This window comes from Lactuca saligna, chromosome 2 (assembly GCF_052625555.1).
Source record: "Lactuca saligna cultivar CGN05327 chromosome 2, ASM5262555v1, whole genome shotgun sequence".
In the NCBI taxonomy this organism is placed as follows: domain Eukaryota; kingdom Viridiplantae; phylum Streptophyta; class Magnoliopsida; order Asterales; family Asteraceae; genus Lactuca; species Lactuca saligna.
This window is the reverse complement of record NC_136418.1, coordinates 44,779,605-44,923,783: the sequence shown is the minus strand read 5'-3', so window position 1 is coordinate 44,923,783 and position 144,179 is coordinate 44,779,605. Positions and strand designations below refer to the sequence as shown.

The 144,179-nt window shown below is 38.7% G+C and overlaps 1 protein-coding gene across 1 annotated transcript; it reads left to right on the top strand.

Moving 5' to 3' along the window:
* The first annotated feature begins 12,754 nt into the window (after positions 1 to 12,754).
* Positions 12,755 to 15,172, top strand: LOC145030916 (interactor of constitutive active ROPs 3-like). The gene is made up of 4 exons (XM_078979365.1): positions 12,755 to 12,989; positions 13,214 to 13,427; positions 13,525 to 13,740; positions 13,905 to 15,172. Exons 1-4 carry the CDS (start codon positions 12,970 to 12,972, stop codon positions 15,060 to 15,062), a joined length of 1,608 nt encoding a protein of 535 aa, XP_078835491.1. The 5' UTR covers positions 12,755 to 12,969; the 3' UTR covers positions 15,063 to 15,172.
* Positions 15,173 to 144,179: the final 129,007 nt, after the last annotated feature.

The window sequence follows — 144,179 nt, the reverse complement described above, 5'->3', positions numbered from 1 at the left end:
AGTGGATTATGATGAGACCTTCTCTCCAGTAGCCAAGATTAAGTCCATTAGGGTATTGTTAGCCATAGCTTCATTTCATGACTATGAAATATGGCAAATGGATGTCAAAACCACTTTCCTTAATGAAAAGTTGGCTGAGGATGCTTACATGAATCAGCCAGAGGGTTTTGTCAGCATAAAGTACCCTAATAGAGTGTGTAAGCTTGAGAAATCTATCTATGGATTAAAGCAAGCACCTCGCAGATGGAATCTTTGCTTTGATGAGAAGGTCAAAGAGTTTGGCTTCTCTAGGAGTGAAGATGAATCTTGTGTATATGTCAAGGCTAGTGGGAGTATAGTTAGCTTTTTGGTACTGTATGTGGATGACATACTACTCATAGGAAATGACATCCCAAATCTGCAGGAAGTTAAGTCCTGGCTAGGGAAGTGTTTTGCTATGAAGGACCTAGGAGAAGCTGACTATATTATAGGGATAAGGATTTTGAGAAACCGGAGTAAAAGACTAATTGGACTTAGTCAAAGTACCTACTTGGACAAGGTGTTGAAGAGATTCAGCATGCAAGATTCCAAGAAAGGAGAGTTACCCATCCAGAGTAACACTAGACTGAGTAAGACTCAGAGCCCGAGTACTGAGGATGAGATAGCATAAATGAGTCGGATACCCTATGCTTTGGCAGTAGGCTCGATCATGTATGCTATGACCTGTACTCGTCCTGATGTAGCCTTTGCTTTAAGCATGGTTAGCAGGTATCAGGGGAATCCTGGTAAGGCTCACTGGACAGCGGTAAAGAACATTCTCAAGTACCTGCGGAGGACTAAGGATTGGGTCCTTACCCTTGGTGGGAGTGATGACTTGAGAGTTGTAGGGTATAGTGATGCTAGCTTCTAGAATGATAGGGATAATTTCCGCTCTCAGTTGGGCTGGGTCTTTACCTTAAATGGAGGAGCAATCTCTTGGAAAAGTTCCAAGCAGGAGACAGTGGCTGATTCAACTTGCGAATCAGAGTATATATCAGCAAGCGAGGCGGAAAAAGAGGCTATGTGGCTAAAGAACTTCATTGGAGACTTTGGAGTTGTACCAGCTATATCAAAGCCTATAGAGATTTTCTGTGATAGTGAAAGTGTAGTTGCCTTAGCAAAGGAACCAAGGGATCATGGGAGATCCAGACACATCGACAGAAAATATCATTTTATCAGACATCGCATAGAAGAAGGACTTCTCGTGGCAAAGAGAGTATCATCGGATGAGAACCCGGCAGATCCCCTCACGAAGGGACTGGGTATGGTTAAGCATCTTCAGCATGCTAGGAGCATAGGGCTGAAGGATGATATTAGTTTTTAGTAGTTAGATAATTTTGAAATTTGTAAAATGTAATTGACATTTGATGATGAATAAAATTTGTGTTTATTTATGAGTAGAGTGTTGCTATCGCTTGTCAATCATTTACTATTATTTCTTTTGCATGTTTTGACTTCCAGAATATTTATGTTGCTTTACATATTATTCAAATTATCCACAGTCAGTCATATGTTGGAAGTAGATATGAAGTAAGACTGTCATGAGTTGGTTGTAGAGGTCTAAGATGTTGGACATGGCCTCAACACTCATGAGTGCTCATAAGTTCTGAGTATTGGATTCAACCCACGCTCGCTGGTATCACTTCATGGAATTTATCTCGAGTGATCGCGAGACGGTAATATCATATAAGTCTTCAAACCTAGAGATATGACTTGTTAACTATGAGTTACTTATGTATTGAATGTGCGCAACCGCATTGGTAACTCGATGTTATAAAACGTTTGTTTGTGTGTAATTTAACAAGTAGTAGAACAAGCATATGAGTCTAAGTTTATCTGTTTCTTCTTGGATTAGAAGATAATATCTGGGCCCCTCGATGATTTTGTTTTGACCTATGTACCGGGCCCGGTCAGAACTAAGTTGATGTGTTCAATTAAGTTCTATGTCAAACAAATCGGAAATCGGGAAACAAACTGTTGGACAATAAGCAAGACTATGTTCCATGTGTTTGTCCGACTGATATCTAGAATAGAGGATTATATGATCCCTTATTTGAAATGGCGTACCATCATCTTCTTAGTTTCAAGAAACCTTGAAAAGAGCTACGATTGCCGATCGGTTCCTGAATTCATACTTGCAGTTATAGTTATTAGACTTATCCAAGTGGGAGACTTTTGGATAAGGTGTCTAAGTCCATAACTATTTATGGTATGTACTTGACCCGACCCGGCATGGTCCATTTGGGTTGCATGGCACCATGCAATTGGATAGACTAAAAGAGAGAAATAACACTTGTGGTTTATTAATATGTTATAAGTTCTAATATATTAATAATATTATTTAATTAGTTTGATCAAGAATTAATTTAGAAACAATTAAGTGATCAAAAGATAACTAATTAAATATATGGGTTGATTATGTAAATCATCCATATCTTGTATAGTGGGCTAAGAGGCTCCATGGATAATCAAGTTGGGTTAAACCCATTGGATGGTCCATGGAGGCTCCACGGGAGTTACAAACCCATGGGTCATGGAAATGAAGAGTCATGACACATTAAGGTTTACATGGTGTAACCCTAGATGTGTCAACACTATATAAGAGTCTCATACTCTCCCAAAATCGGTTAGACAAGAAACAAGAGGGCTAGAGCCGATTTTAGTGTGTTACACTTTCTCTCCAAGTTTACTCCATAGCATTTGGTGTTGTGTGAAGCATTTGAGGCATCACACTTGGGGTGCTGGGCTCACAAGGTTTCAAGGAACACTTACAACAACAAGGTATGTAGTTCTATCTATTATTCAAGTTAAAATTGTTCCCCGTGTATGCTAGATAGGATCATAGCCTTGGAAAGCAACTTTGCATGATAATTAGACAAACATAGATCCAAGGTTATTAGGGTTGCATGTACACTTAGGAAGTGTTAGAATGCTCAAAACCCATCACTTGTTTAGTTGGAAATATATATGTTCAATACATGTTTGTTACAAGGAGCATAATTCCAAAACTTTATAAACTAAACAGCTCTTATAAAACATCATATAATAGACTGCAAGTTCTATGTTTTATCCTCTTCAAAAACTTATACTATCAACATTCAACTAGTGGCTAGGTGACCCAATCCCAGCAGAGATAACAAAGGATACCTCAAACATCATAAGACAGATCCAAGTGACTAGTTGATCCCATGCCACAAGAACTTGTACTAATGATGAGTGAATGTTTTTGACGGAATGAGTTGTGAATCGATTCCACAAACCTTTAAGATGGTCCAAGAATACTTGGTTTACAAAACTCTTTTTCTTTATCATAACGAAAGGTTAATGATGGTCTCATTAAGTGGTATTTCAATCTGCCCTATGAAACAATTTGAGCGAATCAAAAGTTAGCAATAATGAATCAAAGTTGTTAGTGAAGTTGACTAAGTATCTATCACCAAATCTATTCATGGATTGAAAAGATTACATACATCACTTATGTATAATTCTTTGTCAAGCCTTGAGTTCGTTAGCTACCAATAGATAAATACACTTGCGAGTCATCTTCCCATATAAATAGGATTCACATATATATAAAATGAATCAAGCTCATTTTCCTTCAAGAATTCTTTTGAAGTTGGTATATGTGTTTCACATTTATATAGTCATGATGATCATGACATATATAAGTTTCAATCAAATATCATTTGATTATTTAGGTGTTATGATCGGAACTATCAATTTAATGAAAGACTATAGATTTACTTCATAAATAACATTATGAGAAAATATTCTTAACACAAAATACATCGGTTTGGATTATGAATGCGAACATCCATTATACGATAAGTAAATCTAGATTTATTCATAAATTTAGGTCTGTTACATGTCCTTATAAAATAGGTACAAATCATCTATTGTTAAAATAATATAATAGCACTTGTTATATCTTCAACACAAAATAACATTTGTTTGTAATCAGTTGATTATTTTTTCCGATCGTCACCACAAAATATCAATTATTAGTGTCACATGGAGTATTAAGTAATCAAATGAATTATGGAAAAATAAATAGTTCTATCATATAGATATCTGAAATTTTGGTTACGTCAAACTTCCTCAACTCGATGAGATTAGAGGAGCAGTTCCTCTTTCAATGTTCAGTTTCTTCCATAATAGAAAAAAACACTAATCATTATGGTCATTTCTTGATTTCTAGGTTTATGCTATATTTTCCGTAACTAAACTATTGGTCTATTATTGTTCACAAATTTTTAAATCTTTTTATTCAATGATTGAACAGTTTTGAAACATGTTCTACTATTTTAAATGAATATCTACTTTAGTTGGTGAGACATCTGATATGTTTCATAATCATCTAATACTTTCTGCAAGTCAAGGTTAATTACTCCAGTATGATGTGAGATACATCAATATCATCACAATAATGCTTGAGACATGTCAAGGTTAATTACTCCAAGTCAAGGTTAATTACTCCAAATCATTCTTGTATTCTTGAGTGTCTTAAACCTTTAAGCACTTAATTCAAATAAACACTAAAGGAAACAACTCAATGGAGCTTCAAATCAATAAACTAGCTTCACGAGAGAGAGAGAGAGAGAGAGAGAGATAGAGAGAGAGAGAGACAAAGAAAGAGATAAAGAGAGGAAATATGGTTTCAACCACCATGTAGAAGAGAGACAAACTGTCACATCCCAAAACCGGAACGACGTAAATGTTCTGGGGTGGATGACGTCATGTCAAGTATCACAACATATGAAGTATAGTAATCAAAGTACAACAACCACTGCATTAATAGTGATAATTTTTACATAGGTTACATTACATAGCAATATCAAAGTAAATACAGAACATAACATATATGCAGCTTGGTTCTAGGCTGACTTCGCAAACGCTCCCGGGAATGTACCTGTCTATCGATGACCTGAGAATACAAGTTATTTTGAAAGCGAGTATCAGCATTTTTATAATGCTGGTGAGTCCATAAGTATTTAGTGTCATTTGTATAAATATACATTTTTATTCAAAATAACTTTATGAAAGATAGTTGTCTAGAATATACGGTGTATTAGTGTTGTTTCCGAAAAATCCTATATTTTCTAAATAAAAGCAGTCTTCTACCAAGACCCGACAGATTTATGTTTTAAGGAGTAATTTTCCCCAAAATACTATCATTACCAAAATACAGTTTTGACTTTAAAGGAATTATGAGAAAATAACAAGTAAAAATACTAGGGAAACAAACATATACCTCAGTAGTAATACTGCTGACTAAAGTAAATGAAAACATAGACTCCAGGAGAGTATCGAATGAATGATACGCCTGGCTCAGTCTAACACAAGGAAGCACAGACTCCAGACAGTATCGAATGAACGACACAGCTAGCAAAGTCTAAAACAAGGAAATACAGACTCCAGACAGTATCGAACGAACGATACAACTAGCAAAGTCTAAAACAAGGAAATACAGATTACAGACAGTATCGAATGAATGATACAGCTAGCAAAGTCTAAAACAAGGGGTGAATGTGAACTCGTATGTAACCATGCTGATCGACGATAGAGTATCCGATGACCCTCCAGGTCACGCGTAGAGTTAGTGGTATTATGTCATCCATGGGCCTTACCGGTGCGGACTGTAGCTAGCAGTTAGGATGCGGGAGTGTCAGTCACGTACAGATCTATACACATGAAGTTCGCTCTCCCTCCAGGAGACTCTGGTTACACGGCGTTGGCACGATGAAGCGTCGTAGAGAGAAATAGGGTGTCACATTCTAAAGTATTATAGTAATAGTATAGACTCGCAATAAACTGACTCCTGAGTAAATCTTCATACTAGAGAGAGAGAGATAGAATCTCCTAACTATTCCTATAATAGTTACTAATGTTTCAGGTAAATGATTGATGAATGGAAGGATGCCCTTTCTACCCAAGGGAATTGAACTGGTCGATGGAAACCTTTATGTCTATACATGTATACATGATATATAACTAATATTTAAACGACCTTCGGACGGATAATCGATACCCACCAGACCACATCCCAACGAGGAAAAGGAAATAGGGCAAACTAGCCATTCTAAGTCCTTTAAACATTATTTATATAACTATACAATATAGGCATGCATTTAACGAAATAAAAGCATAGAAGAAAACTTTGGTAAAATCTTCAGAAAATATTTACAAATAAGAATTTACGACTTGATGTCATTTTATAAACAAGCTTTGAAAATCTTTGGAAAACCTTTGAAAAACCTTTAAAAAAACTTTGGAAAACCTTTGAAAAACTTTCAGAAAACCTTTCGAATTCTTTTGATAATCTGAAAGAGAAGTTCATACTTTAACAAGATTTGAAAATGAGATTGGAAGACCTTTAGTTAGATGAAGCAGTTTAACTTGTAAAAATCCATTTGCTACACAGTTATTAATCACATGTGATTTATCTAATAATTGTGACAGCCCGTAATTTATTCCGTCACTATAAACCGTTTCCGTTAATAAAATCGTTCGTATTCCAATTATTCCGTTAACTTTTGGTTTAAATTAATTAAAGTGGGACTTTTTATTATGACCTCATGAGTGTCCAAACCCATTAGAAACGCGTAAAAATACTCCAATATTTATTTGGGAAAATTTTTAATTACGACTAAGTCGGATTACGACAATTTAATCGGGTAAAATTTTAAACCCCGTTTAACGTCGGTATTGGGTAGATTCCCACTTGACCACAAACCCAACCCCTATATAAAGGTTGAGTGGTCATCTTTTTTAGAATTTTACCCACCCTCATAACTTTCTCTCTCTACTCTCTCTCTAAAACTCGAGTTTGATCCAAAAACACCTCGTCAAGCTTCCAAACTCATAAGTAATCTACCCTACTTTGTTGTTTAACTTGTTTAGCTTCCAAATCTATGTTTAAATCACCCAAAACACTCAAGAAAAAGTGTTTACAGTTTGGGAACACCTCCCAAAACCGTAAACTCCCTTAAAGGGGTTTTGAAGCCCCCAAACCCTTCCAAGTCCTTTCTAGTGCTTAGATATGACTTAAGGACTTGCATGTACGAGATTTGAACACCAAAATCACATCATTTGGGTTTTTAACATGAGTTTACAACCCAAGAACATTCTTGGACCGTAAACACACCTTCAAGGACCATAAACACCTTTTAAGGTGTTAAATTGCCCCTTAAACACCTCCAAAAGCTTCCATGAGTGTCTAGAACCTTATATTCCTTCATGAGATGCACCAAAACATATAAAAATGTGTCAGACTTGAGTTTATGGTTTGGGAAGGTCTCCCAAAACTGTAAACACCTTCAATGGGGTGTTTAAGTGCCCTTAACACCTTGTATGGCTTAGATTTGGGTCTAGAACCTTGTATGCTTAACCAACAACCACCAAAACACATGATTCATGGAAAAATATGAGTTTACGGCCGTAAACTCATGTTTTTACGGTATTAATCTCCCCAAGTGCCATTCAAGAACCGTAAACTCCTTTTTCAAGGTTAATTCATGTCCCGATCACTTCCTAAGCCATGGAATCAACCCTAGAACCTTCCTTTGTGCATTGTATGACCTTTAAACATCCAAAAGCACACCACCCATGAGTTTACGGCCGTAAACTCATGGGGATATGGTATTTGGACCGTAAACACCTCTAAGGGCTTACTGTTGAAGAGTAAACTCCTTATCTAGGCCCTACACATCCTTACGTGCTACCTCAATCACTCCTAACACTTGAAATAAAGTGTTTTCGCGTCTTGGAGTGTATTGTCTTACTTATTTGGTAGTTCAAAGTCTAATTAGATACAATTATGTATCTCTTCATATTACATAGGAACCTCACGTGTATTCAAGCCCCAAACTGACACTTAGCATCCTAACCGACACATTTCTCGACTGGTGAGTTCATACCCCTACACCTTTTTCCGTGTTTTCAACGTTTTCAGGGGGAAATACAAGCAAAAGTACAAGGAAATCTTGTACTCAAACGTATGATTTCATTGGAAATGTTTCACATTCCGTATGCTTTTAACATTGGAAATCGTATTAACCTACTGTTTAACTTGTAGAGTTAGTTTTCAAACTGTTTGTGAAACTCGTTATAAAATGTTATATTTTGTCTTCACAAATGATTTTTCCACGTCATTACCGTTAAAAGCATTAGCTTAGTACTTTTGAAATGTCCTTGGTAACACTCCCCTTAGATACGAGAGTGAAGGATTTCAAAACCTTAGACATGTCCTTGGTAACACTCCTCATAGATTCGAGAGTGAAGGACTACTTTTAAAATTCATTAATCTTAAGATTGGAGACACGTCCTTGGTAACACTCCCCTCGATATGAGAGTGTAGGACTACCCCTGTAACCAAAATCTCCTGGAGTGAGAGCGTGACTTAAGTGTATAGATCTATACGGGATTGACTACCCCGCACCTGGTTGCTAGATACAGTCGTACCGAAAGGTCAAAGGGTGACAAAAGTCATAAAACGATACTGGCCCCGTTCCGAGCCTTATCTAGTCTATTGTATGGTTATAGAACTCGCAACTTCGATTATGAAAACTTTTCTACTTACTTATTAGTTTTATATACGTGTTAAAACTAATGTACTTCACAAGGATAACCAGGCTTTCAGAATACTTTCCTTAACGCTACAAGTATGGTAGATACTTGTATACTTCATTCCTGATCGATAATCAATTTTTAAGGAAAATAAGGGTTTTACCTGGGATAACATGACTTTTCTTAAACATGCTGTGTGATCAACGGATAACTAAACTTTTTCTTATAAGAAAATATGGGATTTTCTTGGATATCAACTTTTTTAGAAAACCAAAGGAAACTTGTTCTTATACATAAACAAACCGCTTGTGAACTCAACAGCTTTATGCTGATATTTCTAAAACTGCTTGTATTCTCAGGTCAACGTTAGACAGGTACCCAACGATCTTTTGGAGAAGATGGAATGTATAGAAGTCTCGTCTTTACTTTTGTTCATTTTGGATGAATATATATATATATATATATATGTATATATATATAATCATGTAAAACTTTACCCTCAAACAAATGTAAATACTTCTACGTAATGTAATGGTTGTGTTTACTATGCTTACTATGTACATTGGTTGTGATACTTTACATGACATCCTCTGCCCCGGAACGTTTCCGCCATCGGTTTCGGGGTTTGACAATAATTGTATAGTTCAACTTGTATCCCCCCCATAAAGCAGTTAAAATCATTTAAAAGGTTGATTTAGGGGTATGAACTCACCTGATGTGGGTGACTCGGATGGACGGACGATATAGGATGCTAAGTGTCAAGCGAGAACTTGACCACACATGCGAATCCTATTTAACATGTAATGATACATTTAGGTATCTAATTACTCATTTAATAACTCACTAAGAAAGTAAGGATGTCCTACAACCTGAAAACACTTTGCTACAAGTGCTAGGAGTAACAAGGGTTACATGTAAAGAGGGTATGGACTCACATTCGAGTTTACTCCTCAAATGGTGGCCCTTAGGGGTGTTTACGGTTTTCATACCACTTCCCCCATGAGTTTACGACAGTAAACTCATGAAAGTGGTGTCATTGGATGTTCAAAGGTCCTAACTTACTCAAGGAATTATGCTAGACTCGAATCAAGGGCTATGGAAGTGATTAGGGCTTGAAATGGACACTTTATGGAGTTTACGGTCCTTGGACCACTCCCTTGGGAGTTTATGGCCGTAAACACATGAGTTTACGGTCATAAACTCATGTTAGTCCAATTCTCTTGTGCTTTGGTGGTTCTAACTCATGCATCCAAGGTTCTAGTCATTTATACAAGCATAGGAAGGTGTTAAGGGCACTTAAACACCTTTAGAAGGTGTTTATGATTTTGGGAGACCTAACCAAACCGTAAACTCATGTTTGTCCCTTCAATTAATGTTCTTGGGGTTCCTAGTTCATGCAAGTAAGGTTCTACTCCATCACACAACCATTAGGAGGCATTAGGGGCATCTAAACACCCTTTGGAGGTGTTTAAGTTTTTGGGATGAACTCCTGAAACCGTAAACTCATATGAACAAGGGGATAAGGTGATTTTCGAGTGCTAAACTCATCTAGGAAGGGATATATATGCTAGTTGTCAAGGCTTAGAATGAACCAAGGCACACTTTGACACCCATTTAAGGGTTTACGGTCCAAGAACACCTTGGACCGTAAACACCCTGTTCTTGGTGTTCTTGGATGATTTCAATTGTACTTACGTTCTAGGAGCTTGGATGATCGTTTTTGGCGGATTTGACGGGATGAATTTATGATAGTTGAGAGAATCCTTTGGTGTTCTTGAGGTTGGAAGTTGGAAAATGAGAGAAAATGACTAAGTGTCATATTTATACTCTCGGGGGTTTGCGGTCAAAAACTCCGAGTTTTCGTCCGTAAATTCCAAATTTAGGAGTTTCGTGACTTACGCTAAACACAACAACTCTAAATTTATACTTCCTTATTTTTGGTTCGCTTGACGAATATCATATAAAATATTCCAACGGGGTTAAATCCGGGCAAAAATATTTTGAGATAAATTTGGCTAATTTTTGAAGTGCTTAATCACGGAGATAAAACAAATGGAAATTTCGGGTTGTCACACAAACAAGCCCAAAACTCATACAAGACCCTTTCTTATATACTCACATGCAAGACATACCTTTAGATGATAATAACATAAAGTATTAATAGCCTTTTAGAAACATGTGAGACAAAGGATGGAGGTTGACAAGAAAATTCGCATGCGTTTAAATTTCCAGCCATGCTTAACAATGAGACAAAAATTGTCTATTTAGTTTATTAACAATGATATACGAACTCAGTAATTTGATCATGGTTAACCAAAGTGCCCAAAATTTTATACATGAGTTATTAAATCATACAATATTATATAATAACCAGTGATACTCTCTTTTAATTATTATTTTCACAAAATAATAATTATTTCCTAATTAAATACAAGAATTTATATTATTTATTAATAATCATATTCATAATTAATATACAAAATGTGTCGACTTGATAAATGTGTGACCCTGTAGAATTATATATTATTAGCAACATCACTCAATAATGGTTGTTGAACATATAGATCCAACAGTTATGTGTGACTCGCTACGATCCCCTTATTGTCAAACTCTCCAACGACTCGACCACATAGCAATGACTAAACTAACAACACCCTTGGTTTAGGCGACCCCCTTTTGAACCTAATGACAAACTAATCCAATGACATGATTTTCGTTTTCTCAATTAACACAGTCATAAGATATGCGGCCTGTGACACTAGATTGTAAATATATTTTACATTTTAGACCTAAACATAACATATGAAGTGTATGTTATTTATTAACATTTTAATTTGAATTATTTTGTTTTTTATTGTTTTTAAGTAATCCCTCAAAACCGAGTATTAGAATGAATGGAGTCGAGCAGGGGAGGAACACACGTTGACCGAAGTATCTTCGATGTGGCACACTGACACCGGCAGGCAGAGACACCCTCCTCACTAGCAAGGTACACAAATGGGGTTTGATGCGGGTTCTTGACCCCGATTTGGGCCGGAATCACAGAAGGAAAGGTGGGATGCGGTTCTATCACGAACAACACCTTGGGTCCAAGAGCTTGAATGGGTTTGGAGTGTTTGGCGGCTTGAGGGTTCCCTCCAAGAATATATATTGTCTTAATGTCTTTAATAAATGTGATCATTAGAAGTTCCCCACCACTGTCCTTTGTATTTCCTCATCACATATCTAACATGTTCACATTTAAATTTTTGTTATGAGAATTCACATCAATTTCACCAAAAGAATTTTATTTACGTACCCACCAAAAACTCTTCTTTCCGATGCGACATAAGAGGGGGACCATTTGTAGATGATGCACAATGTCACATGTTTCGTTTTATTTATTTGTTTTATTAGAAAAAATATATCTTATGATAAATTAGTGTTTGGTTGTCTGAAAATATCAAACAGTTTTAAACGAATTCATAATCTTCTACTTAAAATGATTATATATCTCGAGTTTTAGTATTTCTCATCTTTAAAGCTAGGGGTGTCAAAACTGACGGTTTTTTCATACTTTTAGCTCACATGATACAAAAAGGTAATTTTTAAATAATACGAACATGACTCCGTGTTTTGAATTACTAACATGAAAATGATCTAATTAAAACACGATAAAAAAGCCAAACACGACAAACCTGAAAAAAGATAAAATAAAATAAACCTTCAGTTTATTTAACTCATAATTAATCATTCAAAATATTACAAAGTACAAACACGATAAGCACGACAAACACATGGTAATATCATGTTAATTAATTAACAAATTTCAAATACAAACACAACACGAGAAGATAGCATTTGTTTTTTTAACAGTTAACACGAACACAAATTTAAAATTCTATTCCGTCCCAATTTAATTTGTGTCATTGTCATAAACTACAACAATATTGAAAGCTCATTGCAAACAAGTTACCTCTTGATTCTAACAATAAAAATTACAATTTAGAGACTTATACCGAAGTCAGTATTTTAAAGTTTTACATACAGTATACTAGAAAATAAAATTTATGGTAATATATAAATAGAAAATAAAACTTTTGATAATATAATTTTATATTATCCTTTTAAATTTTAATGTATCAAGTCCTTTATCATTTATAATCACACATACCCTGCTGCAGATTGCAGAGTATTACAGTAATCCTTCCCCATCCATTTTACATCTTCACCATTGGATTCTCTCTCTCACACATACACACACTACTTGTGATTTTTCTGAATTTATAAGTTTTGTGGGTCACAGAGCTTTTAAGTTAGAAACAAGTTTCTGCATAAAATCCCAATTTCATCTCACTATTCGATAGAAAGGGTGGTAGCACTAGCAGTTTACTCGTGGATGTCCAGATGCAGACTCCAAAATCAAGGTAACTCAACTCGCTTTCAATGTCGTTCATGGATTTTATCAATGTATCACGATTCCAGTGTTTCATCATCTTCTAATCGTCTACAATGTAGTAAACTTCTTTGTTGTTTTTTGAATTTCAAACTTTTACTGTATGAATCCCATTTTGTATCACGATTTCGTGTTGTTTTCCTCTTTGATTACCGAATAATTTCATCTGATGCTGTTCTTGGGTGATAATTTCAGTACGAAAACGTCATCCGAAGGTTCTCGGAAGAACTCTCCTCGATCGATTTCTTCAGACACGAGTCAAAGGAACTCGAGTCGAATCGCACGCCAACTGAAGACCACTGGATTGGAATCCAACTCGTCTTCTGTGAACCAATCAGCCATTAGAACTCCAAAAAGTACAAGTCCTGTAATCGTTACTCGTAAATCGCCTATAAGCCCAATTTCTGAGGTAAATTGAGCTACGAATCGTGTAAAACTGTAATGATGTATTCGGGAATTGATAAATTCATGGAGGTGAGTTCAATATTGTTCGTTTTAATCTGCAGAAGAAACGTCCAGTGAGAGTTGCGGAGCTTGAAACGCAAATTTCTCAGCTTCAAGATGATTTGAAGACTGTTAAGGATCAATTAGTTTCATCGGAATCATTGAAAGATCAAGCGAAACAAGATGCAGAAGAATCACGAAAGCAACTTTTAGCCATGTCTTCAAGGTTAGAGGAGTCTCAAAAGCTATTGGCTCGGTGTTCTTCAGAGGAATCACATGTAAGGCGCTTTGCTAATTAATTAAATGATTAAACATAAAACAATGTACTTTAATTTATATTCTATTAAAGCATTCTACTTTCATCTTATTTTAATTACAACATTGTATTCTTTTTTTATTTTTTTATTTTTTAATTCAAACATTGAATCTTACAAAAACACAGGAGCTCCAAAACCTTGATGAAACATGGATAACAAAACTTGAAGCAGCTAAGAAACTACACTCGGCTGATTTAGATTCACTTGCAACTGCATTGAACGAAATCAATCAGCTACAAATCAAAATCGATGGAAAAGCGAATTCCGAAGCTACACAAACCAAGGAAACGGAATCAGCGATTGAGGAGTTGCATAGCTTAAAATCAACCATGGCTGAAACTCTTTCCATTGTTGAAACCATGAAAACCGAACTTAAAAATTGCAAAATCTCAGAGTCTCAGGCTCAAGAGCTAGCTAGAGAGACTTTACTTCAACTCGAATCAGCCAAAATGACGATAAAGTCCCTCAAGTTTGACCAATCAAAGGAACATGAATCGGAGAAATTTGAGGAGACGAGATTCAGTGTAGAAGAATCGCGAAAGAGAATGGAGATCACAAGGGTGAAATTGTCCGAATTGGAGGATGAGTTGAAGAAGTCGAAAGACGATATTGAAGATTTAAAGGCGAATCTAATGGATAAAGAAACTGAATTGCAGGGTATTTGTGAGGAAAACGAGGAGCTAAATTCGAAATTGAAGCATTCTCAATCGGGTAAGAGAGAATACGAATTGGAAAATGAAATCGCGAATTTGAAACACGATTTTGACTTTCTGAAGTCAAAATTGAATGTTATGGAGACGGAATTGAAAAATAAGTCGGAAGAAAACGAGATGATGAAACTTGAAATCAAGAAATTCAAGAAAATCGATTGTAAAGACTCATCAGAATTATCCCAATTATCTGAAAGTGAATCGGTTATGAAGGTTGATCAGCTCGTGGAGGAGATTGAAAAAAGTAACCGGAAAGTTGCGAGAGTGGTGGAGGAGTTAGCGGCGGCACAGGCGGTGAACGGTGAAATGGAGGCGGATTTGAGGAAGATGAAGGTGCAGTCGGATCAGTGGCGGAAGGCGGCAGAGGCGGCTGCCGCCATGCTATCGGCCGGAAATAATGAGAATAGGAAGTTGGTGGTGAGAACAGGGTCAATGGACAGTTATACCCCTGGGGGGAACATTGGTTCTCCTTGTGATGTTGATGATGATGATGAGTTATTGAAGAAGAAAAATGGTAATGTGCTTAAGAGGATTGGGGTGTTGTGGAAGAAACCTCAAAACAAACGACAATGAGTTTATTTAATTATATTTTTGAAATTTATGTATTTTTAATGTTTTGTTTGATATGTTTATGTAGAGAAAAACTTATATCTATATAGATTAATACTTGTTATTGTAGGATCTATTTGAATATGGAATTATATTTGTCAAAATTGTGTAGTGGATCAAAACTTGTTATCAAAATAAGTAAATTTGAATAGAAAAAGATGTATGAACTTTAAGTCCGGCCCAATTTAAAAAATGCTTGGTGGATAGGTTTTAGGGCAATGTAGTCTATTGCTTAATCCCTCATGTCAAATTCAAAGAAGGTAAAAAATGATAAATGTATTTGACCCTTTTGCTTCTCAATGTTTTAGTTGTTTCCAATGTAGTCCTAGATTTGCTTGGCGAACTACATAGGAGGATAGAGATCATATACCCGATTCATAAGAGAAGTGTAATAATGTGTGAATATTTTTCTATAATTGGGCTTTGCACTGACTGAATAGTATAAGTACTTATTACAATACAATTGGAGTAATGGGCTAACTAACTATAAATTAAATACAATATAAACATATATAATAATACGCTCCAATACAATTGGAGTAATGGGCTAACTAACTATAAATTAAATACAATATAAACATATATAATAATACGCTCCCTCGGTTTGAACGGGAGATCTAGAACGACCTCTTAAACTGGTCTTGAATTTCATGAAAAGTAAGATTGGAAGTCCCTTCGCAAAGATGTCTGCATACTGAAGGCTCAAACGAACATACAAAACGCAGACAATGACGACTTTATCCCACAAGATATATATATATATATATATATATATATATATATATATATATATATATATATATATATATATATATATATATATATATATATATATATATATATGTTAAAATGTGGATGAACAACTATTGTGTAGAAGTGTGAATAATGCTATTTTATGAAAATTACTAAGAGAATATATTATTTAGTAATGTGAATATGTTCAATCTCACAGAACTATTGTTATTTTAATGGATTCTTACAAATTCTAATTCATTTTTGTTCTCATTTGATCGTTTTTTTAATTATTTTAATTCTTACAGAATACAACTCAATAAACATCTGAAGTACATTAATATGAGGCTTGCGGGGGTCATGAATGTAGAGGTAGATCTATTAAACATCATAGCCAATGTATAGGAGTGTAAATGTCAGGTATTGGAGACTAACTGTAAGGTTATGGTAGAGAGTCAGGTCCTAAATTGGTTAACCCGAACAATCCAGTTTCGTCTGAGTATCTACAGGGGTACGACATGGGTTACACAAGGACATTTGTAGCATCCCAAAAATCAAGGTAAAATTTTCATTTTTCAAAAACAACCAAAAAACCATAAATGTTCACAAACATAGTTTCCAAAGTATCAAAATCACAAATCTGAGCATCTCAAAATCAAATATCATAAAAACTAAAGGATGTGTATACTCAAGCCTTCGCCTTGCCTCAATTATCTGAAGTACCCAAAACATAAAACTTAAACTATAAGCCAAAGCTTAATGAATTCCCCCAAGGTACCACACACATCCAAACAAATATACATATTGCTTAATGGGTTCACAACCTCACGGTTGGATTACCGTGGCCCATAATGTCTCGGTTGGATCACCACACATATTGCATATTGGGTCCACAACCTCCCGGTTGGATTACCCTGGCCCACAACCATTCGGTTGGATTGCTACTCTAGCCCACAATCTCCCGATTGGATTGCCTTGGGTTTGTTGTCTTACAACACAAAGTAGTACAACCTCAACCCAACTACACTATGTTGACATATGTAATAGATAATCATATAACTAGAAAGTACATGTAATCATATAAATCTACAAATCTAACATATAATCAGCATATCATCATCCTATATTCCAGCATACATAACCTAGTGGGCCGGTATTGGTGCCTTCGACCTACAAGTATAGTAAGGACAAACTCATCTCACAGTTTGACAAGATAACATAAAAGAACGTTGCTCTAAATGTCAACTTTACATGTTAACTATACAGAAAACAGTGACCTAGACTCAATTCACAACTCAAAATGCCCAAAATGCCCCTAAGTCAAACTTGGTCAAAATTCTGGTCAAAGGTTAAAAGTAAAAAAGTTAATGATTCCTTTTGGGTTGTGTAAGCCTTGTATACTCACCAATACGCCCAACATAGAGAGTGCCTTCACAAATCATGGGCTCGAATCCTGGTATGCGCAACGTAGCTCCAGGTATGCCCAAGGTACCAGAATTGAACCTCAACTTTTGCATTAATCTCTTATTTCGTTATGAGAAGGCACCAAACTTCAAGTCCAAATATCAAGGGATGTATTAATGGATAAAGTTTATGACTTTATCCATTTGCATGCCTTCAGGAGAGTAAAAACTCAAACCTTTGTTGCAAAAGTTATCCAAAACCCCAAAACTCTTGCATGGCTCAAAGAGAATGCCAAAGCTCTTATTTTTATGAATTTGTGAGCTCAAAACTACAGAAAACCACATGACAAGGACCTGGAGTAGCTCATATTCCACCAAATCAAATTATGGGACCAAAAATATACACAAACTCTAAACTAGAAAGATCTAAGAAACTAGCTCATTAAGATTCAAACTTTATACCTCTAAATGATGCTTGAGGGTGAGATGTTTCTGGATCCAAGTGGTGTTGAGCTTCCAATGTGGTTCTTCAATCTTCTCCTTACCTCAATGACACTAAAAAACACACATTCAAGCTCAAAAAGGCTCACATAAGGATTAAGGTTTTCTAGGGACGAAATCAAAGGTGGAGGATGATGAGGGAAGAGGTATCGAGGAGTTAATAATGCTTAAATATGGTCCACCCTAAAAATTAGGGTTTTGGAGTCATCCACATACACCCAATGTACATAAGTGTATGCCCATCGTACTTAACAAAAGGCGCGTTTACCTCTAAGGAGCTAAGGGGACAATTGTTGGGTTTTAGTTTCATAAACTAGAAAAATATGGCAATGGAAGACTTAAAATTTTGAGAATAACATAACATTTTATATCCACCAATGATCTCCTTGCAAGTTATAGAAAGATAAAATACCAACCATAGAAAAGATGGAGAAATTTAACAACTTTTGTTGTTCTTTGGATCCTCTTGGGAGGCTTGGAAGTTGATCAAGAAGATGGAACCTTTGAGACACCAACAATGACTCAACTTAATGTAGATGCTAGTCCATAACTCTTAGCTCTTAAGCTTGAAGATAAAATAACCAAGTATTTTATCCAAGAGATCAAAAGACATGCAAGTAATCTTAAATAACGCAAAGCAAAGAAGAGATGGAGAGCCTCCTAGAGAGCTCTTGGAAATTGAAAGTAATGAATCCCCAAGAGTGCAAGACTTTAGCCATTTAAAGCATACACATGATCTAAAGGTCTTTAACCATTAAAACCTTTAGACAACCTTGTCACCATGCATGCATCATGCTTCATTACTTTTGATTAAACAATTTGGAAAGCCATACCTCTTTTCTTTCTCTTCAAAATCGGCCATGCCTTTTAAAAAGAGGAAAGTTGAGTTTATATTTTATAAACTCAAAGTTTATAAGATATAAACTTTGTATTTTGCTAAAAGACAAAAGGCTTACCTAGTCCAAAATGTTGTACATGACTTATTAATTCATACCATATTAATTATGTAACGTTACTTGCTAGTGAAAATTACTATTTCCATGAAATAAATAATTTCCAATTTAATTATAAGAGTTTTATTGGATATTTATTAAAATCAATTTCTAATAAAGAATCAGTTATATCAAGTTGTTGTTAGTGTGACCCATTAGTATCATATGTTAATTAGCAATATCACGTTAATATGAATCTTGAGCATACTAGAACTTTCACTAATTTGCAAACAAATTTCATACAAAGGGGGTAAAAATGGAAATTAGATGGATAAAGGGTGTTACAATTCTCCCCCAGTTGAATCAGACTTCTTCCTCGAAGTTTAGTGCTGCGAGTAACTCAGGGTAGTGCTCTCGTATCTGTAACTCGGGTTCCCAAATCCATTCGAAACCCTTACGATGCTACCATTGAACTTTAACTAATTGAACCACCTTGTTGTGTAAGGAATTCATTATCCTATACAGAATTGCCACTAGCCTCTCAACATAGTTTAGGAGATCATTGAACTGAATATCATATAAAGGAACCACTGTTGATTCATCAACTACACACTTCCGTAGCTGAGAAATATGAAAGGTGTTTTGAATCTGACTAAGCTCCTCAGGTAGATGTCACACCCCAAAACCAAGAACGGCGGAAACGTTCCGGGGTGGAGGATGTCATGTGCAGTATCACAACAGTGTAAAGTAGTTAACAAGCAACAACATCATCCATTGCATTAAAAGTAAAATTTTAATACATATGTGTTCTTTCATTGTAATAAGACACCAAAATATATAATCAAAATAAAAGACGAGTCTTGTCTGTGCTGCGTCTTGAAAAAACCTGACCTGAGTATACAAGTTATTTTGAAAGCGAGTATCAGCCTAAAGCTGGTGAATTCATAAGTATTTAAATGTCATTGTATTGTTTTGGAAAGCTGTTATGTATGCTATGTAAATCTTTGAATGAAACAGTTGATATAAGTATGGAAACCCTAGAAAATCCCTTATTTCCTACTAGTATGAAATGTAGTCTTCTACCAAGGCCCGAATGTTTTGTAAGTGAAAATGATAGTTTTTCCTTTTATGACTATTATTAACAAAATATAGTCTAACTCATTGTTTATAAGAATGTATCACAAAATAAAGTAATAGGAAAATGTACTAATGTAATTGTTATCCTTTTGTATTAGGATTAACACGACATCGCGAAAAGCGAAATGTATAACCTTTGAGCATCCGTAGATTATTCAATTTTCCTCTGTAGCTGCAGCAGGGGGAGGAAGGGTTAGTCCCGTAAAGGTACTCCTAATATAAGTATTAACCGTAGGCATCCGTAGATGTTCATCAACCTCTGTAGCGAACAGTAGGCCCAATGAATGGTTAGTCCCGTAAAGGTACTCCTAGTATAAGTAATAACCGTAGGCATCCGTAGATGTTCATCAACCACTGGTGCTAACAGCTGGGATTCAGAATGGTTAGTCCCGTCTAGATATCCCGTTGAACTGGGATAGGCAGGACAATTTACACAAAAGGTACTAATAAATCATCCTAGTAAATCGAGGTACAAGTATCCATGTAAATGTATATAGGAAGATGTATCTACGTAAAGGTACTCATGTAATGTACTCATGTAAGGTACTCAAATAATGTATTCATGTAAGGTACTCATGTAATGTGTTCATGTAAGGTACTCATGTAAGGTATTCATGTAATGTTTTGTGTAGACTCATGAATGAACTGACTCTGATGTAATTCCTTGTAATAGTAATAATGTTATGTATCTCCTAACTATCCCTATAATAGTTAACTGGAAGGTAACTGATTGTCCAAACAGGCTTATACACCCTTGGTACACAAGTTTGTGGGAAACTGAATGAAGGATGAAAACTATAACATCAATACATATAAAAGAACATAAGTGTATAGATATAGTTTTGTTCAAGAAGGTAAAAATGGTTTTGTAAGACATCTAGGAGTTTTGAACAATAATTAACAATGACTTGATGTCATGTTAATAAACATTTGAAACGTAATACTTTTGCTATCAAGATATTTTTAAGATATAGAACCGTTTCATGCATCATATTTTGTAGTATGAGAAATCTGCTGAATGAAAACACAGTTATAAATACATATGATTGATTTAATAACATGTTGTTTTCTACCTGTATCCTCCCCCATTAAAGCATTTAAAACAGTTATTTAGGGGCATGAACTCACCTGTAAATGGTGGTTTGGATGTACCGAACGGTGTCGGATTGTTAGGTGTCAAGTGAGGACTTGTACACAAACTATGATCCTAATGAACATATAATCACACATATATGCACCCAATTAGTCTTAAACTACTAATTGTAAATGTTAAGACATCCTAGAACATAATAAACACTTTATATAAGTGTTATGAGCCCTAAGGATTGTATCTAAGTTGTTGTGGGACAAGGCTAAAGGGTTTTAGGGTTCCAAAAGACCCTATACATGAGTTTACTCTTCATTAAACCCCCCACAAGGAGTTTACGGTCATAAACCCTTGAGTTTACGGCCATAAACTCCTAGGCTTAATGTCCTTTGGTGTTTTGAGGTCCTAAATGATCCCTAGAAGCATTCCAACTTGGTAGATTAATTCTTGGAAGGGTTTAGGGCACTAATACACTCCTTTGAGGAGTATACGGCCCCAAGGCCAATTCCTTTTGAGTTTACTGCCGTAAACTCACATGGAAGGGGTGTTTTTATGCTTTCAAGTCCCAAGATCATGTAGGATATGTTCTAGACAATTATATAAGGCTAATGAAGGCCTTAGGCACACATTGGTACCTTTCCTAGATGTTCATGGCCCAAGAACTATATTAGGGCCGTAATCTCTCTTTGGGAGGGGTTTTTGATGTTTTAAAGTGCTTAAATTAACTAGGAGTAAATCTAGGTAATTTTCCAAGGCTTTACGAGTGGTTAAATGCACTCTTTGGCCTTGAGTTTGGAGTTCACGGTCCAAGAACTTCTTGGGCCGTGAACACCTTAATCTTGGTGTTTCATGGATGATTTCTTATCTTATATACACTCATATACAAGTCTAAGGTAGTTACTCATCACGGGAAAGGACTAGGCATCAATTTAAGAGTTTACTCCCCAAGGTCTTCTTGGGCGGTAAACTCTCGAATCTAGTTGTTTTGTTATGAAATTGATGCTATTAAGCACATTATAAGCCATATAATACAACTAGAGAAAGGTACTCATGATTTGGGATGAAAAATCGAAGATTTGTGAGAGAGAAATGGATTTTCTCTAGTTGGAAATGTAACAAATGAATGAATATGGCTCAAAATTCTATATATAGTCCTGAGATTTTTGGCAGAAAATATTTTATTCCCGTAATGAACTCTAATATAATAGAGTTTTAAAATAATAGAGTTTCACAAAAACCTAGTGCATCCACTCTCCTGATATCTCCTTAAGTGTAAACCATGAAATACCCAAACTTATATGGAAAAGTCTGAAAATTTACTGTGACTGTTCTAACTTCTATTGACTTGATAATGTTCGTACAGGATGGAAATTCCGGGTTTTCACATCACCCCCCACCCATTAGAAGGAATTTCGTCACGAAATTAGAATTTAAGAAAATAAGAAGTTACAAAATAATTAAGCAAAAAGATGAGGATATTTTAGTTTCATCTGATCCTCTCGTTCCCAAGTGAATTCAGGTCCTCGCTTGGCGTTCCAGCGAACCTTCACTATCGGGATACGACTATGCTTTGTCTTCTTGACCTCTCGATCCATGATCTCTACTGGTTCTTCCACGAAGTTGAGGCTCTTGTTGATCTCGATCTCGTCGAGTGGAATAACAAGAGTCTTGTCAGACAGACACTTTTTCAAGTTCGAGACATGGAATGTAGGATGTACGTTACTGAGTTCGCGCGGTAGACTGAGTTTGTAAGCTACAGGGCCCATTCTCGCGAGAATCTCAAAAGGCCCTATGTATCTTGGATTGAGCTTCCTACGCTTTCTGAATCGTATCAATCCCTTCCAGGGTGAGACCTTCAGTAGAAATCGATCGCTTACCTAGAATTCCAACGGTTTCCTTTTCTTGTCAGCGTAGCTTTTCTGTCGGTCTCTAGAGGCTTTCAATCGTTCACGAATTTGAACGATCTTCTCCGTCATTTCCCGAATGATCTCTGGACCCGTGAGAGTGCCTTTGGGAATTCGTCCCTTAGCTAACTGGGTATCACCCACCTTAGCCCCGCACAGAGGCGATCTGCACTTTCGGCCATAGAGGGCCTCGAATGGAGCTGCCTTTATGCTTGTGTGATAGTTGTTGTTATAGGAAAATTCGACAAGGGGTAAATGGGTATCCCAAGCTTTCCTAAAGTCAATCACACAGACTTGTAACATATCTTCTAATGTTTGGATAGTTCTCTCACTTTGTCTGTCGGTCTGTGGATGGTAGGTTGTACTCATGTCCAGCCTAGTTCCTAGGGAACTTTGTAACGACTGCCAGAACCTCGAAGTGAATCTACTATCTCTATTTGAGATAATAGATAAGGGAACACCATGTAGTATTATGATCTCCCTAATGTATGTTCTTGTAAGTTTCTCTATCTTGTCTGTTTCTTTGATTGGCAAGAAGTGTGCAGACTTGGTCAGTCTATCGATGATGACCCATATGGAATCAAGTCCACCCGTTGTCTTGGGCAACTTGGTTATGAAGTCCATAGTAATCCGCTCCCACTTCCATTCTGGTATCTCCGGATGTTGTAAAAGACCGGAGGGTTTCTGGTATTCGACCTTGACCTTTGCGCAAGTAAGGCATTTACTCACAAAGGTAGCAATCTCTGCTTTCATGTTAGGCTACCAGTATAAGTTTTTAAGATCCAGATACATCTTATCTGAACCTGGGTGGACGGAATAATGAGTGTTGTGAGCTTCGGTCATGACTAAGTCTCTGAAGCCATCGTGTTTTGGTGTCCAGATCCGATCCATGAGATATAAGGCTCCGCCACCCTTGACTTCCAAGTTCTTATCCATCCCTCTAAGGGATTCACCTACCACGTTTTCAGGTTTCAAAGCGTCGAGCTGAGCCTCCTTAATTTGCATGGAAAAGTGTGAATGGATAGTTAGAGTCAAAGATTTGACTCTACGACTGGCATATTCTTTCCGACTTAGGGCGTCGGCTACTACATTGGCTTCACCCGGATGATAACAAATTTCGCACTCGTAGTCACTGAGTAGCTCGACCCACCGTCGTTGTCTCATGTTGAGTTCTTTCTGGTCGAAAATGTGTTGTAGACTCCTGTGGTCTATAAAGATCATGCTTTTTGTACCATACAGGTAGTGTCTCCAGATCTTTAGAGCAAACACAACTGCTCCTAGCTCAAGATCATGGGTGGTGTAGTTAACCTCATGTGTCTTTAGCTGTCTCGAGGCATAGGCTATGACTTTACCTCGTTGCATCAGAAGACATTCGAGTCCTTGATTTGATGCATCGTAATAGACTATGAAGTCTTCTATTGCTTCAGGAAGGGATAGTATTGGTGCGGTGCACAAGGCTCTCTTGAGCATTTAGAACGCTCTTTCTTGTTTCTCTTCCCAGTCAAAGGACACGCCTTTCTGGGTCAGGGTTGTAAGAGGTTTCGCTATGCTGGAGAAGTTCTGAATGAACCTGCGGTAGTAGCCAGCGAGACCTAGAAATTGAGGAATTTCTGTAGGTGTCTTCGGTGCTGAAAAGTTATCAATGGCCTTGATTTTGGAAGGGTCCACGTGTATTCCTTCTTCGCTAACAACATGGCCCAGAAATTCGACTCGTCGGATCCAAAATTCGTACTTGGAGAACTTTGCATAGAGTTTCTCCGCTTGCAATGTTTCTAAGACTCTACAGAGATGTTGACTATGTTTCTCCTTACTTCGAGAGTAGATAAGTATGTCATCAATGAAAACAATGACAAACTGATCCAAGTAAGGACGACACACCCTATTCATCAGATCTATGAATACTGTGGGCACGTTAGTTAATCCGAATGGAATCACTACAAACTCGTAGTGTCCATAACGAGTTCGAAAGGCTGTCTTGGGAACATCCTCCTCTAACACTCATAGTTAGTGATATCCGGATCGTAGATCTATCTTCGAGAAGTAGTTGGCTCCTTCAAGTTGATCAAATAAATCGTCAATGCGGGGCAAAGGATAATGATTTTTAATGGTAAGCTTTTTGAGTTCTATATAGTCGATGCACATACGAAACGATCCATATTTATTCTTGAAGAACAAGACCGGTGCTCCCCATGGTGAGAAGCTTGGCCTAATGAATCCATTCTTGAGAAGTTCGTTAAGTTGACTGGAAAGTTCTTGCATCTCATCCGGTGCTAGACGATATGGAGATTTGGCTACGGGAGTAGCTTCTGGCACTAAGTCGATTCTGAACTCGACTTGGTGTTGTGGTGGTAATCCGGGAAGTTCTTCTAGGAAAATGTCAAGAAAGTCGCATACTTCGGGGATTTTCTGAATGTCTTTCACCTCTTGACTCGTATCGACAATGTGTGCGAGGAATGCATGATATTCCTTTCGCAAGCACTTCTAGGCTTGAATGCACGAAATGATACGAAGGCTCGTTCTAGGTTTGTCGCCATAGATAACTAAGGTTTTGTTGTTAGGAAGGTTAAGATGAACTGCTTTTTCAAAGAACATGATGTCGGCACGAAGAAGACTCAACCAATCCATGCCGATGATGACGTCGAAACATTAAATTGGAACCGGCATGAGGTCTATCTTGAAAGTATGGCCATCTAAAGTTAAAGTATAACCTGCGTATATGCAGTTAGTACTCTCCATTTTCCCGTTAGCCATTTTCACCGTGAATGTTTTATCTAATGTGCATTGTTTTTGTTTAAGCAGGTGTGCAAATTTGTGACTTACGAAACTTTTCTCTGCTCCACTGTCGAAAAGTATGCAAGCATATGAGTTATCGAGGAGAAACTTACCAGTAACTATCGTAGGATCAGCTACCGCTTCCTCATCACCCAGGGCCATAAATCTTCCTACTCCTCCAGCCATCCTCGCTTTAGGGCAGGTCCTCTTGTAGTGGCCCACTACGCCACAACCATAACATGCTTGGCCCATACCGGCGTTAGGAACCTGGGCGGCCTGAGCTGTTGGAGTTTTGCAGAAATGGACTGTATGCCCCTTCCTGTTGCAGTTAGAGCACTGCATCTCCTTGCAAGGTCCGTGGTGGTGGAAGTTGCATTTGTTTCACTTCAACAGAGTTCCAGCATAAGTTTTTGCTGGTAAGGGGTTCGCAGGGACAACGGGAGTTACCGTTATGGCATTGATTGCCACAAGTTGTTGTCTCTTGGAGGATTCTTGTGAAGCCCCTCTTTTCCTTTTGTTCCACCCCTTGTTGTTGTTTTCAGGGTTGGACTTTTGTGGTACGGGTGTAGGGATTGTTGGGTTCTAAGGTTTCCTGTGATCTATGAGAGATTGTGCCAGCTCCTTGGCACTATCGAAAGTGACAGGCTTGGAAGCTAACACACTTGACTGGATCTAGGGAGATAGTCCCCAGATATATCTCTCCATCTTCTTGCTTTCGAGAGCAACCATATCAGGGCATAGGATTGCCAGATCACAGAACCTATTCGTGTAGGTTCCTATGTCAGATCCAACCATTTGCAAGCTCCAGAGTTCCTGCTCGAGTTTTTGTATTTCTCCCCGACGACAGTACTCTCTCATCAGCATGTCCTTCAAGTGTTCCCAGCTGATGGAATATGTCACCACTAGGGTCAGATACTTAACATTGCCATTCCACCATGTTAGTGCTCTGTCAGAGAAGGTACAAGTTGCAAGCTTGACCTTTTTGCCCTCCTGGCAAGCGCAAATTTCAAAGACGGATTCCATCTTTTCAATCCATTGTCTCAACACCATAACACCGCCAATGCCATTGAAGCTGCGGGGTTTGGCGTTCGTGAAGTCCTTGTAGGTGCATTCCGGAGGGTGTCCATGGATTTCTCCGTGGTTTGAGGGAAGTGCACCTGTTCCCGATCCACTAGGGACATGAGTATTGATGGCTAACACAACAGCGGCTACTGCTGCTGTGAAGGCTGCCTGGAACATAGTGGCATCGAAAGGAAAAGGTGGTTGAGGAGCTTGAGGTGGTGGTATCAGTGTTTCGTTGTTTGGGTTATGCCTGGGATTCCTGCGTGGTGACATCTTTAACTATACGTTTAAAAGATGACGACATGGATAAGAATAAATGATTAATGAGTGTGTCTCTTGGACTAATTCCCCATAGTCCAACAAAATAATGAACAGTATAACTAAATGAAGATGATAGCATTTGGATAATAATTTCCATATGATTCGATATCTGTCAATAATACTAGGATTACAAATGTAACAAGTTCAGGAAAATGGCCTATAAGTAGGCCTTACATCAACCAAGATAGGAAAATTTTGACAGAACTATGACTAGATCAAGACCTAACAGGTCTAAGATTTACAAATATAGGAAATTAGACCAAAGTTTTTAGATAAACTAGGTTATATTCAAAAGATGAGTCGACGAGATTCTATCGGTGACGAGAACTGCTAGCATGAGTCCTTGATCCTGATAGTAGATGTTCCATGTCCCTCATACGCCTGTCAGCTCTTGCTTGCTGAGCTTGAAGTTCCCTAACTTCAGCTTGAGTTTGAGCAATTTCCCTCTGTAGAGCTACATTGCGGACCAGAGTCCTTTCGTGAGCAGACTCTAGTTGGCGAATGCGGACTGTGTTAACGCTAGAGTTGGCATCAATCTCTAGGACTCAATTGATAGTTGATTGACCCAATATTGTGTTCCTAGAAATTCTACGAACCATGATGGGTAGGACACTGTCAGCAGAACCTCCCTCAGTGAGGTTATAGCATCTTCTGACTCCATGTATTCAAGTTTGTGGCCCACAGAGGTGTGGGTCCTTGAAATTCGGGATGAGGGTTCAGGTTTGGGTTTTGAGCAGCTAGGGGTAGGTTGTTGACTTCAGGCTCCGAGTCAGAACTATCGGAAAAACCCTCAGCATGGTGATCATCCAAAGGGATTGGGTGATCATCAACTAGTTCTTCCTCTATCCATCCAGCGTTTTGGGAAGTACGGGTTGCCATGGTGAAATCCAGCCATTTTAATCTACATGAGAAAAGGGATATAAGAAATAGCTAAATAGACAAACTAACTAAGATAATTACAGTAAGACCAAATACCCATATTGTATTTCTTTATGGTTGTGTTGGTAAGTTTTTAGACTTGTTGCCACATCACTACCATTCTTCGGCATATGCTAATCACTCCTTGGACCAGCATAGTTGATCAGGCTATGCCATTCCCAAGACTAACCATATATCCCCAGGCTTACTTGTGATATTTAACAAGCGTAATCCTTTTGTTCTTGTCGTTGTGACACTGATTTTAGTATGAATGTAGGCACGTATACTTAGTTAAATATTTTATTATTTAGAAGTATGACTCTTAGACAAAGTGTTTTAATCCCAATGTATTTATAGTTAGTATATCTTTTATGGGTTGATATACTATATTCACTATAAACAATGCTCTAATACCAATCTGTCACACCCCAAAACCAAGAACGGCGGAAATGTTCCGGGGTGGAGGACGTCATGTGCAATATCACAACAGTGTAAAGTAGTAAACAAGCAACAACATCATCCATTGCATTAAAAGTAAAACCTGATATACAATCAAAATAAAATACGAGTCTTGTCTGTGCTCCGTCTTCTCAAAACCTGACCATCGTACCTGTCTACTGGTGACTTGAGAATGCAAGTTATTTTGAAAGTGAGTATCAGCCTAAAGCAGGTGAATTCATAAGTATTTAAATGTCATTGTCTTGTTTTGGAAAGCTGTTATGTATGCTATCTAAATCTTTGAATGAAACAGTTGATATAAGTATGAAAACCCTAGAAAGTCCTTATTTCCTACTAGTATGAAATGTAGTCTTCTACCAAGACCCGAATGTTTTGTAAGTGAAAATGATAGTTTTTCCTTTTATGACTATTATTAACAATATATAGTCTAACTCATTGTTTATGCGAATGTATCAAACAATAAAGTAATAGGAAAATGTACTAATGTAATTGTTATCCTTTTGTATTAGGATTAACACGGCATCGCAAAAAGCGAAATGTATAACCTTTGAACATCCGTAGATTATTCAATTTTCCTCTGTAGCTGCAACAGGGGGGAGGAAGGGTTAGTCCCGTAAAGGTACTCCTAATATAAGTATTAACCGTAGGCATCCGTAGATGTTCATCAACCTCTGTAGCGAACAGTAGGCCCAATGAATGGTTAGTCCCATAAAGATACTCCTAGTATAAGTAATAACCGTAGGCATCCGTAGATGTTCATCAACCATTGGTGCTAACAGCTGGGATTCAGAATGGTTAGTCCCGTCTGGATATCCCGTTGAACTGGGATAGGCAGGACAATTTACACAAAAGGTACTAATAAATCATCCTAGTTAATCGAGGTACAAGTATCCATGTAAATGTATATAGGAAGATGTATCTACGTAAAGGTACTCATGTAATGTACTCATGTAACATACTCAAATAATGTATTCATGTAAGGTACTCATGTAATGTGTTCATGTAAGGTACTCATGTAAGGTATTCATGTAAGGTACTCATGTAATGTTTTGTGTAGACTCATGAATGAACTAACTCTGATGTAATTCCTTGTAATAGGAATAATGTTATGTATCTCCTAACTATCCCTATAATAGTTAACTGGAAGGTAATTGATTGTCGAAACAGGCTTATACACCCTTGGTACACAAGTTTGTGGGAAACTGAATGAAGGATGAAAACTATAACTTCAATACATATAAATTAACATAAGTGTATAGATATAGTTTTGTTCAAGAAGGTAAAAATAGTTTTGTAAGACATCTAGGAGTTTTGAACAATAATTAACAATGACTTGATGTCATTTTAATAAACATTTCAAACGTAATACTTTTGCTATCAAGATATTTTTAAGATATAAAACCATTTCATGCATCACATTTTGTAGTATGTGAAATCTGCTGAATGAAAACACAGTTATATATACATACGATTGATTTAATAACATGTTTTTTTCTACTTGTACCCCCCCCCCCCCCGATCAAAGCATTTAAAAAATTGATTTAGGGGTATGAACTCACCTGTAGATGGTGGTTTGGATGTACTGAACGGTTTCGGATTGTTAGGTGTCAAGTGAGGACTTGTACACAAACAATGATCCTAATGAACATATAATCACACATATATGCACCCCAGTAGTCTTAAACTACTAATTGTAAATGTTAAGACATCCTAGAACATAATAAACACTTTATATAAGTGTTATGAGCCCTAAGCATTGTATCTAAGTTGTTGTGGGACAAGGCTAAAGGGGTTTAGGGTTCCAAAAGACCCTATACATGTGTTTACTCTTCATTAAACCCCACACAAGGAGTTTACGGTCGTATACCCTTTAGTTTACGGCCATGAACTCCTAGCCTTAATGTCCTTTGGTGTTTTGAGGTCCTAAGTGATCCCTAGAAGCATTCCAACTTGGTGGATTAATTCTTGGAAGGGTTTAGGGCACTAATACACTCCTTTGAGGAGTATACGGCCCCAAGGACAATTCCTTTTGAGTTTACTGCCGTAAACTCACATGGAAGGGGTGTTTTTATGCTTTCAAGTCCCAAGCTCATGTAGGATAGGTTCTAGACAATTATATAAGGCTAATGAAGGCCTTAGGCACACATTGGTACCTTTCCTTGATGTTTACGGCCCAAGAACTATATTAGGGCCGTAATCTCTCTTTGGGAGGGGTTTTTGATGTTTTAAAGTGCTTAAATTAACTAGGAGTAAATCTAGGTAATTTTCGAAGGCTTTACGAGTGGTTAAATGCACTCTTTGGCCTTGAGTTTGGAGTTCACGGTCCAAGAACTTCTTGGGCCGTGAACACCTTAATCTTGGTGTTTCATGGATGATTTCTTATCTTATATACACTCATATACAAGTCTAAGGTAGTTACTCATCACGGGAAAGGACTAGGCATCAATTTAAGAGTTTACTCCCCAAGGTCTTCTTGGGCGGTAAACTCTCGAATCTAGTTGTTTTGTTATGAAATTTATGCTATTAAGCACATTATAAGCCATATAATACAACTAGAGAAAGGTACTCACGATTTGGGATGAAAAATCGAAGATTTGTGAGAGAGAAATGGATTTTCTCTAGTTGGAAATGTAACAAATGAATGAATATGGCTCAAAATTCTATATATAGTCCTGAGATTTTTGGCAGAAAATATTTTATTCCCGTAATGAACTCTAATATAATAGAGTTTTAAAATAATAGAGTTTCACAAAAACCTAGTGCATCCACTCTCCTGATATCTCCTTAAGTGTAAACCATGAAATACCCAAACTTATACGGAAAAGTCTGAAAATTTACTGTGACTGTTCTAACTTCTATTGACTTGATAATGTTCGTACAGGATGGAAATTCCGGGTTGTCACAGTAGATCCAATCGATAGGCTACCCTGACAACCCTGGAAATTACTTAAAATGGCCCAAATTATTGGGTCCCCAACTTTCCCCTCTTCTTGGAGCGTATTACACCGTTACAGGGTGATATCTTTATTAATACCATATTGCCGACCTAGAGCTACAACTTGGATCGATGTTTGTCAACATAGCTCTTCTGCCGACTGTAAGCTATCTACAACCTCTGCCTATTCACTACTGTTGTACCCTCCACTTGATAACAAGGTGACTCCCAACACGATTCTCAGCTAAATAGCCGTTGTAGTGGAACATGAGCAACACTAACATATTCCACAACTGCCTTACACCAATTCAAAACCTAGGCATCTTATAAAGAAAACTCAAGAGACCACTCAGAACCCTACATCTGCCAACAAACAAGCTAATAATTTGAGAATACTCATTCGCTAAGACTATCTTTATCTCCATAACCATAATCCCCAACTTCCAATGAGAACAACACACCGGGAAATTTCAAAACTACAACCACAAACCAACTCCATCGATATACTTCCCAGAGTCGGGAACCCATCAGTTCTGAACTTTAGAAACCATGATCTAAGACTAATGATCATCCATTTGTTGTACCTTCCACTAGTCCCTGACTAGGAACACCACCCAAACATGCAGAAAGAATACTCAAAACATAACTATCACAAATTTCACCCAATCCCAAATCTGTAAACTGTGCCCAAAAGCCTTAAATAAACACTTGACTTCCTGACAATCATCACCAACCCACTGCTCCCACGAGCATAATGATGGTCTGCCCCAAGAATTTCACATTGCATCCAAATTCCTTATCAACTAAGGTGTACCTCCATCTGAAAAATTACTCGAGGCATTCACAACCAAGTTTATTATTAAAGATCCCATAACCGATGCCCAACATTAGTAACCAAACTCCTAATAAATAACCCGCAAGCAAACGAGATTCATAATGCAAACACTTCGCAATAGACTTTTGATGAAAAACTATTACTTCCAACAACCCTTAACTGCCCACATGATCTAAACCACAATTGATTGTTGAGACTTTCGACTCCCATAATGCACTAACACATAAGGTTGTAGAACTAGTTACTCGGTACCTGTTCGGACGACTACCGAGTAGCGAGTACTCAGGAGTACTCGGGGAGTACTCAGATTTGGTAATTCATGTAGAAATATTTTTAGGGAAATTATATATGTCAAAATCATAAGTTAAAACCATAAGTTGATTGAAATATATAACAAAATTAGATACACGTGAATACACAAAAGCTGAAAAACACATAATGGTCTCACTTCGTGAGTAATTATTGAAAATTTAAGATACATATGTAGTAATAATCACATGTGTGTGTGTGGTAAATAATAAACCGTTAAGTATATTATCCATATTAATCATCGAGTTGACCGAGTTTTACAACATTGATCAGTTTAGTAAGGGGCCGATATGGGAGTACTCGAGATTTTGTAACTCGCCTCGGTAAGGGCCGAGTAGCGAGTACTCGGAGGAGTAATCGGCCAACTCGGCGAGTTTTACAACACTGCTAACACCAAAACATTCCAAGAGAACTAACGATCTATGACTTAATAGCCTCAATCAATTGACTACCGTGTCTCTCCCATATGGATCATTCCACCACTAGTTCACAATACATCATGACACCATCCAACCATCGAGATGATAAGCTCACGGTTTCTCATTGTCTCACAGCACTTCCGCAACGGCCATGGGCCCTAACCATGGTTTTTCCAACCATCTTCAAGAATACGTAATCAAAGATCAATATGAGTCGGATCCCTAACTGAGATAACCCAAATCCTAAATCTCTAATTCCTCGATTATGATAAAAAAACCAACTATTCTCTTGCCCTTAGATACGAATTCCAAGTTAATATGCATTTGAAATTATTACTGATATTTCCAAACAGTTCTCCCCCACTTGGAACCAGCCCCTCCCTGACGACTTCAAGACTTTTACTGTACATTCACAATCCATAGCGTTTAGACCCTACACTTTCCAACTTGATCACCATCCATATCAATAAAGATCCCAATCATAAAACATTCTCAAATAAATTTTCTAGTTTAAACAATTTGACTGATCCTACAATTTCTCAATTGATTGAACCAAACTTTTTGAATACCATTAGAACCGAGGCCAGATTGACTCTTTCCCAACCATACCAGTGTGACCCCGCTGTAAAGGGATTTCATGCAGATCTGAAGTCCTTCCAGAAAATTGGTCAACGTTACTCCGACACCCTATTAATGGGTCCAAAAATACCCTTTGCTCTACACTTGTAGAAAGATTGATCCATAAATATCATCGTCAATGTTACTCTGACACCCTATTCATGGCTGATGTCTTCCACGTAGAAGCCTAAAACCGATTGATCCAGATACTCTCTAAACACAGATCTCGATAAGCAAAGGACATGTGAAAAATGATGAATAATAACCAATAATCGCAAGGAAATCCCGAACCCTAGATGGAGATGTCAGAAGCTTTCCTAACGTTACAACTTCCAACCCTTCACGAACGATCCTCTTACTTTATGATTTACGAAGCACCCCGAAGGCCATAACCCCGACCCATTAAAACCTACAGATGATAAAATAATAGTTCTAGAAATCTAACTATTCGACAAAATATCCATTCAAGATTAAACCAAGGATCAAAATTTCATACATGTGATTTCTTACATTTCAACCATGACTTCTAGTCGGACGGTGGGTATCTGGGCTTGCACTCCCTCCGCTACCCATGCAGGCCAGTCATGTTTGAGATAACCTGGTTGGTGACCGTGGAATCACATTCAATCCTTCTTGCAGTTGAAAATGACATGTCCTTTCTCTCCAAACTTGTAGCATTTAAACTTGTGACAAGCAAACTCGTGGGTTCCACTACACGTGCCACATATATCAAAGCCCCATTGAATTCCAGTACTTAGGTTATCATCCTTGAACTATTCATGCATTGCTGAATGAGCCATCTTTCTCTTTCCGAGTTACATGCCCACATCAAGATCTCTCCGAATTGTCACCTCAACGGCCCCTTTCATAGTCTGCAAGAATGAAGTTCACTCCTTGGACTTGGTAATTAGTGTACCAATGATCCAATCCATGATTCCGTACTACTCTTCCTACAATATCTGTGAAACCTCATTGGTAATCATCTCCCATTACTGATCATTAGTCAACCCCGACCTATCCTGGCCACCAGCTCCAGATCTTGAACCAGATTCTATCATGAACACCATGCTAAAAATGAACCAAACTATATCATAAAGGCCACAATTCATACCATTTCAACCATCACAGAGATACTAAACCCTTGGGGTTTGTGAATTCCTTGCTACGTGTAGGGGTCCTGTGCTGTCATTAGTACGGTCCAATACTACCTTACACACCTACCCGTATTTGTCTCAATGGATCATCAAAAATTACTTGAAAACAATCCCAACAACTACGACACACATACATCCTATCCTTACGCTCTCAATATTGGCTAAACATTCCATAGTTGGCCTGCTACACACACTCAACCATAATGATATTCCCAACAGCGGTTAAATAGCGCACCATGAGTTCTACACACTCCCTAGGATATCTTATGATCCTCACCTTACCCTGCCATCAGCTACTGAAAGACCCCCATTGGTGTTAGTTAACTACTTCATGAATATAATCACATACAACATAACTTAAATAATCTTAGATTAAAAGATTCAACCCCACAACGGTTAGAATCAGACAAGAGTTGTGCAATAGGATTAAATCCTTTAATCTAAGATTATTTAACCCATGCAACATGTGACGTAAGGTATTCAACTAGTAGTTAATGCACATCCAAACGAGTCCCACAAGCAACAAGCAAACAACATTCGAGTAGATCCCTACCATACAACTAGCATGTAGTTCTATCATAATCAAATAACAGTGTGGGTATCTTGGGGTATACTTTCTTGCTTTGGCTGATCGTAAACATCTCATCCTTCTTTGGTTACCCTTGAAAACCATATTTGAAAATAAATTTTAAAATAATTTTGGAAGCTTTTATAGATCCTTAGTTTGAGTCTTGATTCACACGAATGCTCATCCAATTCGCTCAGTCTAGGGCTCTGATACGAACTTGTAACATCCCAAAAATCAAGGTAAAATTTTCATTTTTCAAAAACAACCAAACAAACACAAATTTTTATAAACATAGTTTCCAAAGTGTTAGAGTTACAAATTAGAGTATCCCATAATTTAACCTCATAAAAACTGAAGGATGTGTACGATCTAGCCTTCGCCTTGATCTGATCCTCGGAAGTACCTGAAACATAAAACTTAAACTATAAGCCAAATCATAGTGAGTTCTTCCAAGGTAATTATAAAAATCTTCAACTTAGGGTCAAAATAAGCCAACGAGTCATCTCATTCAACTCAACTAGTACTAGTACGATTAGGGTTTACTTTATGTTTTCTAATGAACAACCTACTATTAAAATACAAAGTATCACTCACAAGTTTCATTGTTTCAGAAAATATAAACCCTAAGTAGGGTGAGTGATCTAACAACTCAATAAATTCAACTATGGATCCTTTGGGGATTGAAAACACTTATGTCACGACATAGTGGGGTCCATAACCTTAACACTTCGGGGTAAAATTATAACACATGCTACAAACATAATCTCTTTCTCTCTCTCTCTCTCTCTCTCTCTGTATATATATATATATATATCAAATCTCTCTTGGTAGTAAACAACACATTTTCCAACTTTCCCATGAACATCCATACCATCCTAAATCTCCCCTCGGTCAAAAACAGCTCAAAACTGAAGAAGCAATTCAAAAACGGTCAAGAAGGTTTGTAGGTTACTATTTGCCTGCGAACCCTCGTAGGTAGTCGGACCCAAAAACAGCAAGCAAACCTCACTTTCAGACCGAACCATGTAACCTTCGCATCCTTGGCCACCTTTGCATTCAAAACCGTGGACTCTCGCAGGCGAACCTACACCTTCGCACAACAACACCTTTGCAACAGACTTTCTTCTCGCAGTGAACCTTCGCATCTGAAGCCAACAACCTTGCACCCTCGCATCATACTTTGGATTTTGGGGCATTTTCACACTTTTCATCATTTTTATGAGTTTTTGATGTGGGATTTTCACTAAACTCATATTTTTCACATCTTCGACTCCCTAAAGTCATATTATAACTACATTTTGAGGATTTATTAATTGTAAATAATTCTTTTTCATTAAGAAATATCTAAAGTTAAATAGATATTATATTACACAAGTTTGTCAAGTGGATCCCCACTTGCCATTGGTCAAATGATTATCCATTACACACTCTAACACCAATCAACTTGCCTTATTATATTCTATTCAAATTACATATAAAACCCACCTCTAGGAGATTTATTTCTTCATTTCCACACTTCCTTCCAAAAACCCACTTTTTCACCACAAAAGAGCTCTCACCTTTTCTCTCCTTCCAGCCACGTTTTGAAGTGTTATTGGGCTATTGATTCTCATTTTTTATATGTATTTTCTCCATATTTCCAATTTTTCCACATAACTCCATAACAATCATGAATCATTTACACACATTTTCACACATTGATGTTCTTAGGATCATCAAAATCTCCAAGCATCTTCAAGTATTCTTGACTTGAAACTCTTCATCCTCAATCTTCCACTCTACAAGAAATCACATAAGGTGAGTTCATAGCCCTACATTTTCAAGTTTTTCCAAGTTTTTATGGGGGGGGGGGGGGGGGGGAGGAATACATGCCATATCATTAAAACATAATCTAAACTTAAAAATCAGCTTTTCCCAGAAAAATTGAAGTCTGTTCACGGACTGTTTTGACTATCTTAAACTTAATATTTTTCAAAACTATAAAATATGAAAATATTTCAGTTTCATACCTTTCTAAGCACTACTTTCACTCATTCATACGATTTTTCCACAATTTATGGCGATTTTTACAAAGCTGCCTATCATTTCAGAATATATTTCGGACCAGTCAGTGAAAATGAACATTTTCACACCGGTTAGAGACCACTAAAGGCCATAAAAAAATTATGGACAAAGTACACTCATTTTCTAAACTCTTAGAGTTTACGAATTCAGATTCCGACTTACAATGATTTTTCTAAATACGTGAACAGAAAAGTTTAACCTCAAAAATGGTCTATGGTTCATTAACACTTTCTAACATGTTTAGAAAAGTGTGTAATATTATAGAAATACTTATTGATTATATTTCATACTATTTTACTTCCATGAAAAGGTAATAATCATACACATAAAGGTTTTTGTCACTACAAAACATTTATGATAAACTATAATAGGTATAGTTTATGGTTCATTTCTACTACGAACTTACTAAGGAGGATTTTATTTCCAATACAAAAGGAATTTTCAATCACACTACACATAAAATTGTTGAATCAAATTTGTGAGCTAACGTCTTCACGTACAAATCAATGTACCTACCAAGTCATGTATTATAACTAGATTCTCTTGTAGGGAGAGCATGATACTTGTGTATAGATCTATATTAGGACCGCCAATCCCACACCTAAGCTGCCTGCAACTACTAGACCAGCAGGTCTGGCGTGACAAATGTCATTACATTCCGATGCCTGAAGAACATCATAACAGGTCATCTATGTTGTTAGCGAGGTTATTATAAGTCACATGGGGAAACAACGATACATATAGTTTATGGGGGATTCAGTCACTCAAACGGTTTTATATAATTTAAAACTACATAAACTATTATAAGTATGGAAAATACTTGAACATTTCGTTCTTTGGGTCTTAAGACTGCATCTCATTTTTCAAGGAGAATATTGGATTTTTCTAGAACATATACTACTTTTGTAAAGAAAGGATTTCAACTCTACATACAAAAGCTTATGAACTCACCAACTTAATTATTGACACTTTTCAAAGCTACTTGTATTCTCAGGTAATCATTAAAACATTTAACTACAAGCTTTTGAGGATGGGACGCTAAGGCGTCAGAGAAATCATTTTTGTCATCATATTGTAATTGATTTTGAAACATGTAACTTGTGAAACAATGTAACCTTTTCAATTATATATATGATGGATGTGTTTGTTTTCTTTACTATTACTCAACTGTTATGATACTGTACATGAAAGTCATCCATCCCGAACGTTTCCGCCATCCTGGTTTGGGGGTGTAACAGATTGGTATCAGAGCATTGTTTATAGTGATCTAAGTATTTTAAACCACATAAGATATGCAAACTATAAATACAATGAGACTAAAACTCTATGACGTAACACTTTTTCGTACATGTATACTTTAAAATATTACGATATTTTTATAAAAGTATAAGTACAAACACATTCACTAGTTCAATGTCATAATAATAACAACACAAAAAGTATTAAGATAAGTTGAACACTACGAGTGGGCCTCGGGGTATGTAATCGGATCATGGATAAATATAGTCTGATCAACTATATTTATCTAGGATATGACTAACGTATGCCGAGGAATGGTCGTAGTGAGCGACGAGTTTAAAACTTACAAACTCCTCATACCAAAGAAACTCTACTAAAATACTATAGGAGTATTTTATGGGAACCGTAACAAAAAGGTTTAGGACTCGACATTTATTAAATTCAATATGTCATAAGGAACATATACACCAGAATAAATCTAACCCTTCATATAAAAACTAAAAACCTTTACTGGCAGATCTATAATTGCAAAGTGTATACGTTAAGTTGTATATAATAAAAATTTTATAGAATTCGGATTTTGTTATTCTACTTTAAATCATTTTCCTTGTTCAGTTGTTTGGTTATGGGTTTAGAGTAGAGCTACTTATCTGGCGATCTATTTGATTTTGATTATATACAACGTGTATACATTAAGTAATAATAGGAGGACCCGGTATGGGTCACGTCACAAAAATTTTACTAAACATATTTCTAAATTAACTTTTTGTTTTTCCTTCAAAAATATTACAAAAATTATGCACTTAAGTTTTTCATATAATTCTCATGTCCCTATTCTCTCAAAGACACAATGGTTGGATTCCATATACCCAGAGACCCTTATTTACCTAACTAGGGAAATGGTGGTTGGATAGAAGGAGATCCCGAGGATGTAATGGAAGAAGACCACGAAGACGATTCAGAGGAAGAAGATGAGGAAGAGGATCAGGACGATACTGAATCAGAACCAGAGGTCTACAATCCACCATAGGCTGTCCAAAACCGCGCTCCCAGACGAAACTTTTAAGGCCCGACACCTCGATGGGTAGTAGATTTGAAGAGATAGAGCCAAGAGCAGGGCCAGCGCCCATCCTACAGTATGGAATGAGGTTTCTACAACCTCGACAGAGGGGGCTCAGCAGACACGACTCTCCCTGTCATAATTAGTCACATTAATCTCTAGGGTGAAAAAGCAAGGGCATCCGTCAACCACGTCATGGAAATTGGCGTCACCACCGAAGTCAACGCAATTTGCCTTCATTGCGTGGATGAAGACCATGATCAGATCAGGAACCACACCGAGGCTCTTCAAGAAGAAGTTATAGCAACTCGAGCCGAGGTATGAAGGTTTCAAGAACGTCAAGCTGCATCTGAAGAATGCGTGATAGAGGCAGAAAGCCAAGTGGCAGAATTCAGAGCAGATACCAGGGCAATGCAAAATTTGATAACTTCATTTCATGGCCCTCATAGAAACGCCCGCCACGAGTAGCGTATACACTAGTCACATTTTGATAGAGACTGGATATGCGAATAGGCATTGGTGCGACTGTAACGTCATAAAATTTCCAACCAAAAGTTTTCATTTTTACAACCATCAAAACATGAGTAAATAGTTTAGATTCCCAAAATAACAATGTAGTCACAAACGATTACATAACAAAAGATAAAATAGTTTCCCCGAGTGTGTGTACGGTCACGCTGGCACCTTCCCACGGTCCTCACTCGTACCTGAAACACATAATGCAACAACTGTAAGCATAAAGCTTAGTGAGTTCCCAAAATACAACATACGCACATACGCCTTTCCAGGCCTTGACCTTCCGGTCCATGTGTCTCAGGGGACTTCCGTCCCAACTGGGTAAACCTTCCGGTCCTACCCACGTCAACCTTTACAGTCCATATGACCACGCCTTCCGGCCCATATCAAACATATCATACATGACACATATAGCAAATAACTTAACACACATAAGGCATATATTCCATATCATATTCGACCTTCCGGTCACATAGTCAAAACCCTTCCGGGTACAGTATAGTGAGAAGACTCACCTCGTTCGCCTCGCTAAGTTGCTAATCGTGAATCCTGAAATCACTTGGGCTCAAACCCTCGAGCTGCAATCCTCCTACGATATTATAAATCTTTAATTATTACTTGTACCACTAAGGTGGACCATCCATATCAAGTCAACACAGGTTGACTTGGTCAGCAACCTTAGACAAATTGGAACAGACTCGGCGAGTGCACACTAGTGACTCGGCGAGTCAACGCATTTTTGCCAACTCTCAAGAATTTTCCCTTTGACTCGTCGAGTACTCCCCCGACTCGACGAGTTCCACCTGGGCCTGAATCACAGGGCCACCGCGACTCAACTCGCCGAGTCGAAGGTCACTCGGCGAGTCCCAACCTGACTCGGTCCACCTGTCAAAACCTTTCCAACTCTTTGCGACTCACTGAGTCGCCCACAACTCGGTCCGGACTACACACAGGATGGTCTCAAGGACAATCTTCAAGCGACTCGTCGAGTCTGTTCTTCAGACTCGGCGAGTCCATGCCATGCACCAGCTAAAACTGGCTTTTGCGGTCAGATCCGTTCCATAGATACATAGATCTGGCCTTCCCAAGCTTATTTGTCACGTAAAGTCTCAGTCTTGGTTGCCATGCAATGCATACAAGGCTTCCTTTGAAGAAACAACCACTTATTTGGCAAGTTTAGCTTCTAACTCAAAAGAATGGACATAAAGCTTGTCATCATGGGTCTCCTGGACCTGCTTATGTCCAGATCTAGGTTCCATGTCTCCATGGGACCTCTCATACTTCTTATTCAAGCCAAGAAATGCAAGAAGGAACCCTAGATTTGGCCCATCAACACAAAACATGAAGATTGGATCAGAAAATTACCTCAAGAAGACCCCCTTGATGAAATAGCAACAGATCTAAGCTCCCCAACACTCCAAGCTTGCTCCTCTCCCTCCTTTCCTTGCACTATCACACAAAATGATGAACAAAAGGCCTTCAAACACACACACAAGGGCTTACAGACGTATGGAGGCTCTTAGGGTTCAAGGTGGCCGCATATGAGGGCCATAAGGTCCTTTAAATAGGGCTTAGGACCGGGAAATTAGGGTTTCATCAAACAGTGCGGACTCGCCGAGTCCATCCCTTGGACTCGCCGAGTCCGGACGCGAACCCCCGCTCAAAACGCGACCCGACTCGGCGAGTTCGACCACCAACTCGCCGAGTCCCCCCACAGAATGACAAAAACATATGAAATGAAGATACTTGGGGATTCGGGCTGTTACAGCTACTCTTTTCTCTCTTTCTCTCTCTCTCTCTCTCTATATATATATATATATATATATATATATATATATATATATATATATATGGATTCGACCTTGTGATTAAGTGACTACACTATTCGAGGGTTCGTGATGTTGTCAAAATTTTCCCTTACATTGATGTAATGTAGACCTTTATTGAGGTCAGATTTTCCAAAACACTATGTACTAGAGTTATATCAATGAAATTGGCATTCATTTTATTTCATTGGGGGTGTTACCACATGTTTCATCACACTGGTTGTACAAATTATTTACTCATGGTAAATCTATGGTTGCTTACTCTATACGTTAAAGTTATATGTAATTAAGACACTATCGACTTAGAATTGATGGGCCCACCTTAGGTCATGTTCCTTGTTTGGTTGTGGGCTTAGGGCAGACCCATTAAATTCAAAGGTCTATTAAGTCTTAATTACATACAACTTGTATACATCAAGTGATTTTAGAAGGACCTGGTATGGATCAAGTCATAAAATTTTGTTAAGGCATTACAATTAGAATTCATGAGTTTATTTGTACATAAACTTCTATTATGAATCGGTTACAAAATACTGTTAAGTCACAACATGATGCATGAAGAAACTAATAAAGTTAGTTTAATAACATCCAACTTATAACCACTACTAAAGACTTACAATCATTTCGTCTTTAAACTCTATGGTAGAAAGATGCCACCACAAAAGTCAAACAAGCACAAGAAAAACACCACAACACCACCACCCCCTTCCCAATTCGATCCTATCATTTTCCAGGCTGTGGTAACAGCCGCAGTGGCGGCTACCATATCACAAATCAACACCAATGCTACCAGTGGAGCAGGAAATGGTGCTACAAATTCTAACTAGGGTGACAGCTAGGGACGCACAACAGAATTTTCCTACAAAGACTTCACAAATGGAAAACCCAAATCCTTCAATGGAAGTGGGGGTGTCATCACTCTAATGTACTGGTTCGAGAAAACTGAATCTATCTTTGAAATGTGTGCGTGCCCGGAAGCAAGCAAAGTGAAATTTGCAGTTTGCACTTTCTCTGACAAGGCCCTTACTGGTGGAACGGCCTTGTCAAGTCATTATCCCTCCCGGTGGCTAATTTGATGAGCTAGGAAGACTTGAAGACTTTAATGCTGGAGGAGTATTGCCCAAGGGGAAAAGTGCAAAAGCTGGAACAAGAGCTGTGGAACCTCAAAATGATGGGCTCTGATATTGCTGCCTATACTACCAGATTCAATGATCTAGCCGTATTATGTCCCGGGATGGTTTTACCAGAGAGTAAGAAGGTGGAAAGATACATCTGGGGACTATCCCCCCCAGATTCAAGGGAATGTGATAGCTTCAAATCCAATTACTTTCGATAGTGCCAAACGCTTAGCCTAGAAACTGATTGATCACGGAGTCCGCTAAGGCATAATGACCCCAGTCCCCGAGCAATCGAAAGGAAGAACAAAGAAGAGAGTACTGGAACAAAAAGAAGAACTAGACAACACAATACCCTGCCAAGAAACAACAAATTGTTGTTTTTCATGCTGCCACTACCCCTGCCGCTTCAACACCATTGCAGCAATATGCCGGAAACCTACCCAAGTGCAACAAGTGAAACTTTCACCACACGGGCGCTTGTCGGTAAGTACACTGCAACAACTGCAACCGAAAGGGCATACATCCCATTTATGTAAAGCGCCAACCTAACAAATCACCCAAGCTGCCAATACCAGGGTAAACCGAACCTGCTACGGCTGTGGTGAGACCGGGAATTTCAAAAGGGAGTGTCTAAAGGCAAGAAACACCAATACTGGTGGTGTGGGACGAGTCCTGGCCATAGGACACGGAGAAGTAGTTGAAGATTCCACGGTGGTTACTGGTACGTTTCTCATGAATGACTCATATGCATGCTTTTCGATAGTGGAGCGGAGAGGAGTTTCGTACGCCACAAATTTAAACACATACTCAATCAAATACCATAATCACTCAATGAAATGTTCATAATGGAAATGGTGAATGGCAAAGCTAAGAGCACTAAGGATGTGTATGTATGATGCACACTAAATCTAAACGAACACTCTTTCCAAATCAATCTAATACCGATCACTATAAGATGTTTTGATGTCATCATTGGAATGGATTAGTTAAGCCTTCACCATGACGATATCTTGTGTTACTAAAGGGAAATTCACCTTAATCCTCCAAGTGGCGTAACTCTTGTCATTTATGGCAACAAACCAGATACAAATTTACAAATCATCTCTTGCGTCAAAGCTCAAAAGTATCTACGCAAGGAATACCATGCCTTCTTAGCCCACATGGTGGATAATAAACAGGAAGTGAAATGCATCAAAGACATTCTAGAGGTCTGTAAATTCCCCGACGTATTCCTAGAAGACCTTCCAAGTGTTCCACCCGCGCAGTAAGTCAAATTCCACATCGACCTAATTCCTGGAGCCACCTGGGTAGCCAAATCCCCATACCGTCTAGCACCGACATGAATGTAGGAGTTGTCCAGCCAGTTGAACAAACTACTAACCAAAGGATTCATTAGACTAAACTTCTCACCTTGGGGAGCACTGGTCTTGTTTATAACGAAGAAGGATGGATCATTCCGAATGTGCATTGACTACCAAGAGCTGAATAAACTAACCATCAAAAACCGATATCCCTACCCCGAATTGATGATATATTCGACCAACTTCAAGGAGCAAGCTATTTCTAAAAAATCAATATGAGGCCGGGGTACCACCATCTATGAGTCTAGGAGGCAGATATTCCAAAAACTGCATTCAAAACTCGCTAAGGACACTATGAATTCATAGTTATGCCTTTTGGATTAACAAACGCACCCTTGGTGTTCATGGATCTAATGAACTGTGTATGTCAACCTTACTTTGACAAATTCATGATAGTATTCATCGGTGACATATTAGTTTATTCACGAAGTATGGCTGAACACAGTAAACACCTACGACATGTCTTGGAAACATTAAGGGCGGAGAAGTTGTACGCAAAGTTCTCAAAATGCAAATTCTAGATTCGAAAAGTGGACTTCTTGGGCCACGTGGTCATTAAGGAAGGGATACATGTAGACCCCTCCAAAATCAAGGCAATCGAGAACTGGTCAGCACCCAGAACACCAACAGAAATATGAAATTCTTAGGCCTTGTTGGCTACTACTGAAGATTCATACAAAACTTCTGCAAGATCGTTAAACCACTCACCACCCTTGGTTTTCATGGATCTAATGAACCGTTTATGTCAACCTTACTTAGACAAATTCATGATAGTATTCATCGATGACATATTAGTTTATTCACAAAATAAGGTTGAACATAGTCAACACCTACGACATGTCTTGGAAACATTAAGGGCGGAGAAGTTGTATGCAAAGTTCTCAAAATGAAAATTCTAGATTCGAAAAGTGGACTTCTTAGGCTACGTGGTCATCAAGGAAGGGATACACGTAGACCCCTCCAAAATCAAGGCAATTGAAAACTGGGCAGCACCCAGAACATCAACAGAAATACGACAATTCTTAGGCCTTGTTGGCTACTACTGAAGATTCATACAAAACTTCTCCAAGATCGCTAAACCACTAACCACCTTGACTCTGAAAGGTGTAACCTTTAACTAGTAAGAGAAACAAGAAGCTGCTTTCCAAACACTAAAGCAAGCCCTTTGCAGCGCTCCTATCATGTCTCTTCCAGAAGGTACGGAAGATTTTGTGGTCTACTGTGATTCGTCAAACCAGGGTATTGGATGTGTGCTAATGCAACGAGGAAAGGTCATTGCCTATGCCTCGAGAAATCTTAAGACTCACAAGGTCAACTACACCATGCCTGAACTCGAACTGGGACAGTGATATTTGCCCTGAAGATCTAGAGATATTACCTTTACGGCACAAAATGCACTATCTTCACCAATCATAAAAGCCTTCCACACATCCTTAACCAAAAATAGCTCAACATGAGGCAAAGACGATGGGTAGAGCTACTAAATGATTATGAATGTGAAATTTGTTATCATCCCGAAAAGCCAATGTAGCAACAGACACGCTTATACGAAAGGAATACTCTAGCCACTGAGTAAAGTCACTAACCATGATAATCCATTCACACCTATCCACACAAATTAAAGAGGCTCAGCTGGAAGACTTGAAACTAGAGAATGTGACAGGTGAAGCCTAAAGGGGGATGGATAAGAACCTAGAAGTTAAGGGTGATGGAGTTCGCTATCTCATGAATCGAATAGGGACACTGAAATTTGGTGGACTCAGAGACATTGTCATGAACGAGGCCCACAAGACTCGATACTCTGTGCATCATGGTTCAGAGAAGTTATATTTAGACCTTAAGAAACTTTATTGGTGGCCGAACATGAAAGCCAAAATTGCTACCTATGTGGTAAAGTGTATGAATTGTGCCAAGGTTAAGGTAGAATACCAGAAGACCTCGGGTTTGCTGCAGCAACCAGAGATACCCGAGTGGAAGTGGGAGCTGATAACCATGGATTTCATAACCAAGTTACCCAAGACGATGGGTGGACTTGACACCATCTGGGTATTCGTTGACCGATTGACCAAATCCGCGCACTTCCTTCCAATAAAGGAAACCAACAAGATGGAGAAACTGACCAGGACATACATTAAAGAGATCGCACGATTGCATGGTGTGCTGATATTCATTATCTCCGACAGAGATAGTAGATTCACCTCACGGTTATGGAAGTCAATACAAAAATACCTAAAGACTAGACTCGACATGAGTTCAACCTACCACCCACAGACCGACGGGCAGAGTGAAAGGACTATTCAAGTGCAGATCACCTTGTGCTGTGCTGAGGTGGGTGACATGCAACTAGCAAAGGGGCAAGTTCCTGACAACACTCTCACCAGCCCTGAAATCATAAGGGAGACAACAAAGAAGATCGTCCAAATTTGGGAATGACTGAAAGCTTCTAGAGACTAACATAAGAGTTATGTGGATAAATGACAGAAGCCTTTGGAAATATAGGTTGGGTACCGTGTGCTATTGAAAGTCTCACCGTGGAAAGGAATGATACGTTTCGGAAAACATGGTAAGCTAAATCCACGATATATTGGGCCGTTCAAGATCCTTGCCAGGATTAGACCGGTGACATACAAGCTTCGATTACTGCAGGAACTCAATAACATACATCCTACCTTTCATGTATCCAAGTTCTTGTCCGATGATACTCTCTTCATCCCACTTGATGAAATCGAAATCAATGACAGTCTCCACTTCTTAGAGGAACCAGTATAAATCATGGATAAGTAGATCAAGAGAATGAAACAAAGTCACATACCCATTGTAAAGGTCCGTTGGAACGCTACACAAGGACCTAAATACACCTAGGAATGAGAAGATCAAATGAAACAAAAGTGCCCACATCTTTTCCCCAACCCTTGAAGTCCCACTCAAAATGCTAATTTTGGGATGAAATTTGTTCTAACGGGGGGATGATGTGACAACCGTCTACTTACGGTCAAACAAAGTCAACGAGCCAACTCAGTCAACTCAACTAGTACTAGTATGAGTAGGGTTTACTTTATGTTTTCTAATGAACAACTTACTATTGTAATACAAAGTATCACTCGAAAGTTTCATATGTTCAGAAAATCTAAATCCTAAGTAAGGTGATTAATGTAACAACTCGATAAATTCAACTATGGATCCTTTGGGGATTGATAACACTCATAACATGACGTAGTGGGGTCCATAACCTTAACACTTTGGGGCAAAATCATAACACATGCTACAAACACAATCTCTCTCTCTCTCTCTCCCAAATCTCTCTTGGTAATAATAATCACATTTTCAACTTTCCCATGAACATCTATACCATCCCAAACCTTCTCTCGGTCGAAAACAAATCAAAATTGAAGAAGGAAATCAAAAAGGGTCAAGAAGGTTTGGAGGTTACTATTCACTTGCGAACCCTCGCAGGTCCTCGGACCCAAAAATAGCAAGCAAACCTCACTTTTGGACCAAACATGGTATTTTCGCATCTACTCCTCTCACTGCGAACCGAGGACTCTCGCATTAGGTAACCTTCGCATCCTCGGCCACCTTTGTATACAAAACTGAGAACTCTCGCAGGCGAACCTACACCTTCGCACAATAGCACCTTTGCAACAGACTTTCTTCTCGCAGCGAATCTTCGCATTTGAAGCCAACAACTTCACACCCTCGTATCACACTTCGGATTTTGGGGCATTTTCGCACTTTTCGTCATTTTTATGAGTTTTTACGTGGGATTTCCACCGAACTCATATTTTTCACATCTTAGACTCCCTAAACTCATATTTTATCTACCTTTGAGGATTTATTAATTATAAATCATTCTTTTTCGTTAAGAAATATCTAAAGTTAAATCGATATTATATTACACAACTGGGTCAAGTGGATCCCCATTTGCCACCTTTATGTCACTTTCCCACGTTTTGAAGTGTTATTGGGCTATTGATTCTCATTTTTTATATGTATTTTCTCCATATTTCCAATTTTTCCACATAACTCCATAAAAATCATGAATCATTTACACACATTTTCACACATTAATGTTCTCAGGATCATCAAAATCTCCATGCATATTCAAGTATTCTTGACTTGAAACTCTTCATCCTCAACCTTCCACACTACAAGAAATCACATAAGGTGAGTTCATACCGTTACATTTTCAAGTTTTTCCAAGTTTTCAGGGGGGAAATACAAGCCATATCACTAAAACATAATCTAAAGTTAAAAATCAGCTTTTCCCAGAGAAGTTGAAGTCTATTTACGGACTGGTTTGACTATCTTAAACTTAATATTTTTCAAAACTGTATACTATGCAAATATTTTAGGTTTATAAATTACTAATGACTAATCGCACACATTTATACAATTTTTCTACAATTTATGGCGATTTTACAATACGGCCTATCATTGCAGAATATATTTTAGACCAGTCAGTGAAAATGAACATTTTCACACTGGTTAGAGACCATTAAAGGCTAAAATAAAAATTATGGACAAGGTAGACTCATTTTCTAAACTCTTAAAGTTTACAGATTCAAAATTTTGACTTACAATGATTTTTCTATAATTTTTCTAAAAATGTGAACAAAAAAGTTTAACCTCAAAAATGGTTTATGGTTCATTGACACTATGTAACATGTTGAGAAAAGTGTGTAATATTATAAAATACATATTGATTATATTTCATGCTATTTTACTTTCATGAAAAGGTAATAATCATACACATAAGGGTTTTCATTACCACAAAACATTTATGATAAACTATAATATGTATAGTTTATGGTTCATTTCTACTACGAACTTAATAAGGAAGATTTTATTTCCAATACAAAAGGGTTTTTCATTCACAATACATGTAAAATCGTTAAATCAAATTTGTGAGATAAAGTCTTCACGTACAAATCAATGTACCTACCAAGTCCTGTATTATAACCATATTCTCTAGTAGGGAGAGCGTGATACATGTGTATAGATCAATATTGGGACTGACAATCCCGTACGTAAACTGCTTACAACAGCTAGACTGATAGGTCTGGAATGACAAATGTCATAACATTCTGACGCCTGAAGAACATCGTATTAGGTCATCTATGTCATTAGTACGATTCTAATAACTAACATGGTGTAGCGGGTGCCTTTTGGGTTGCATAAGCCCTGCATACTCCACTCTACACTAGTGTAGAGGGTTCCTTCACAAACCATGGGCTCAAACCTTGGTAAATACAACGTACTTCTAGGTACGCTCAGCGTACCAGAGCTGAACTTCAACTTTTCCATTAATCTATTATTTCGTTGAGACAAGACATCAATCTTCAGATCCAGATATCTAGGGACATCTTAATGGATAAAATCTCTGACTTTGTCCATTTGCATGCCTTCAAGAGGGTAAAAACTCAAACCCTTACTCCAAAATTTATCCAAAACCAATGCCAAAGCCCATATTTTTATGAATCTATGAGCTCAAAACTACAAAAAACTACATGACAAGGATGTAACACCCATAAAAATCATGCCAAATTTAAACTTTTTCAAAACATTTCAAACCATTAAACATTAAAAAGTTTGTTTTCAATATGGTAGAATATCAAAGTATCCCTGAAACATATACACAAATATGAGGAGCTGTACAATCATGCATTTAGCTTCCCGCAATCATCTGATGTACCTGAAAAAAAAAAACTGAAACTGTAAGCCCAAAGCTTAGTGAGTTCCCCCAAAATACCAATACAATGCACATAACACATATACAAATAACATCATTAACTGGGTCCACTGCTTTATAGACTGGATTACCGTTGGGCCCACATTGTGAGTCTGGATTGGCTTCCGGGCCCACGAATCACCTCTGGATTGCCACCGAGCCCACATTACGAGTCTGGTATGCCCCACTTGGCCCTCAACTCGTATGTGGAATGCTCCCGAGCCCACAATATGAGTCTGGCATGCCCTATCAGTCCCTCAACTTGTATCTAGAATGCTCCCGAGTCCTCAGTATGAGTCTCGCATGCCCCACCCGACCCTCAGCTCATATCTGGAATACTCTAGGGTTTGTTGGCTACCATACAGAGCAATATAACCTCAACCCAACCCACATAATGTGTCAACATATAACACAACTAATGTGCATACATATAATCACATAAGAATACAGGTAGTCCTACAGATCTACCAAACTGTCATAACAACTAGCATGCAACACTAACTCATACTTAACATACTACAAACTTTTTGGATAACATATCCAATGTGATGACATTGGTGCCTTCCACCCTTTAGTACTGTGAGGATAACTCACCTCTCAACTATCAAATCGAAGTGATAACTTAAACTTTTGAACCCCAGCCACGAACTCCACTACCTATAGTTACCAAAAGACCAGTTCCATAAATTTCCAATTGGCCATAATACCCCAAAAGTAACCTAGTCAACCCTTGGTCAATGTCCAAGTCAATGGTCAAGGTTTACAATTGTCACACCCCAAAACCGAGAATGGCGGAATACGTTATGGGGTGGAGGACGTCATGTACAGTATCATAACAATTGCAAAATAGTAAAAAAAACAAGCGACAACAACCATTTCATTAATATAGTGATTATAATTATAAACATGTTCTGCACAGTTAATAGACACTAAAAGTATAAACAAAAATAAAAGATGAGTCTTGTATACGCTCCATCTTATCAAAAGCTGCACCAGTACCTGTCTATCTTTGACTTGAGGATACAAGTTATTTTGAAAACGAGTATCAACATAAAGTTGGTGAGTTCATAAGAATTTAGTGTCGTTGTTTATATAAAAGTGTTTGCAATCATGTAATGTAAAAGCTGTAATTACTATTTAAGAATAGAAAAAATCCCGAGAAAATCCTATTTTTCCAAAGTTGAGTATTTGTAAGTTAAATCCTTTGCGTGTGTAAAAGTATTTCCATTTAAACTTCCAGTATAAAAATAAGGCAATAAATTTCATTCAAGTAACGTAAGTAAACAATAGTATTGTCGGTTAAGTCTTAGTGTTGTTAATTTGAATATGGATTTGATCCCTCATGTAACCAAACTGAATGATAATAGAGGGTCCCATGACCTTCCCGGTCATACATAGTGTAGCGATGTAGTGCCACCCCTGGGCCTAGTCGGGTCGGACTGTAGTTAACAGTCGAGATGCAATAGCGTCCGTCCTGTATAGATATATACATGTAGTGTTGCTTTCCTTCCGGGAAGCTCTGGTTACATGGTATTTGTGCAGTGGAGTGCCGTATAGAGGGATAATGTGTTATATTCTGGATTAGTGTATTCTCTGGTATTATAGTATAGTAACTTTTAGTATAGTATATAGAGTGTTCTCCTTAACGCGCATTAACTCGTAGTAGTAGTATTTATGGTGGGTATCATAGTAATAGGGGTAACGAGCAGTAGTCTTAACTATACCTATTATAGTTAAATAGTGTGCGGGATAGCAAGCCTTTGATCTGCAAAGGTATTGAATAAGATGAAAACTTTCAGATCTAACACAAATATATAGGATATATAACTAAGAATTCAACGACAGTCGGACGGATAATAGTATACCCTAAGACCACAATCAAACAAGAACAGGAAATAAGGCAAGTTATCGATCCTAAGTCCTTCAAGTCTTACTTATATAAATATATTGGTGTAGATATAGTTTAAATGAAAAAAGATTTAAAAGCAGTTTGAGAATAATTTGATGAAAATTTAACATTGAAATTGCGTTTGATGATTAACTAAAATAATTTTATTGACAAGTAGCTAAAAGTATAGAAAATCCTTTTTGGTTGCATGTTATGAATCACATATGATTTGATACTAAAACTTGTTGCACTTAACCTGTACCCCCCCCCCCCTAAAACATGTAAAAACATTTGAAAAGGTTAATTAAGGGGTATGAACTCACCTGCAGTGAGTTTAGTGGGTGAAGTTGTTGGGTAGAGTGCTAGACGTCAAATGAGAATATGAACACTCTGTTGGATAAGGTGTCTAAGTCCATAACTATTTCTGGTATGTACTTGACCCGACCCGGCATGGTCCATTTGGGTTGCATGGCATCATGCAATTGGATAGACTAAATGAGAGAAATAACACTTGGAGATTATTAATATATTATAAGTTCTAATATATTAATAATATTATTTGATTAGTTTGATCAAGAATTAATTTAGAATTAATTATGTGATCAAAAGATAACTAATTAAATATATGGGTTGATTATGTAAATCATCCATATCTTGTATAGTGGGTTAAAAGGCTCCATGGACTATCAAGTTGGGTTCCACCCATAGGATGCTCCATGGATGCTCCATGGGAGTTACAAACCCATGGGTCATGGAAATGAAGAGTCATGACACATTAGGGTTTAACCCTAGATGTGTCAACACTATATAAGTAACATGTTCTCCACCTAAAATCGGCTACACTAAGAAATAAGAGGGCTTGGCCGATTTTGAGAAGTGTGTGTTCTCTCATAAGTTCTTCCAAGAGCATTTGGTGTTGTGTGAAGCATTTGAGGCATCACACTTGGGGTGCTAGGCTCACAAGGTTTCAAGGAACACAAACAACAACAAGGTAAGTTATTCTATCTATACTTTATGTTAAAATTGTTCCCCATGTATGCTAGATAGGAATATAACCTTGGAATTCAACTTTGCATGATAATTAGACAAACATAGATCCAAGGTTATTAGGGTTGGATGTACACTTAGGAAGTGTTAGAATGCTCAAAACCCATAAGTGGTATCAGAGCCTAGGCTTGTTTGCTCTTATTTGTGCTTAAAAGTTGAAAAAAGAATCGGAAATCTTGTTGTCTGCCAATGGACTCGTCGAGTCTATAGGGGGGACTCATCGAGTTCATGAGTATCTTCAATCAACTCGGCGAGTGAGTTCATGCACTCGGCGAGTAGGGTCGACTGAGTGCAGAATTCCGATTTAGTTGCTGGAAATGAATTAGAAACATTACCCTAAACTGTTTTGGTAATTGAAAACTTGTTTTTGGTGGTGTAATGTCTTTGCTAATTCATTTACAACAACTAGTTATCAAAATTACAAAGTTTTAAATGTAATTTTTGATTGTGTTCATATTCATGTTCTTGTTCTTATGATGTTTTAGATGATCATAGGAATTATTTGTAACCTATGTGGTAGATTAATTCTTGATCATAATGTGTTTTAATGGAGTCCATAACTTATCCTTAAGTTATGGAAAACCAAGAGTCACACTTGAATTAAAACCATTAAAAAACACAAGAGTTAGAAAAATGAAGAGTCTTCATTTTATTACTCTATTAAACTCATAAGTTACAAGAAATGAAAAGTTTTGAAAGTTACAAAACTTGCCCTCAAGTTTTGGAACAAGTAAAGTTAAGTTAAAACTTTAAGTTCCAACCCCTAGAATTTTAAAAGTTAAAATTCAATCCTTATACTTATATTATGATGATTTAATAATTATATATATATATGTATAAGAATAAAGTCGTCTTACCGCTAGTACGCCTCATTCACAAAGCCGGTCTATAAGGTGGGTATAAGGTTGTTGCCTATAAAATGGTGACTTAATGGGTGTCTATTCTCACCCACCGCTTGCTTGACTGGTGGAGGGTCGTTAGCCGAACGGGTAAGACAAGGACTTATAAATTGTCATTCAAAGTATGATGAATATAATAAAGTAACTAAATGTTTTATTAAATTCCCAATCTTAGTTACTTTAGGAAAATGTGAATAAGGTGCTAATCCATGAAATTACACTTTACACTTTGTCTAAGTCGTTGGTGGAGCGTGTGTGGTTAACCGGCACACTAACTTGGACATAACAAGGTAGGTAAAGGGTGACTAAAGGTTTATTATAGTATCGGTGGAGCGTGTGTGGTTTACCGGCACATCGATTGAGTGATAAACTTTAAGGGTACCAAGTGATTTGCATGGTTACTTCACACCTCGTTTTGTGATCCTCGGTATCCCAGTCACAAAACTTGGAGGGCACTCTCGAGATTGAAACATGCCTTTGAAAAGTTCATTGGATCTCAAAGAATCTAGGAATTTCTAAAACCAATAAAACTAAATATCTAATATTTCGGTTTTCGTGGTGGAAATTGGTGAATCGTCATTCACCTACCTTTCAAATATGGTATAGCTTAGATTACGGCATACCTCTTCTAAGTTATATTATATTGTGATTGGATCCTAGCCTTAATATTATATTTGGGTGTTTTATTAAGGACTCTCTTAAATCTATACTAAACTTGTTCTTCTCTTTCAGATGTCTTCAAATAATGCTTCTGGATCGAATCCTAATGGCTCCTTTACTCTTATGAGTCTGTGTGGGAAAGTCACCTTTGATGGATCCAACTTCAATAAATGGGTCAGAAACATCAGGATGATTACCCGCTACGAGGACAAAGAATATGTCCTTAACAAGGAGCTTAAGGAAATTGATGAGTCCACTGCAACTCCCTAGGAGATCGCTGACTTTCATACTCATGAAAGAGATGCAACCAAGGTGGCTTGCATCATGTTGGCCACAATGACAGCTGAACTCCAAAAGTCTTATGAGGATATCTACCCTTATGAAATGCACCAAGATTTGATGGAAAGATACCATCAAAGTGCACGACAAGAGAGGTACGAAGTCATCTGCTCCATGATAACAACCATGATGAAGGACGGAGATTCCGTCACGAGCCACATGCAGAAAATGCAAAGGTATGTGGATCGTTTGCTGAAGCTTAATGTGAACTTCCCTGAGGAGCTTGCAATAGATATCATTTTGCACTCCTTACCATCGTGCTATGATCAATTCTGCATGACATATCACATGAACAAGGAAGAGGTCACCCTCAGCAAACTTCAGGGACTTCTCAAGACCGCAGAAACAGGTCTTAAGGGGAAGTCGGTTGCTATCACTCCTACGCCAGACTCAACTCCGGTCTTGGCAATCGGGCAAAGTCGAGGGAGGAAGAGAAAGAGATCTTCAAAGGGTACCAAGGCTCGGACCCTTGATGGCTCTTCTTCAAGTGGAACCAAGAAAGGTTTCATTACTCCTTCTTCTGACCCAAAAGAGGCTGAATGCTTCTATTGCCATGAAAAAGCTCATTGGAAGCGGAACTGCCCAAAGTACCAGCAAGATGTGAAGGATGGGAAAGTCAAACCCAACCATGCAGGTATTTACACTATCATTTCTAATAACTCACCCCATTCGAAATCTTGGGTCCTTGATACCGGTTGCGGTATTCATATTTGTTGTGACTTGCAGGGACTAGGAAGAAGTGAGAATGTGAAGCAAGGAAGAATAAACTTAATCATGGGGAATAGGAAAGTTACACCTGTCACCAAGATTGGAGTTTATACTTTATCGCTAAGTAGTGGGTTAAATTTAGATTTGAATAAATGTTGTTATTCGCCAGAAATGGAAAGAAATATTATTTCCTTTCATGCATTGTACAAACAAGGTTTCACCTTTTCGTTTGATAATGAAGTTGGTTCGATTAATGCTTTCTTTAATAATGTTCTTTATTTTAAAGCATTACCTTGTTATGGTGTGTATGAAGCTGTATCTGTTGTAGATAACTTAGGAAATAATGTTCTATGTATTGATTCTACTAATAATAATAACTTGGATAAAGCATCATTATGGCATTGTCGTCTTGGACATATAAGCAAGAAACGCATAGGCCAACTCCAAAAGGATGGAGTCTTGGAGTCGTTTGACCTAAAGTCAAATGATAGTTGCGAATCATGCTTACTTGGAAAAATGACAAAGTCACCCTTCACAGGCTCGTGTGAAAGGGGTGAAGGTTTGCTGGACCTTATACACACGGATGTGTGTGGACCATTCAAACATGCCACAAGGGATGCTAATCGTTATTATTTGACTTTTACTGATGATTACAGTAGATATGGATATGTCTACTTAATCAAGCATAAGTCAGAGACTTTTGAGAAGTTTAAGGAATTTAAACAGGAAGTCGAGAATCAATTGGGCAGGAACATTAAGATGCTTCGATCCGATCGGGGTGGTGAGTATCTTAGTTCAGAGTTCCTGGACTATCTAAGGGAATGTGGGATTGTCTCACAATTGACACCTCCCAGGACACCGCAGTTGAATGGTGTGGCTGAGAGGCGTAATCGAACCTTGTTGGACATGGTTCGTTCCATGATGAGTCGAGATTTGCTACCAATATCATTCTGGGGGTATGCCTTAGAGACTGCCGCCCATATCCTTAATCTAGTCCCTACAAAGAAAGTTGCCAAAACTCCTCACGAGATGTGGACTGGTAAAGTACCTAAACTAGACCACATCAAGATTTGGGGTTGCGAGGCTTTCGTGAGACGCGAGACTCATGATAAGCTCGAACCCCGAAGCGAGAGGTGTATTTTCATCGGCTACCCACAGCAATCCTTTGGTTACCTCTTCTACAGACCTAGTGACAATGTGGTCTTTATAGCAAGAAGACGAGTCTTTCGAGAAAGAGAGTTTATAAGCCAAGGAGACAGTGGGAGGCAAATTGATCTTGAAGAAATTCAAGAGTCAAGTGGTGAAGGGACTTCAAACTCTAGCCCTCAACCCGAGGAGGAAACTCCTGTTGAGCCAATTGACGAATCTGTACCTCTGAGGCGTTCCACGAGAGTTAGGAATGCACCTGAGCATTACTATGGATTCCATATTACTGCAGAAGGTGAGACACTTATTAGTGATGGGACACTAGTAAGTCAAGATGACCCTAACAGCTACGAGGAAGCCTTGGCAGGCCCCGAGTCTGCTAAATGGAAAGAGGCTATGGATAGCGAGATACAATCCATGTATGACAATCAAGTTTGGAACTTGGTTGAGAATGTACCAGGTCGAAAGACTGTAGGGTGCAAATGGGTCTTCAAGAAGAAGACCGAAATGGATGGTAAAGTACACACTTATAAGGCTAGACTGGTTGCAAAGGGCTTCTCTCAAATTCCTGGAGTGGATTATGATGAGACCTTTTCTCCGGTAGCCAAGATTAAGTCTATTCGGGTTCTGTTAGCCATAGCCGCATTTCATGACTATGAAATTTGGCAAATGGATGTCAAAACCGCTTTCCTTAATGGAAAGTTGGCTGAAGATGTTTACATGAGTCAGCCAGAGGGTTTTGTCAGCAACGAGTACCCTAATAGAGTGTGTAAGCTTGAGAAGTCCATTTATGGATTAAAGCAAGCACCTCGCAGATGGAATCTTTGCTTTGATGAAAAGGTCAAGGAATTTGGCTTTTCTAGGAGTGAAGATGAATCTTGTGTGTATGTCAAGGCTAGTGGGAGTATAGTTAGATTTTTGGTATTGTATGTGGATGACATACTACTCATAGGAAACGACATTCCAACCCTGCAGGAAGTAAAGTCCTGGCTTGGAAAGTGTTTCGCTATGAAGGACCTTGGTGAAGCTGCCTATATTTTAGGGATAAGGATATTGAGAGATCGGAGTAAAAGACTAATTGGACTTAGTCAAAGTACCTACTTGGATAAGGTGCTGAAGAGATTCAGCATGCAAGACTCCAAGAAAGGAGAGTTGCCCATCCAGAGTAACGCCAAACTGAGTAAGACACAAAGCCCTAGCACTGAGGCTGAGATAGCACAAATGAGTCGAGTACCTTATGCTTCGGCTATAGGATCGATCATGTATGCTATGACGTGTACTCGACCTGATGTAGCTTTTGCCCTGAGCATGGTTAGCAGGTTTCAGGGGAACCCTGGCAAGGCACACTGGACTGCGGTAAAGAATATTCTCAAGTACCTACGAAGGACTAAGGACTGGGTCCTTACCCTCGGTGGGAGTGATGACTTGAGAGTTGTAGGGTATAGTGATGCTAGCTTCCAGACTGATAGGGATAACTTCTGCTCTCAGTCGGGCTGGGTCTTTACCCTAAATGGAGGAGCAATTTCTTGGAAGAGTTCCAAGCAAGAGACAGTGGCAGATTCTACTTGTGAATCAGAGTATATTGCAGCTAGCGAGGCGGCAAAGGAGGCGTTATGGCTGAGGAACTTCATTGGAGACCTTGGAGTTGTACCAGCTATTAAAGAGCCAACGGAAATTTTCTGTGATAGTGAAAGTGCTGTTGCCTTAGCCAAGGAACCAAGGGATTACGGGAGATCCAGACACATCGACAGAAAATACCATTTCATCAGACATCGGATCGAAGAAGGACTCCTCGTGGCAAAGAGGGTATCATCAGATGAGAATCCGGCAGATCCCCTCACGAAGGGACTGACTCGGGTTAAGCATCTCCAGCATGCTCGGAGCATAGGGCTGAAGGATGATATTAGATTTAGTAGTTAGATAACCTCGAAATTTGTAAAGTGTAATTGACATTTGATGATGAATAAAAGTGTTTTATTTATGAGTAAACTGTTGCTATCTCTTGTCGATCGTTTACTATATTTCTTTTGCATGTTTTGACTTCCAGAATAATTTTGTTTGGTATAACATATTATTCAAACCTCCACAGTCGGTCATATGTCAGAAGTAGGTATGAATCAAGACTGTCATGTTTGGTTGTAGAGGTCTTGGACAAGGCTACAACAATCATGAGTGCTCATAAGTTCTGAGCATTGGACTCAACCCACGCTCACTGGAATCACTTCATGGAATTCTATCTCGAGTGATCGTGAGACGGTAATATCATATAAGTCTTTAAACCTAGAGATATGATTTGTTACTTACAAGTTGGTTATGCATTGATTGTACGAAAAACGCATTGGTAACTCGATGTTATAAATCGCGCTCTTGTGTGTAATTCAATGAGTAGTAGAACAAACATATGAGCCGAAGTTTATCTGTTCCTTCTTGGATTAGAAGCTGATATCTGGGCCCCTCGATGATTTTGTTTTGACCTATGTACCGGGCCCGGTCAGAACTAAAATTGATGTGTTCAATGAAGTTCTTTGTCAAACAAATCGGAAATCGGGAAACAAATTGTTGGACAATAAGTAAGACATTGTTCCATGTATTTGTCCGATTGATATCTAGAACAGAGGATTATATGATCACTTATCTTAAATGGCGTACCATCATCTTCTCAGTTTCGAGAAATCTTGTAAAGAGCTACGATTGTCGATCGGTTCCTGAAGTCATACTTGCAGTAATAGTTATTAGACTTATCCAAGTGGGAGACTGTTGGATAAGGTGTCTAAGTCCATACCTATTTCTGGTATGTACTTGACCCGACCCGGCATGGTCCATTTGGGTTGCATGGCATCATGCAATTGGATAGACTAAATGAGAGAAATAACACTTGGAGATTATTAATATATTATAAGTTCTAATATATTAATAATATTATTTGATTAGTTTGATCAAGAATTAATTTAGAATTAATTATGTGATCAAAAGATAACTAATTAAATATATGGGTTGATTATGTAAATCATCCATATCTTGTATAGTGGGCTAAAAGGCTCCATGGACTATCAAGTTGGGTTCCACCCATAGGATGCTCCATGGATGCTCCATGGGAGTTACAAACCCATGGGTCATGGAAATGAAGAGTCATGACACATTAGGGTTTAACCCTAGATGTGTCAACACTATATAAGTAACATGTTCTCCACCTAAAATCGGCTACACTAAGAAATAAGAGGGCTTGGCCGATTTTGAGAAGTGTGTGTTCTCTCATAAGTTCTTCCAAGAGCATTTGGTGTTGTGTGAAGCATTTGAGGCATCACACTTGGGGTGCTAGGCTCACAAGGTTTCAAGGAACACAAACAATAACAAGGTAAGTTATTCTATCTATACTTTATGTTAAAATTGTTCCCCATGTATGCTAGATAGGAATATAACCTTGGAATTCAACTTTGCATGATAATTAGACAAACATAGATCCAAGGTTATTAGGGTTGCATGTACACTTAGGAAGTGTTAGAATGCTCAAATCCCATCACACTCACACGGATCTTATGAAACACGTAGTGACACATAATGGTGTCTAATTAGTTATCTTATCACTAAATAATTAAGTAATTACACCTTATTGCATGAAAACACTTTGTTTTAAATTCTAGAAGGCTATTGGGTTGCAAGGAATTAGTGTAAAGCCTAACTATGGAGTTTACTCCTCAAATACTCACCTTAGGTGAGTTTACGGTTGAGGGACCAATTCCCCCATGAGTTTATAGCCGTAAACTCATGGGAGGACTATATTTGTGTGCCTTAAGGATTCTTGTATCACTAGGAAGGGTTCTAGGGTCAAATCCAAGGCTTGAGGGGTGTTTAGCGTTCAAATGGGGCACTCCCTTGGAGTTTGCAGTCCTTGGACCACTCGTTGGGAGTTTACGGTCGTAAACACTAGGGTTTATGGTCGTAAACACTAGGGTTTACGGCCGTAAACCCTTTAGCACATCATTCACTTCGTGTTTTGTGGTCCTAAGCTCAAACATACAAGTATCTAGCCCAAAAATCATGTTAAAGAAGGAGTTAGGGGCACGAAACCACCATTTAAGGTGTTTACGGTTTTGGTGTATACAGTTCATGAATATTCATGGACCGTAAACCCATGTTTACCCTCCTAAAGGCCCGATTTTGGTTTCTAGCTTCATGCATGTATGTTTCTAAGTCAAGGATGAGTATTAGAAGAGTTTTGGATGGATTTTGGGCTACAAAACCCCTTTAAGGGTGTTTACGGTTTTGGGAGGTATTCCTAAACCATAAACTCAAGTTTTTAAGGTTTTTGAGTGATTAAATCTCGAGTTTGTATGAATGCAAAGCTAGACAACAAGTTAGGGAGTATTACTTACGATTTCGAGCTTTAATAAGGTGATTCTTGAACAAACCCACTTGTAGAGAGAGAAAGTAGAGATAGAGTGACTAGAGTGGTAAAAAGCTCCATCTAGTGCCCACTCGCCCTTTATATAAGGGTTGGGTTTGTGGCTAGGTGGGAATTTACACGATACTGACGCTAAACGAGGTTTAAAATTTTACCCGATTAAATGGTCGTAATTAAAAACTTTTTCCAACTAAACGGGAGGGCAATTCACGTGTTTTTATTTATTTCATTACGACATTAACAAACTAAAATAAATAAAAAATTTATTGATTTTTCCACTCCAAATGTTAACGGAATCTTAATAAAAATAGAATATTCTATTAACGGAAACGGGTTATAGCAATGGAATAAATTTTGGGTTGTCGCATCATCCCCCCGTTAGAGGAAATTTCTTCCCGAAATTTAGAATTCACGTAGCTAAGTTATTACAACGCAACTAAGCAAAGAGATGAGGATATTTAAGTTTCATTTGATCCTCGCGCTCCCAAGTTAACTCCGGTCCTCGCTTAGCGTTCCAGTGAACCTTCACAATTGGGATGCAGCTCAGTTTCATTCTTTTGACCTCTCGGTCCATGATCTCCGCAGGTTCTTCCATGAAGTTGAGGCCCTCGTTGACCTCGATCTCATCGAGTGGGATTACGAGAGTCTCGTCGGATAGGCATTTCTTCAAGTTTGAGACATGGAAGGTAGGATGTATGTTATTGAGCTCGCGGGGTAGGTTGAGTTTGTAAGCTACGGGGCCGATTCTGGCGAGAATGTCGAAAGGCCCTATGTACCTTGGGTTCAGCTTTCCATGCTTTCCAAAGCGTATCGTGCCCTTCCAGGGTGAGACTTTCAAAAGGACTCAGTCTCCCACATGGAATTCCAAAGGTTTTCTTCGTTTGTCTGCATAGTTTTTCTGTCGATCCCTAGCGACTTTTAATCATTCACGAATCTGTACAATCTTCTCGGTCGTTTCTCGAATGATCTTCAAACCCGTGAGAGCATTGTCAGGAACTCGTCCCTTAGCTAACTGAGTGTCACCCACCTCAGCCCAACACATAGGGGATCTGCACTTCCGGTTGTAGAGGGTTTTGAACGGGGTTGCCTTGATGCTCGTGTGATAACTGTTATTGTTAGAAAACTCTACAAGGGGTAAGTGGGTATCCCATGCCTTACCAAAGTTGATCACACAGGCCCGCAACATGTCGTCCAGGGTTTGGATGGTCCTCTCACTTTGCCCCGTCGGTCTGCAGATGGTAGGTTGTACTCATGTCCAACCTCGTCCCTAAGGCGCTTTGTAGCGATTGCCGAAATCTCAAAGTGAACCTACTATCTCTATCGGAGATAATAGATATAGGGAAACCGTGCAACCGTACGATCTCCTTAATGTATGTGTAGGGTTTCAAAGCACTCCATGGATGATGGCAATGGGCCCCTTTGATGAATTCTAGGTTAAAAGCCCAAGACTTGTCTTTTCCCTATAAATAGTCATGTATTATTCATAATTAGGGTTAGAAGAGTGAGGCAAAATGTAGCCGCCACGTGAGGTTTCTTGTAGAGTTAGATTCTTATTTCTTAAGTGTAATTTGTTCCTCACAATTCAATAAATCGAGTGATCATTCAACATAATCTTCATATTTGTGTTTGTTCTTATTTTCCGCATCTTGTTCATCAAATCACAATTAGGGTTTTAATCCCAACAAGTGGTATCAGAGCGGGTCTTTGAAAATCTATTGATATTTGAAGTATCGGTTCTTGATTTGGTGATTTTCTGCACATATATTGAAGATTATTGGTGTTTTTGCTTTTTGGAATCAAAGATCTGTTCAAGTTACTGTTCATGGATACTTTTGTTCATCTACTGTTCATGTGGTATTTTTTTCCGATTCTTATTTGATTCGTTATCTTCTAGCTGATTGTGGGTCGTTTTTACTTTTCTATCACATTCTTACATTGGATCCAGTCCATTATGCACTTCATGCTTACTTTATAAGCCCAAACCTATTTCTTGTTCATTCCAGTTCTTCTTGATTCACGCTTATCATTGATAATGCAATCTTGAAATCAGAAGATTGTTATTCCTGGATTCATTCAATTGATTTTTGATTGAAAATCGATTATATATTGAGATCCAACTGTTTCCTTCAATCTTTGATTTGGTTCATGTTTGATGACGGGATTTGGATTATTCGATTTTCTTATCACATCATTTTTTTCGAGCCCTTAGATTCATCCTCTATTCAATTAATTTCAAGGTTAATTTATTAACTGTAAGAAATTGATGATTATTTTGATATTGTTACCATGAGAATGATGATTTTGGTATGATGTTTAAATCTGCTCTTTGAAAGACTGATGAAGAACAAAGTGATTGTTGATCTGAAATTCAATCGATACTTTGAGGCTCGTTGTTTGTTATCTTCTGTGTTGGTGATGGGCTTCACAATTTGTACTAGAACTCAAAGGAATGAAATCGAGTATGTAATTTAACTGAATTGAATTAAAGGTGTTCCAGATGGTCAAGCGCTAAAAGGTCATCCGTTGTTCTTATGAATCACGGTGAAATGGGTCTCGGAATCGAGCTGTGTTTGGTTGGGGTTTATGTCAAAATCGATTGTGTGATGAACAAATGAGTATCGAATGAACAAAACTGGGTTTGTTTGTGGTCAAATACTGAAAAGTCAAAATCGCTATGAAAGCCTTACCTGTGAATGCTCGTTTACTGTTCTTCTCTTTGGGGTATAATCGTCAAAATTGAAGCAAATCTATGATTGGGTTCGTCTGTTTCCTTAGAACGAAAGAAGGGAAGACAGAAAGAGAACCTGTGATTCGGTTTGGCTAAAGTTTTGATTTTATTCTGTGATCTATTGATTTGGAGCGAAAGGGTGAGAAATCGGGAACGGAAATATGGGATTGCACTCGTTCTTCTCCCACGATCATTTGATTCGGAAGTGAACCTCTGATTGGGTTCGTGTTTGAAATTGGTTCGCTTTGGGTGAGATTCTTGGTGTTCAGAACTCAGGGCTCGGTATGAAGGCTTGTGCTCAAAACGAACGTGGAATAAACTTGGGGTCATTTGTTAGCACTTGGAACGAAAGGAGTGAGATTCGCTTTGGCAGCTCTTGGAACGAACCTCGATCTTGGGTTCGCGTGTTTATGCTGGGACTGAAAGAGAAGGATGAACCGAAAGAAAAAGGAGTTTCGCCTGATGAAGCTTGATATGGAAATAAGAAACGAACCGAACGTTAGGTTGTGTTCGCGTGAATAAATGGCGGTCTTGAAACGAACTTAGGTTCGGTTGCTTGTACTTGAAACGAAAGCCTACAAGGAGTTGATTGGAATCGTATGTGTGGTTTCATTTGTGAACGCTCGTATGAGCCCCCTTCCAGTCGTGTTCTTTATATCAGGGGTAAATTGGGGAAGATGACTTAACGTTTCTTTTTTTGTCCCTGCAACACCTACGATTTGTCAATTCCGGTCCCTGTTATTTTCACAGCTTGATGATTATGGACCATTTTCAGATTTTGTCACAAATAAAGGGGGTATTGATGCAGAATTACATTTTCAGTCCCAGAATTTCTGCAAAGTGACAATTTCAGCTATGTATTCAGAAAAGTTTACAACTTTGAGGGCCGGTGAACAATTTTGAATTTTTTTAACACTCATATTTTTTCGTGAACAACAAAATAATGATTCCATCAAGTCTTGGCGGTTCGGAAGGTCGTTTTTCGTGATATCATCAAATTTTTCACGACTTTTTCGGATTTTATACTTCATTGTGTATATCGTTTTGTCGCGGGGGAGCTTAGTAATTTTTTATCCATTCAAGATCATTCTCATGACCATTTGAAGGCTTTATAATCATGTTTTTGATTATAAATCGGGGGAGAATTTGGTATGGCCATTCGAAATTGGATTTGTGACTTTTCAAAGTTGAAGATTTTTGATAAAGCTTGTGGGAGAATTATGAAGGTAGCTTTTACAACAGAAGTTCTTCATCGAGCTCTACTAAGGTTTTTACAGAGAAGTATCCTTTACAGCGGAAGTTTTTCATCGATCTCTGCTAAGGACTTGTTATATCTCCGACTTCTTGAATTTTCTCGATCAAGTGGCGTTACGAATCTTAAAGTTTGGGTTGTTACATGATATTTTTTGATGGCTTATATCATTAGCTTATTTGAAGATCGTTGTGACTTGGAGGGGGAGCTCTTCAAAGACAAGAAGTGATTCGGTCTCTTTATTCTGAAATAGGTTTTTATGTCGGGTTTGGTTTTCATGAAGATTCTTTGGGATTACATTCGAAAATGAAGTTTAAAGACATTACTTCAGTGCTTGATTTATATATCCTAGAGCCCGTGTTTGAAGACTATTGAAGAATCAAGATTCGTGGATTGCTTCATATATTCCTCGTTGCAGATATTTTTATTTGCTAGATGCTTGTTTTGGATGTTAAAGCATTGTCATCCATTCCATACTTTGAGGGGGAGATTGTAGGGTTTCAAAGCACTCCATGGATGATGGCAATGGGCCCCTTTGATGAATTCTAGGTTAAAAGCCCAAGACTTGTCTTTTCCCTATAAATAGTCATGTATTATTCATAATTAGGGTTAGAAGAGTGAGGCAAAATGTAGCCGCCACGTGAGGTTTCTTGTAGAGTTAGATTCTTATTTCTTAAGTGTAATTTGTTCCTCACAATTCAATAAATCGAGTGATCATTCAACATAATCTTCATATTTGTGTTTGTTCTTATTTTCTGCATCTTGTTCATCAAATCACAATTAGGGTTTTAATCCCAACAGTATGTTCTTGTGAGTTTCTCCATCTTGTCTGTCTCTTTGATGGGTAGGAAGTGTGCGGACTTGGTCAATCTGTCGACGATGACCCATATGGTATCAAGCCCACCTGTTGTCTTGGGTAGCTTGGTTATGAAATCCATAGTGATCCGCTCCTACTTCCATTCCGGTATCTACAGTTGCTGGAGAAGATCTGATAGCTTTTGGTATTTGACCTTGACCTTCGCACAAGTAAGGAATTTACTCACGAAGGTAGCCATCTCTGCTTTCATGTTAGGCCACCAGTATAACTTTTTGAGATCCAGATACATCTTATCTGAACCTGGGTGAACGGAATATCGAGTGTTGTGTGCTTCCTTCATGACGAAGTCTCTGAAATCACCGTGATGCCGTGTCCAGATTCGGTCAATGAGATATAACGCTTCGTCTCCCTTGACCTCCAAGTTCTTATCCATTCCACATAAGGATTCTCCCGCCACATTCTCAGGCTTCAAAGCTTTGAGCTGAGCCTCCTTAATCTGTGCGGATAGATGCGAATGGATAGTCATTGTTAATGAATTGACTCTTCGACCAAAATACTCTTTTCTACTTAGCGCGTCTGCTACTACATTGGCTTTTCCCGGGTGATAACGAATCCCGCAGTCGTAGTCATTTAGTAGCTCGACCCACCGTCGTTGTCTCATATTGAGCTCCTTCTGGTTCAGTATGTGTTGGAGGATTTTGTGGTCAGTGTATATCGTGCTCTTCGTTCCATACAAGTAATGTCTCTAGATCTTTAGAGCGAATACGAGCACTCCTAACTCGAGGTCGTGTGTGGTGTAGTTAACCTCATGTGTCTTCAACTGCCTCGAGGCATAGGCGATGACCTTACCTCGTTGCATCAGGACACAACCGAGCCCTTGGTTTGATGCATCGCAGTATACCACGAAATCATATGTCCCTTCGGGAAGGGATAATACCGGTGCGGTGCATAGGGCTCGCTTCAGGGTTTGTAATGCCTTCTCTTGTTTCTCTCCCCAATCAAATGTCATGCTTTTCTGAGTCAATGTGGTGAGAGGCTTCGCAATCCGAGAGAAGTTCTGAATGAATCTGCGGTAGTAGCTACCGAGTCCTAGAAATTGATGAATTTCTGTAGGCGTCTTTGGTGCTTACTAGTTCTCGATATCTTTAATCTTGGATGGATCCACATGGATTCCTTCCTCACTAACCACATGTCCTAAGAATTCGAATCTTTGGATCCAAAATTCGCACTTAGAGAACTTTGCGTATAGCTTCTCCGATCGTAGGGTTTCTAGGACTCGTCATAGATGATCGCTATGTTCTTCCTCGCTTCGAGAGTAGACAAGTATGTCATCAATAAATATGATAACGAACTGATCTAACTAAGGACGACACACCCGATTCATCAAGTCCATGAATATTGTGGGTGCGTTGGTCAGTCCGAAGGGCATCACTACGAACTCGTAGTGTCCGTAACGAGTTCGGAAGGCTGTTTTCGGAACATCCTCCTCAAACACTCGTAACTGGTGATACCCAGACCTAAGATCAATCTTTGAAAAGTAACTCGCCCCTTGTAGTTGGTCGAATAGGTCGTCTATACGGGGAAGAGGGTAGCGATTTTTGACCGTGAGTTTGTTGAGCTCCTTATAATCGATGCACATACGGAACGATCCGTCCTTCTTCTTCACAAACAAGACCGGAGCTCCCCAGGGTGAGAAGCTCGGTCTTATAAAGCCCTTTCTGAGTAGCTCGTTAAGTTGACCGGATAGTTCTTGCATCTCTGCAGGCGCCAAACGATAAGGTGATTTATCTACGGGGGTAGCTCCTGGGACTAGGTCGATTCTGAACTCAACCTGACGTTTGGGAGGTAACCCTCAGAGCCCCTCTGGAAAGATGTTGGGGAAATCACATACAACAGGTAAGTCTTTTAGATATTTCATTTTCTGGCCCGGGTCGACAACGTTTGCAAGGAATGCGCGATATTCCTTACGCAAATACTTCTGGGCTTGAATACTTGAGATGATGCGAAGGCTTGTATTGGGTTTGTCTCCATAACAGAGTTTCGTTATTCGATAGATTTAAATGGATTGCGTTGTCGAAGCATAGGATATCAGCGCGATGGAGACTCAACCAGTCCATGCCCACAATGACATCGAAACTCTTGATCGAAACTGGTATGAGGTCGATTGGGAATGAATGATCATCTAGTGTGTAGGTGCAACCTATGTAGATTTTGTTAGAGCTTTCTCTCTTTCCGTTAGCCATTTCTATGAAGAATGTTTCTTTTAGTGGTTGAGGGGATTGCTTAAGTAAGTATTTAAAGTTTTGGTTTATGAAGCTTTTTTCTGCACCACTATCGAATAAAATACAAGCATAAGAGTTGTTGAGAAGGAACGTACCCGTGACTATTGTGGGGTCCTCTACTGCTTCATTGTGGCCAATAGCGAGTAGTCTTCCCGTTCCTCCTGTATTCCCAGCCTTCAGACATTTTTTCTTGAAATGACCTACCTCTCCACAGCCATAACAGGTCTGGCTCACTCTCGAGCTGGGGACTTGAGAGATAGGTTTGGGTTGGGATCTACAATACCGGACGGTATCGCCCTTCCGGTCGCAGTTAGTGCAGTGCAATTAACGGCAGGGGCCGTTGTGATGGAAGGGGCACTTGGGACACTTGGGTAGGTTTCCAACATAGGTTTTTGCTGGTACTGGGGTAGCATGAGTGGTGGCAGCATGGACATCTACCATCTATTGGTTTTTGGAAGAGGATTGAGCTTTCTTGTCCCTCTTTTTGTCCCACATTTTCCTCTTGTTGTTGGATGTCTTGGGCGGTGCAGTGGCAGTTGTTGTTACTGTTGATGGAGTGGAAGGAGTTTCATGATCAATCAACCTGTGGGCCAACTACTTGGCGCTGTCTAAGGTTGCAGGATTAGAAGACATAACATTTCCTCGATACGGGGGCACTAAACCCCAGATGTATCGTTCGATTTTCTTGCTTTCAGAAGGGATCATGTTAGGGAACATAGCTACCAGGTCGCAGAACCTGGCGGTATCAGCCAATATATCTGTTCCCTTCATCTTGAGGTTCCAGAGTTCCTCCTCAAGCTTTTGAACCTCACCTCTAGGGCAATACTCCTTTCTCAATAGGTCCTTTAGTGTGCCCCAACCCATAGCATTGGTTGTTACTAAAGAGAGTGAATAGACATGGCCATTCCACCATGTCAGGGCCCTTTCAGTGAAGGTGGCATCAACGAATTTTATTTTGCTTTCTTCGGGGCATGAGCACATTTCAAAAACAGCTTCGGCTCTTTCGATTCATTGGGACAGAGAAAGGATTCCTCCGGTCCCATTAAAAAATGTGGTTTACAGTTCATGAAATCCTTATAAGTACACCCATGTGGACGTGAGGGAATTTCACCATGTATGGAGTTAGTGCCCATTCCGGCTCCACCAGCATCGCCAGAATTCATTTGGGACATGGCTGCCGTCACAACTATTTGAAACAGTACTGGATCGAACTGCGGAGGAGGAGGTGGGGTGTGAGTCGCAGGTCTGCTTTTTTCGGGCGCTTGCGAGGAGACATCTTTTACTGGAAGTTCATAGAGATGATGACAATAGTAAGGCTCTATTGCAAGTATTATAAGAGTGTTAGATGGACTAAATCAACATAGCCTAATAATCAGAGAAAGTCATAGCAACAGAGTAGTTAACTGCTAATTTTTACTGGTATTAATGATGTAATACAAGTTCGAGAAAAGTGACCTAACAGTAGGTCCTACATCAAACCATAAGGGAAAATGCTGGTAGTCTAGAGGCCTAATTAGAGTACTTTCAAAGTTAGGGATGTTTACAGACAAGTGCTCTACCGAGCATAGAAAAGAAAAGGCTAGTCCTTAAACAAAAGAGTGAGACATTTTGACGTCTTCTACTAGCGACGGGTACCCATTGGGCGAACCCTCAGATCAACTAGTTGGCGCATAACTTCCTGAAGATGTCGTTCATGAGCCCTTTTACGTGCTCAGAGTTCCCTAACTTCGGCTCGGGATGCAGCTAGCTGTTGCTGCACAGCCTCGTTGGCCCTCCTCGTCCTATCCATAGCTTCTTCTAGTTGGCGAATAGCTACTTGACCTTGCTCGACGTTCCTGGGAACCCTTCGGACCATGATGTGAAAAACTTGGTCTGCTGATCCTCCTTCGCTTATGTTGTAGAAGAATCGGTCTCCATTGAAAGGTATGGGCTGACCCTGCTCATCGCTCCATCGGTTCAAGGTTATTGCCCACATGGGAGTGGGACCTTGAAATGCCGGATGGGGGTTAGGGTTTGGGGCTACTGGGGGCAGGTTTTTAACTTCTGGCTCGGAGCTGGATCTATCTGAAAAGCCTTCTGCAAGGTGATCATCCAATGGGATCGGGTGGTCATATTCTGACTCCTCATCGAGCCATCCCCCATTACCTTGGTTTGTGTAGTACGGATCGCCGGGATGGTGAAAGCCAGCCATTCTATCTATGCGAGAATGGGGAAGGAAAGGTTAATAGATGTACTAATCTAGGATACTTATAAGATGATCGTTATTAGTCGACCCAATACTTGCATAATGCATACCAATTACATGTAACCGAAGCAAGATAGTCCTTCAAATAAGCGACCCTAACTCCAGATCCCCAATCAAACAAGAACAGGAAATGAAGCAAAGGTCACAGATTCTAAGTCTATAGCTCCCTAGTCACATGTAACCATGGTGTATCTATTTAGCAACTATCGCCCTACTAGTAACGACCCTTTTTGTTATCACATATGTAGTTAGTAGAAGGCCGAATACTCCTATAGTATTCTTGTTCTAACATTCTTGTGGTAGTATTGGTAAGTTTTTTGACTTGTTGCAACACCACAACCACTCTTAGGCACATGCTAGTCACTCCTAGAAAGATGTAGTTGATCAGGCTACATCCACCCAGATGTGACTATATGTCTCTAAGCTTAATTGTGCTGTTCAACAATCTTAATACTTTTGTTTTGTTCTAGTATGATACTGACCCTTTGTATTGGTGAATGTATATATATATACTTAATTATATATTTTAGTATTTAAAAGTATATACATATGGCCAGAGTGTTTTAGTCCCGAAGTGTTTATAGTTCGTATATCTTTTATGGGTTGATATACTTGATTCACTATAAACAATGCTCTGATACCAATCTGTCACACCCCAAAACTGAGAACGGCGGAATATGTTCTGGAGTGGAGGACGTCATGTACAGTATCATAACAATTGTATAATAGTAAAAAAAGCAAGCGACAACAACCATTTCATTAATATAGTGATTATAATTACAAACATGTTCTGCACAGTTAATAGACACCAAAAGTATAAACAAAAATAAAAGATGAATCTTGTATACGCTCCATCTTCTCAAAAGCTGCACCAGTACCTGTCTATCTTTGACCTGAGGATACAAGTTATTTTGAAAACGAGTATCAGCATAAAGCTAGTGAGTTCATAAGAATTTAGTGTCATTGTTTATATAAAAGTGTTTACAATCATGTAATGTAAAAGCTGTAATTACTGTTTGAGAATAGAAGAAATCCCTAGAAAATCCTATATTTTCCAAAGTTGAGTATTTGTAAGTTAAATCCTTCGTGTGTGTAAAAGTATTTCCATTTAAACTTTCAGTATAAAACAAGGTAATAATTTCATTCAAGTAACGTAAGTAAAGAATAGTATTGCCGGTTGGCTGTAGTAGTGTTGCAAACTTCAATTAGAAATATATGTTTATTTACTTCGGGAAATTAACTTAGACTTTAAGTCTTAGTGTTGTTAATTTGAATATGGATTTGATCTCTCATGTAACCAAACTGAATGATAATAGAGGGTCACATGACCTTCCAGGTCATACGTAGTGTAGCGATGTAGTGCCACCCGTGGACCTAGTCAGTTCGGACTGTAGTTAACAGTCATGATGTAATAGCGTCCGTCCTGTATAGATCTATACATGTAGTATTTCTATCCTTCTGGAAGCTCTGGTTACATGGTATTTGCGTAGTGGATTGCTGTATAGAGGGATAGTGTGTTATATTCTGGATTAGTGTATTCTATGGTATTACAGTATAGTAACTTTTAGTATAGTATATAGAGTGTTCTCCTTAACGTGCATTAACTCGTAGTAGTAGTATTTATAGTGGGTATCATTGTAATAGGGGTAACGAGCAGTAGTCTTAACTATACCTATTATAGTTAAATAGTGTGCGGGATTGCAAGCCATTGATCTACACAGGTATTGAATAAGATGAAGACTTTCATATATAACACAAATATATAGGATATATAACTAAGAATTCAACAACAGTCGGACGGATAACAGTATACCCTAAGACCACAATCAAACAACAATAGGAAATAAGGCAAGTTATCGATCCTAAGTCCTTCAAGTTTTACTTATATAAATATCTTGGTGTAGATATAGTTTCAATGAAAAGAAATTTAAAATCAGTTTGAGAATCATTTGATGACAATTTAACATTGAAAATGCATTTGATGATTAACTAAAATAATTTTATTGACAAGTAGCTAAAAGTATAGAAAATCCTTTTATGAATCACATATGATTTGATACTAAAACTTGTTGAATTTAACCTGTATCCCCCCCTCCCCCGATAAAACATGTAAAAACATTTGAAAAGGTTAATTAAGGGTTATGAACTCACCTGCAGCGTGTTTAGTGGGTGAAGTTGTCGGGTAGAGTGCTAGACGCCAAATGAGAATCTGAACACTCACACGAATCCTATTAAACACGTAGTGACACATAATGGTGTCTAATTAGTTATCTAATCACAAAATAAGTAAGTAATTACACCTTAATGCATGAAAACACTTTGTTTTAAATGTTAGAAGGCTATTGGGTTGCAAGGAATTAGTGTAAAGCCTCACTATGGAGTTTACTCCTCAAATACTCACCTTAGGTGAGTTTACGGTTGAGGGGCCAATTCCCCCATGAGTTTACGGCCGTAAACTCATGGGAGGAGTATATTTGTGTGCCTTAAGGTTTCTTGTATCACTAGGAAGGGTTCTAGGGTAAAATCCAAGGCTTGAGGGGTATTTAGAGTTCAAATGGGTCACTGCCTTGGAGTTTGCGGTCCTTGAACTACTCCTTGGGAGTTTATGGTCGTAAACACTAGGGTTTACAGCCGTAAAACCTTTAGCACATCATTCACTTCTTGTTTTGTGGTCCTAAGCTCAAACATACAAATCTCTAGCCCGAAAATCATGTTAAGGAAGGAGTTAGGGGCACCAAAACACCATTTAAGGTGTTTACGCTTTTGGTGTTTACGGTTCATGAATATTCATGGACCGTATTACCCTCCTAAAGTACCGATTTTTGGTTTCTAGCTTCATGCATGTATGTTTCTAAGTCATGGATGAGTAATAGAAGAGTTTTAGAGGGATTTTGGGCTACAAAAACCCCCTTAAGGGTGTTTACGGTTTTGGGAGGTATTCCCAAACCGTAAACTCGAGTTTTTAAGGTTTTTGAGTGATTAAATCTCGAGTTTGTATGAATGCAAAGCTAGACAACAAGTTAGGGAGTATTACTTACGATTTGGAGCTTGAATGAGGTGATTCTTGAACAAACCCACTTGTAGAGAGAGAAAGTAGAGAGATAGTGACTAGAGTGGTAAAAAGCTCCATCTAGTGCCCACTCACCATTTATATAGGGGTTGGGTTTGTGGCTAGGTTGGAATCTACCCGATACTGACGCTAAACGGGGTTTAAAATTTTACCCGATTAAATGGTCGAAATTAAAAACTTTTTCCAACTAAATGAGAGGGCAATTCACGTGCTTTTATATATTTCATTACGAGATTAATAAACTAAAATAAATAAAACATTTATTGAATTTTCCACTCCAAATGTTAACGGAATCTTAATAAAAATAGAATATTCTATTAACGGAAACGGGTTATAGCGATGGAATAAATTTTGGGTTGTCACAACAATCCATATTGACCTGACTCTTCGAGTGTAGTTCACCAACTCGTCGAGTCCTTCCTGAACTCGAGAAGTGTTGAAATCCCCAGTTGGCTCATCGAGTTTCCCTGAAACTCGTTGAGTTCATGCATGTCCAAATGTCAGGAAAACCCTAGCTGACTCGCCGAGTCAATGCAGAAGTCCTTGCACAACAATCTTCATTGGACTTGCCCAGTTGGCCACGTAACTCGTTGAGTCCCTTCAGTCCTTTCTCCATCCAGATGATTTTTAAGCCACCTTAAAGCTCCATAATGCAGATCTAAGATCCTAAGGCATACTTCTTATTTAAAGTAGAAAACTTTACGTACATGCAAGGTGATAATGGCTCAAATCAAGCTAAAGAAAGGTTCTAGGCAAGTGAAATACTTTTTCATGCTAAAGGCTGAAACTTTATGATTATAGGAACCAAGATGAGCCGAGATTTGAAGTTGCAACTTCAAATCTTGGTTCATAACTCTAAATGGAACACTAACATGCTAAAATGGCCCTAAAACCCAAATATAAAAGGATCTAGCTAGAAGGAGATCAAGGTAACGACTTGTTACCTTCAAATGATGCTAAACTGTGGTAGACTTCAGATCTACTCACGTTCCTTGCTTCAAACTTCTTAATATTCAAGCTCCTTTCACCAAGATCCACCTTCCAAGCTTAAAACACACAAGTATGGAGAGAAAACGACGATTTAGTGTTTTTGGACTCACAAGAGGCTGTAAGGGAGGCTAAGGGAGGCTAATGACCCTTTAAATAGGGTGAAAAACCCCGGAAATTAGGGTTTTATCCTTCAACTCCAACTCGTCGAGTCGTGTCGTTCGACTCGCTAATTTGGTCACTTAAACACGTGACCAAAAATGTTCCTACTTAACGAGTCATGGCTTCCAACTCGTCGTGTAGACTTTCAATTTGAAAAATAAAGCTTTCAAATTAATACCTGAGAGTCGGGGTGTTATAATTCTCCTCCACTTGAACTAGACTTCATCCTCAAAGTCCGCTGCAGTGAACATCTCTGGATAGTGCTCCCGCATCTCAGCCTCCTACTCCCATGTCCATTCGGACCCTCTTCGGTACTCCCACTATACCTTTACAAAAGGTATCTCCTTGTTCCGCAAAACCTTCACCTTCCTTTCCAGAATGGCCACGGGTCTCTCCACATAATTCAGGCGCTCATCGACTTGAATGCAATCCAATGATACTACGACCTCCTCGTCCAATATGCACTTCCGCAATTGTGAAACGTGAAAAGTAATGTGGATCTGAGTGAGCTCCTCAGGAAGATCTAATATGTATGCTACCTTGATAACCCTAGCAATGACCCTGAACGACCCGATGTATTGGGGACCCAATTTCGCCCTCTTCCTAAAGCAGATCACACCCTTCCAGGGCGAGACCTTCAGGAGTACCATGTCACCGACCTAGAACTCTAACTATGATCGGTGTCGGTCAGCGTAACTCTTCTGTCTACTATGTGCAGTCTGAAACTGATGTCTAATCTACTGAATCTTCTTAGTAGTTTGTAAAACTACCTCTGTCCGCCCCATCACTCTGCGACCAACCTCACCCCAACAGTCCGGGGTGCGACATCTCCGCCAGTACAACAACTCAAAAGTTGGGGCACCTATACTCGAATGATAGTTGTTGTTATAAGCAAACTATGCAAGGGGTAGGTGGGAATCCCAACTCCCACTGAAATAGATGACATAAGCCGTCAACATGTCCTCAAGGGTATGTATAGTCTGCTCACTCGGTCCGTCGGTCTGCGGATGATATGTTTCGCTAAAATTCAGCCACATGCCTAGCTCCTCGTGGAAATTCTACCAGAAGCAGGAGGTAAATCTAACATCTCGGTTGGAAACAATTGAGACTGGAACTCCATAGCGAGCAACAATCTCACAGACATACACGTTGGCCAACTTCTCGGCCGACGAACTCTCCCATATGGCCAGAAAATGGGCACTCTTGGTCAATCCATCCACGATCACCCATATAGAATCATATCCCTTCTCCATCCTTAGAAACTTGGTAATGAAGTCCATCATGATCTATTCCTATTTCCACATGGGAATCTTACAGTTAAGCACCTCTCGTCATACCAAGTGATTTCTTGCTTCATGCACGGCCACCAGTAGCTCAAACTCAAATCCCAGTACATCTTGGTGGCTGCTGGGTGAATAGAGAAGTGAGACTTATGAGCCTCCTCCATAACTGTTTTCCTGAGTCCACCAGACATCGGAACCCATACCCGACCGCATCGGGTCAACAATCCCCGACTATGCTGCACAAATCCAGTGTTCTCACCCCTGATCCTCTCCAGTTTCCAGTTCTCTATTCGCATGCCCTCAGCCTGAGCATCTCTAATCAAACTCATGAGTGGAGAATCACCGATATCCTCATACATGTCGCTAGTATGGAAGAGGAGATGACTTGCGGCTCAGAGCATCTGCCACCACGTTCAATGTACCTAGGTGGTAAAGGATCTCACAGTCGTAGTGCTTGACTACATCTAGCCACCTGTGCTGTCTCATATTCAGGTTCGGCTGATCCATAATGTGTCTTAGGTTCTTTTGATCTGTGTATATGGTACAATGGACCCCATAGAGGTAATGTCTCCAAATCTTGAGAGCGAATACCTTTTCTCCCAACTGCAGATCATGAGTAGGATTTCTCGTCTCATGCGGCTTCAGCTTCCACGATGCGTAGGCTATCACCCGTCCTCTTTGCATAAGGATCGCCCCCAGTCCTGTAATGGATGCATCACAGAACACTAAAAAATCATCAACTCCCTCCGAGAGAGTCAAGACTGGAGCCTCACATAGTCGCTGTCGGAGGGTCTCAAACGCCCTTTGTTGCTCGGGGCCCCACCGGAAATCCACCCCTTCCTTTTCAGATGAGTAAGGGGTACTGCAATCTTCGAGAAATCTTGTATGAATCTCCGGTAGTACCCTGCCAATCCCAGAAAACTCCTGATATCCGAAGGAGATTTCAGAACCTCTTACTGTATAACCTCCTCGATTCTGGCCGGATTGACCAAAATCCCCTCCTGGTGAACGAGATGTCCGAGGATATGAACCTTTTGTAACTAAATCTCACCTTTCGAGAACTTATCATAAAGCTGTTCCTGCCTCATAACTTCTAGTAACTCCCGAAGGTGCTACTCATGCTGCTCTCGGGTCTTAGAATACACCAAGATATCGTCTATGAACATGATGACCAAGTGATCGAGCATCAGTCTGCAGATCCGATTCATTAGGTCCATGAATACTATTGGGGCATTGGTGAGCTCGAACGGCATCACTACGAACTCGTAGTGTCGATAACGAGTCCGAAACGCGGTCTTCTCCATGTCCTCCTCCCTTAACTCTGACCTGATGGTACCCGGATCTCAGGTCTATCTTGGAGAACAAAGATGCTCCCTACAACTTATCAAAGAGATCATCTATTCTTGGGAGTGGATAACAGTTTTTCAGCATCAACTTGTTCAGCTCTCGAATCAATGCACATCCAGTGTGAACCATCCTTCTTCCTGATGAAAAGGATCGGTGCCCCCCATGGAGAACTGCTTGGACGAATGAACTGCTTGCCTAGCAGTTCCTACAGTTATGATGATAGCTCCTGCATCTCTGGTGGCACCAATCGATACGATGCTTTGGCGATAGGGGCCTCACCTGCTACCACGTCGATCTGAAACTTGACCTACCTCTCTAGAGGTATCCCTGGTAACTCGTCCGGGAACACGTCCGCAAACTCTCTGACCACTGGGACCTCTCAAACTGAAGTATGATCTATATCTTGTGTACCCACCACATATGCTAGATAACCCGCACACCCATGCTGAATATACTATCTATCCCTGGCGGCTAAACAAAACCCTTATCCCACTCTGGTACCCTCACCATAGACAATCAACTCTCCCCCACTTGGGGTTCAAACTACTACGCGCTGACCCTCACATTCGATCATGGAACCGAATCCTCTAAGCCAGTCTAATCCCATAATAACACACACATCCCCCATGGGGATTGAAATCAACTCAATCAGAAAAGATAACCCGAAGATCTCCAACTCGCATCCCCGGTAGACCAAAGAAGTGGAAACCCCATGTTCGTTGGCGATACAGACTCGCAACAGACACTCTAGCTCTCCTACTAGCACACTGAACTCCCTACTAAACATATGATATACAAATAACCGACTTGCACATAAGGAGTTCACTAAAAAACATACCTAATCATAGGTATAAACATATAAGCATAAAACATATACAATCAATAAGATAAGGGACAGAAACATACCAGCAACCACATCAGGTGCTGCCCTGGCCTCCTCTACTGTGAGCTGGAAGGCGTGTCCCTGAGCCTTCGGGGGCTCTGCTCTACCTGGCCTCTGATCTGTAATCCTCAGTGTAGTTGGCACGGGATCCTGCATCGGCTTGGAGGTAAGTAACGGACAGTTGGCCTTCAAGTGGTCAACCTAATCACAATGATAACACAATCTCATACTCAGAACTGAGGCAGGGGGGCGACAATCCTTCGCATAATTCCCGTCCTTGCCACACCTGTGGCACCCACTACTAGCTCGACAAACCCCAGAATGACCCTATTGCAATTTCCACAAGTGCGGCTCTGTTGGCTCCTGGTCCTACAATCAGCGGTCTTAGACCGCTTCGGCGCTGGTTGTGACTGTGTTGGGGTCTGCCACTACTCCCTCAACGGCAGCTCAATCTCCAACTCATGTCGCCTAGCAGCCTCCTGCAACTCCGGTAGAGTATCACATCGCTGGGTAGACATAAACTGACGAATGTCAGTCTTGAGCATGCTCAGATAACGTGTCATTTGAGCCTGCTCCGAAGCAAACTCTAAGCAGAACATCGACCTCTCTGTGAACATGCGGGTGATCTCCGTCATCGACTCGCCATCTTGTATCAAACCAGAAAAACTCCTAAGCCAATCGTTCTCTCTCAACCAGTGGAATGTAACGAGTGCGGAACATATCCATGAACTGCTCCCAAGTAACAACAACTCTCTGATCATCAGTGTATGACCTAGTCATCAATCTTCACTAGTCCTTGGCCCTGCACCTCAGCAGGTTCAGGGCACATCTGACCTTCTGGTTAGTAGGACATGAGCAAATAAGAAACACCCCTCTACATCAGAAACTCACCTCATGGATTTGGTGTGGTGATGATTCCGATTAAAAGTAGGGGGCTTCGTGTTATCGAAGTCCCTACTGAAAAACCTGAATGGCTCCTCCCCCTACCGCCGTTACAGCTGATGCAGCTTCGACGACAGCTTTCTCTGCAAGGGCTGCGTAACGCTCATCGAAGTACTCAACCATGGCGGTCTTAATAGACCTAAACATCTCTGACAGCTATGCTCGGAACAAAGTGGCAACCTCATCATGTAGGATCTCTTGGATCCTAGCGTCTAGCTCATTTTCCCCATTTGTATCACAACCTCGGGTGTCGTGGGCCGCTCCTGGCTGTCCTCCCCTGATCCTAATCCGAATCCTGCCACAAAGCGTCTCATAATCATCATTTTGAAAATATACCATGAATATATCAGATAATCCGCATAATAACAAGGATCGAATTCCCAACTAAAACCCTAGGGGTTGTAACTTCCTTCCTACGCATATGGGTCGTATGCTTTCAGTAGTACGGGCCCATACTACCTTCCACACATACCCATATTTGTCTCACGTATCATCACGACCCCCTAACAATATACATATGCATGGTGGTCGCTCATTCCTTGCTCCTAGAGGAAAGCTAACTATCTTATAACTGACCTACTAGCCCCACACAACCCACCCATGAAACTTCCACCAACCTTGCAGCACTCGTGTATGCTAACCATACATAACGCTGGACCCTATAGACTTTTGAATACCTGATCCTACCCTAAGCCCTTCATCAAACAAGAAGAGGAAATAAGGCCAAACCAAACGTTCTCAGGCTATAAGATCTTAATTATGTACATCCGTGATGCATACACAAGCAACTACAATAATGATGTCAATTTCATATAAGGAAACCCTAGGCTATTAGGCATAATGTAATCATACAACTCTATCATGCAATTCCTGAAGATCCCTAGGCTAGCACTAGCATGTTGTTCTAACATATCACAATATCAAATAATCCGTATGGTATTTTGGGGTCTAATTACTAGCTCCGAGTGATCATACACCCTGCATCCTCCTTTGACATTTTGAAAACCTTTTTGAAAATTATTTTGAAATTTTTTTTCTAAGTTTGAGACTGGATTCACACAAGTGTTCTTCCAATTCACTGAAACCAAGGCTCTGATACCAACTTGTAACGCCTATAAAAATCATGCCATTAAACATTATAAAGTTTGTTTTTAGAATGGTATAATATCAGAGTATCCCAGAAACATAAACACAAATATGAGGAGCTATACGATCATGCCTTTCACTTAACGCGATCATCTGACGTACCTGAAACAAAAACTGAAACTGTAAGCCCAAAGCTTAGTAAGTTCCCCCAAAATATCGATACACTACACATAACACATATACAAATAACATGTACCGGCTCCATTGCTTTACAGACTGGATTACCCCTAGGCCCACAATGTGAGTATGGATTGCCTTTCGGGCCCACATCTCTTATCTGGATTGCCACCGAGCCTACAGTATGAGTCTGGTATGCCCCACTCAGCCCTCAGCTCCTATCTGGAATGCGCCCGAGCCCACAGTACGAGTCTGGCATGCCATATTTGGCCCTCAGCTTGTATCTGGAATGCTCCCGAGTCCTCAGTATGAGTCTGGCATGCCCCGCCCGACCCCCAACTCATATCTGGAATACTCTAGGGTTTGTTGGCTACCATACAGAGCAGTATAACCTCAACCCAACCCACATAATATGTCGACATATAACACAACTAATGCGCATACAGATAATCACGTAATAATACAGGTAGTCCTACATATCTACCAAACTATCATAACAACTAGCATGCAACACTAACTCATACTTAACATACTACCAACTTTTTGGATAACATATCCAATGGGCCAACATTGGTGCCTTCGACCCTTTAGTATAGTGAGGACAAATCACCTCTCAACTATCAAATCGAAGTGATAACTTAAACTCTTGAACCCCGACCACGAACTCCACCACTTATAGTTACCAGTTACCATAAGATCAGTTACATAAATTTCCAATTTACCACAATACCCTAGAAGTCACCTAGTCAACCCTTGGTCAAAGTCCAAGTCAATGGTCAAGGTTTACAATCCATATTGACCAGACTCTTTGAGTGTAGTTCATCAACTTGTCGAGTCCTTCCTAAACTCGAGAAGTCTTGAAATCCCCAGTTGACTCGTCGAGTTTCCTTGAAACTCCTTGAGTTCATGCATGTCCAAATGTTAGGAAAACCCTAGCTGACTCGCCGAGTCACCCTACTGACTCACCGAGTCCATGCAGAAGTCCTTGCACGACAATCTTCATTGGACTCGCGGAGTTTTCCATGCAACTCGTCGAGTCCCTTTAGTCCTTTCTCCATCCAGACGGGTTTTAAGCCTCTTTAAAGCTCCATAATGCAGATCTAAGCTCGGCATACTTCTTACATAAGGTTGCAAACTTTACGTACATGCAATGTGATAATGGCTCAAATTAAGCTAAAGAAAGGTTCTAGGCAAGGGAAATAATTTAGCATGCTAAAAGTTAAAACCTTATGATTATAGGGACCAAGATGAGCCTATATCTGAAGTTGCAACTTCAAATCTTAGTTCATCACTCGAAATGGAACACCAACATGCTAAAATGGCCCTAAAACCCAAATATAGAAGGATCTAGCTAGAAGGAGATCAAGGTAATGACTTGATAACTTCAAATGATGCTTAACTATGGTAGACTTCAGATCCACACACGCTCCTTGCCTCGAACTTCTTGATCTTCAAGCTCCTTTCACCAAGATCCACCTGTTGGATAAGGTGTCTAAGTCCATAACTTATTTGGTATATACTTGACCCGACCGGAATGGTCCATTTGGGTTGCATCTCATCTAAACTATTATGGATAATTTTATGAGAGTTATACACATATGTTTATTAATATATTATGAGTTATAATATATAAATTAATTATGAATTAATTTAGAGATTAAAAGGAAGACTAATTAGATTATCGGCTATTTGTTTTATATAGTGTGGGCTAATACTCATTTGTTAATGGGCTAGGCTTATGTGGGAGTCCATGGATGATCCATGGAGCTTTTAACCCATGGATCCTTGGAAAGGAAAAGACATGGGTTATTAGGGTTTCACCCTAACCATGCACACTATATAAGCATGCTTATGGAGCATGAAATGGAGCCTAAGAGAAAGCTAGTGAACTAGTGTGTGTGTGCATGTGTGTGGCCGATTTTATACAAGGGTGTATACTCTCTCAAAGTTTTCCTAGAGTTTGTGGTGTTTGTGATTCCATTTGAGGCATTCACACTATTGGTGCTTGGCCCTCAAACTCCTTAGAACCAAACTCACCAAAAGGTATGTAATCTCTTCTAACTCTTTTATGTTGAAATGTTCCCCATGCCATGTTAGATAGGTTATAAACCTTGGAAAATTATTATTTTGCATGTATTTAGACAAACATAGATCCAAGGTTTATTAGGGTTGCATGCACACTTAGGAAGTGTTAGATTGCTCAAAACCCAACAGTGGTATCAGAGCCTAGGCTTGCTTGTTTGATACTTGATGCAAAATAGTGAAAAAAGTCGAAATCGTTGTTGTCTGCATGGTGGACTTGTTGAGTCCATTGGGGGGACTCGACGAGTCCAAGGCAAACTTCAACCTACTCGACGAGTCAGTTCATGCACTCGAAGAGTAGGATCGAGAGAGTGCAGTTTTTCGACTTTTGCTGCTGGAAATGGACTAGAAACAATACCCTAAACTGTTTTGGTGCTATAAAACTTATTTTAGTTGGTGTAATGGTTGTTCTAATCCATTTACAATAGCATATATCAAAATTCCATGATTTTATGTGTTCATATAATTCTTGAATTTTTGATGATCATGTTCATGTTCTTATGAATTTAGAAAATGATAGGAATTATTTGCTGAATTGTTTAGAATGAATTCTTGATCATTTATGTGTTTTAATGGAGTTCATAATTTGTCCTCAAGTTATGGATTTCCAAAGGTCACTCTTATTTAACACACACTTAAAACACATAAGTTACATGAAAATTAAGAGTCTTCATTTTTATGAACCTTTAATTCATAAGTTATGAAATGAAGAGTTTTGCAAAGTTACAAAACTTGCCCTCAAGTTTTGGAATTTGTAAAGTTTCACACACTTTAATAAACTTTAATTCCAACCCTTAGAGTTTTAATAGTTAAAATTCAACCCTTATACTATTTATAACATTAATGGTTAATTATATATATATATATATATATATATATATATATATATATATATATATATATATATGTATAAGAATAAGTCGTTTTACCGTTAGTAGCCCTCATTCACGAAGCCGGTCTATAAGGTGGGTATAAGGTTGTTGCCTATAAAATGGCGACTTAATGGGTGTATACTCTCACCCACCGCTTGCTTGACTGGTGGAGGTCGTTAGCCGAACGGGTAGAACAATGACTTTAAATCCTCATTAAAAGTATAATGAATATTATAAAATAACTAAACTCTTTTAATTCCCAATCTTAGTTATTTTAGGAAAATGTGAACATGGTGCTAGTCCATGGAATTCACACTTTGTACCTTACCAAGTCGTTGGTGGAGCATGTGTGGTTAACCGACACACTAACTAGGACTAGTAAGGATCACGAAGGGTGACTTAATGTTTGTCATAGATCAATGGAGCGTGTGTGGTTAACCGGCACATTGATTAGGTGATAATATTAAGGGTACCAAGTGAATTAGCATGGTTATTCACACCTTGTTTTGTGATCCTCGGCATCCCAGTCACAAAACTTAAAGGGCACAATCGAGATTGAAACATGCCATTGAACAGTTCAATGAATCTCAAAAGAATCTAGGAATTTCAAATCCAATTAAACCTAATAAATCATTTCATTTTCATGGTGGAAATTGGTGAATCGTCATTCACCTACCTTTCAAATATATTATTACTTAGATTACGGCATCCCTCTTCTAAGTGTAATATATTGTGATTGGATCCTAGCCTTAATATTACATTTGGGTGTCTTATTAAGGATCCTATATATATCTAATCTAAACTTACTCTCTTTTCAGATGTCTTCCAACACTAATGCTTCAGGCTCTAACCCAACTGGTTCTTTCTCTCTCATGAATCTTTGTGGGAGGGTCATCTTTGATGGTTCCAACTTCATGGATTGGATTAGGAACATCAGGATGGTTACTCGTTACGAGGACAAGGAATATGTCCTCGATAAGGAGTTAAAAGAACTTGATGAGTCTACTCATACTCCTGAGGAGATCGCTGAATTAAGGACTCATGAGAGAGATGCTACTAAGGTGGCATGTATCATGATGGCCACGATGACAGCCGAGCTCCAAAAGTCATATGATGATTTCTACCCTTTTGAGATGCACCAAGACCTGATGGAAAGGTACCATCAGAGTGCTCGTCAGGAGCGGTATGAAATAATCTCCTACATAATAAGTACCCGCATGAAGGACAGTGAATCCGTCACGGGCCACATGCAAAAGATGCAAAGGTATGTGGACTGTTTGCTGAAGCTGAACGTTAACATCCCCGAGGAGTTGGCAATTGACATCATTTTGCACTCCTTGCCTTCTTGTTATGATCATTTTCGAATGACATATCATATGAACAAGGAGGAAGTTACCCTTAGCAAGCTTCAAGGACTCTTGAAGACTGCGAAATCCGGTCTTAAGGGTAAGGCAGTTGTTACCTCTACTACTCCTACTCCAACATCTACCCCTGTTGTAGCTATCGGGAAAGGCAAAGAAAAAAAGAGGAAGCACCCTTCGAAGGGTACCAAGGGAAAGTCTCTTGAAGGCTCCTCATCAAAGACTAATAACGGTTTTGTCACTCTTTCTGCCATTCCCAAGGATGATGAATGCTTTTATTGCCATGAAAAGGCACACTGGAAGCGAAACTGCCCTAAGTACTTGCAAGATCTAAAGGATGGGAAAGTGAAACCCACCCATGCAGGTATTGACACTATATTGTCTAATTACTCAACATATTCTAACTCTTGGGTGCTTGATACAGGATGTGGTATTCACATATGTTCTGGTTTGCAGGGCCTAAGAAGAAGTGAGGATGTGGAGCACGGGAAGATAAACTTAATCATGGGGAATAGGAAGGCTTCACCTGTTTACAAGATTGGAGTTTATACTTTGTTGCTTAATAATGGGTTAAAATTAGATTTGAATAAATGTGTGTACTCGTCTGAAATGGCGAGGAATATTATTTCTTTTTCATGCTTTGTACAAACAAGGTTTTACCTTTTCGTTTGATAACGAATGTGGTGGTATTAATGCTTTCTTTAAAAATGTGTTTTATTTTAAAGCATTACCTTGTGATGGTGTGTATGAAACTGTGTCGATCGTAGACAACTTAGGAAATAATGTGTTGTATATTGATTCTTCTACTAGCCTAGATAAAGCATCATTATGGCATTGTCTTCTTGGACATGTAAACAAGAAACGCATAGGCCAACTCCAAAAGAGTGGAGTCTTGGAATCATTTGACCTTAAATCGGATGATAATTGTGAATCTTGTCTACTTGGAAAGATGACAAAATCACCCTTCACTGGAACTTGTGAGAGGGGTGAGGGTTTGTTGGACCTAATACATACTGATGTATGTGGGCCATTCAAAACTACCACAAGGGATGCTAATCGGTATTATGTGACTTTTATTGATGATTTTAGTAGATATGGGTATGTCTACTTAATCAAACATAAGTCAGAAACCTTTGAAAGGTTTAAGGAATTCAAACAGGAAGTAGAAAATCAATTGGGCAAGAACATTAAGATGCTTCGATCCGATCGAGGTGGTGAGTATCTTAGCACCGGGTTCCTTGACTATCTTAAGGAGTGTGGGATTGTCTCACAATTGACTCCTCCCAGGACACCACAGCTGAATGGTGTAGCTGAGAGGCGTAATCGAACTTTGTTGGACATGGTTCGCTCTATGATGAGTCGAGTTTCATTACCAATCTCTTTTTGGGGGTATGCCTTAGAGACTGCCGCCCATATCCTTAATCTAGTCCCTACAAAGAAGGTTACCAAAACACCTCATGAGATGTGGACTGGGAAGGTTCCCAATTTGGACCACATCAAAATTTGGGGTTGCGAAGCTTTCGTGAGGCGTGAAAATCATGATAAGATTGAACCCCGAAGTGAAAGGTGTATTTTCATCGGCTACCCACAGAAATCCTTCGGCTACCTCTTCTACAGACCCAGTGAGAATGTGGTCTTTGTAGCACGAAGAGGGATATTTCGCGAGAAAGAATTTATAAGCCAAGGAGACAATGGGAGGCATATTGATCTTGAAGAAATTCAAGAATCAATTGGTGAAGGAACCTCAGACACTAGCAATCAACCTGAGGAGGAAACTCCTGTTGATCCAGTTGATGAGTCTGTACCTCCGAGGCGTTCCACACAGGTTAGGAACACACCTTCGTTTTATTATGGCTTTCATATTACTACGGAAGGTGATACGTTTATCAGTGATAGTACATTGGTAAATTTGGATGAACCTAGCAGTGTTAAGGAAGCCATGGCAGGCCCGGAGTCTGCTAAATGGAAGGAGGCTATGGACAGTGAGATACAGTCCACGTATGACAATCAAGTTTGGAACTTGGTTGACAATGTACTAGGCCGTAAAACAGTCGGGTTCAAATGGATCTTCAAGAAGAAGACAGACATGGAAGGAAAAGTGCATACTTATAAGGCTCGACTGGTTGCAAAGGGTTTTACTCAAACTCAAGGTATTGATTACGATGAAACCTTCTCGCCGGTAGCAAAGATTAAGTCTATTAGGGTTATGTTAGCCATTGCAGCATTTCATGATTATGAAATATGGAAAATGGATGTCAAAACCGCTTTCCTTAACGGAAAGTTGGCTGAGGATGTGTACATGAATCAGCCAGAGGGTTTTGTCAGTGCAGAGTACCCTAATAGAGTATGCAAGCTTGAGAAATCCATTTATGGTTTAAAACAAGCATCTCGTAGCTGGAATCTTTGTTTTGATGAGAAGGTAAAATAGTTTGGCTTCTCGAGAAGCGAAGATGAGTCTTGCGTGTATGTCAGAGCTAGTGGGAGTATAGTTAGCTTCTTGGTACTGTATGTGGATGACATACTACTCATAGGAAATGACATCCCAATCTTGCAGGAGGTTCAGTCCTGGCTTGGGAAGTGCTTTGGTATGAAGGACCTAGGGGAGGCTACCTATATCCTAGGGATAAGGATATTAAGAGAAAGGAGTAGAAGACTAATTAGACTTAGTCAGAGTATCTACTTGGATAAGGTGTTGAAAAGGTTCAACATGGAGAATTCCAAGAAAGGGAATTACCGATCGAAAACAATACCAAACTGAGTAAGAGTCAGAGTCCGAGTACAGAGGCAGAGATAGCTGAGATGAGCCAATTACCGTATGCTTCCGCAGTTGGCTCGATCATGTATCTATGACTTGTACCCGTCCTGATGTGGCATTTGCTTTGAGCATGGTCAGCAGGTATCAGGGGAACCCTGGCAAGGCTCATTGGACCGCGGTAAAGAACATTCTCAAGTACCTGCGGAGGACTAAGGATTGGATCCTTACCCTTTGTGGCAGTGATGACTTGAGAGTATTAGGGTATAGTGATGCTGGTTTTCAGACTGATAGGGATAATTTCCGCTCTCAGTCGGGCTGGATCTTTACCTTAAATGGAGGGGCAATTTCTTGGAAGAGTTCCAAGAAGGAGACGGTGGCTGATTCGACTTGTGAATTAGAGTATATAGCAGCGAGTGAAGCAGCGAAGGAGGCGATATGGCTAAAGAACTTCATCGGAGACCTTGGAGTTGTACCAGCTATTAAGGAACCTATAGAGATTTTCTGTGACAACAATGGTTCGGTTACCTTAGCCAAGGAACCAAGAGATCATGGCAGATCCCGACACATTGACAGAAAATATCACTTCATAAGACACAAGATTGAAGAAGGACTCCTTGTGACAAGGAGGATATCGTCGGATGAGAATCCTGCAGATCCCCTTACGAAGGGACTGACGAGGGTTAAGCATTTTCAGCATGCGAGACGCATCGGGCTGAGGGATGATATTAGTTTTACAGATTAGATAGTTTTCCTGAAACTTGTAAAATGTAATCGACGTTTGATGATGAATAAAATTTGTGATTTATTTATGAGTAAAGTGTTACTATCATTGTCAATTATTTACTATTGTTTCAGTTTTGCATGTTTTGACTTCTAGAATAATTAATTTATTCAAACCTCCACAATCGATCATACGTCGGAAGTAGGTATGAATCAAGATTGTCATGAATTGGGTTTGTAGATGCCTTAAAGGTGTTTAGACATGGCAATGGTTGCTGCAACATTCATGAGTACTCATAAGTTATGAGTATTGGTATAAACCGACGCTCACTTGTATCACTTCATGGAATTTATCTCGAGTGATCGTGAGACGATAATATCATATAAATCTTTAAACCTAGAGATATGAGTTATTACCTATGAGTTGGTTGTGCATTGATTGCACGTTAACACATTAGTAACTTGATGTTTTAAAACGTGCCTTTGTGTACAATTCAATAAGTAGTAGAACAAGCATATCAGTCGAAGTTTATCTGTTCCTTCTAGAAATAGAAGTGATATCTGGGCCCCTCGATGATTTTGTGTTGACCCATGTACCAGGCCTGGTCAGAACTAAACTGATGTGTTCAGTGAAGTTCCTCGTCAAGCAAATCGGAAAATCGAGAAACAGCTGCTAGACAATAAGCAAGACATAGTTCCATGTGTTTGTCCGGCTGATATCATGAGAACAGAGGATTACGTGATCACTTATCTAAAATGGCACTTCATAGTTCGACAGAGTCTTCATAGTTCGAGGGAGTTTTCGAGAGCTACGATTGCTGGTTGGTTCCTGAAGTTATAGGCAAATACAGTTATTAGACTTATCCAAGTGGGAGTCTGTTGGATAAGGTGTCTAAGTCCATAACTTATTTGGTATATACTTGACCCGACCAACATGGTCCATTTGGGGTGCATCTCATCCAAACTATTATGGATAATTTTATGAGAGTTATACACATATGTTTATTAATATATTATGAGTTATAATATATTAATATGAAGTTACGTTATTTAATTAGTTTTAGTCTTAAATTAATTATGAATTATTTTAGAGATTAAAAGAAAGACTAATTAGATTATGGGCTATTTGTTTTATATAGTCTGGGCTAATACTCATTTGTTAATGGGCTAGGCTTATGTGGGAGTCCATGGATGATCCATGGAGCTTTTAACCCATGGATCCTTGGAAAGGAAAAGACATGGGTTATTAGGGTTTCACCCTAACCATGCACACTATATAAGCATGCTTATGGAGCATGAAATGGAGCCTAAGAGAAAACTAGTGAACTAGTGTGTGTGTGCATGTGTGTGGCCGATTTTATACAAGGGTGTATACTCTCTCAAAGTTTTCCAAGAGATTGTGGTGTTTGTGATTCCATTTGAGGCATTCACACTATTGGTGCTTGGCCCTCAAACTCCTTAGAACCAAACTCACCAAAAGGTATGTAATCTCTTCTAACTCTTTTATGTTGAAATGTTCCTCATGCCATGTTAGATAAGTTATAAACCTTGGAAAATTATTATTTTGCATGTATTTAGACAAAAATAGATCCAAGGTTTATTAGGGTTGCATGCACACTTAGGAAGTGTTAGATTGCTCAAAACCCAACACCACCTTCTAAGCTTAAAACACACAAGTATGGAGAGAAAATGGCGATTTAAGGTTTATGGAGTCAGAAGAAGCTGTAAGGGAGGGTAAGGGCCCTTTAAATAGGGTGCAAAACCCTAGAAATTAGGGTTTCATCATTTATCTCCAACTCATCGAGTCGTGTCCTTCGAATCGTCGAGTTGGTCACTTAAACACGTGGCCAAAAATGTTCATGTTTGACAAGTCATGGCATCCAACTCGTCGAGTAGACTTTCAATATGAAAAATAAAGTCATAAAATTAATACTTGATAGTCGGGGAGCTACAAAGGACCTAGAGTAGCTCATACTCCACTCGATCAAACTATGGGACAAAAAATGTACACAAGCTCTAAACTAGCATGATCTAAGCAACTAGCTCATTAAGATTCGAACAGTATAATTTATACCTCAAAATGATGTTTAAGGGTGAGATGCTTCTAGATCTAACTGGTATTGAGCTTCCAAGGGATCACAAAATGACACTAAAATACACACACTTTCAAGCTCAAAAGGGCTCATACAAGGATTAGGGTTTTCTAGGGACGAAATGAGAGGTGGAGGCTGATGAGGGAAAAGGTCTTATGGAGTTAATGATGCTTAAATAGGGTCCAAACCTTAAAATCACGAATGCCCAACATACTTAAGTGTACGCCCAACATACTTAACAAAATGTGTGTTTTTCCTATAAGGAGCTAAGGAACCAATTTTCAAACAAATTTCATACAAAAGGGGTAAAAAATGAAATTACCTGGATGAAGGGTGTTATTAAATGTGTACACGGTCAAGAAGGTCCAAAACATATTTGCATTGATCCAAGAATAAACTCGACTCATCTTGTGTAGCTAAAATGCCTAGAAAAATGGTAGAGTGCCCAAATCCATCATGCTAAACTCAGTTGAGACAAGAGGGATGATATGTTGTATTAGGTCAACCATGGATGCTGTGAGATTGATATCATCAAAATAAAGAAGAAAGTAAATGGTAGAGGTCTTGTATTGGTATGTAAATAAATATTAGTCGGGTTTAATATGAATAAATATGATATCCGTTATGAAATCGGTGATTGTGACAACCCAAAAGTTCCAATCATGTAACTCAATCAAATCCATCAAAAGTCCAGCCTTGTTTCTGCTACCTTCTAGCTGTGTTAAGGGTCATTTATAGATTTTTGACCCTAGTACACTTAAGGAATGAGTGTTAGGAAGTATTAGCTCAAGATCAGAAGGATGCACCTGAACCAGAAGATCCAACACTTGAGGTTCACGGCTGTAAACCTAGTTCACGGTCGTAAAATCTCTCTCGGGTTGTGAACCCCCCTTCCTATAAGTATATTTTCCTTCATTTTTCATTCATTTTTTCAACTTCCAGCCAAGAACTCGAGTTCTCTCTCAAGTATCATCCACCAAGAACTCTTATATCTTCCCTTAAAAGGTTAGAAACACATCTATTCTTGTCTATGCTTGAAACCCCCTTTCATTACACCTTAGATTCATCACTTTCATCACCATCTTCATGAGCTTGAAGTGTTCACGGTTGTGAACCCTTCTTAGGGCCATTAACCCTTCATAAGTTCATGCATGTCCGTGAACACATCATGTATTCTATCATCGTGAACCCTTCATGGTGTGGCCATGAACTCCCCTAAATCAATTACATGTGATTATAACATTTCATTTCAACTGTTTCCTAACCCTAAGGTTGTTTTTCCTAACATGTTAGTTGTTATGTAAACTAATATCATGCTTATATGTATCGTTACATGATGTTTAGGATCTGTTTGTGCTACGTGACTTCATTCATGTGTATAACACTCTTATTCAGGTCTTCAAACAAATCATCCACATAAGGTGAGTTCATACCCCTATAATCTACCTTTTTTAATGATTTTAAATACTTTTAGGGGGGCATACAAGTTAAACACAATCAAATTGTGTTAAATAATCTATCTGTAATATAAATCACCAAAAAGACTTTATTCATGTTTTAAAGATTATGATAATAACATAGGATTTCCAAATGCTTCCAAAATGACCTTAAGTCATGTAAACTCTTTTAGAGTCATGTTAAAACCTTTTAAAATGTTTAGAAACTACTTTAAGATCATTGTTATCGCCATAACTCATGTTCCTTGTTTGGTTGTGGGCTTAGGGTAGGATCAAAGAGCTGACAATCAGTTAACCCGTAGTTATACATGTTAAATACATATATGAATACTAAACTCATAACGGTTAGAAATCATGTTTATATATATATATATATATATGTATATATATATATATATATATATATATATATATATATATATATATATATACATATATATATATATATATATATATGTATATATAAGACTTAAAGGATTTAGGACTTATGGATTGCCTTACTTTGTTTTCCTTGTTTGGATGTGGATTTACTGTGAAGTTATCTGTCCGAAGGTCGTTTCCTTCTTGATTATATATATACATATATATATATATATATATATATATATATATATATATATATATATATATATATATATATATATATATATAAAGGAATATAAAAGTTACCTCAATCCAATATAGTCACCTTTGCTTCATGTTGAGCAAAGGGGTACTTTCATAAGTTATCATGCTAATTAGATAAAACAAATAAATTATGATAGTTATAATTTATGACACAAACAAAATACCTATTTTACTAGATAAGTACACCAGGTTTAAAAGCACTTTGTCAAGAAAAGGATAGTATTACTTAAACCAAATAAACCAAATATGTGAGATACTACTTCACGACTCATCAATATACTTCTTAGGACGCGTTTTGTAACCTGAGTCTCTTGGAGGGAGACTGGGCATTGTGTGTATAGATTTATATGGGACTGACAATCCCAAATTCCGACTTTTAGCTACAGTTCGAGCTGGCAGGCCGATGGGTAACAAATGTCACATTATTTCGACGCTAGTAGGTCGTCGTGTTTCTACTAGTCCATCAGTATGGTTTACAACCTTATCACATATTAACCTATTTAATAAACTTAATTATAGGGTTGTCATTACACCAGTAGCGTAGATTTATGGTTTATAAATTCATCACACAGTAACCCAAATTAATAATCTCAATATTAGGGTTGTGATTGCATCGGTAGTGCATGCTTAATAAATACTACTGCATTAATTATTTTCCACAAACAAAAGGGACATTTTTATGGGATTAAAACTAATTTTACAAAAGGAACGGTTTTATGGAATTAAAACTACTAAAGGAACGGTTTTATGGAATTAAAACTACTTTTAAAAATAAACGGAAAAACATTCACCTTATAGTTTTATGAAAGGTTAAAATTATGTTTAAATAGGTTATAAATACAATAACACTTAATTAGAACGGTTTTATGGAGTAAAACTACTTTCCAGTTGTAAAGCAGGAAGTATAGGACTTTCTGGAGTAAACTCAGCCATTTTCTAAAAACTAAAACAACCATAATTAAACACTTATGAACACACCAACATTAAATGTTGATCCTCGCTTTCAAAATATCTTGTATTCTCAGGAATCCAGTAGACAGGTACACTCTCGGAGCTTTCGAGAAGACAACTTAGTACTGTGATGCGTCTTTTGTCTTTTACTATATCTATCTTTTCATGTTAAATATACAATGTTGAACTTCTGTAAAAAATTATACATTATTAATGCAATGGTTGTTGTACTTTGTTTTCTATAAATGCATGTGTTGTGATACTGGACATGACGTCCTATGCCCCCGAATGTTTCCGCCAATTCAGTTTGGGGGTGTGACAGATTGATATCAGAGCATTGTTTATAGTGAACTCAGTATATTAATTCATAAAAGATATACAGCTATAAATACATTAGGATAAAAACAATCTGACCAAGAGTTATACTTTAAAATATAACAAAGTTTTATAAAAGTATAAGTACACCCAAAATATATATATTAGAACAAGTATCACAAGAAGATCAAGATATAAGCTTTTGGATGTTGGACATTACCGTCAAACCTAGGCAGTTATGTTATCATATCTGGGATAAATATGGCCTGATCAGCTATATGTATTTGAGATACGACCAACATGTGTTTGGGAGTGATAGTGGTGTTGCAACAAGTCTGAAACTTACCAACCATATACATAAAGGAATATTAGAACCAAACATAAAGTTTAAAATACTATAGGAGTATTTTATGATACTATATAATAACAACAAACGTAAAAACGTGTCAGGAAATTTTAGAATCAAACCTATAATTAAAATACTATAGGAGTATTTTGGATGCCATAAATAAACTTACGTGAAAAACTAAAAAGACCCTTATTGGTAGGTCTATAATTACAGAGTGTATGCTTCCAAGATTATATATATTAAAGATCTTATAGACTTAGAATGTGTGGTTTCGCTTTACTTCCTTTTCCTTGTTTGGATGTGGATATGGAGTAGTATCACCTATTCAAAAGTCTATTATATTTGACTTATATATAATTTGTATGAACTATGTAATTCTAGAAGGACTCGGTGAGGATCACACAGTAAAATGTTTTATTAACCTCTTAAGATTCTTTAGACATTCCCATTATCGTATAAACCCCTTTCGATAGTTGTAGCCACTTCGGCAATCAGCAGAGGAGTCAACAAGGACCCATAAGAGATTCATTAGGAGGATTTCCGAGAAGGAAGCCGATGAATAGTAAAGAGACTATAGAAATCACCATATGCATTTACCTTATTAGGAACATCGGCGAGAAGTTCGCCTGAACTTCCAAGATTCAAACTCTCCATTATGAAGTAATGAGAAACAGTGCCAGAATCGGAAGTAGGACAACACGGAAATTCAATATACTTGTGAAGGAGGACACTGTATAGGTCCCAGGAGAGAACCAAAATCATTACAGCCCATATCAGAACAAAGAATAGAGGGAAGCCAGAAATGAAACATAAGAAGTATTTTTGTACCTATTGTATCACCTTAATAACTAATAGAATAATACAACGTATTGATTTAATGGTTACACTACTCACATTATTTGTTAGGCTTATCACCTTTTTCCGTCACGGCTAATATCAGTAAATCGTATCACGAAATCTCAAATAAGAGTGATTATTTCTAAAAATTCATAAGCCTTTATTATGTAGTATCTGTCCAAATTTCTTTCAAATCCTTTCGAAGTGGGAGAGTGATATTTCCCCCAATATAAAGATAACTTAATTCGAGCGACACCCGGTTTATGACATTTTTCTAGAAACTTACGTCTACCCTTTTACCAGGACTGCATCATAGGGATGTAGGTCGAAACTTAGAGAACCATAGATCAAAACGTGGAAAAATATATATGCGTATATAAATAATTAAAATACATCTAGAAGAAACCATCGCCGCTCACAAGATTGCTTTCCTCATTGTGTAAAAGAATCATGCCTCTGAAGAAACGTAACCAACCCACCGACAAAGCACCAACTCTTCAGATAGATGCAGCTACGTTTCAAGTTGCAATTACAGCAGTAGTAGTTGCTGTCATGGCTCACCTGAATGCTAACAACACAAATGTTAGTGGAAACATTGTTGGTAATCCCGATCGTTGCGATAGCTAAGTGTAGCAATGAGTACCAGTGTGTAAAGACACTCCAGAACTCAAGCCTAACGTCCAAAAAAGAAATTTTGATAAACAGAAAGGGAGTACTTCAACTCAAGGACCTTCAGAAGGGAAGCAGGCTTGGGCAGCCAATACCCCTATTAGCCCTCATGTCTCAACACCGACGACACCATACTTAGGAAACCTCCCCCATTGTATCAAGTGTAACTACCATCATTATGGGGGTCTACCGAAAACTACATTGCATTAGATGCAACATGAAGGGGCATACTGCCCGTATCTGCAGGACTCCAGTTGAGTTCATTACATCAACCACCAATGTTGGTGTCAGTCCAATATGTCATCTCTGTGGTGAAATAGGACATTTCAAGAGAGACTGTCCAACCGAAAGAAGTGACGAGGGTACAGGAGGAGTTTACCCCGGATCATAAAGAAACATCAAGGAGCCCGGTAGAATTTTGGTACGCATCTCAAATCGTAGTAATCAATTAAAAAACATAATAACCAATTATAATTATATTTACTCTCTCGTTAAAACTAAATCACAACACTTTTATAAGACTTAAAACCCTATCAGGTAAAGCTATGATGGTTTAGTATATACGTTAAGTCCATTTATAATTAAGATTTATAGACCTCAAGTGAGTGATACGGCCTCATTTCCTGTTCCTTGCTTGGTTATGGCTTTAGAGCGGAGTCACTCAGTCAATAGTCTTTCCAATCTTAATTATACATGACTAGTATATACCAGGCGGTTATAGAGAGGCCTTGTAGGAATCATTCCTTGAAAAGTACATTGTTTTAAATCATCAGGACCCTCAAACTGTTAACGCCCGTTATTTTCGGTTCAAAAGTTCGCGGTAGTGATACCATGGACGAAACCAGAAGAACTAAAATCATATGAAATTGATATAGCACATCGTCCTGATAATCATTTTTTTCATATCGATTCGATATCTATTATGTCGAGGAATCCTGACGTTGTCATCAGTCATGGTTCGGCTTGGTCCTTACCATGTAAACATTCCAGTGCTGTGTAAAAATAACTTTAACCCTAGTTAACCATCAAATCAAATTCCTCCAATCTATAACGATAATTCTTATATGAACCATCATGTCGTCTCTCGCATCCAAGCTTCAAAAGCACCCAAGAGAGGGGTACCACGCCTGGTTAACCTACCCAGTAGTCAATAGACTTAAGGTGAAAAACGCTGAAGATATCCCAGAAGACAGTAACCACCCGTGGCATACCCAGTAGATACCTTAGAAAGACTACTCGTACAACGTGATCAAGTTCGTGAAAAGAGAATAAGAACTCATGCGATTAACTTATTACTGCCAAGTGTATACGTAAGCATGGTATATGTCACACCCCAAAACCAAGAATGGCAGAAACGTTCTGGGGTGGAGGACGTCATGTAAAGTATCACAACACAGTATAATAGTAAATAAGCAAACAACATCATCCATTGCATTAAATATATAATTTTAATACAAGAATGTTCTGTACAGTTATAGACACCAAAAATAATGTAAATAAAAATAATAAAATGAGTCTTCGATGTGCTCCATCTTCTCAAAAGCTGGTCTCGGTACCTGTCTACTGATGATCTTAGAATACAAGTTATTTTGAAAGAGTTTATCAGCATAAAGCTGGTGAGTTCATAACTATTTTAGTGTCGGTGTTTGTTATCAAAACGTTTGAACATGTCTCAAGTGTAAGTTTGTAAAATGTATGTAAATGTTTGTAAAATGTATGTAAATGTTTGTAAGTGTTTGTAAAAGTTTGAATCTCTCAGAAAAACCTATATTTTCTATAAAAGTAGCCTTCTACCAAGGCTTAACTGTTTTGTATGATCGTTTGTTGTAAAAGTGTGTAATTTCCCCAAGTGTAACTATCATTATCAAAATATAGTTTGTACATTAATGTTTAAGTGAAATAATCACTAAGTATATGTAATGGGTAAATTATTGTAGTACTGTAGTGTCGTCTTATAGGAACTACTGCTGTACTAACTACCTTAAACCGGATTTATATTAAGGCATCATGTGATTAATTGCACCATACTATTGACTGGTAACAACGACATATGAATGGTCGTAAAACGGAATGACGTTTGGCACCCGCAGACCTGCAGGTCCGGCTGTAGCTAGCAGCAAGGTGTAGGATAGTCAATCCAGTATAGATCTATATGCAAACTCACACTCTCCCTCCAAGAGAATTTTGGCTACAACTCGCACCATGACATTTAAGGCATGCTCTGATACAGTGGATCACAATTGTTAACGTATTCATGTATATGTAATGTAATGTTACTTGTTCTAGTATCGTTGTATCTGTTCTCTTCTTAGTATAGTTGTATATGTTCTTCTCTAGTATAGTTGTATATGTAATCATAGTAATGTAATGTATATGTTCTCATAGTAATAAGTATTGACTCATGAATGAACTGACTCATTGATCTAGAAATTGTAGTAGTACGATCCTGTGTTACCCCGATGGTAACTTAATAATGATGTAACTAATACGCATGAATATGGAAGTACTTTTATGTCTATATATGTACACTTGATATATAATTAATATTGAAACGACCTTCGGACGGCTACCCGAAATCCCACCAGACCACATCTCAAGTGCAAAAAGGAAATAGGGTGGATGGCCTTCCTAAGCCCTTTAAACATTTCTTATATATCTATACATATATGGGCATGCAATTTATAAGAAGTATAACAAAGTTTAAATAAAACTATTTAGTAAGAAAAGAGTTTGTAAAACATTTTGAAGTAAAGCAGTTTGATAAACAGTTTGAACATTGATAAAATCATTGGTTTTATAGTTATTAATCACATGTGATTAATGTAATAACTATAAGTATTTAACTTGTATTCCCCCCGATAAAAGTATTTAAAACATTTAAAAGTATTTCAAAGGTTAAGTAATAGGGGTATGAAGCGGTGAGTGGATTGGATTGAAGTATCGGATACCGTGCTAGGTGGCAAACGGAGACTTATTCACACGTACGAGCCTAGTTATCATATAATGAGCATATGTATAACTAATTAGCCAAATAATAACTTAATGAAATAAGTTGGGACACTCAGGAACATGTAACCACTTTGTATAAGTGTTATAGGTCCTAATGGTTGCATCTAAGTGGTTGTGGGATTGTGCTAAAGGGGTTTAATGTACCAAAGGGCCTTATATAGGTGTTTACTCCTCAATAAATCCCACACAAGGAGTTTACGGTCGTAAACCCTTGAGTTTATGTTCGTGAACTCCAATCTTGGTGGTAATTGATGTTTTGAAGTGTTATTTGATTCCTAGAATAAGCCTTGCTTGGTTGTTTAATCCTTTGGGTAGTTTAGGGCATATAAATACTCCTTTGAGGAGTTTACGGCCCAAGGGGCAAATACCTTAGAGTTTACGGCCGTAAACTCTCATGGGATGGGTGTTTTTATTCTTTCAAGTCCCAAGAACAAGTAGGATAAGTTCTAACTATTTGTTTGAGGCTGAAGAGGACCCTATGCACACTTTGGTGCCCTTATTTGGTGTTTACGGCTTAAGAGTATTCCTTGGCCGTAAACTCCCTTTAAGGGGGTGCTTTTGATGTTTTAAAGTCCACAAATTAGCTAGAAGTAATTGAGGGTTAATGTCTAAAGCCTTAGGGGTGATTAGGACACATTTTGTCCCTTGAATTTCGAGTTCACGATCCAAGAAGTTCTTGGGCCGTGAACACCCTAAGCTATGTGTTTTTTATTGTTTTCTAGTCTCTAATGTACATACATATTATCCTAAGCTAGTTAGCTAACAAGGAAATGGGACTAGATAGCCTTTAAGCTTCATTTTGGAGTTTACTCCCCAAGAACATTCTTGGGCGGTAAACTCCTGAATCTCACATATTTGACATGTAATCTATGTTATTAAGCATATAACAACCATTATATAACAACTAGAGAAGTGTACTCACGATTTGGGATGAAAACCCGAAGATCCGTGAGAGAGAAAATGGCTTTTCTCTAGTTGGAAATCTGAATAATGAATGAATTTAGTTCAGAAATCTATTTATAGTCCTGAGATATTTTTGACAGAAAATATTTTTATTCCTTAAATGATTTCTAATATAACCAAGTGTTGGAATAATAGTGTTGCACAAAACCGTAGTGCATCCACTCTCCTGATATTACTGATGTGTAAACCCTAAATTACTCCAACTTATACGAAAGGTCTGAAAATCGACTATGACTGTTATAACTTCTATTGAAGTGATACTTTTTGTATAGAATGGAAATTTCGGGTTGTCACATCATCCCCCCGTTAGAAGGAATTTCGTCCCGAAATTAGAATTTAAGCAAATAAGAAGTTACAAATAACTAAGCGAAAAGATGAGGGTATTTCAGTTTCATCTGATCCTCGTGTTCCCAAGTGAATCCCGGTCCTCGCTTGGCATTCCAGCGAACTTTCACAATTGGGATACGGCTTTGCTTCGTTTGCTTGACATCACGGTCCATGATCTCTACTTGTTCTTCCACGAAGTTGAGGCTCTCGTCGATCTCGATCTCGTCGAGTGGGATTACATGAGTCTCGTAGGACAGACAATTTTTCAAGTTAGATACATGGAATGTAGAATATACGTTACGAAGTGTGTCAGGTAGGTCAATTTTGTAAGCTACGGGGCTGACTCTTGCGAGAATCTCGAAAGGTAATATGTACCTCGGATTAAGCTTCCCACGCTTACCGAAGCGTATAAAGCCTTTCCAGGGTGAGACTTTGAGAAGGACTCGGTCTCCCACCTGAAATTCCAAAGGTTTTCTTCGCTTATCAGCGTAGCTCTTCTATCGGTCTCTAGAGGCTTTCAATCGTTCACGGATCTGAACGATTTTCTCTGTCGTTTCCCGAATGATATTCGGACCGGTGAGAGTACTGTCAGAAGCCTGCCCATTGGCTAATTGGGTATCACCCACCTCAGCCCAGCACAAAGGGGATCTACACTTTCGGCCGTAGAGGGCTTCAAATGGAGCAGCCTTGATGCTCGTGTGATAACTGTTATTATAAGAAAACTCGACAAGGGGTAAACGAGTATCCCATTCCTTTCCAAAGTCAATCACACAGGCTCTCAACATGTCTTCTAGTGTTTGGATGGTCCTCTCACTTTGTCCGTCAGTTTGTGGATGGTAGGCTGTGCTCATGTCCAGCCTTGTTCCCAGGGAATGTTGTAGTGATTGCCAGAATCTTGAGGTGAACCTACTATCTCTATCGGAGATAATGGATATAGGCACACCATGTAACCGTACGATTTCCCTAATGTGTGTTCTCGTAAGTTTCTCCATCTTGTCGGTTTCTTTGATAGGCAGGAAGTGTGCAGACTTGGTCAATCTATCGACGATGACCCATATGGTATCAAGTCCACCCGTTGTCTTGGGCAACTTGGTTATGAAATCCATAGTGATCCGCTCCCACTTCCATTCTGGAATCTCTAGTTGTTGCAGTAAACCGGAAGGCTTCTGGTACTCGACCTTAACCTTTGCGCAAGTAAGGCATTTACTTACGAAGGTAGCAATCTCTGATTTCATATTAGGCCACTAGTATAGCTTTTTAAGATCCAGATACATCTTATCTGAACCTGGGTGGACGGAATACCGAGTGTTGTGCGCCTCGGTTATGACCAAGTCTCGAAAACCACCGAGTTTCAGTGTCCAGATCCGGTCCATGAAATATAAGGCTTTGTCACCCTTGGCTTCTAAATTCTTGTCCATTCCTCTGAGGGATTCGCTCGGCACATTTTCAGGTTTCATGGCTTCAAGTTGGGCCGCCTGCATTTGTTTAGACAAGTGTGAATGGATGGTTATTGACAATGACTTGACCCTGCGACCAGAATATTCCTTCCGACTTAGGGCGTCTGCTACTACATTGGCTTTACCCGGATCATAACAAATATCGCATTCGTAGTCACTGAGTAGCTCGACCCATCGTCGTTATCTCATGTTGAGCTCCTTCTGGTCGAATATGTGTTGTAAACTCTTGTGGTAGGTAAAGATAGTGCTTTTCGACCCGTACAAGTAATGTCTCCAGATCTTCAGAGTAAACACCACGGCTCCTAGTTCAAGATCGTGGGTCATGTAGTTCACTTCGTGTGTCTTCAACTGTCTGGAGGCGTAAGCGATTACCTTACCTCGCTGCATCAGAACACACCTGAGCCCTTGGTTCGATGCATCACAATAAACTACGAAGTCCTCTATCCCTTTGGGGAGAGATAGTATTGGTGCGGTGCACAAGGCTTGCTTGAGCGTTTGGAACGCTCTTTCTTGTTTCTCTTCCCAGTCAAAGGCCCCGCCTTTCTGGTTCAGGGTTGTAAGAGGTTTCGCTATTCAGGAGAAGTTCTGTATGAATCTGCGGTAGTAGCCAGCGAGGCCTAGAGATTGACGAATTTCTGTAGGCGTCTTCGGAGCTGACTAGTTCTCAATGGATTTAATTTTGGATGGGTCCACGTGGATTCCCTCTTCGCTTACCACGTGTCCTAAGAATTCGACTCTTCGGATCCAAAATTCACATTTCGAGAACTTCGCATAGAGTTTCTTCGTTCGTAAAGTTCCTAAAACTTGTTGCAGGTGATCGCCATCCTCTTCCTTACTTTGGGAGTAGATCAGGATGTCGTCAATGAAAACGATGACGAACTGATCCAAGTAAGGTCGGCATACTCTGTTCATCAGGTCCATGAAAATTGCGGGTGCATTGGTCAATCCCAATGGCATTACCACGAACTCGTAGTGTCCGTAATGAGTTCGGAAGGATATCTTTGGAACATCCTCCTCTAGTAATCGTAACCGGTGATATCCGGATCTCAGATCAATTTTGGAGAAGTAACACGCCCCTTGCAGTTGGTCAAATAGATCGTCTATGCGCGGCAGAGGGTATCGATTCTTGACCGTCAGTTTGTTGAGTTCCCTGTAGTCGATACAGATACGGAATGATCCGTCTTTCTTCTTAACAAACAAGACTGGTGCTCCCCAAGGTGAGAAGCTTGGTCTTATGAAGCCCTTGCTGAGGAGTTCGTTAAGGTGACCAGATAGTTCTTGCATCTCTGCTGGTGCTAATCGGTAGGGCGACTTGGCTATTGGGACAACTCCTGGGACTAAGTCGATTCTAAACTCGACCTGTCGTTGCGGAGGTAATCCTGGTAGCTCTTCTGGGAAAATGTCGGGGAAGTCGCTCACTACTGTAATGTTCTTTAGTTCTTTCGTTTCGATGTTCGTGTCGACGATGTGATCAAGGAATGCACGGTATTCTTTACGCAGATATTTCAATGCTTGAATACTTGATATAATACGGAGACTCGCACCGGGTTTGTTGTCGTAGATGATAAGAGTTTCGTTAGACGGGAGGTTTAGACAGACTGCTTTCTCGAAGCACATGATGTCGGCGCGATGAAGACTCAACCAATCCATGCCGATGATAACATCGAAGCTTTTAATCGATACTGGCGTATGGTCGATTGGGAATGAATGGTTATCTAGAGTTAGGGTACATCCTAAGTATATGCTATTGGTGTTTTCTGTTTTTCCATTAGCCATTTCTATTGTGAATTGTTATTTAAGTGCGTGTGGTTGTTGTTTAAGCATACGAGCAAATTTATGGTTCACGAAGCTTCGCTCCGCTCCACTATCGAACAGAATGCATGCATAAGAGTTATCGAGGAGGAACGTACCAGTTACCACCGTCAGGTCAGCAACTACTTCCCCATGGCCTATTGCCAGTACCCTCCCTGCTCCCCCAACATTCCTCGCTTTGGGGCAGTCCCTCTTATAGTGACCTACTTCACCACATCCATAGTAGGTCGGGCTCGCGCGAGAGCCGGGGACTTGGGTGATCGGCCTCGCCGGGGATTTACAGAAACGGATGGTGTGTCCTTTCCTATTGCAGTTAGAGCACTGCATTTCACGGCAAGGGCCGTTGTGGTGAAAGTTGCATTTGTTATACTTGGGCAAACTTCCAGCATACTGCCTCACCAGAGCAGTATTAGTAGCAGGGGTTATAGCGGCATGAACAATCACAACCTGCTGCTTTTTAGCAGCTCGCTATTTCTTCTTGTCTTCCCAAAACTTCTGCTTAGTGTCAGCGGGTTTGGAGGGTTCCGGTATGGCTAGGGTTGTTGTTGTTGCAGGGGTTTTGACTCCATGGTCAATGAGTCGCTGTGCCAGTCGCTTGGCACTGTCGAAGGTAGCGGGGTTTGATGATAGGACATTCCCCTTATACGGAGGCACTAGCCCCCATATGTACCGTTTCGATCTTTTTCCCTTCAGTGGGAACCATATTGGGGCAGAGGGCCACCAGTTCGATGAATCTGGCAGTATAAGCAACAATGTTGGTGCCCTTCATGGTCAGGCTCCAAAGCTCCTGCTCCAATTTCTGGATTTTGCCCCTTGGGCAATATTCCTCAATCATGAGGTCTTTCATAGTTTCCTAGCCTATGTCGTTGGCTACGACGAGGGTTAGAGCTTTAAGGTGGCCGTTCCACCACGGCGGGGCCTTTCCTTCAAAGGTGCATGCGGCATATTTGACTTTGCTCGCAGCAGGGCATGAACAAATTTTGAAGACTGATTCAGTCTTCTCGAACCATTGCGAGAGGGCAATGACTCCGCCAGTCCCATGAAAGGACTTCGGCTTGCAGTTGGTGAAATCCTTGTAAGAGCACTCTCTCGAGCGCACATGATTTTCCACCAGAATAGAGTTAACAGGGGTCCCACCTCTGCTGGCATCAGTAGAGTGATATTGTGCCATGGCAGTTGCCACTGCTGCATCTACGGCAGCATTTAGGGCTGTTGTATCGATGACCGGAGGTGGAGGAGGCGGTGGAGGTGTAGGGTTATTCCGGGGAGATTTGCGAGGAGACATCTTTCAGCTATAAGTTTATAAAGATAAGCAAAGTGGTAAGAATCAATTTGTAAGTAAGTTAAGAGTGACACATGGACTAACTAACCATAGCCTAACAGTTGAATGTGTGTTTGAGATCACAACAAGGAAGATTATTAGAATAACAAGAGTGTAAAGATTTTTCCCACAGATTAGATAGATGTCAATAGTACTGGTATTACCGATGTAATAAGATCAGCGAAAATCGACCTAACAGTAGGTCTTACATCATACCAGACGGAAAAGTTTGACAGTCCTTAGATTCCTAATTAGAGTACTGAAAGTTAGGAATATTTTACAGACAAGTGCTACTTAGAGAACAGATGTTAAAGGCTAATCCTTAACCCAAAAGATAAAGATGTACTAGACATCTTCTAACGGCGATGAGTATTCCTCGGGAGAACCCTGAGGTCTCTCATTTGACGGATCACCTCTTGAAGGTGTCGTTCATGAGCCCTTTGACGAGCTCGAAGTTCCGTGACTTCTGCTTGAGAGGCAACCAGATGTTGCTGCAGAGTTTCATTGGTTCTCCGGGTCCGTTCCATGTCTTCATCAAGACGGTGGATACAGACTGTGTTGACACCACAGTTGGCATCTATCTCCATGACTTGGTCGATGGCTGCTCGACCCTGCTCAACATTACGAGCTATTCTGCGGATAATGACGGGCATAGCTCGGTCAGCAGAACCTCCTTCGCTGACGTTGTAAAAGCTTCGGTCCCCAATGTATCGTAAGGGTTGACCCTGTTCGTCACTCCAGCAATTCAAGTTATTTACCCACAAGGGAGTGGGACCTGGAAAACCTGGTCGAGGGTTGTTGTTCGGGGCTTGACCTACTGGAGGTAGGTTGTTGACCTCGGGCTCAGAGTCGGATCCATCCGAGAAGCCTTCAGCTTGATGATCATCCAATGGAATTTGGTGCTCATCATCGGAATCTGCTTCGAGCCATCCTGTGTTTCCTTCATTTGGAAAGTACAGGTCACCGTGATGGAATCCAACCATTTAAATCTACGAGAGAAGAGAGGTATAAGGATATAGTATATATGTAGCTAGTAGTACAAAATACACCTATAGTATTTTAAGTTTTGGTTCTACTGATCTTCTTGTGGTTTTGTTGGTAAGTTTTTAGACTTGTGAACATATCGCAACCATTCTAGGGCATATGCTAATCACTCCTCGGACCAACATAGTTGATCAGGCTATGCCATTCCCAGTACTAACCATACATCCCCGAGCTTACCTATGATATTTAACAATCGTAATACTTTTGTTCTTGTCATTGTGACACTGATTTTAGTATGAATGCAGACAAGTATACTTAATTAAATATCTTAGTATTTAAAGTATAGACTCTTGGTCAGAGTGTTTTAATCCCAAATGGGTATATAGTTTAGTATATCTTTTATGGGTTGATATACTTGATTCACTATAAACAATGCTCTGATACCAATCTTTCACACCCCAAAACCGAGAATGGCTGGAGGACGTCATGTAAAGTATCACAACACAATATAACAGTAAATAAGCAAACAACATCATCCATTGCATTAAATATATACTTTTAATACAAGCGTGTTCTGTACAGTTATAGACATAAAAAATAATGTAAATCAAAATAATAAGATGAGTCTTGGATGCGCTCCATCTTCTCAAAAGCTGGTCTCGGTACCTGTCTACTGATGACCTGAGAATACAAGTTATTTTGAAAGAGTTTATCAGCATAAAGCTGGTGAGTTCATAAGTATTTTAGTGTCGGTGTTTGTTATCAAAACGTTTGAACATGTCTCAAGTGTAAGTTTGTAAAATGTATGTAAATGTTTGTAAAATGTATGTAAATGTTTGTAAGTGTTTGTAAAAGTTTGAATCTCTCAGAAAAACCTATATTTTCTATAAAAGTAGCCTTCTACCAAGGCTTAACTATTTTGTATGATTGTTTGTTGTAAAAGTGTGTAATTTCCCCAAGTGTAACTATCATTATCAAAATATTGTTTGTACATTAATGTTTAAGTGAAATAATCACTAAGTATATGTAATGGATAAATTATTGTAGTACTGTAGTGTTGTATTATAGGAACTACTGCTGTACTAACTACCTTAAACCGGATTTATATTAAGGTATCATGTGATTAATTGCACCATACTATTGACTGGTAACAACGACATATGAATGGTCATAAAACGGAATGACGTTTGGCACCCACAGACCTGCAGGTCCGGCTGTAGCTAGCAGCAAGGTCTAGGATAGTCAATCCAGTATAGATCTACACGCAAACTCACGCTCTCCCTCCAAGAGAATTCTGGCTACAACTCGGGCCATGACATTTAAGTCATGCTCCAATACAGTGGATCACAATTGTTAACGTATTCATGTATATGTAATGTAATGTTACATGTTCTAGTATCGTTGTATATGTTGTCTTCTTAGTATAGTTGTATATGTTCTTCTCTAGTATAGTTGTATATGTAATCATAGTAATGTAATGTATATGTTCTCATAGTAATAAGTATTAACTCATGAATGAACTGACTCATTGATCTAGAAATTGTAGTAGTATGATCATGTGTTACCCTGATGGTAACTTAATAATGATGTAACTAATACGCATGAACATGGAAGTACTTTTATGTCTATATATGTACACTTGATATATAATTAATATTGAAACGACCTTCGGACGGCTAGCCGAAATCCCACCAGACCACATCTCAAGCGTGAAAAGAAAATAGGGTGGATGGCCTTCCTAGACCCTTTAAACATTTCTTATATATCTATACATATATGGGCATGCAATTTATAAGAAGTATAACAAAGTTTAAATAAGAGTATTTAGTATCAAAAGAGTTTGTAAAACATTTTGAAGTAAAGCAGTTTGATAAACAGTTTGAACAGTGATAAAATCATTGGTTTTATAGTTATTAAGCACATGTGATTGATGTAATAACTATAAGTATTTAACTTGTATCCCCCCCCCCCCCCCATAAAAGTATTTAAAACATTTAAAAGTATTTCAAAGGTTAATTAATATGAACTCACTTGCGGTGAGTGGATTGGATTGAAGTATCGGATACTGTGCTAGGTGGCAAGCGGAGACTTCTTCACACACACGAGCCTAGTTATCATATAATGAGCATATATATAACTAATTAGCCAAATAATAACTTAATGAAATAAGTTGGGACACTCAGAAACATGTAACCACTTTGTATAAGTGTTATAGGTCCTACTGGTTGCATCTAAGTACTTGTGGGACAAGGCTAAAGGGGTTTAATGTACCAAAGGGCCTTATATAGGTGTTTACTCCTCAATAAACCCCAGACAAAGAGTTTACGGTCGTAAACCCTTGAGTTTACGGCCGTGAACTCCAATCTTGTTGGTAATTGATGTTTTGAAGTGTTATTTGATTCCTAGAATAAGCCTTGCTTGGTTGTTTAATCCTTTGGGTAGTTTAGGGCATATAAATACTCCTTTGAGGAGTTTACAGCCCCAAGGCCAAATCCCTTATCGTTTATAGCCGTAAACTCTCATGGGATGGGTGTTTTTATTCTTTTAAGTCCCAAGCATAAGTAGGATAAGTTCTAACTATTTGTTTGAGGCTAAAGAGGACCCTAGGCACACTTTGGTGCCCTTATTTGGTGTTTACGGCCTAAGACTCTTCCTTGGTCGTAAACTCCCTTTAAGGGGGTGCTTTTGATGTTTTAAAGTCCACAAATTAGCTAGAAGTAATTGAGGGTTAATGTCTAAAGCCGTAGGGGTGATTAGGGCACATTTTGGCCCTTGAATTTGGAGTTCATGGTCCAAGGAATTCTTGGGCCGTGAACACCCTAAGCTATGTGTTTTTGATTGTTTTCTAGTCTCTGATGTACATAAATATTATCCTAAGCTAGTTACCTAACAAGGAAATGGGACTAGATAGCCTTTAAGCTTCATTTTGGAGTTTACTCCCCAAGAACGTTCTTGGGCGGTAAACTCCCGAATCTCACATATTTGACATGTAATCTATGTTATTAAGCATATAACAAGCATTATATAACAACTAGAGAAGTGTACTCACGATTTGGGATGAAAACCCGAAGATCCATTAGAGAGAAAATGGCTTTTCTCTAGTTGGAAATGTGAATAATGAATGAATTTAGTTCAGAAATCTATTTATAGTCCTGAGATATTTTTGAATTAAATATTTTTATTCCTTAAATGATTTCTAATATAACCGAGTGTTGGAATAACAGTGTTGCACAAAACCGTAGTGCATCCACTCTCCTGATATTTACTGAAGTGTAAACCCTAAATTACTCCAACTTATACGAAAAGTCAGAAAATCGACTATGACTGTTATAACTTCTATTGAAGTGATACTGTTTGTATAAAATGGAAATTTCGGGTTGTCACAGTATATAATATAAATCGATAAGGATTAATATGTGTGATTCCTCCCTATTTCATGTTCCTTGTTTGGTTGTGGAATTGGGGTGGAGCCACCCTTCTGAACATCTTTTCAGTCTCAAATTATATACAACTTGTATACACGAAGTAGTGATGAACGAGCAAAGTATGAGTCTTGTCATGAACCTGAAAGTAAAACCCCTCGTCATATATCCGTCGGCAAGAAGCTTGAACATGAGAAATGACTGTGGGTCGGAAAACTAAATAACTACGTATTCAAAATTCATTATCATCTTGGTTAAGCCAATATAGTAGCTGACACCCTTAGTCGGAAAGAGTAACTCAGATCTTAGAGTCAAATCATTAACTACAACCATCTATTCACATTTGTTCACGTGAATTAAGGGCTCATCAGGGAGCCTAGAAACCTAGAAATGAGTCAGGTGAAACCTAGAAAAGGATGGATAAGTACTTAGAGGCCTTGGGTGACAGAGTCTTATACCGCATGGATTGGATCTAGACACCGAAGCTCGGTGACATCAGAGAAGTAGTCACGAGGGAAGCTCACAATACTCAACACTCCGTTCATCCAGATTTAGACGAGAGGTTTCTAGACCTCAGATAGTTATATTAGTGGCTTGTCATGTGAGAAAGGGTATTGTTGCCTTGTAGGCAAGTGTCTTACGCACACCAAAGTTAAAAAAAATTAAATATCAAAAGCCACAGGATTACCACCACGGTCGAAGATACCTGAGTAGAAGAGGCAGCGAGTTGCGATCGGATTCGTAATCAAGTTACCTGAAGCAATATGTGGACTCGATATCAATGTAGGTGATAGTCGACAGATTAACCAAGTCTGCGCACTTCGTGCAAATCGAATAAAATGGACACAATAGAGAAGCTAGCTGAATGCGTGTCCGAGAGATTAGTTAGACTGCTCGGAGTTAGACTACCAAGAAGAAAGTACGAATCCAAAAACTACCTAAAGCTTCTAGAACCAATCAGAAAAGCTACGCCCTACAATAAGAGAAAACGTTTGGAACTCTAGGATGATGATCATGTCAAGGGACGATCTCACCTTGGAAGGGCATCATATGTTTCAGATGCATGGAATGCTAAATCCAAGGTACTTAAGACCATCTAAGATTCTTGATAGAATTGGCCCAGTAGCTTACAGGCCCCGACTACTTAAGGAATTCAATAAATTACACCCTACCCTTCCACGTCTCTAGAAACTTGAAAAAGTGTTTGTCCGACAAAAATCTTATTATCTCACTCGATTAGGTCGACACAAGAGAGAGCCTCGTCTTGGTGAAGAAATCCGTAGAAATCCTGTTCAGTGAAAGAAACCCATTGAAACCCTAGCCAGTGGAGTCCAGAGAATGAAAACAAAACCGTACCCCGTAGTGAAAGTCTGCTAAAGCATATAGTGAGGACTTGATTTCACTAGAGAGCGGGATGATCAAATGGAACATGAGTATTCGTACCTTTCACCTCCATCCATGTATATTCTTTAGACTTAATTTTGGGACGAAATTCCCTTTAACAGGGGGATGATGTGACAACCCGAAAGTTCCTATCCTGTAAGTCAACCAAATCCATCAAAATTTCAGCCTTGTTTCTGCTACCTTATACTTGTGTTAAGGATCATTTATAGGTTTTTGATCCTAGTACACTTAAGGAATGAGTGTTAGGACGTATTAGCTCGAGATCAGAAGGTTGCACCCGAACTAGAAGACCCAACACTTGAGGTTCATGGCCGCAAACCTAGTTCACGGCCGTGAACTCTCTCTAGGGCCGTGAACTCTCTCTAGGTTCATTCATTTATTCAACTTCCATCCAAGAACATGATTTCTCTCTCAAGTATCATCCACCAAGAACTTTTATATCTTCCCTTAAAAGGTTAGCAACACATATATTCTTGTCTATGCTTGAAACCCCCTTTGATTACACCTTAGATTCATCACTTTCATCGCCATCTTCATGAGCTTGAAGTGTTCACGGCCGTGAACCTTTCATAGGGTCGTGAACCCTTCATAATTTCATGCATGGTCATGAACACATGTGTTCTATGGCCATGAACCCTCTTTGGCCGTGAACCCTTCATGGTGTGGCCGTGAACTCCCCTAAATCAATCACATGTAATTGTAACACTTCATTTTACGTGTTTCCTTGCCCTAAGGTTGTTTATCCTAGCATGTTAGCTGTTATGTACACTAATACCATGCTTATATGTATCATTATATGATTTTTAGGATCCGTTTGTGCTACGAGACTTCATGTGTGTGTATAACACTCTTATTCAGGTCTTCAAACAAATCATCCACATAAGGTGAGTTCATACCCCTATATTTTACCTTTTTAAATGATTTTAGATGCTTTTAAGGGGGGATACAAGTTGAACACAATCAAATTGTGTTAAATAATCTATCTGTAATATAAATCACCAAAAAGACTTTATTCATGTTTTAAAGATTGTGATAATAACAGAATATTTCCAAATGCTTCCAAAATGACCTTAGGTCATTTAAACTCTTTTAGATTCATGTTAAAACCTTTTAAAATGTGTAGAAACAACTTTAAACTTTATTTTAAACTTTGCAAAACCTTAGTTTATCAAATCATGTTCATATATTTATTTATGTATAAATAAGCTTTAACAGACTTAAGATCGTTGCTATCGCCTTAACTCATGTTCCTTGTTTGTTTGTGGGCTTAAGGTAGGATTAATGAGCTGACGGTCAGTTAACCCGTAGTTATACATGTTAATTACATATATGAATATTAAACTCATAATGGTCAGAAATCATTTATATATATATATATATATATATATATATATATATATATATATATATGTATATATAAGACATACAGGACTTAGGACCGATGGATTGCCTTACTTTCTTTTCCTTGTTTGGATGTGGATTTAAGGTGAAGTTATCTATCTGAAGGTCGTTTCCTTCTTGATTATATATATATTGTATATATAGGAATATAAAAGTTACCTTAATCCAATATAGTCACCTTTGCTTCATGTTGAGCAAAGGGGTACTTTCATGAGTTATCATGCTAATCACATAAAGCGGATAAATTATGATGGTTATATATTTATGACACAAACAAAATACCTATTTTACTAGATAAGTACACCAGGTTTAAAAGCACTTTGTTAAGCAAAGGATAGTATTCAATCTTTACTTAAAACAAATAAACTAAATATGTGAGATACTACTTCACGGCTCAGCAATATACTTCTTAGGATGTGTTTTGTAACTAGACTCTCTTGGAGGGAGAGCGGGCATTGTTGTAACGCCCGCAGATCCGGGCTAGTCAATTTAGAGGCAATAGGGGTCGAAAATGACTTTTCGACAAAAGGTTATTTAGAATAAATAATCTTAACGAAATTGTAGAATATGTCACAAGGTTTCCGTACATATAAAGAACGCCGAAATCCGAGTTATAACGAAGAAGTTATGGCCCGTCGAAGTTTTACGGCAAAACCGGCACAGCACCGGGAAGCGTAAATAGTGAATTTACGATAGAGCAAGATTTATCCTTAGCAATCCAAACAAAAGTCGTAGAATATGTTAAAATAAGAGCATCGATAAAAAGAACACCCAAATCTGACTTCGTATGAGGAAGTTATGATTTTTCTAAGATTCGGCTTAGCTGTGCACGGCCCGAAACTCGAATTTTAGTTCGAGCGGTTTTTGGCTTACGTGACCTAAATGAGAGTTCAAGATCTCATTAATAGGAACTCAACGGTAAAAAGACAGACGAAAACGGAGTCGGTATGAAAGAGTTACGAATTCTTCACGGTCATTTAACAGTCTAAACGCCTCGTACTATTACATTTAAGATCGGTCGAGAATTAGCCGACGGAGTCAAAATGAAAGTTGTAGCTATTATTTTTACCTATGTGTGGATATAAAGAACGTCAAAAACGGAGGTTGTATGTGAAAGTTACGGATTTTAGAAGTCGGAAGTGTGCTGTGCGAAAATGGGTGATGTGGCACAATCTTGGCCATTGCTTTCTCCCCAAGTCTTGCCACTAGATGGTGACATGTGGCACCAAGTTCAGCCATTTTCACCCTATAAATACCACCTCTCCCACCCTCATTTTCTTCACACCTTTCCCATTCTTTCTTCTCTTTACTCTCTCTCTAGAACCTCTCTCTAGCCCCGAAATCCCCCGAAAAGCCTAGGGAACCTCCCTAGCACGAGGCGGAAGCCCCGGAGTGCTCGACGGCTCCGAGAAGAAGAGCTTTTCGGCTAAGAAACGCTGCTCCAAGCAAAGCCTGGTTTTCTATAAAACCCGCTGTAAGTGAGCTACGCCTCCGCTATTTTTAATATAGTTTTTATTTAATTATATTAACGTTATTAAGAACATATAATAAATACTTGGGCTATTATTATGAGTTATATAAGTATTTTTTTAACGCTTATATAATAGTAATAATAGTTAGACTATTAATTAGTCTCAGCGAATAGTAGACTAAAATCTATTGGTGATAATACTAGGTTTCGTCGAAGGAAATTATTTTAAAGTAAACGAAGCGCTGTCCGAGTACCGAGTCACCACCTTCTCAGGTGAGTGCATGGTCCCTTTCATCTTACACATAGATATGAAGTATTTATTATATAATTTACATGTTGTGAGTGCATAGTCCCTTTCATCTTACAAATAGATATGAAGTATTTTATATAAACTACGTGCTATGTGTGCATATTATCTGAATACTTGTTGTCTATGCTGGATGAACGTTTTATACATGTTTTAAAGAATTTAAGCTGTATACGTATTTTATATATACAAATATGTTGGGTATGAGATTGGTAGATGAATGATGAGAGATAGAAGATGATACATTGGCAACTATAGACTTAGTGCCTATGGGACAAACACCGGTAGCTATGGACTTAGTACCTGTTAAACGTTGGTAGCTATGGATTTAGTACCTGTTGGGAATTGGTAGCTATGGACTTAGTACCTGTTGAACATTGGTAGCTATGGACTTAGTACCTATTAGATAAAGACTGGTAGCTATGGATTTAGTACCTGATGAATAGACCATAGCAGCTATGGAATTAGTGCTTTACGAACGAACATTGGCAGCTATGGATTTAGTGTCAGTCCTATAACCCTGGAGGTAAGGGATTTCGGAATAAATGAATGCAGGATAGATGACTCTTAGGTTAAATCCTTAAAGAGTAAAGAAGATAATGGGGATGGGTAATTGGGTTGATTGTTTGATTGAACATAGTAATTATATTATTGTGGGTTGAAAACCCTATGTACTCACCAGGTTTCCCAACCTGACCCACTCAGTTTATGTATATCACAGGTGACGAAGTGAAGTGACATTACACTGAGAGATTTAAAGAGATGTAGACCACTAGTGTGAATAATTGTAAGTTCTGTTTATGCTTATGTTTCTGTATTAACGATGACATCCCAAACGTTTTAAGATGAATAAAAATACGTTTCTTCGAAAATGTTTTAATAACGTATTTATCGTGTTTTTCTGGGAACAAATTCCGCAACCTTTTTATAAAATGAAGTACTCTGATTTTTATAAAGCATAAACAAAATCGGTCTTTTCTGGCCGTGAAAATGGGATGTCACAATTGTGTGTATAGATCTATACGAGACTGACAATCCCACATGCTGACTTTTAGCTATAGTTCGAGCCGGCAGGCCGAGGGGTGACAAATGTCACATTATTTCGATGCTAGTAGTTCGTCGTGTTTCTACTAGTCCATCAATATGGTTTACAACCTTATCACATATTAACCTAATTAATAAACTTAATTACAGGGTTGTCATTACCCTAGTAGTGTAGATTTATGGTTTATAAATTCATCACACAGTAACCCAAATTAATAATCTTAATATCAGGGTTGTGATTGCATCAATAGTGCATGCTTAAAAAATACTACAGCATTAATCATTTTCCACAAACAGTAGGGACAGTTTTATGGGATTAAAACTACTTTTACAAAAGGAACAGGTTTATGGGATTAAAACTACAAAAGGAACGATTTTATGGAATTAAAATTACTTTTAAAACTAAACGGAAAACATTCACCTGATAATTTTATGAAATGTTAAAATTATGTTTAAATAGGTTATAAGTACAATAACACTTAATTAGAACAGTTTTATGGAGTAAAACTGCTTTCCAGTTGTAAAGCAGGAAGTATAGGACTTTCTGGAGTAAACTCAACCCTTTTCTTAAAACTAAAACAACCATAATTAAATTCTTATGAACTCACCAGCATTAAATGTTGATCATCTCTTTCAAAATAACTTGTATTCTTAGGAATCCAGTAGAAAGGTACACTCCCAGAGCTTTCAAGAAGACAACTTAGTACTGTGCTGCGTCTAGGGGTGTTCATTTGGATGGATCGGTTTGATCCGATCCAATCAAGTGAATCCAAATTGATTTTGGTTTTCAAAACATGGATCCGAATATTCCAAACTAAATTCAAATCCGATCCGATCCAATCCAATCTAATTACAATTCGGTTGGATCGGTTTTTATAATTCGGTTTTCGAAAACCGAAACATTTTAAACCGACATATAATTATAATACTACCCAACTTTACACAAGAAGCGAAAACAAATTATTTAGTTGTGATTTTAAATTTATAAACAATTACTAAGAAGATATATTATAGATAAATATCTTATAGATAGAAAACTTTTGAGAGAAAATGCATATTAATGTTTTTTTATCGTGTGAAATGTTTTGTACCTATTTGAAAAAATAAATTACGAAATTAATAAATAACTATAGGTATATATTATAAATAAATAAATAATAAATGTTTATTCGGTTTTTTTGGACTATTCGGTTCTTATTTTATAAACCAAAAGCAATCCAAAATCCAAAATAGTAATATGGTTTTGTTGAAAACCAATCAAAAAATCCGAATATCCGAACCAAATAGTCCAATCCAAATTTTCCAATTGGACAATTCGGTTTTATCCAAATAGCGAAGAACCCTAGCTGTGTCTTTTGTCTTTTACTATATCTATCTTTTGATGTTAAATATCCAATGTTGAACTTATGTAAAAACTTATACATTATTAATATAATGGTTGTTGTACTTTGATTTCTATAAATGCATGTGTTGTTATACGTGACATGACGTCCTACGCCCCCGAATGTTTCCCCCAATTCGGTTTGGGGGTGTGACAATGATCCTGGGATACCATGCTCTGGTGGCTTGTTTTAAGCTGTATAGAGAGTTCTGCAGGAGGTAGCCATAATCTAGATGATTTGGATGATGAAATCTCAAAGGCACACTCCTTGACGTCCAACTGATCGATAGCCCAATAGAGGGAAGTGGTAATGTTTGAAATGGAGCGTATGGTGGCTGGTTTAACAACCTTGTTGAATGTCTCTTCACAGTCAATACCGGGTTTCTGGGCTTTGTCATTATCAACGAGACAAGCTTTATACATGTGTAAACAACAACATAAATCATACAATGTTAACCCCTTGGGGCCTCATTACAAGTTTTCAAGTGTCGTTAGAAAAAAGTGTGTCAAATTCGTCTTGCATGGAAATGGTTAAATTCATAGGAATTGTTTCAATCTATACACATGAGTTTGTAAAACAAAAAGCTAATTAAAACCTATATGTACATGCATCATATGGATCTAGGTTTTACTATTAAAGCAACCTACTTTAAAAGTATAAAAATACTAACCTCTTGATATTCTTGATTCGTTGATTGAGATCTTGTCACAACCACCTTGCAAGAAGTGTTAGAGTTTTACCCCTAGCATCCTATTTATAGTCTTTAATTTAATTCAAATTCCTAAGGATAATCCTTATCTTTATATTGTCACACCCTCGAACCGGGAGGCGGAAATGTCCAAGGGCTTGCGTGACAAACAATTGAATATCATTACAATGAATATACATGAAACAAACACATACATCACCAACATTACATAGTACAACTTACATAGTTCACATCAAGTACATTGAACAGATATTACATAATTAAAACGTATATTCATTTGAAAGTCACAAAACATGAAAGCCTAATACACTTGACAATTTACTTCTGCTTATCTGTTACCTGAGAATACAAGTTATTCGAAAACAGGTCAACATATATAATGTTGTTGAGTTCATAAGCATGTTTGATATAAAATGATTTGTATTGTTTGTATAGCCCAGAAAATCTGATATTTTCTGAAATAAAAACTGTTTACGACATGATGTGATGATCCAATATATGTATATGTATGAGTGATTTCCAAACATGTATAAATGAATGACTACAAAAGTGTTCTTTGTATTGCATTTGATGTATGTTAAATGAACAGTGTTATTTCCTCGGAAAATCCGATATTTTCCGATTTAAAATAGTATGATAGTTTTATATTATCGCATAATTCACATTATATAGCCACCATGTATGAAGTTGATTTCCCAAGAATGTTGATATGGTAATGAATCTCTATGTGAGTCGTTTTAACCATGCATGATAATGACTATTTTGCCTGCCTTGGCATTTTTTTCAAATGTCGCTTTTGATTAAGATTTTGTCACCCTAGAATAGCCGAGTCTAACTGTAGCAAGCAACTCAGGTGTGGGAGAGTCACCCCCATATAGATCTATACATGAACTCTCGCTCTCCTCCAAGAGACTATGGTTACAACTTACAGACTACGACCGACACTTATTGGTGCCGACCGATATTTTCTCACTAAGTCCCCAATATTACCCCATGAATTTGAATGAAATTGATTACAACTCGTTTGATATTTACATAGTATAGAGTAAAGCCTAACAAACACAAAAAAGGATGTTGTGGCCCACTAATCATGCGTGTCATTTGTAGGCTATCGAATATTGTCACACCCCAAAACCAAGAACGGCAGAAACGTTCTCGGGCGGAGGACGTCATGTATAGTATCACAACAATGAGTAGTAGTAAACAAGCAACAACATCATCCATTGCATTAATAATATAATTTTAATACAAGAGTGTTCTATCAGGTATTATAGACACCAAAATATAAATCAAAATGAAAAATGAGTCTTGAACAAGCTCCATCTTCTCTAAACCTTATATCGGTACCTGTTTACTGATGACCTGAGGATACAAGTTATTTTGAAAGAGTATTAGCTTTAAAGTTGGTGAGATCATAAATATTTTAGTGTCTGTATTTGTAAGGAAGTATTTGTAAGTATGTGAAGTGTAAGTATGTAAAAGTTTTGAACCTCCTAGAAAACCTTATGTTTCCTACTAAAAGTAGCCATCTACCAAGGCATCTAGTATCTGTGTGTGACTCTTGTAACAGTGTGTATTTTCCTAAATCTGACTATCATTAACCAAAAATATAGTTTCTACTTTATTGCGTATTGTGTGAATATCACAATGTAATTGTAATGGGAAAACGAAATAGTATTGTAGAATTGTAATAAGAAACTACTGTTGTACTAACTACCTTAAACCAATTGTAATTTAAAGTACCATGTGATCGGCCTGTATCCTGCTACCAACCCAATAGAAAAACGATGATGTAAGACGTCGTAAGAAATGACATTTGGCACCCATAGACTTGCAAGTCCCACTGTAGCAAGAAGCAAGGAGTAGGATCGTCAATCCAGTATAGATCTATAAACAAACTCATACGCTCCCCAATTAAGGAGATTCAGGATACAAAAACGGTCATGGCAGGTAGTGCGATGTCCCGTTTAGTGGCTCACGTAGTTGTATTAATGTATATGTAATGTATGTGCTACCTGCATTATTTGTTCTTTCTCCGTCTAGCCTGTATTGTAATGAACTATGTGTACTCGCTTTATTGAGTGTTCTCTCTCTATCTAGCATATATAGTAATGTACTGTGTGTACTAGCTATATTGTGTGTTCTCTCTCTATCTAGCATGTATAGTAATGTACTGTGTGTACTAGCTATATTGTGTGTTCTCTCTCTATCTAGCATGTATAGTAATATACTGTGTGTACTACCTGTATTGTGTGTTCTCTCTCTATCTAGCAAGTAGTGACTCATGTATGAACTGACTCATTGTATGATTCATTGCTCTACTAAAAGTATTAGTAACTTCCTAAACTACGCCTATTGTAGTTTAGTAGTAATATGAATTGTACATATGAACACGAATGTATACCCTTGCGACTCAAGGGTATTGAATTGACTGAAATACTTTTATGACTATATATGTATACATCATATATAACTAATATTTAAACGACATTCGGATGGATAACCGATACACTAAAGCCACATCCAAACAAGGAAAAGGAGTTAAAACAAGTTAGCCTTCCTAAGTCCTTTAAACATTACTTATATAACTATACATACATAGGCATGCATTTGACAATATAAAAGTATAAAAAAACAAGTTTTGGTAAAACCTTTGAAAGATTTAACAACTAAGAAATGATGACTTGATGTCAGTTTGTAAAACGGTTTGAAAGCAGTTTATGTGATAAGAACAGTTTTAAGTATACGGAAAACCTTTGTTTGAAACACTATTGTAACAGAGTTTGAAAAGAAGCATTCAGTATGTACAATAGTTTGATAAAGAGTTTTAAACCAGTAAAAACGTTTTGGAAAGCTATTTAAAGTAATCTGTTTGATAAAACGGCTAAAAGTGTAGTAAATTCATTTGTATGCTAGTTATTAACCACATATGATTTATATAATAACTAGCATGATTCAACTTGTATCCCCCCCCCCCAATAAAATTATTTTAAAAACATTAAAAAAAATTGATTAAGGGGTATGAACTCACCTGTAGTGAGTGGTTTGGATGAACGGACTGTATAGGATGCTAAGTGTGAAGTGAAGACTTGAGCGCTCACCACGATCCTAATTAACATATAATAACACATATATGTATTCAATTAGTCATTAAACCACTAATTAACCAATTTAAGACATCCTAAGACATGTAAAACACTTGAATTAAGTGCTATAAGTCCTAAGGATTTCATCTAAGGGTTGTAGGACTTGGCTATTGAGTCAAGGTTTCAAAAGGACTCTATGGGAGTTTACGGTTTTGTGACCATAACTCATTGAGTTTACAGTCGTAAACTCATGAGTTTATGACCGTAAACTGATGCTTCTTTTACCATGTGTTGTTTTGAAGCTCTACAAGTCCTTAGAAGCATTTTAACTTGAAGTATAAGCCTATGAAAGTGATTAGGGCACCATTTCAGTCCTAAATGGAGTTTACGGTCCTTAGAATATTTTCCTTTGGGTTTACAGTCGTAAACCCGTATGGTGGTATTTTGATGTTTTCAAGTACAAAACTCATCAACGAAAGGATCTAGGCTAGTTACCAAGGCTTATAAGGGACTAGGGCACAATTTGGCGCCCTTTTTAGGGTTTACGGTCCAAGATGTTCTTGAACTGTAAACACCATTGATCCTTTGATTCTTGGGTGATTTCTTGATGTATAGAAGTGTCACAAGCCTTATTATACTCTAGGATAGAAGTACTTACAAGATAGAAGCTTGAAAAGGTGCTAAAAGTCCAAGAACACTAGTGTGTGTTGTTGGTGTTTTTGGTGAAAATAAGAACACTTGAAGATCTACATACATGGAATGATTTCATGGATGAAATCATGTTAGATCACTAGATTAAGGTAGACATCAACTTATTAGGGCTATAAACACTTACAAAGTTGAAGATAAAGAAGAAAAGTCGATGATACTTGAGAGAGAAATGGGTTTTGGATATTGAAATTGTGAAAAGTGATAAATAATGACTAAGTGTCATATTTATACCCTCTTTTACGGTTTATGGCCGTAAACACCTTTGTTTAGGCCATAAAGTCCAAACTCTTGGAGTTTTGGGACTTTATTGTTGTACAATAAACCTTAGGGCATCCTCTCTCCTGTTATCTCCTGAAGTACTAACTCCTAAATACTCAAACTTATTCCAAAAAGCTTGAAAATTAGCAGAAACTTTTATGACTTCTATTAAATTGAAGGGTTGTATAGAATAGAAATTTCGGGTTGTCACATCATCCCCCCGTTAGAAGGAATTTCATCCCGAAATTAGGGTTTAGGTAAGGATGTAGGTATGAATAATCGAGCCAAGGAGTGGGGATACATCCTAATCGATTGATTGTCGCGCACCCTAAGTGAATTTCAGGTCCTCCGTTGGCATTCCAGCGAACCTTCACTAATAGGAAGCGACTCTGATTTGTTCGCCTGACCTCTCGGTCCATGGTCACTATGTTTCTTCCACGAAGGTGAGGCTCTTGTGGAACTTGATGTCGTTGAGTGGGATTACAAGAGTCTCGTCGGATAGATACTTTTGAAAGTTCGAGGTGTGGAGAGTAAAATGTACGTTACGGAGTTCCCGGGGTTGGTTGGATTTGTGAGTTACAGGGCCGATTCTGGCAAGAATCTCGGAGGTCCTAACTATCTTGGATTTTAGCTTTCCACGCTTTCCGAAGTGTATTAAGCCTTCCCAAAGTGAGGCTTCCAAAAGAAGTTGGGACTCTCAATTGGAGTTCCAAAGGTTTCTCCCTCTTTCTTCTCTTCCCAATCAAGGGCAGCTCTCTTCTGGGTCAAAGTCGTAAGAGGTTCCATAATTTGCGAGGAGTCCTAAATGAAATACGACAGTAGGTCAGCAAGACTTAGAATTTGGCGAATTCCCGTCGGCGTCTTCGGTGCTGACAAATTCTCAACGGTTTTGATTATCTGAAAGGGACCTCATGAATTCCCACTTTACTAATAGTGTGACTTAGGAATTTGACTCTTCAATTCCACAACTCATATTTAGAGGACTTCGTGTAAAGCTTCTATGATCGTATTGTTTCCACGGTTTGGTGTAGAAGCTCTTTATGATTTCTTTCTTACTATGATAGTAGATAAGTAAGTCATTTACAAAGAGAATGATGAACTGATCCAAGTAAGAATAGTGTACCCTATTCATTGAGTTCATAAATACTACGGCGCATCTGTCCTATCCGAGGGGTATCACTGCGGACTCGTAACATCCGCATCGAGTTTGGAAGATTGTCCTTGGGACATCCTTCTCTAATACTCGCAACTGGTGATATTCGGACCTCAGGTCCATTTCTAGAAGGTGCATAATTCCTTGCGGTTGGTCAACCAACTCATCTATGCAAGGCAGAGATAATGATTTCTAATGGAAATCTTGTCGAGGTCTCCGATAATTGATGCTCCTACGAAGCAATCCGTCTATATTCCTGAAGAATAAGACTGGAGTTCTCCAGGGTGAGGATCTTGGTCTTTGAATTCTATTTTTGAGTAGTCGTTAAGCTGTTCGGATGGTTCTTGCATCTCCGTAGGTGTTAGACTGTAGTGCGATCTGGTTACAGGAGTAGTATTAGGTTCTAAGTTTGTTCGCATGATGATGCGATTACTCTTCCTGAAGTGCATATTAGAATTCATACATGGTTTATCAATCACAGTCTCGTGTATACGAGTCGTATATAATTAAGATTGAAAAGGTAGTTGAATAAATGATTCTTCTTTAAGCTCACATCCCAATGAGGAAATGAAGTTAAAGGGGAATCATCAATTCTAAACCTGTAGAACCTTGATTATATGCCACCCTTGTGTATACATTCTTCATCGATAGATTAATCGTAAGAGTCCTTGTATTGAACTTGACGTACTGCACGAGTGGTACTTCGGGGAGGTTTGCTGAGGTTTCTTCGGAAAGGATAAGAAACATGAGGTACTCTACGCATGAGTACTTCGGAGTTTTGAAATAACGGCTTCGCTAGAAAGATATTTACGGAGAAAGAGGTGTACCTACGAGCTGATATTGTGAGGACCAAATTGACTCAAGTTGTATGATAATATCGGAAACACTTAGGAATAAAGACATTAGACTTGATCATAAAGGCGTTACAAACAAAACTCAACAGTGCAACTTTTAATATAGTTTCAGTAATATAGATTTACTACAAGACTATTGTTGCGAATTAGGTATACTACAAAAGACAAGTATACACAACACGAGGGTCCTTTAACTGACGGGATCTCACAAAAGATAAGATTGAGTTGCACTAGTTTTAAACAGTTTATGAGTCTGTTACAACAAACACCTTAGATACTTTAACGTGGGTTCGAAGTAGTTTCTCCTGCGGCAGTGATCCTTAGTATCTTCCCGTCTGCGCCGAAGTTCTTTGTTAATGGGCAATCCTTTTTGAGGTGTCCTATCTCGCCGCATTGGTGACATATCTGGCTGGTACCAACGTCAGTGGTGGAAGTGATGTGTCGAGTCAGAGTTATGTGGACACGAGTGTTTTCCTTGTTCATCTACTTTGAAATTTTCCTTTCATAGGGTCCAGTTTTACCACCACCATCGCAAGCCTGGTTGACTCCGACGTCGGGGTCTTGGGTGATGGGTCGTGTCGGTGCCCCAAAGCTACGGGCATCGTGCCCTACTTTTAAGCAATTGCAACATTGCATTTCATGGCAAGTCCCATTATGATGAGAGCTACACTTATCACTCTTCGGTAGCTTTCCCTCGTATGGTCTGATCGGTACTGGGAATGCAGGGGTTGCCACTTGTTTCTGTTTCATTGCAAGTCTTTGGGATTGCTTGCGTTCCTTCTGGGCTAGGCGCTTTCGTTTCCTGTTCTATATTTTTCATCTTTGCGAGTCTGCGACTGTTATCATTTGATGACTTCCTGGATTGATACTACGATCGGGATGGTCAACCCCTTTGTCAGCATTGCTTGTGTTGATAGTGTCGCGGTTTGCAAGGACATCTACCACGGCAGCCATCACGGTAGTTGTAACTGCGGCTTGGAAAGTAGCAGCGTCCATGGGAAAGGTAGGGGTTTCATTGTTCGGTTGACTATTTTCGGATGATGACATGATTCTGTAACATGAAAGATTAGGAGTTCATGAGTGATTATGGTTGACCCTAGATGTATTTCGATCGTTCATGTAAAGAGTAGAAGTATGTTATCGAAGGTTTGACCTACATCCCTATGATGCAGTCCTAGTTCAGAGTAGAAGTAAGTTCATAGAATTGTCACAAGATGCTTGACGTCTAAAACAGGGTACCATTGGTTGGTAAATAACATGATCCAACCCATAAAAAAGAATTGGGAATGATCCCTGAGCTAAATTACTCTAGTTCAATAATCTTGACTAGAGTGGGTTTCAAATAGACTCCAATGATAGTATGATGAAAGTATTTGAACAAACAATGACACAGAAGTTAGCCGACTATCAATATCATTGATGTTTAAGATGTAATAATATTGGGAAAATTGACCTTATAGTAGGTCTTACATCACATCCAGAGTAGAAAGGTTTGGCCACATAAAGGCCTAACTAAAAGTACTTACAGTACAAGATAGTTTCATAGAAGAATGCCACATAGGACATATACAGGAAAACTATCCCTTAAAACAAAGAAGGAAAGTAAATCATCTCCTACTCGTGACGGTCACCCCTATGGTGAACTCTTAGTTTAGCTAGTTGACGTTCCATATCAAGCAGGTGTCTTTCGTACACCCTCTGGCGTACTTAGAGTTCTATGACTTTAGCTCGTGTTTCAGCTAGTGCTTGTAGCAGGGTCTCATGGTCTCTTTCAGATCTCTCCTGAGTGTGTTCAAGGCGATTGGTGCGGAGGGTATGCATTCTCGCATTGGCGAAAACTTCCGTGATTTGATGTAGGGTTGTCTTGCCTTGAATCTCATTTCGGGCTACTCTGCGGACCAGGATTGGCAAGACTCTATCTGCTGAGCCCCCTTTGCTCACGTCATAAAAGCTTCGTTCTCCATTAAATGGCATAGGCTGATCCTGCCCTTGGCTCCATGTTTCCAAACTTTCCACCCACGAAGACGTCGGACCTTGAAAAGTCGGACGAGGGTTGGGATTTGGAACAAGAGCCATCGGGGGTAGTTTCTCCACTTCAGGTTCGGAGTTAGCATCATCCGAAAGGTATTCAGCATGGTGATCATTCAAAGGGATTTGATGATCATTCTCGGGTTCTTCTCCAAACCATCCAGCATTTCCTTCGTTCGGAAGGTACGAGTTGCCGTAGGGATGGAGTCCAGCCATGTTATCTACACGAGAATTGGGGTAAGGAGATAATTATTAGACGAACTATCTAGAAAATTATTAGATAATCTTCATTAGTTACATCACTATTTGTAAAGTGCATACCAGTCATATGTAATCAAAACAGGATAGATCTTCGAATAAGTGACCTTAACTCCAAATTCACAAGGAACAGGGGTAAAGAAAAAATTCACAGATTCTAAGTCTATGACATCCTAGTTACATATAACCTTGGTGTATCCACTTAACAACTATCGACCTAGTAATGAAGATCTTTTTAGTTCTCAAGTAAGTAATTATAGTAACACAAAATACTCCCATAGTATTTAAGACCTATGTTATGCTCTAATGTTCTCATTTTGGTAGTGTTTGTATGTTTTTAGACTTGTCGCCACATCATAACCATTCTTGGGCATGTGCTAATTACTCCTCATACCAGCATAGTTGATCGGGCTATACCATTCCCAGGACAGACCAGACATCCCCGAGCTTACTTGTGATATTCAACAACCGTAATCCTTTAGTTCTTGTCATTGTGACACTGAGTTTAGTATGAATGCAGGTATGTATACTTAGTTAAATATTTTATTATTTAAAAGTATAAACTCTTGGTCAGATTATTTTTAGTCCCATTGTATTTATATTTAGTATATCTTTTATCGGTTGATATACTTAATTCACTATAAACAATGCTCTGATACCAATCTGTCACACCCCAAACCAGGAACGGCGGAAATGTTCTGGGGCGGAGGACGTTACGTACAGTATCACAACAATGAGTAGTAGTAAACAAGCAACAACGTCATCCATTGCATTAATAATATAATTTTAATACAGGAGTGTTCTGTCAGGTTATATAGACACCAAAATATAAATCAAAATGAAAAAGGAGTCTTGAATGAGCTCCATCTTCTCTAAACCTTGCATCGGTACCTGTCTACTGATGACCTGAGGATACAAGTTATTCGAAAGAGAGTATCAGCTTTACAGCTGGTGAGATCATAAGTATTTTAGTGTCTGTATTTGTAAGAAAGTATTTGTAAGTATGTGAAGTGTAAGTATGAAAATGTTTTGAACCACCTAGAAAACCCTAAGTTTCCTACTAAAAATGCCTTCTACCAAGGCATCTAGTATCTATGGGTGACTCTTGTAAGAGTGTGTATTTTCCCAAATCTGACTATTATTAACCAAAAATATAGTTTCTACTTTATTGCTTATTGTGTGAATATCACAATGTAATTGTAATGGGAAAATGAAATAGTATTGTAGTATTATAATAAGTAACTACTACTATACTAACTACCTTAAACCAATTGCAATTTAAAGTACCATGTGATTGGCATGTATCCTGCTACCGACTCAATAGAAAAAGCGACTCAATAGAAAAACGACGATATAAGACGTCATAAGAAATGAAATTTGGCATTCGTTGACTTGCAAGTCCCACTATAGCGAGCGGCAAAGTGTAGGATAGTGAATCCAGTATAGATCTATACACAAACTCATACGCTCCCCAATTAAGGAGATTCTGCATACAAAAGCGGTCATGGCAGGTAGTGCCATGCCCCGTTTAGTGACTTACATAACTGTATTAATGTATATGTAATGTATGTGCTAGCTGCATTGTGTGTTCTTTCTCTGTCTAGCATGTATTGTAATGAACTGTGTGTACTAGTTGTATTGAGTTTTATCTCTCTATATAGCATGCATAGTAATGTACTGTGTGTACTAGATGTATTGTGTGTTCTCTATCTATCTAGCATGTATAGTAATGTATTGTGTGTACTAAATGTATTGTGTGTTCTCTCTCTATCTAGCATGTATAGTAACGTACTGTGTGTACTAGTTGTATTGTGTGTTCTCTCTCTATCTAGCAAGTAGTGACTCATGTATGAATTGACTCATTGTATGATTCATTGCTCTAGTAATTGTATTAGTATATTCCTAAACTATGCCTATTATAGTTTACCAGTAATATGACTTGTATGTATGAACACGAATGTATACCCTTGCTACTCAAGGGTATTGAATTGACTGAAAGAACTTTTATGACTATATATGTATAAATGATATATAACTAATATTTAAACGACCTTCGGACGGATAACCGATACCCTAAAGCCACATCCAAACAAGGAAAAGGACTTAAAGCGAGTTAGCCTTCCTAAGTCCTTTAAACATTACTTATATAACTATACATACATAGGCATGCATTTGACAATATAAAAGTATAAAAAAAGAAGTTTTGGTAAAACCTTTGAAAGATTTAATAACTTAGAAATGATGACTTGATGTCAGTTTGTAAAACGGTTTGTAAGCAGTTTATGTGATAAGAACAGTTTTAAATATAAGGAAAACCTTTGTTTGAAACACAATTGTAACAGAGTTTGAAAAGAAGCATTCAGTATGTAAGACAGTTTGATAAATAGTTTTAAACAAGTAAAAGCGTTTTGGAAAGCTATTTGAAGTAATCTGTTTGGTAAAAAAAAGCTAAAAGTGTAGTAAATTCATTTGTATGCTAGTTATTAATCACATATGATTGATATAATAACTAGCATGATTCAACTTGTATCCCCCCCCCCCCAATAAAAGCATTTTAAAAACCTTTAAAAAATTGATTAAGGGGTATGAACTCACCTGTAGTGAGTGGTTTGGATGAACGGACTGTATAGGATGCTAAGTGTCAAGTGAAGACTTGAGCACACACCAGGATCCTAATTAACATATAATAACACATATATGTATTCAATTACTCATTAAAAAGCTAATTAACCAAGTTATGACATCCTAAGACATGTAAAACACTTGATTTAAGTGCTATAAGTCCTAAGGATTACATCTAAGGGTTGTAGGACTTGGCTATTGAGTTTAGGATTCAAAAGGACTCTCTATGGGAGTTTACGGTTTTGTGACCATAACTCATTGAGTTTATGGTTGTAAACTCATGAGTTACAGCCGTAAACTCATGCTTCTTTCACCATGTGTTTTTTTGAAGCTCTACAATTCCTTAGAAGCATTTCTATTTGAAGTATAAGCCTATGGATGTGATTAGGGCACCATTTCAGTCCTAAATGGAGTTTACAGTCCTTAGACCATTTTCCTATGGGTTTACGGTTGTAAACCCATATGGTTTATGGTCTTTTGATGTTTTCAAGTACAAAACTCATCAAGTAAAGGGTATAGGCTAGTTTCCAAGGCATAGAACGTACTAGGGCACACTTTGGCATGCTTTTTAGGGTTTACGGTCCAAGATGTTCTTGAACTGTAAACACCTTTGATCCTTTGATTCTTGGGTGATTTCTTGATGTATAGAAGTTTAATAACCTTATTATACTCTAGGATAGAAGTACTTACAAGATAGAAGCTTGAAAAGGTGCTAAAAGTCCAAGAACACTAGTATGTGTTCTTGGTGAAACTAAGAACACTTGAAGATCTACATATATGGAATGATTTCATGGATGAAATCATGTTAGATCACTAGATTAAGGTAGATATCAACTTATTAGGGCTAGAAACACTTACAAAGTTGAAGATCAAGAAGAAAAGTCGATGATACTTGAGAGAGAAATGGGTTTTGGATATTGAAATTGTGAAATGCTATAAATGATGACTAAGTGTCATATTTATACCCTCTTTTAGGGTTTACGGCCGTAAACACCTTTTTTTAGGCCGTAAACTCCAAACTCTTGGAGATTTGGGACTTTATTGTTGCACAATAAACCCTAGGGCATCCACTCTCATGTTATCTCCTGAAGTACTAACTCCTAAATACTCAAACTTATTCCAAAAAGCTTGAAAATTAGTAGAAACTTTTCTGAGTTCTATTGAATTGAAGGGTTGTAGATAATAGAAATTTCGGGTTGTCACAAATATGCTTATGGACACGTTAGCCCATCAAGCATATGTTTGATTTGGACCATACTAGAAATGCAAATGGGCCACTAAGGCCCAATAGCACGTAAAAACCATAGAGGGTCCCGTAGGCATGTAATTGGGTTACCGGAAGCCCAATAAACATGTTTTGATTATATTTGGCCTAATAATTGTGCAATTGGACCACGAAGGCCCAATGGACACAATGAGTAACATTAGACTCAATCATTGTATCGTCTCTCCGTTCTTCGATATGTTTGTAATATATAATTCGTTTTACGCTTAGTGTTTATTTTCAATAGTAAAACACTTGATGTTGGGTTGTAACGACACTTTGGTTATAATATATATATATATATATATATATATATATATATATATATATATATATATATATATATATATATATATATATCCATGCGTTATAATCTTAATATCTTTGGCCCAAATGTTTTAATATTAACGTATTTGAACCCAAATTATTTATTCGACCATTTTAGCCCATTTTTCATATAAAGTTACAATTTTAGCAATTTCTTAATAAAAATGACATTTTTAGCCCCTTTTGATGAAAGATAACATTTCAGTCCTTAAATCACTTTTCTTGGCATTTTCGGCCCAAAAATATTTTTATATTACAATTTCAGCCCAAATACATGTTATTTGATATTTCCAGCCCTTATTTGTAAAAAGTTTATAGTTTTGGCCCTAATTTTCATAAGTTTTTCATTTTTGATCCAAATTCCAAAAGCTTTGCATTTTGGTCCAATTCTTGTAATAAAGATCATTTTCAGCCCCTGAAATAGTTTGTTTGTGTTTTTGACTCATACTTTAAGTGAATTTACAATTTTACCCCAAAAACTCTTCATTTTTACAATTTTGGGCCCAAAAACCCATAAGGCCCAATGTAAGCCCAATAGACTAAAATTTATGCCTTTGACCCCTTGAAAGGTATTATTTTCATAAAAATGAGATTTCAAATAAATAAATACCATATAACCCTTGTAAAACAAAAAATTATCATCTTTCCACCAAATCTTCGTTATTTTTGCAAAAGAAATGACACTTATAAAGATCTTTGGCTTTGTTTTTCACTTCTTAAACTTAAGGACTCTTAGATCTATGATGTATGTTGTTTATTATGTTTTTGTTTATGAATCTTTCACATTTTAGCTATAGATCACAAAATATAATAAGCATTAACACATTATCACAACATAAACCAAAGAAATCACATGTAACATGCAAACACACATAGATCATCACATAACACTTGTATTCTTCCCAAAAACAAGTAAAAACCAAAAACAAGGGGGTATGAACTCACCTTGGGTTTTGTGGTTTCGGTTTTGAAGAAAAGATGATGAAGAAGGTGTGGTTTTCGGCCTTAGTAGTTTCTTGAAATGGTTTTGGATTCTATGAAGTATAGATCACGATGAGACATGAGTTAAGAGGGATTCTTTAGAGAAATCAATAAATTAAGACATAGTTTTAAGCAAACCATAGGATAGTGATATAAGTGAAGAAGCCTCTCAATAGCACCCACAATTCTCCATGTTTTGATAGAAAGAGGTAGACTTCAAGAGGGTATTTTGAATTAGTTTAAGATGAGAGAAATCAAGGTGGGGTAGTGGGTAACTTTGGCCGAGGGTAGAAGAAGAAAAAGGGAGAGAGTTGAGATGATAGGTGCTTGGATGTATGGGAAGTTCTTGGTTATTTGTGGACTAATTGTTCAATTATCCCTTAAACAAAAGTGAGGTGTTAATGCCTAATGAATCCTTCATTTTTTTTATAATATGGGCCGAGAGGGAGAAAAGTGAGAGATGATTTGCGCCTTTAATGCTCGATTATAATAATATGAGGCCCATTTTGATGGTTTTTAGCCTATTGGGCTTTTAGGATGGTTCACGGCCCAAATTGTATAAAGAAATGGATTTATGGTACTTTAGGGTTAGTTTAAATCAGTTATAGCCCAATAAGGCCCATTAGGATAAACCATTTCATTTTAGGCCCATGATGGCCCAAAAAGGTTAGGTTTCATGAATGTGGATCCAATTAAGGGTGCAAGCAAGCCAAGATAATTGTGAGCTACTCGAGATCGGCTCATTAAAAGCTCGACTCGAAACCGATTTTAAACGAGCCCGAGCTGAGCTCGAGCTTAATATTAAGCTCGTTTATTAAACGATCTCGAGCTCGAGCCTATGTCACTAAGCTCGATTAGGCTCTCAAGCTTAAACGAGCTTTTATATAATATAATTTATTATCATTTTTATATATTAAAATAAAAATATATTTTGGGAATTAGGAATTTATGGTGTTAATAAATGACCTTCTTAACGAGCTCGAGCCGAGATTAAGCTTATCTAGGTACGTTGAACAATAAAAGAGTCAAGCCCGAGCCGAGCCGAGCATGTATAATTATTTACGAGTTCGATCCGATCTCAGTACAAGAAAGCTCGAATCAACCCGAGCTCGAGCTCGAACCTCGTATAACTTAAACGAGCCTGAGCCGAGCCTGACCAGGCTCGGGCTCGGCTCGAGTCGTTTGCACCCCTAGATCCAATTAGAGCCCAATTAAGAGTTCTAAGCCCAAAACGATCGAATCGGAAGCTTATTGGCGCATTAAGCCCAATAAGGATTTCCTAGTCTAAAATGGACTTAGGTCAGGATTCTTAGGGTTTTCAAACCCTAACTTGACTTTTGAAATATTTTGCATGAAGTTTGGGCTTAATAATTGGATTTTGATGAAATTTTGTTGTCATTGAATAACATCATATGCATTATCAGGTCAAGGTTACAATTTGTTATCATTGAGATTGTTTACAAAATGATAGAATTTCCTAGCCAAATTTGCTAGTTGTGACATATATGAATCATCCCCTATCTTTATTCTGAAGAGTTCAGAATATTCCAGTTAATTACTAATCAACTGATTAATATTTAACCCATTTCCTTAATGCTTAATTAGGTCATGAGGGTAAACAAAAAAGACTCTTCTGTTGGGTTTTAATAGATCTATACACACCAGATTAGCATAAAAGAATAAACAAATTAATCTCCATGTGTACATGCACACTAAGATCTAGGTTTTACTAATTGTAGCAACCTACTTTTGAAATATAACTATAGGAGGATAAAAACACTTATTTCTTGATTTTTTGATTGAGACCTTGTGATTGACAACTCTTTCAATTGATGAAGGTCCTAACAGAGAATCCTTATAATGTATTCAGACCCCATACTCCAAGTAGCAGCACCAAGGAAACCCTATTAAAGGATGATGTGAATACCAGGGGGTTTTGATTTCTTTTTGGATTTTATATTTTTATGAACACATCGGAAAATAAGAAAAGCGATAAGGAAACAAGAAAAATGATAACTTGCTTGACAAGAAAACAACAAAAAGATTGATGTGATAAACTGTAACACCCATAAAATTCAAGTCAATTTAAAACTTTTTTAAAACATTTAAAATTGTTCAGTTATTACAGTATACTTTCAAAATAATTTAAACATCACAGTATCCCCAGAATCAATCATGAAAATGTAAGGAGGTGCACGATCACGCCTTCGCCTTCCTGCGATCATCAGAATACCAGAAACAATAATCGATAAATGTAAGCTTGAAGGCTTAGTGAGTTACCCCCAAAATACCAACGCCATACAATCATAATCATATCATATCACATATAAGCAAATAACATGCATAATGAGCCATCAGTCTGACTGGACCTAATCCCAGTCCTCAGTCTATCTAGACCGCTCTCCGAGCCTTCGGCATGTCTGGACCGCCCTCCTCGGGGTCTTCAGCCTATCCGGACCGCTCGCTAGGACTTCGACCTAACTAGATTTTCCTGGCCCGGCCCTGTAGTCTACCCAGTCCGCCCAGGGTGTCTTGGCCTACTGCACACAACACGACCTGCCTCAACCCTTTCTGCAAACCAACAAGCATGTGCACCTACGTATAAACAAGTAATCATCCAGATCTAACAGATCACTGACATGACAACCATCCTATAACCAGGATACCGATGTAACCGATCTCTAGCATTGCAACCATCCTAAACCATGATGAAATCTAGCATAGAAATAACATAGCAACCATCCTAAACCAGGACGTAATCTAACATAGCAACCATTGTAAACAAAGGTGAAATCTAGCATAGAAATAACATAGCAACCATCCTAAACTAGGACGAAATCTAACAGATCATCACATCATACAAACATACTATAACCAGAATAACAATCTAAAGGTCCGGCCTTGGTGCCTTAGACCCTGTCGATATAGTGAGGAGAACTCACCTGACACTGTTGAAGTCTCGCAAATAAAACTCAAACAATGGGCCAAAGCCCAACATATGGCCTAATTTTCCAAATTGGGCCCAGACCTCTATGTGGTCTTTCCTTAAGGCCCTTTCAATTATTGTAGTCCAACTCTTGGTATTCTCATGACCCATTATCACATAATCATAAAGGCCCAATTATGGGCCATTTATGGCCTAATTTTCCAAATTGGGCCCAAGACTCTTACATGGGACTTATCCTAAAACCCATACAATTATTTAGTCCATTTACTTATTCTTGTAAAGCCTATTAATAATCCAATCACCAAAGCCCAATAGAAAGGCCTAACATAAAGTCCAAGTGAAATTAGGGTTTCACATAAAATGACAATTAGGGTTAAGTGTTTCTTACTTAACCCATTAAGGACTTAATCCATTAAATCCCTCACTTTACTAAAAAGTCATATGGTGTGATTGGGCTTAATACACAATTCCACTCCAATGGCCCAAATGTGGGTCCCGATAAGTCCAAGCCCATAATCTAAAAATTAGGGTTTTCACATGAAATGATGATTAAGGTTAAGTGTTTCTTACTTAACCCATTAAGGACTTAATCCATTAAGTCTAATATTGAATTATGTTAATTTAACAATGATTACTATTTAATATTTCAAATTAATTAAATAATTCTCGTGTGTGTCCTGATAAATTCCAAAAATTAGGGTTTCATGGCATTAGGGTTTTCCAAACCCTAATTTGGGTTTCCAACCAAATATTAGCCCATTAATAAAATGGTTAGGCTTGTAGGTCCATTAGGGCTTCATTGGGCCTATTAAGGTCTCATTGGGCCCACTAGAGTTTCTTTTGGCCCATTAGAGTTTAGTAGTCCCTTGTCCAAGCATCCAAAAGAGTCACAAACCTAACAAAGCACACCGCCACTAGACACGGAGGCCGGTGGTGGTTTAGATTTTTCTTTCATTATTCCACTTGTTACAACTTACAATACCATCCGATTAACAAACACAAGCACTAATAAACACACACACATGAAAAAATAACACCCTACAAAAGCATACCCACCCTCCATGGTGGTCCTTGAGTCAGCAGCCACCATGACCGGCGACCATGGTGATTTTACCATGGCTTTTCTCCGACATCAGCAACCCGAACGCATGTAGACTCAGAACATGCACAACAAAAGCCACCCTTGGGGTGACGGATGTTGACCGGAGCAGAGGAGGGATTGCACAGGCAGCAGCGGTCGAGCTAGGATGTGGCATAGATGAAAAACGACTAAACACAAGGAGAGAGGGGTGGTTCTTCAGTTCGACGGCAACCCTAACGTGTGACAACCCGAAATTTCCATTCTGTACAACATACCAAGTCAATAGAAGTTCGAACAGTTACTGTTAATTTTCAGACTGTTTAGGATAAGTTTGAGTATTATGTGATTAACACTTTAGGAGATGCCAGGAGAGGGGATGTGTGACAACCCGATATTTCAACTCTTTGTAGTGACCTAAAAGGTCAAGTATTGTAACCACTTTTGAGTTAATAAAATTAACTTCGATATTAAAAAGTCCAAAAAGTTCCTATTTAAATTTCTTCTATGTTTAAATGTCATCAAACCATGATCGTACGTAAAAAGAACGCCCAAATCCGACTTCGTATATTGAAGTTATGATTTTTCCAAGTTCAACTTAGCAACAGACAGCTAAAAACTCGAATCGGAGATCGAGTGACTTTTGGCCGGAATAACCTAAACGAGAATAGAAGGTCTCGTCAATGGTATTTCAGCGGTAAAAAGTCTGGCAAAAACCAACATCAGATAAAGAAGTTATGAATTTTTAAAGAGCTTCCTTAATCACGTCATTTTAATAAATAAATAATAAAAATAATTTCGGAATTTTCCAACGGAATCTAAATGAAAGCTGTAGATCGTAGTCTCACCTTCGCGTGGATATAAAGAACGACGAAAACGGAGTTCGTATGAAGAAGATATGATTTTTTGAAGTTTAATTAATAAATTATAATTAAATTTAAATCAAAAATGTTGGTAATATCCGAAGAGGAGTCAGCCTAGGGCCGAGGTACATGCCGCGTACCCTCGTACGCCCCGCGTACTTGAGGCCACGGCCTCGGATCGTCCACGTCGCCCCTATGCGAGCCTACCCCCTGTCCCGTCTGAAACACGCTGCAGCCGAGGATGCGGTCAGCAGTGACGTCCCATACGCGCCGCGTACAGGAGTACGCCCCGCGTACGTGGGCCTTTCAGCACCCCTATAAAAGGGATGTGAAGGCTTCCAAAAATTTTGCTCATTTTCTCTCTTTTTCTCACGATATTGCCTCGATTTCTGTGCCCGTTCAAACCCGAAGCTCTGGTCTTTTTGCTCAAGTCCCGCGGGTCGATTTTAATCCCGAGATTCCCGAGAATCCCGAGAAAAATCCGTTTCCCGAGACAAAACTCAACCCGGTTTTCCATCTCGCTATCTTCAAGCTTCGAAGTGACTTCATACCCCCTTAAATCAACCTTTGAAATGATTTTAAATGTTTAAATACTTTATGGGGGGGGATACAAGTTAAATACTTATAGTTATTGCTTCGATCAAATGTGATTGCATAAATCACATGTGATTAATAACTAGGAAACCAATGATTTTATCACTGTTCAAACTGTTACTTCAAAATGTTTTACAAACTCTTTTACTTATCAAATGCTTTTATTTAAAGTTTGTTTCACTACTTATAAATTGCATGCCCATATATATATATATATATATATATATATATATATATATATATATATATATATATATATATATATATATATATATATATATATATATAAGTAATGTTTAAAGGGCTTAGGAAGGCCATCTGCCCTATTTCCTTTTCGCGCACTGAGATGTGGTCTGGTGGGATTTCGGGTGACCATCCGAGGGTCGTTTCAATATTAGTTATATATTATATATACATGTATAGACATAAAAGTACTTTCATATTCATACCTATCAATACATCAATAGCTAGAACATATACAACTATACTAGAAGCAGAACATATACGACTATACTAGAAACAGTACATATACAACTATACTAGAAACAGAACATATACAACTATACTAGAAACAGGACATATACAACTATACTAGAACGAGAAACATTACATATATATGAACACGTTAACAATTGTGATCCACTGTATCGGAGCATGCCTTAAATGTCATGGCCCGAGTTATAGCCAGATTTCTCTTGGAGGGAGAGCGTTGAGTTTGCATATAGATCTATACTGGATTGACTATCCTAGACCTTGCTGCTAGCTACAGCCGGACCTGCAGGTCTGCGGGTGCCAAACATCATTCCGTTATTACGACCGTTCTTTATGTCATTGTTATCAGTCGATAGTATGGTGTAATTATCACATTATGCCTTAATATAAATCCGGTTTAAGGTAGTTAGTACAACAGTAGTTCCTATAAAACAAAACTACAGTACTACAATGATTTACCCATTACATTTTAGTGATAACCTCACTTAAACTTTAATGTACAAACTATATTTTGCTAAATGATAGTTACACTTGGGAAATTACACACTTTTACAACAAACGAGCATACAAAACAGTTAAGCCTTGGTAGAAGGCTACTTTAATAGAAAATATAGGTTTTTCTGAGAGATTCAAACTTTTACAAACATTTACATACAATTTACAACTTATACTTACGACAGGTTCAAACGTTTTGATAACGAACATCGACACTAAAATACTGATGAACTCACCAGCTTAATGCTGACAAACTCTTTCAAAATAACTTGTATACTCAGGTCATCAGTAGACAGGTACCGATGCCAGCTTTTGAGAATATAGAGCGCATTCAAGACTCATCATATTATTTTGATTTACATTATATTTTTGGTGTCTAAAACTGTAAATAACACGCTTGTATTAAAATTATATATTTAATGCAATGGATGATGTTGTTTGCTTATTTACATTTATTGTGTTGTGATACTTTACATGACGTTCTCCGCCCCAGAACGTTTCCGTCGTTCTTGGTTTTGAGGTGTGACAGATTGGTATCAGAGCATTGTTTATAGTGAAGCAAGTATATCAACCCATAAAAGATATACTAAACTATAAACCCATTTGGGATTAAAACACTCTGAACAAGAGTCTATACTTTAAATACTAAAATAGTTAATTAAGTATACTAGTCTGCATTCATACTAAAACCAGTGTCACAACGACAAGAACAAAAGTATTATGATTGTTAAATATCACAGGTATACTAGGGGATGTATGGACAGTCCTGGGAATGGCATAGCTTGATCAACTATGCTGGTCCGAGGAGTGATTAGCATATGCCCTAGAATGGTTGTGATAGGTTAACAAGTCTAAAAACTTACCAACAATACCACAGGAAGATTAATAGAACTTAAACTTTAAATACTATAGGTGTATTTTGTACTACTAGTTACATGTATACTATATTCTTATACCTCTCTTCTCGCGTAGATCTAAATGGCTGGATTACAACACTGCGACCCATACTTTCCAAATGAAGGCAATGCCGGGTGGATCGATGAAGAGCCCGAAGTTGAGAATCCAATCCCTTTGGATGATCACCTCGTAGAAGGCTTTTCTAATGGATCCGACTCCGAGCCTGAAGTCAACAGCCTACCGCTCGTAGTTCAAGCCCCGAACAACAACCGTCAACCATCTTTTCCAGGTCCTACTCCCTTATGGGCAAACAACTTAAATCGCTGGAGTGATGAACAGGGTCAACCCTTACCATATTTTGGGGACCAAAGCTTTTACAACGTCAGCGATGGTGGCTCTGCTGACCGAGCTCCGCCTGTCATTATCCGCAGAATACCCCGTAATGTCGAGCAAGGTCGGGCAGCCATCGACCGGGTCATGGAGATTGATTCCAACTCAGGTGTCAACACAGTCCGCATCCGCCGTCTTAAAGAAGACATGGAACGGGCCCGGAGGACCAATGAAACCCTACAGCAACATCTGGTTGCCTCTCAAGCAGAAGTCATGGAACTCCGAGCTCGTCAAAGGGCTCATGAGCGACACCTTCAAGAGGTGGTCCATCAAATGAGAGACCCCAGGGTTCTCCCGATGAATACTCATCGCCGTTAGATGATGTCTAGTACATCATTATCCTTTGGGCCAAGGATTAGCCTTTAACATCTGTGCTTTAAATAGCACTTGTCTATAAAATATTCCTAACTTTCAGTACTCTAATTAGGAATCTAAGAACTGTCAAACTTTTCTATATGGTATGATGTAAGACCTACTGTTAGGTCGATTTTCCCTGAACTTATTACATCAGTAATACCAGCATTATTGAAATATATCTAATCTGTGGGAAAAATCTATATACTTGTGCTTTCCTACTAATATTTCTTATTGTGATTTCAAACACTCATTTAACTGTTGGGCTATGGTTAGTTAGTCCATGTGTCACTCTCACGTTGCTTACAAATTTATTCTTACCATTTTTCTTATCTCTATAAACTTATAGCTGAAAGATGCCTCCTCGCAAATCTCCCAGGAATAATCCTGCACCACCACCTCCTCCGCCTCCGGTCATCGATACTGTAGCCCTGAATGCTGCCGTAGCTGCAGCAGTGGCAACTGCCATGGCTCAGTATCAATCTTCTGATGCCAGCAGAGGTGGAACCCTGTGGAATCAATCTCGTTTGAAACCCCTGTGCGCTCGTGAGAATGCTCTTACAAGGATTTCACCAACTGCAAGCCGAAGTCCTTTCATGGGACCGGCGGAGTCATTGCTCTCTCACAATGGTTCGAGAAGACTGAATCAGTCTTTGAAATTTGTTCTTGCCCTGCTGCGAGCAAAGTGAAATATGCCGCATGCACCTTTGAAGGAAAGGCCCTGACGTGGTGGAACAGCCACGTTAAATCTCCAACTCTCGTCGTAGCCAACGACATAGACTGGGAAACAATGAAAGACCTCATGATTGAGGAATACTTCCTGAGGGGAGAGATCCAGAAACTAGAGCAGGAGCTTTGGAGCCTGACCATGAAGGGCACCAATATTGTTGCTTATACTTCCAGATTCAGCGAACTGGTGGCCCTCTGCCCTAACATGGTTCCCACTGAAGGGAAAAAGATCGAAAGGTACATATGGGGGCTAGTGCCTCCGTATCATGGGAACGTCCTATCATCAAACCCCGCTACCTTCGATAGTACCAAACGACTGGCACAACGACTCATTGACCATGGGGACAAAACCCTTACAACAACAACAACGCTAGCCATCTCGATTCCCTCCAAACCCGCTGACACAAAGCGAAAATTTTGGGACGAAAAGAAGAAGCAACAGGCTGCCAAAAAGCAGCAAATTGTGGCAATACATGCTGCAATAACCCCTGCTGCTGCTACTACTACTCCTGTGGGTCGGTATGCTGGAAGTTCGCCCAAGTGCAACAAATGCAACTACCACCACAACGGCCCCTGCCGTGAAATGCAGTGCTCTAACTGCAACAGGAAAGGACACACAACACGTTTCTGTAAATCTCCGGCGAGACCGATCGCCCAAGTCCCCGGCTCTGGTGCGAGCCCGACCTGCTATGGATGTGGCGAAGCAGGCTACTATAAGAGGGATTGTCCCAAGGCGAAAAATGCTGGAGGAGCAGGGAGGGTACTAGCTATAGGCCACGGGGAAGCTATTGCTGACCCGACAGTGGTGACTGGTACGTTCCTCCTCGATAACTCCTATGCATGCATTCTATTCGATAGTGGAGCGGAGCGAAGCTTCGTAAACCATAAATTTGCTCGCATGCTTAATCAACCACCGCACGCACTCAAAGAACCATTCACAGTAGAAATGGCTAATGGAAAAACTGAAAGTACGAGTAGCATATACTTAGGTTGTACCCTAACTCTAGATAACCATTCATTCCCAATCGACCTCATGCCAGTCTCAATAAAAAGTTTTGACGCTATCATTGGCATGGATTGGTTAAGCCTTCATCGCGCCGACATCATGTCCTACGAGAAAGTTGTACGTCTAAACCTTCCGTCTAACGAAACTCTTATAGTCTACGGCGACAAACCTGGTTCAAGTCTTCGCATCATATCAAGTATTCAAGCACAGAAATATCTGCGTAAGGAATACCATGCATTCCTTGCTCACGTCGTCGACACGAGCCTCGAAACGAAAGAACTAAAGAACATCCCTGTAGTGAGCGACTTCCCCGACATTTTCCCAGAAGAACTACCCGGGTTACCTCCGCAACGATAGGTCGAGTTCAGAATCGACTTAGTCCCAGGAGCTACCCCAGTAGCCAAGTCGCCCTACCGCTTAGCACCAACTGAGATGCAGGAACTCTCTGGTCAACTTAACGAACTGCTCAGCAAGGGCTTTATAAGACCAAGTTTTCTCACCTTCGGGAGCACCGGTCTTGTTCGTTAAGAAGAAAGACGGATCATTCCGTATGTGTATCGACTACAGAGAACTCAACAAACTGACGGTCAGAAATCGTTACCCTCTGCCTCGCATAGATGATCTATTTGACCAACTGCAAGGGGCGAACTATTTTTCTAAGATTGATCTGAGATCCGGATATCACCAGTTACGAGTGCTAGAGGAGGATGTTCCGAAGATAGCCTTCCGAACTTGTTACGGACATTACGAGTTCGTGGTGATGCCATTCGGGTTGACCAATGCGCCCACAGTCTTCATGGATCTGATGAATAGAGTATGTCGACCTTATTTGGATCAGTTCGTCATCGTTTCATTGACGACATCCTAATCTACTCCCGAAGTAAGAAAGAGCATGGCGATCACCTGCGACAAGTTCTAGAGACATTACGAAAAGAGAAGCTTTATGCGAAGTTCTCGAAATGTGAATTTTGGATCCAGAGAGTCGAATTCTTAGGACACGTGGTAAGCGAAGAGGGAATCCACATGGACCTATCCAAAATTAAAGCCATTGAGAACCGGTCAGCACCTAAGAAGCCTACAGAAATTCATCAATTTCTAGGTCTCGCTGGCTACTACCGCAGATTCATTCAGAACTTCTCTCGAATAGCGAAACCTCTTACAACCCTAACCCACAAAGGCGTGGCCTTTTACTGGGAAGAGAAACAAGAAAGAGCGTTCCAAACGCTCAAACGAGCCTTGTGCACCGCACCAATACTATCCCTTCCCGAAGGAATAAAAGACTTTGTAGTCTATTGCGATGCATCGAATCAAGGGCTCGGATGTGTCCTGATGCAGCGAGGTAAGGTCATCGCCTACGCCTCGAGACAGTTAAAGACACACGAGGTTAACTACACGACCCACAATCTTGAACTAGGAGCAGTGGTGTTTGCTCTGAAGATCTGGAGACATTACTAGTATGGAACGAAGAGCACTATCTTTACCGACCACAAGAGTTTACAACACATTTTCGATCAAAAGGAGCTCAACATGAGACAACGACGGTGGGTCGAGCTACTCAGTGATTACGAATGCGATATTCGTTATCATCCGGGTAAAGCCAACGTAGTAGCAGACGCCCTAAGTCGGAAGGAATATTCTGGTCGCAGGGTCAAGTTATTATCAATAACCATCCATTCACACTTGTCTAATCAAATTCAGGCGGGCCAACTTGAAGCCATGAAACCTGAAAATGTGACGAGATAATCCCTCAGAGGAATGGACAAGAATTTAGAAGCCAAGGGTGACGGAGCCTTATATTTCATGGACCGGATCTGGACACCGAAACACGGTGGTTTCCGAGACTTGGTCATGACCGAGGCGTACAACACTCGGTATTCCGTCCACCCAGGTTCAGATAAGATGTATCTGGATCTTTAAAAGCTATACTGGTGGCCTAATATGAATGTAGAGATTGCTACCTTCGTGAGTAAATGCCTTACTTGCGCAAAGGTTAAGGTCGAGTATCAGAAGCCCTCTGGTTTATTGCAACAACCAGAGATCCCGGAATGGAAGTGGGAGCGGATCACTATGGATTTCATAACCAAGTTGCCCAAGACAATGGGTGGAATTGACACCATATGGGTCATCGTTGATAGATTGACCAAGTCTGCACACTTCCTGCCTATCAAAGAAACCGACAAGATGGAGAAACTTACGAGAACATACATTAGGGAAATCGTACGGCTACATGGTGTACCTATGTCCATTATCTTCAATAGAGATGGTAGGTTCACCTTAAGATTTTGGCAATCACTACAACATTCCCTAGGAACAAGGCTGGACATGAGCACAACCTACCATCCACAGATCGACGGACAGAGTGAGAGGACCATCCAAAATCTGGAAGATATGTTGCGAGCCTGCATGATTGACTTTGGGAAGGCATGGGATACTCACTTACCCCTTGTCGATTTTTCCTATAATAACAGTTATCACACGAGCATCAAGGCTGCTCCATTTGAAGCTCTCTACGGCCGAAAGTGCATATCCCCTCTGTGCTGGGCTGAGGTGGGTGATACCCAATTAGCCAGGGGGCAAGCTTCCGACAGTACTCTCACCGGTCCGTAGATCATTCGGGAAACAACGTAGAAGATCGTTCAGATCCGTGAACGATTGAAAGCCTCTAAAGACCGACAGAAGAGCTACGCTGATAAACGAAGAAAACCTTTGGAATTTCAGGTGGGAGACCGAGTCCTTCTCAAAGTCTCACCCTGGAAGGGCTTGATACGCTTCGGTAAGCGTGGGAAGCTTAATCCTAGGTACATAGGGCCTTTCGAGATTCTCGCAAGAGTCAGCCCCATAGCTTACAAACTTGATCTACCCGACACACTTCGTAACGTACATTCTACATTCCACGTATCTAACTTGAAAAAGTGTCTATCTAACAAGACTCTTGTAATCCCACTCGACGACATCGAGATCAACGAGAGCCTCAACTTCGTGGAGGAACCAGTAGAAATCATGGACCGAGAGGTCAAGCAAACCAAGCAAAGTCGCATCCCTATCGTGAAGGTCCGCTGGAATGCAAAGCGAGGACCTGAATTCACCTGGGAACGCAACCCACATCTGTTTCCCTAATCCACAAGTGTTTTCTTACTTTAAATTTCGGGACGAAATTCCCTCTAACAGGGGGATGATGTGACAACCCGATATTTCAACTCTTTGTAGTGACCTAAAAGGTCAAGTATTGTAACCGCTTTTGAGTTAATAAAATTAACTTCGATATTAAAAAGTCCAAAAAGTTCCTATTTAAATTTCTTCTATGTTTAAATGTCATCAAACCATGATCGTACGTAAAAATAACGCCCAAATCCGACTTCGTATATTGAAGTTATGATTTTTCCAAGTTTAGCTTAGCAACAGACAGCTAAAAACTCGAATCGGAGATCGAGCGAATTTTGGCCAGAATGACCTAAACGAGAATCGAAGGTCTCGTCAATGGTTTTTCAGCGGTAAAAAGTCTAGCAAACACGGACGTCAGATAAAGAAGTTATGAATTTTTAAAGAAATTCCTTAATCACGTCATTTTAATAAATAAATAATAAAAATAATTTCGGAATTTGCCAACGGAATCTAAATGAAAGTTGTAGATCGTAGTCTCACCTTCGCGTGGATATAAAGAACGTCGAAAACGGAGTTCGTATGAAGAAGATATGATTTTTTGAAGATTAATTAATAAATTATAATTAAATTTAAATCAAAAATGTTGGTAATATCCGAAGAGGAGTCAGCCTAGGGCCGAGGTACACACCACGTACCCTCGTACGCCCCGCGTACTCGAGGCCACGGCCTCAGATCGTCCACGTCGCCCCTATGCGAGCCTTCCCCCTGTTCCGTCCGAAACACGCTGCAGCCGAGGATGCGATCAGCAGTGACATCTCGTACGCGCCGCGTACGTGGGCCTTTCAGCACCCCTATAAAAGGGATGCGAAGGCTTTCGAAAATTTTGCTCATTTTCTCTCTTTCTCTCACGATCTTGCCTTAATTTCCGTGCCCGTTCAAACCCGAAGCTCTGGTCTTTTTGCTCAAGTCCCGAGGTTCGATTTTAATCCCGAGATTCCCGAGAATCCCGAGAAAAATCCGTTTCCCGAGACAAAACTCTGCCCGGTTTTCCATCTCGCTATCTTCAAGTTCCAAGTGAGTTCATACCCCATAAAATCAACCTTTGAAATGATTTTAAATGTTTAAATACTTTATAGGGGGGATACAAGTTAAATACTTATAGT

What these genes read in the sequence shown, in the direction of transcription:
- LOC145030916 (XM_078979365.1), top strand. Translation starts at nt 12,970, where the DNA reads ATGCAGACTCCAAAATCAAG. An exon ending in ATGCAGACTCCAAAATCAAG is followed by an intron (nt 12,990 to 13,213) that starts GTAACTCAACTC and finishes TGATAATTTCAG; the next exon opens with TACGAAAACGTCATCCGAAG. An exon ending in GTTCTTCAGAGGAATCACAT is followed by an intron (nt 13,741 to 13,904) that starts GTAAGGCGCTTT and finishes ACAAAAACACAG; the next exon opens with GAGCTCCAAAACCTTGATGA.